Here is a 137,894-nt window from a genome sequence, read left to right on the forward strand (position 1 = left end):
TCTGCCTTTGGAAAAAAGTGTTTTCTTTTCGCTAATTATACTTAGCACTTCTCAGGCGAAAATCGGCCCCAAAGGTGCAAGCTGGGATCGGCTGCCAGCTCTCCCGCCGCCTCCGCAGGGCAGGCGCTGTGCCGACGGGGTGGGACCGCGGGGCCGGGCCGGGGGGGTCCCTCCTGCCCCTGCGCCCCGAGCCGGCGCCCAGACCCCAGACCTGCCCTGGAGACCTGAGCGCAGGAGCTTATCTACCGTGGCAGGACACAGTTTATCACGACAGCAGTTTTGCACTCGGGCTGTCCTGGTAGTGACTCGCCTTGCTGCGTATTTACGTTGCATTTCGATATCTTCCAAAAGTCTTTTCCGTAGCTCTTTTGGCAGCCCAAGTCCCTGCCAGCGCTGCCGCTAGACTGACGTCCCCCCGTGGCCTGTGTGTGATTTCAGGCCCGTGAACTGATTATTTTTACAACCCTTTTGGTATTCTTTGCTTTGCAAACGGCATTTTTTTTCCCGGTACCATTTGCAGTGGCTCCTCCAAGGTGTGGGAGCGCTGGGAAGGTGTGGGGAGAGCTTCCACCCCGGGGGAGCTGGGATGCAGACCCCTGGAGTGCTTTTGCTGGAGAATTGGGTTCCTTTTCCAGGCTTTTCAACTTCAGTCACCTGAAAATAGAGGTTTCCAGAGTGACTTACAACTCGGAAAGGCAGGCACCGTGTTTTCAGTGCCGTTAGGGATTTTGGAGGCGGGCCACCTCTCGGATCCGAAACGGAGACTGCTGCGCGGACGCGGGCTGCGGCGCAGGGAGCGCGCCAACGCCGCCGCGCCGAGGCCAACGCCGGCGTGACGGGGACCGCGCTCCGCTTCCTGCTCCCGCGGCCCGGACGGGGCCACCCCGCTCTCGGGCCGGGCGTCCGCTCCGGGTGACGACCGTGTCGGCAGCAGCCCGAAGCCGCCGGCTGGTTGCAAATGAGTGAACCTGAGACGATCTCTGGGCTGAGTGGTTTTACTCTAATAACAGATTTTCTAGGGCCAAGTTCCTAAAGTCCTGCAAAAACAGGGCTTTGTCATGGAAATGCTGAGACGACATTAATGGCAGTGTCCCGAACGCAACTCTAATTAAAGAGAGGAAGGAGAACTGAAGCAGGATGTCCTGTTTGGCTGCCCAGGATGGAAAGCTTGTCACAAATAAAGTGCATTCTCGTACTTTGTCTCCGTCCCTCCGCACAAGGCTTTCCCAGATTCTGCAGACATTCATTTTCTTATCTCTCCTAAATTCTTGTTGCTTTTCTTTTCTTTTGAAAATAGCTCCTCGCAGGAATGTTGTTTCTCTGCTGTATTCCCCACCGAGCTCTCCAATGCACCCATCAAACAAATGTCATCTCCTCGAGCACAAAGTGAATGTGCTTTTTATTCCTCGAACAAAATCGCTTGGACACAATAGTTGGTTGGCTCCGTGCAAAGAAACTTTCCTATTAACGTCTCAGAATAAGCTCTGGCAAGCGAGCAGGGACAGGCAAATCAAAGCGGGGAGCAAGATGGTAAATGTTTCCTTTTGAAAGCAGGCTTTCCACTGAATTAGCCCAGAATATGTTACTACCAATCTCAGAACTGCTTGCTGTGATAGCAGAAAAATAAATCAAAATCAAAAGACAGCAAAAAAAAAAAAAAAAAAAAAAAGGAGGGGAAAATTGAGAAGAAGTAATAGACAGGTAATTTAGCTCACTCTGTGGCACAGGAGTCCTCATCCAACTGATTTTTGTGTTCAAATATAATCTTCTAAATTTTGGTGGCTTTGTACCTGGGACTAGTAGCGGTAAAGCCTGGATTTCGGGGTGACGTCTGCGCTCAAAGCACTGTCCCAGTGCAGCGGTCTCCTGCAAGTCCTGGACCCAAATCTGACGTGTTTGGGGGAAACAAGGTGCAGCACGCAGCCCGAAGCGTGCAGCCGCGGAGCAGGAGGTGCTGGGCGCGTGGTGACGCCCCGCTCCAGGGACCCGATTTCTCCGCCACCAGCGGCCTGATGCAGATGTTACCGGCCTCACTGCGACGTGAGCCGTGGTGCCTTTGCGGAGCGGCTCGCTGGCTTGGGGCACGGACGCTGCCTGGGCTCGTGGCGGCCGCTCCGCGTCCAGCGCTTCTGCTAGACGCGTGGTCCTCTCGCCGGGGGCCGCTTCAACGACACTTGCACCCCAGGTTGGGTTAGAAAATCTGGTATCTCCTGGCTAGGGATGAGCTTCCACTGGTGTCTGCTGGCCCAGGCAAGGACTGGAAAGGGCTTCAGCTGGTCTTCAGCGCCGTGGACGACCACGCAGCCCATGGGCAACGTGTGCGGTGACTCTCCTAAGCCCACCCTTCCTCTGAGGGGAATGAAATACCTCCCGGTATCCAGCCTGATGCATTCAACTCATCCAACACCAACTCCCTACTCTTCAAATAACCCACTGCTGCCTTTTACGCTACCAACCGATGGTTTCTCTGTTTTATCAGCTTGACCATTGCACGACAGCTTGACCATTGCACAACACTTGCTCCTGGCTGAGGGGATGAGCCCCGCTGGAGAAAGTCACTTGGGCACGCGCGGGAGCTGGGCAGGGTGTTCGCCTTTGCCTGGACATGCCGTGGCCGTGCTGTCTCGCCGCTGCCGGACTTTGGGGCTCCCTCTCGCCCCTCCGCAGCTCTCCCTCTCCACCAGCCCCTGCTCCGCGGGTGCATTCCTGCAGCTATTTGCACATTCCCCGCGTTGCTGGCAGCGCTCCCGCGGGCAGACACCGGCCTTGCTGCGAGCTGCCGTCGCAGCGACTAGGGGAGAGTTTAGGTTTCTTCGTTCTTGCAGGTTAATGAATTACCTTTATGCACCAAGGTGCTGGCTGGGAGCTCAAGGGGAACAGAAACAGGAATAGGATAGGAAGAGGCAAATCCCTACCAAGGGCCTGCACGGCAATTTTTGTCTGCTCCATACACCCACTTCACACACCGTTCTTCTACCAACGTCCCAGGCTTAACGTGGTGACGGACTCAATGTGGTTCCCTTGCTGTCAACAAGACTTCTAAACCTGAGTCTCACTCAGGCTTCAGCTGGGTGGGCTTGGTTTGAAAATTTGGGCAGTAAAAGGCCAAAATGCCTCTTGGAGCTGTTGGCTAGTTAATGGTTGGGGCGAGGGAGCAGACGGGCTGGAGCGTGCTGGAGGGTGACACCGCTTCCCGCAGGCACTGTGTCACCTCTGCCCAGCGCCAGCCTTGCAGCCGTATGACCTTCACGGAGATGATGCTCGACCTGCTCAGAGGGGACAGGGTTTTTCGCTCTGGCTCTTTATCAGTCCCGGTTTTGTCCCTCCGAGCGCTGGCCGGAGCATCCCTGCAGCTGCATGCACCGAATCCGGACGACTTGGGAGAAGAAAAGTGGAAGCCTGCCAAGATATATTTGGAGAATGGCAGCTTTAGTATCAAGAGGTGATTTCATCCAAGCTCAGCTGTTAGGTGTCCGTGACGCGCTGTCAGAGGGGCTCCGCTCCTGGGCTCCCCTGCGCAGCGATAAGCCGCAGGGGCCAGGGGAGCTAGGCCGGCTCCGCTGAAACCAGTGAGGCCGCCCACCTGGATAAACCAGGATGGAGCAACAAGAGAGCACAAAATAATCTGCTTAACCATTTGGCCAAATTCATCCTTCCTGCCCTGATCGCAGAGGAGCTCCCCCCGGGAGAAATTTGGCCCATTTTGTCTAATTAGTTTCTCTCCTCCTGACACTTGCTGACATTTGCTGCTGACATTGCCCAGCCGCGGCTTCACCTTCTGAACAAATATTTTCCTTGGTGGGAGAAAACCTGCTCCAAGGAGCTTGCGGGAGCGTGTGGGAACGCTGACCGGGGCCGCGTCCCCGGTGCTCTCCCGGGGCCCCTGCTTGTTCCCGCGACCAGCTCTGGGGCTGAAGTGCTTAGTGCCCACAGGGGTAAGATGCTTAAAAACCTTTCGAAGTCTCAGCTCCTGTATTCTCCATCTCTGGAGCTGCCTTGGGGATCTGGCTTGCATGAGGGGAGAAATAAATACAAAGAAATGGTTTGGGCTTGGTAGGACTGTCTTCCTGCTCTGAGGATATTCAGGCCCCCTGAAATGGCGACTCGGGCCACGGCTGGGACTCACGGGGAGATCACACAGATCATCTTTTGGCACTTAGTCAAGCCCCTGAGGCCTCGCGTCAGATCCTCTTCCCAGGAAAACCTGGAGAGGGTTTTGTCGTTGACTGAAAAGGGACAAAAAGTGGTAGTGAGAGTGTGAGTCCTTGGCCACATAACAGCTCGAGCTGATGCCCTCCCTATAAATAGGAGGAAGGCAAGGGGAGCTACGAAATCTCATCTGACCTGCTGGACTGGCAAAGTGTTGGGGAGGGACAGAGAGAAGTAATGGTAAATATGGTAAATGGTAAATATTTTGCAAAAAAAAAAAAAAAAAAAAAAAAGCCCAGGGACTGTCCCTCCTGAGCAGGAACTGTTGACAGATTTTGGTGACGCCCTTCACCTAGGATAACTAAAGGGACCTGAGCAATGTAGCGTTTGCAGTAAGGCCCCACCATTTGAATGACGGTGCTGGCGGCCGCTGCAATCTTTTGTCAGGAAAAGGCCTTTATGACTATATTTGTGCAGGCAGCTCTAAATGCTTAGACCTTTATTCTTCCAAGCTTTTAAACTAAAGGTCATTTTCTCTTCCCTTCCAGAAAAAAAAAAAAAAAGAAAGAAAAAAAAAGGTGAATTCCTCTTGACGCAGATCCCCTTCCCCTCTGGATGGGAGTTTAATTGTTCTTGCAAGCAAACTCGAAATCTGCCCCTTGCATTCACTTCCTGTTTCCTGCCAGAAAGGAAACAGAGATTTCTGACTCTGTGAACTAGTCCTTTATTTAAGGATACAAGAAAATAGCTAAATGCTAATTCAGTGTAGTGCTATGCACTTTACCATGCTGCACTGCAAAACAAAAGAAAGAGAAACACATACCCACCCTTCCCAGCTGAATTGTAAACTGCACAGTGATTTGAGTATAATGGGTATTTATGAAAGTTATACTAAAACATTCACTGAAGTCCAATGCAAACCCAAACCATTCAGTCAGGAAGTTTCTAGCTACCAAAAATAATCACCAGGCCCTGGCTAATATTTTTAATGATCATGCATTCTCGGGAATTTCCTCTTCCCTCCGTGGAGATAAGTGATTAAACAAAATAATGGCAGTGGCCATTTTGATACACTGCAACGTGTCAGAGAGGACTCATATCAACAGTTCTTTTTTTGTATCTTTTTCCTAAGTCTTGACTTCTGCATTCACTGTTTGACTTAGGCTGAATTCCACTTCTCTATTATGTTTCTGAAATCCAGTGAAGTCAGCAGAAAAGCCATGAAAAGTTTCCTTGGTAGGACTTTTCAGCCAAGGTATAAGATCCACTAATGGGGAGACATTTATCTATTACACGCTTTATTAATTTTATAAAAAAGACATCAAGCTCTATTCAGCTGTGTGTTATTTGGTTTAATATCCATAAGCACTAGCTAATTTCTTTAGGACGCCATTAGTTTAACGTCCCTTCCATTCTTCTGGACTTCTCCATGGAGACCTCTTCTGGATTGCGTCCCACGCAAATGAGACCAGAACCGGCCCTTTGAGTGTATTTTTCAATACACCGAGTATTTTTCACAATGAAAACTTTTAATCATTTGCAAGTGCTCTGCATCTGGGCAGGTTTTAAATTTCAATTATTCTTGTCTGTTTACTGAGCAGTAAAACTTGTTGGGAAAGGGAGTGTCAGCTGAAAGCACGGAGGAGGAGGGCTCTGTAGCTCTCAGGACTTTGGTGATGGATGGAGCAGCCCAGAAGCTGCCTCCCCAGGACTTAACACCATTTTGTGCCATGCAAACAGCTTTGTTTTGGTGAGAGGGAAACATTTTCCCTTTCAGTGGCTTCACCCAGAAGCCAATGTTGTGTTGTGCTGCCCAAGTCTCCTGCTTTTGCCACATGGAGAAGCATGCTTATGTAGCACCGAATTGCCAGCACTCAGCCGCCTGCCCCGAGAGCTTTAGGCCCTTGTGGTGCGCAGCTCTTTTGTCAGCCTCTGCAAAGGGATGGCTTTTATTCTTTATCCTCTTTTTTTTGATGATATGCCTTTTTCTCCCAGACAGTCCTCATGATGTTGCATGAGGCTTTCATAGAAATTGTCACTGAAGATCTTCCAAAACCTGTGTAATTGGGTCCTTTGTAGGGAACAGCAGAGCACAATCAAAGCGAAGAGCTGAACTCCCAGATGATGATAAGTCACCCTGGAGAAATCCAGCTCATGCTTTTCAAATACACATATATGTGAGAGGCATTAAAGTAAGCAGCTTGTTGCAATAAGATACGGTTCTCACTGACTCATTAAAACAATTGTTAAGTTTGATTAGTTCTGAAAAAGTTCATGTATCACCAATGCAACTCATTAAGCTTTGAAACAGGGAAGGGACATTTTCTTGCTACATCCTCAAAAGGAAGGCAGATCTAGGGTGTTCTGTACTCTTTTTATCATTTGGTGTTACTTTATGGTGAGTATTCAAAATGCGTATTTTGTGTCCACTGAAAGAAAAGTTCTGCATTTAGGATTTGGACTTTTCTGACAAAGGATAGTAACAAAAGGATTGTGAATGACAGTCAAGACTGCTTCTAGAAGACAGCAGTTATCAAACTCCGATCTGCTGTCACATCCTTGCACATCTGCTCTGATTAGAGAACGATAGAGCCACCCCTGGAGGTCTATTCCCTTAAGAGAGACTAATCAGAGAAGACTAGTCTCTCCTAACTATCTGTGTAGATGCTCCTGGTGGTGGATAGGGACAGCTGGAATTCACGGAGTGTGACCAAGGGCTTTGTTTCGGTGTGCTTCGGCAGTGGTTTTCCCGTCTGACTGGACTTGGCGAGCGCTTGCTGCCAAGCAGGCACCGGTGCAGGGCAGGGATCGCACCTCCGCTCGCCGAAGAAATCAGTGAAAATGCCCCGGTTCCCCGGGCTGTACGGAGCCCAGCGCTCGGGCCCTGATTCGGTCTGGGGTAACCACCCTGCACGGGGGCTTCGAATGAGAAAGGCCCTCGCAGCCCAGGCCCGCAAGCTGCGGAAGCCGGCTTGGTCCTCGCATGGGCAAGGAGGCACGCCGAACCCCATGGTGTGGATGTGATCCACCCTGTGTGTCTTTCCATCGCGCCCGGGTTTCAGAGATACGGTCCTGCTCAAATATTTTCTGAGTGCGTGAAAGCTTGCTCCAGTAAGGGGAGGTATCTGCGAGAGATATAAAGCTGCCCTGGCAGGACAACACTGAAACCTTATCTCGCACCAGAGGGAAGATAAAGGAGCCCTTTACCATGCTGGCTTAGCAAAAGAGAGGCTCTGGGGTTTTTCCCGTCTCTATCACAGCAATAGCAGCAGGGCACGGCCTCTGCAGAAGACAGCAGCTTGCACAGTACTTAGTCTCTGCTCTCTCTCACTTTCTCTCTCTTTCCTATCAGTTTTCCCTTGAACTCAAGAGCAGAGATGCCAGAGCGAGCAGCGAGAGTGGCAGCACACGGGCAGGTGAGGTGCACCCAGGGCTGATGCACCACTGCTTTTACAGCAACATATTTTCCATGGGAGATGTTACATGCAAAGCAAACCTCTTCGAAGGCTGACCTCGACGACACAAGCTGTCCGGCACTTTGGTTTCCCTGTGCCTTCCACGCAGTGCGTGAGCATGGGCTTAGCCGTAAGCACGTGCCCACGTGCTGCTCACAGTAGAGGTATTTCCCCGACCGAGGCTGTGTCCCAGGTCCCAGCTTGCTACTCACATGAGCAGCCTTTACATCGGCGTATGTCCATGTTCAAGTCAAGTCTTGGAAGAACCTGCCTGTCTTCTTCCGTAAGAAGCGCTACTTTGCAGCGTTTTGTCATCACAGCCCTAATTCTTTGTGCAACATCATGTTGAATATCTGATTAACAAATCAGTCACAATTAGCCTTTGGTGTTAATGAGCAGCTATTTGCACTGATGGGCCCAGTCTGAGGGCAAGGATGCCTTATGGGTGGCAGGACAGCCAGAACTATGTCTTTATTCCCAAAATGGACACTTCCATGAGGAATGAGAGTGCATTGTGCCAGGTGTGGCTCAAAAAGGAGAACTGGGTTTTGCCCAAAGTTTTTTGGGTTTTTTGGCTCTTTCTGATCATTCTTTTAAATGAAAGACTAATAATCAAATTGCTAAAGGACCAAATATTCCCCAACCAGCTCTGTCAAAAGAACCTTCCCCCACCACAGGGCTGGACAGCTCGTGATGGCAGAGACCCCCAAACCGCTCAGAAAGCATCGGCCTGTCTGCCTGCTCCGTCTCATCCACCTGGGAACGCTGGAGCACGCTGCTCGGCCCCATCTCGCACCAGTGATGGTGTGCTCCTGCTCATAGCCTCCCCTGTTCTAACAGCACTGGTTTTTTTTCACCAATATGGAAATTTCTGTGGGAAAAGCACAATGTCAGTTAATCTTTCAAACTTCTGGGCCTCAAGCTTCAAAACTCAATTTTTTAACTGAAAGTTTTTGAAAGTTTTGGGGGAACTTTTTTTGAATTCAGACTTCTCAGAGATGGTACTTTCTAAAACAAAAAATGTGGATAAAAGTTCTTCTCATATATGATTTTCACCAGGAGGAAACAGATCTGTTTTCCAGCGAGGCTGCAGTTGTCTGCCAGACTCCTGAGGTTCTCCCCGCGCAGCGAGGAGCAGTAACGAAGAATACGACCTCTGAATTTGATTAATTACGTCTGCAGTGCGCGGGTATTCCCACGGCACCCTCAAAACTCCTCCAGTCCTGCCCCAGCGCAGGAGGCGCGCCGTAAAATCCGGGATGGACTCTCTCAGCAGCGCTGTCTTGTTTAGTTTTTACCGGTGTCCTCACCCCAGGGACCATCTTGGGACAGCTGAGCAGGGCTTGGATGTGCCGCTCTCCCCTGGGAACTCGTGAAGTCTCGGCGTGCAAAACCTGCAGGCGGTTTTTGTCCCAGCCCATTTGGTGCCTCGAAGGAAATGTCCTCTACTGCAGCCAAGGAAAGAGTTGGCTGATCCAAGGGATGACGGAGCAAGCAGGGTGCATAAGAAAGGCCCTTAGTGAAGAAATCTGGCTGCGTAGGGCTCTGGGGCCTTACCGGGCACGGTGGCTATGAGTGCCCAAGCAATGGTGTGGGCATGCTGGGGAGCAGCATCAGGACCTCATGCTGGGTCCTCCAAAGAGGTTCAGGTTTGAAATACCATTTCATCTTACGCTTTCTGGCTCGAGTGAGCATCTGCTCTTCTGTTGAGGCGAGAACTAAACCCCGTGAAAGTTCACCACACCTGAAATCAGGAGTTAAGTTTATGTAGCAGGTTTCATGCAGGAATTTGAAAGCTGTTCACAGGTATTAGTTGGGTAAGGAGCACAACACCTCTCTGATGGGACCGGCGCTTTTATTATCCCCAGTGAGGAAACAGGCAAAAGGTGGTCAAAACAGTTTTTCTGCGGCAGATAGAGGAAGTTGGTGGAAACAGGACCCAGGCATCCTGAATCCCATGCCCTGGTCTGACGACCATTCCCAGATGCACTGTGCTCCCCAAGAAGCGGTTGTCACTCTCAGTGATTTGCGGTGGCCCAAGCCTGGAAAAATTTGACATTATGTTCCTAAATCTATCCCAGATCATGAGCCAGCTTGCTGGTAGTTGTAGCAGAGCTTTCTCTGACCCCATCCCTGTGCAAGCAGCCTGGGCTCCTCCGTCAGGCAAGGCTAGGCTGTCCTGGACTTACTGCATGGGAAAAGGCATGTCGGCTGAAGCTGTAGCTTTTGCCATCTGATTTTGCTTTATTATTGAAAGTGTCACACCTTACTCTGGGACAGCATTCTCCCTGAGATTTGTTCATATGCTGATTAAATACCAAGTGGCTGCAACATTGCAGCAGAGAGCAGCATGCCGGCAGCCAGCTGACAGCAGCCCCAAAGGGCCAATAAACTCACCCAGGTGGATTTTACCTTCTTAGGAATGGCTGAGACTTGGTGGGAGAAGACACACTTAGGAGAAAAGTTTCCTGCAGTGAAACACTGGAGGAAAACTGATCTTAACACAAACATGGTCTCAGAGGGATTAGCGCGGGCAGGGGCTATGCAACTGCAGCTCCATCGACTGCCGGGAGAGTAACAACCTGCACTAATTGACTAGTGCTAATGAGGACCCTAAAATCCCCTCCATCCCCCTGCTCGGTTCATGCCTGAGAGACCCTGAATGGCACCGAGCCAGGGCACAGCCGCAGCGTGGGCTCTGCAGCCTTGGAAAAGCACCGCTGGCTTTTGTCTGTCCGTGTATCTGCATGCTTGGTGGGTCCAGCTGCTACCTCGCCGCTGTGGGCTACCAAAAAAGTCATGTTTTCCAGGGAATTTAGAGACTGCAAGAGCGGCCGCTGCTCTGCGTGCACCGGAGGGGACGCCGGCAGGCGGGTTTGGGGCTGGCGGAGGCGTGCGTGCGGAGGCAGGGCTGTGCACAGCGGGCGAGCAGCGCGAATGCCCCCCTCCCTTTCACGCGCGCCGTCGCTGAGCCTTGGCGAACGCCCAGGCTTTCCCCAACGCCGACTTCCACAGGAGGACAGTGGCGTGCTGGAAGACAAAGTGTCACGATTTTCAAATTTAAAAATACCCATTTTTGTGGCCTCTGGTGACCGTTTCCCGCCCCGCCAGCTACTACTAAAGAAGAGCCGTTGGGTAAACAGGAAGCGTTTTCCACGCATCCCGTTTCGCTCCTGCCGACTCCACCACCGAGACCGGAGCAGACCCGCTCCCCGTTTGGCTCGGCACGGGCGGCTGGTGCATCGCAGTGATGCGCCGTGACCTGTGTCTGTGCTGGGGCAGAGGACGTGGGAAAGGTGGCACGAGGCCAAACGTCAGTTGCTGGAATGGATAAATTTGGGGCTAGAGTTTCCCCCAAAGCTCAGGCGGGCTTCGGTTTGGAGGAGATGGAGAGGAGCCTGAGGGTCCTGGGAGCTTTTGCGGAGACTCTGTACCGTGAGGAATTGAGCAACACACACACAGTGTAACATGCGCAACTGCACGCGCACCCACGCGTGTGCCCAGAAGCGACTCCTTTGCATGCACGTATTTCCCATAGCCCCTCAGCTGGTAACACTAATGGCAAACGACATGTAGCATAAACCCACTTATTCTTGAAAAGCGCGACGGGCAGCAGAAAGCAGCCTTTAAACACCCTTCTGCCAAGGAAAACAAGCAGGGTCCTTCTTTAGCCGTGCATTTACATAAACAAACAGGGGAATATTTTGCAGGTCCCAGCGGGCTCGCCCGGGCTGATATTTTGCTGAATAAGGGTGGGAGCGATCCTCCGCTCGCAGCAAGCGTGCGCACAGGCGCCCTGCGCCGCCGAGGCGCCCGGCGGCCGGCCTGGGACGGCTCTCCGGCGGCTCTCCCTCCTTCAGCCGCCCCGCGCCGAGGTCGCATTATAGGCACGTGTTTAACGCGCGGTCGCCACCAGCGTGGAGCTGCAATGCCCTCGGGATTTAGGGAACTGGGGCGATGTTTCTTCCTGCACCCTTCCCTGCTGACCGCCTCTGGAGCGGCCACGTTGCTGGGAGCTTTCCAGCAAAAAGCGGAGCCCCCTCGGACAGGCCCGTCCCCCCCCACAGCGCTGTGGGTCAAGCGGGCGGCCGGTGCTCAGGGGTCACCTGCTGCCTCCCCCTGCCGAGCCCCGAGGCCGCGGGGTGGTAAAATACCCAGGATGGGGCCGCGGCCGCTGTGTGAGGAAATGGCCGCCGGCGCCTCGCCGCGGGGGGCGGTGAGGGAGGCCCCGCCAGGCCGGCGCCTCTCCACGGGGTGTGTGTGTGTGTGTGTGTGGGGGGGGGGGTGCTCCAAAACGCACCCCCGCCGCAGCTGTGACCCAACCCTGGGGTGTGGGGGGGTGCCGAAACCTGCCCCCGGGGCCTGCGAGCGGGGCCGAGGCGGGAGGGTGGGGGAGAGCGGCCATCTTAGGCCCGGCGCGAGGCGCGGGGCAGGGCGGTCAGCGCCTCGCCCCCGCCATGGGGGCGTGCGGCTCCCTCCTCGCCGGTGGGGGCCCCCTGGGGAGGGGGGTGGGGGGGGGGGGCCGTGCCGGGGGGTTTGGGGCGGGAGGTGTTGGGGGGGAGGCGGTGGCCGCCCCGTGGCGGCCCCTCTCCCCCTCGGCGGGGCGAGCGGGCCGCGGTGTTTGTTCTGCCCGCGGCGGCCGTTATCAGTGCGCCGCACACACAGGAAGTCCTGTCTGGGATTGTCCATCCCCGTCCTGATTTATACAGGAAGAAAAGCATAAAAAGCCGCCCTTCCACCTCGGCGGGGACCGACCTCCTGCCTGCGCGCGGCCCGCCGGCCGGCCGTTCGATGGCAGCGGTGGCGATGGCGGCGGCAGCGGCGGCGAGGGGCCGTGCGGGCGGAGAGGTGGCGGTGGCGGCGGCGGGCTGCCCCCGGCCCTGCGAGCGGCAGCCGGGGCGCTGCAGGTACGGCGGGAGCCGCGGCTGGTGCCGGGGCGGGCACGGGGTGGGCAGCGGTGCCTGGCCGGGGGGGGAGGCCGCGGTCCGTCCTCCGGGGCTGAAACCCGGCGGCGCCCGGGGAGCTTGGCGCGGCTGAGCACAAAGCCAGGAGCATTCAGAGCTGGTCCGATAAACAACCTCAATAACCGGTTATCTGTCATGGGGTCTTAGGGCATCTCTCGGCGGCGCGTGCCGTGTCCGCGTGAGGCCGGCTCTGCTCTCGGCTGCGCCGGTGCCGCTCTGCAGCGACGTCTCCGGCGCTGAGCGGAGGTCACCCCGTGCTACTCCTGCCCTAGCATTCCTCGCCGGCGCCAGGGCTGTTTTCCCTGGACGGCAGAGTCCCGGCAGGCGGACAGAAGGTGTCTCTTATCTCCCGTGCATGCGGCAGGCAGCCGCGGCACGCGTGCGCACGCACAAATTCCTATGAGATAGCTGGAACATCCCTAACAAATCTCCTGCGTTTCCATAATTCGCTCTCTTCTTTCACCTGTTTCTCTCTCTCCAACACCCCTAACATCGTGGCAGGTTGTCCGTCACTCTTCTGCTTGCTCTTCTCTGTGCTGTGGCCCGGAGCGGTGATGCCCTGCTGCTTATTTCAGATAACGTCCTGGCAGAGCTCGACCCCCCGCTGAAAACGGGCAAGATGCAGAGCGAAGCAACACTCGGGGCAGGGCCCGATCCTCCTGCTAGGCAGACTCGAGGCTCGCCCTGGCTAGCTGCCGACGTTTGCATGCCAGGAGCTCAGCAAAGCCTCTCAGATTTATGAGCGTGGAGCTGGGTAATTGGCAAACTTTTCGTTTTCAGCGGGGGGTCCTGCTGTCCTAACCTGCTGCATTACACGGTGCAGGCAGGAAGCTTGCGGTGACTTCTCCTGGGGCATTTGGCTGTGGGTAGGAGCAGCAGGGATACGCAGGCATCGGCTGTCCACGCTGGAGGGAATACGGAGCGGGACCATGCCAGTGAATAGCTCTTGACAGAAATGACCAGGCATGATTTTTTCCTAAGGTCTAACAGTCATGGAATCAATTCACTGTGCAAAGAATCAAATATAAGAAGAAATAACAAGGCTTTGTAAGTGATAAAATTAATTTAAAAGTGGACTGGCAAGCTTTTGCTGCTGTCTGGGAAGTTGTGGGAGACAGAAGCCCAGATACACTAGCTGGAGCCAGAGAGTCCTCAATAACTCCATCCCTCCTCTGGATAAAAGTGGGGTTAGGGGTGGGCACAGAAAACACCGAATCTGCCCTGACATGGGCTTCTTCAGCTCCTAAATGTTATTCCCTGTGATCCAGTGATTAATGCTGGGGATTGAATTAGTTCCCGTCTTTAGTGCTAAGCTATCACCTCCGCACAAGTCTCCCTACAGATAGGAAGAAAAATGGAATTTGGGGAGTGTGCTCGTTTGAGCCGTTTCCCGTTGTCTGCTGCTGCAGCTGGGGCTGGCTCTGGGGAGACAGATTTACCAACTGCAACAAATTAGAGTAAACGAACCTGACTCACAGTCATGGCAGCTGAAGGGCATGGCGAGGGAAGATTTAACTTGAGCTTTCAAGGCAGGCAGAGAAGGACAAGGAAAAGGAGATTGAAAAGTGGGTCTCTGCAAGCAGAAGAGGATGGTCAAAAATGTTATTTAATTCGCCATCCCCTTCTCTCAAAGCAAATGCTTGGATTCCTGGCTGCTCCCTGGGAGGCGGCTGCAGAGAGGAACTCAGACTTCTGGAGCTGGAGACTTTCTCCTGGTACAGAAATATAATCAGAGCAAAATGATCTTGTTAAATGGTCTCTTCTGAAAGTGGCTGCTCGCTGGTATGGGCACGATTAGGGGAATGTCAGAGCTACGCATGCAGCTTGCATTTATTCCCACTGCACTTTCCGTGCACTCCTTGGGGAGTGATTCACTGTAAAAATGCAGAGGGAAAAGCAGGGTGGGGGATCATTCTCCACTGACTAATGCCACTTTTTGCCAGGGAAATTTCACAGAAAACAGTGAAATTCAGTATATTCTTGGATGAGATGAGTCATTTCCCAGTTTTTACATGGCAGTAATTACTGCATCCTCTAAATGTAAATAAGAACTCATCTGTGAGTAGCAGTAATAAGGGAGAATAAACCTGCCTAACAGCACAGGATGTTGCCCTGTTCATACATTTGTTTTTGCACGACTAAAGCTAGGCTGCTGTACGTCTTTATGATAGCCTGGGGTTATAACATACCAGTCCGGAGAGCCTTAATGCTTGTGAAGTCCTTACTCAGGCAAAAAATTTGCTTTGTGGGAATCAGATCTGGGTCATAATATGCATAGCACTGGGCAATTGGTGACGACAGACTAAGTGCTATGGGCCAAGTACTTCTCCTGGTTTGACCTGCTTTGATCCCCCTGACATCAATGGACTCCTCTAGATTTTCACTGAGATAGCTGGCCTGCAGCTGACGCAACGGAGAACAATATGGGACATAATAGAATAGTGGGAGGTCTTTTCCCTTACAGAGCTCTGCAGAACAGGGGCTGCTCTGAAGTCTAAACTTCAGGGTAGAGTTTACAAACAGCCTTATGAAAAGTCTGAGCAGAAGAGTTTGTCTTAAAGCAGGAAAAGCCGATGCTCCCTATTTTCAAAAGCACCAAAAATCCCCGTTGCTTTAGCGAGTACTTCCAGTTCTATGCAAGACCCCTGCGGAGGCCAGCGAGAGACCATTGTGCACAGCAGGTACGGGGTCAGGCATGTTTTGTAGCAGTTGGAAAGTTTTGCATCTGTGTGTGTGTCACTCTACTGTCTCTGTCTCCCCGTCCATCCATCTCCATCTGTCGCTACAGCACGTCTGGCCCCAACTGGGGGAAGCACTCGCGTACTCGGGCACATCCTGCAAACGGGGTGCAAGCCCTCCTCTCTAAGAGAGGTTTCCTGGTGTGGGACCTTAGTGCTGCCCTCCTATCAAGTCTCCTCTGTTAATCATTTCTTTTTCGTGATTACAGAGCCAGAGCTCTCTTCTGGGTAAGGGTTACCCCCCACTGGCCCCAAACACGCGCCAAGCCCACCTACCGCATCGGGAATCGGCTGGGGGCTGAAGGCCAGCGGGCCCCTTCGGTCCTCAGTCCACTGCGGATGCCTCAGGGCAAAGCAGGATCTGGTGCCGTGCGCTTAGGAGGGCTGCGGGAGGCGTCTAGGAGAGGGTGGGGGGGCGAAAGCGGCACCCTCGCAGCCTGGCTGGCTGGCGTTCAGTCTCGGACCTGGTCAGGGCCGGCACGCGGTGTATCTCATAATTCACACTGGCGGTAAAACAGCCTCTCCTTCACGAGGAGATTTAAACATCGTTAAATCTAAGAGGGAGGTTGGGCAGCAGCATTTCTTTCTTGGCCTCGAGACAAGCATTAATATTAGATGTCGTGGGAGTAAACTTCTAATGTGCAAGGGAGAAAGCTTTGGAGGAAACATGTAAAACATCAGTCCAGGGAGGACTTCAAGTCCAGATAGGCTTGAAATCAGGAGCCAAAATCCCTTTGCACCATTGTCAGAAAGTTATCACACCTGTATTAACAGAGCCAACAAAACTGATCCCCCCGCTCTGAGCTGGCCTAACTCCACTGATTTCAAGGGAACTTTGCCAGGCTATGTCCTGGGGGAATTCCTCCTAACAAAATTAATATTAGCATATAAAACACTGAATCCTCTCTGCAAACTGAGGATTAAATGCTCTTTTAATGGGCTATATGCAGTTCTCAAGTAGATAACATGGGCATTTGCTTGAGCAAAGATTTGACCCAGTAAATGGAGCTGAAAAGCAAACATTTTGCAATTAAAATAATTGCAGAATTTTAAAATGCTGCAATGCACTTATGGAATAATTATGGAATGGCTGAGAAGGCCTAACGGAGACCTTGAACAACGGTGTGTTTAGTCCTGCACGGTGCGTTGTTATCTAGCAAGAAGCTGAAAGCTGAGTGCCGTGAGGAAAACTGGGTGTGAATGAATCCATCCCCTTTCTCACCGTCGCATTTACGATGGGGATCCTGGGGATTCAGGCAAGAATTCATGCCTGGGGAGCTGGTGATCTTTATCCTTGAATGAGTGTGTGCAACTAGTGAAGATAGTAGTATAGATTTGCTGGGGTGCAGCGGATGGTACAGCACTGCAAGCTTGTGCGAGTGAGGGGAGAATCAGGACCCACGGGATGCTCCTAAAACACCCGCTCTGCAGATCCACACTGCACGGGAGAGAAGAAATGGGCCCGTGCCCTGCTGCTAGCATCGCTGTGCCCATGCCTCTGCGGGGCGAGCTCGGCGCTGGTACCGGGCCCAGGCACCCTGCTTGGCCCAGGTCCTGCATTCGCCCTCCATCCCTCTCCGCAGGGAGCTGTGGGGAGCATCCAGGGAATCCCACATCAGGTCCATCATGGGCAAAGGCTGGATCGCTAACATCTGCCTGGAGGAAGAAGGGAGTGTAACAGCAGGGTTTTTTTTTCTTCTGACAGTAAGAAACCAAAATGCTCCTTAAGGAAAGGATCCCTGCTCAGGACAAATGACAGAGCACCACGGAGAAGGTGAGTGTGTCTCGGCCGTGAAATTAGATCCTATGCTTTCAGTATGGTCAGATGGGGAAGCTTTCCACCGGCAAGTACCTTTGCAACTATTAGCTAAGTTGAGTATCAGGCTCTGTACATCTCCCCCATGCACCAGAAAAAACACTCTCTACATAATAAAATAATTACCGTCCCTTCAAGACTCTTGGGAAAAGTTGCCTGTGCTTTGTGCTTATGAGATTAAGGGAGCTGAAATCATTCCCCAGAGGCTGGCTGGATCCAGACAGAATGAGCAAACCATTCTGTTTCCTGCTGGTGTGATGTAAGATGCTCTGTAACGGGGAGCTGCGCTTCCACCAGCATCAACAAGCCTTTCTGTTGCTGCTGCGCGGGCTCCTTTCTCCCGCCCGCTCCGTCTTCCCCTGGTGAGGAAGCTCCATCTTCACCAGCACGTCCTGGAGCTGATTCCCCTCTGCTCTGCTCCCTTTCCCAGGGAGGATTTGACCAAAGGAGTTTATGCTCCTTTTACACGGGTCCACCTGAAGGCACCCACACCAGCAGACCTAGCATGCATCCGCTTGCCTGGAGGGCCAGCACGTCCCGAGACAGCTCCAGTGCCACCAGCAGCCTCAGCATATCCGTGAGGAAATACAGGGGACAGGCCAGTGATCTCAGTTGCCTTTTTGGAGCCATTTTTGTTCAGCTGGTAAATATTTCCCTTAAATGACTACATGCTTTCAAAAAATTGCAAAGCTTAATGGGAACAAAGGTTCCCGTGGGGGTGTATCCTGCCATTCATTTATGCATCAGGCCCCTGCTATCTTTAAGGCTGGTTCTGCGCATGGGCAGGCGCCTAAGTCATTTGAAAAACAATAGGCCTCTGTGCTCTAATTTCCCAGGAAAAATGTAGACAAAACAAGTGGCAGTTTGGCACAAATCGAACTGCACAATTCTCTTTGATAAATAACTGGGCGTTTAATGTGAGAAGTCTGCAGGCGGTGGGGGGATCATCCTGCCTGATCTGTCCCGGGGCAGGTGTTGGCGAGTCGGCGGAGCTGGGCTCCGAGTGGATTTGCACGTTGCATTTGGGTCTCTCTCCCATTTGGTCCTCCACCCCAGTCCTCGAGGCGCTGTGGGGAACGTCCAAGGAATCTTCTAAGCATCCTTTAGCGCTCGCTCAAAATCAGCCTCCCTGTCCTGGCGGTTCATTACCTGGTTCTGGAGCACTTTGCTGTCGTAATGAGTTCAGGAGGATTAAAGGGGCACAGTGGGAGCCTACGGCCCAGCGTCGGTGTATTGGGTGTCCGGGGAAGGGCAATGTCTCCTCTCGTGATTATTGACTCTCTTAGAGAGTGCACAACCAGCCATGGTATTTTTTAGCAGAGAGAAATAAATTTGCCCTGGTCCTGCACTGGCGATGGGTGATTTCGTGGCAGCGCCAGGGCCTGTGTGTCTGTGAACCCCTTGGGCGAGGGGCTGGGGGCTACGCTAGGAGCTTCCTCTCCTGCCCACCCAGCTGGGACGCTCTGGGGGGGTTGGGGACCGCGTGTCCTCCTGGGGTGGCACATGCAGAGACAGGGGCTGGCGGTGCTGGGGGTCTCAGCCCGCCGCACGGAGAGCCTGCAGGTAAGCCTCGAAATAAAGACGAAGGCAATCGTGCCGGGGAACCCTGGGGTCAGGGTCTCCCCTGGCCTCAGCAGGGGGGTGGTGACAACACATGGGGCACGACAGCAGTATGTCACACCTTCCCCCCTCCCCTTCCAGCAGGGCCGGGCTGTGCAGAGGGGCATCTGCCCTGTCTCCGCATGTCCCCCTCCAAGTGCCAGGCTCCTCTAGGGGCACCTGCCCTATCTCTGCATGTCCCCCTCGCCCAGGGCCAGGTTCCTCTGGGGGGACATTCCCTGTCCCCCGTGTCCCCCCCGGGCTGGGCTGAGCCCTGTCCCCTGTGTCCCCTCAGCCAGGCTGAGCCGTGTCCCCCCGGGCCGGGCTCTGCCCTGTCCCTGCGTCCCCCCAGGCCAGGCTCTGCCCTGTCCCCGCGTCCCCCTGGCCAGGCTCTGCCCTGTCCCCACGTCCCCCCGTGCCGAGCTCTGTCCTGTCCCCACGTCCCCCCGGGCCGAGCTCTGCCCTGTCCCCGCGTCCCCCCCGGGCCGGGCTCTGCCCTGTCCCCGCGTCCCCCCCGGGCCGGGCTCTGCCCTGTCCCCGCGTCCCCCCCGGCCAGGCTCTGCCCTGTCCCCGCGTCCCCCCCGTGCCGAGCTCTGCCCTGTCCCCGCGTCCCCCCCGGGCCGGGCTCTGCCCTGTCCCCGCGTCGCCCCGGAGGCGGCCGGGGGCGCGGGCAGGGCGGGGGAGGCGGCGGCGCCCCCGGCCCCCGGCGCTTCCCCCCGGCCGGGAGGCTCCGCTCCGCCGCCGCCGCCGCCGGGAGCTCATTGGGCCGGGGCGGAGGGACCGGCCCGGGCCGCGGGAGGAAACGCGCGGGGGGCCGCGGCTCGGCGGCGACTCGGCGGCTCCGCCACGGGCTCCGGTGAGTAGCGGCGAGTCGGCGCCGCCGCCGCCGGGCGAGGGGGGGCGGGACGGGACGGGACGGGACGGGACGGGACGGTCCCGGCGGGCAGGGGCAGGCGGCGCCCCCGGGACCCCCCCCCCCCCCCCCGCGGCGGCCCCGGCCGCGCCGCTGCCAGGGCTCCTCGTGCCGCAGGTGGGCGCAGAGCCCCGGGCAGCCGCGCTCCGGCCTGCTGCGCGCCGGGACCGGCATCCCCGCGCCCCGCTCCGCCGTGCCCGTGTCCTTGCACCCTGATCTGCGGTGCCCTGCGTCCCGCTCCGCCGTGCCCGTGTCCCTGCACCCTGATCTGCGGTGCCCTGTGCCCTGCTCCGCCGTGCCCATGTCCCTGCACCCTGATCTGCAGTGCCCTGCACCCTGCTCCGCCGTCCCCATGTCCCTGCACCCTGCTCCGCCGTGCCCATGTCCCTGCACCCTGATCTGCAGTGCCCTGCGCCCTGCTCCGCCGTCCCCATGTCCCTGCACCCTGCTCCGCCGTCCCCATGTCCCTGCACCCTGATCTGCGGTGCCCTGCGCCCTGCTCCGCCGTCCCCATGTCCCTGCACCCTGATCTGCGGTGCCCTGCGCCCTGCTCCGCCGTCCCCATGTCCCTGCACCCTGATCTGCACTGCCCTGCGCCCTGCTCCGCCGTCCCCATGTCCCTGCACCCTGATCTGCACTGCCCTGCGCCCTGCTCCGCCGTGCCCATGTCCCTGCACCCTGCTCCGCCGTCCCCATGTCCCTGCACCCTGATCTGCAGTGCCCTGCGCTCTGCTCCGCCGTGCCCATGTCCCTGCACCCTGATCTGCAGTGCCCTGCGCCCTGCTCCGCCGTCCCCATGTCCCTGCACCCTGATCTGCGGTGCCCTGCGCCCTGCTCCGCCGTCCCCATGTCCCTGCACCCTGATCTGCGGTGCCCTGCGCCCTGCTCCGCCGTCCCCATGTCCCTGCACCCTGATCTGCGGTGCCCTGCGCCCTGCTCCGCCGTCCCCATGTCCCTGCACCCTGATCTGCAGTGCCCTGCGCCCTGCTCCGCCGTCCCCATGTCCCTGCACCCTGATCTGCACTGCCCTGCGCCCTGCTCCGCCGTGCCCGTGTCCCTGCACCTCAGTCTGCAGTGCCCTGCGCCCTGCACACTGATCTGCGGTGCCCTGCACCCCGCTCTGCTGTCTGCGTGTCCCTGCGCCCTGCTTCGCAGTGCCCTGCACCCTGGTCTGCAGTGCCTTTGCCCTGCTTCACAGTGCCTGCGGCTCTGCACCCCGCTCCGAGCTCCCCGCGTCCCTGTGCCCTCCTCCATGGCGCCACAGCCGCGTGCCCTGCTCCGCGGTGCCACGGCCCTGCCCCGCAGTGCCGGCTTCTCTGCCCACGGAGCATGGTGCTGCTTGGTGCCCGCATCCCTGCGCCTGTGCTCCACAGTGCAGCCCAGCCTGTGCGGAGAACAGGCAGAGGAAAATCCCTCTGCCTCCTGCCGGTGCTGGAGGGACCCTCTCCCGGAGGGTCTGGCACTACGGGCACAGGAACAGGTCCAGTACGAGGTTCAGAGCAGTGGTTTCACGTGCAGAACCAGGCCATGCTGCTCGGAGAAGCGCTGTCGTGTTAGCGTGAGGGTAATTGCATCCTCTGGAAGGACTGGACTCTGCTGCACTTTGGAAATAGACCCCAGTTCCCACCACTGGCATCACGTGGAGTTTTAGCTTCAGTTTTGTGGGCAGAGCTGGGAAAAGCACTGCTCACCCACAGTGCTGCCTGTATTTTCCCGTTGCTTCCTGCTGCAGGTTAGGCAAGGGCAGTCTTAGAAGCCCTGCAGGAACGTTTTGGGCTGGCAGGGAGAGGGACCTGCTGGAAATCGCAGGAGCACGTGGCCGGCAAGGGGACTTTGCTGCCCCCTAAAACAGCAGAAGCTTAGATGCACCTACAGAGCTTCACATCACCAGACCACCGGGCTTCACCTCGTTGTTTGAGAAACTAGAGACAGTGCAAAACCTGCTATTCTTTTTTTTTAAGCATGAAAAGATTTTTCTTAAATTAGATGCTTTAGAAAAGAGTATTCAAGAGGCAGTGGCAACAGGTTGGAGGATCTTCTGCAGCTTTAAAGATGATGATTTTCATAAACTCATTAAAAACACAAGTATAGTCTATCATTTTTTTTTCACTTTTGAAACTTTTTCTGGTATTAACCATAATTTTGAGACCCAGAGGGACACTCTGACCACTTGAGGTAGTCAATACTGCTCAGTTTCAAAGAGAAGAAAACAAAATATCTATTTTTTAGGCTTATGCCCTGCATTTCTTACCTTCCCTGCAGGGAGAGCTCCCGTGGCAGTTGCAGGAGCTTTGTGGGAGGACGGTGGCAGAGTTTGACTTACTACAGGCTTCTGAAGAAGTACCACTAGTATGGAGATCTGGGATCGTAAGGAAAATACGTGTCCTATTATAGCCCTGGGGAAAGCGGACGGAGCAGTAGGGAGTTGGTCCATCCCGGACTGTATGCTAGCATCCCTGGGGTGTCTCCAGAAGAACTGGGGAGAGAGAAGACTTTTTCATTATTTTTTTTAAAAACCTTCCTACAGATCAACCAAGATTTGATTTCCTGATGGTGGAAATATCACCTATTAATCATTAGAAGATGAAATGTATTGCTGTGTTTGGAGAAAAGGGGGGAGAATGGGCGCCTAGAGGTTTTATATCACTGGAGCCCTCTTTACATCCTCAAACTGGGCTGGTACAGAAGTGAAGAGGGGCCGCGGCCCGTGCGGCTCCCTGCTGGAGCGTGGATCCAGCGGAACAGCGAGCAGAGCTGTGGGAACAGGGCGGCTGCATTGCCATCCCTTGCTGTGCTTCCCGAGCCGGATCATCGGCTTCTGCAGCACCACTGAATTCAGGGGCAGCGTGAGGCCCTGATTACGCTTAACAGAGACGCAGCCTTCTCGCTGTGCAGCCAGGCAGAGCCGTGTGTGCTGCTTACTGACTGCGATGAGTCCCCGGGCAGCCCGCTCCGCGAGCAGGGCACCAGGCCGCTAGCCAGCCCTTGGTCTCGGTAGCCCTTTTCCCTGCAGTATCATTGCACGCAAACATGCACGGGGAAATAGGCACAACGTTTGCTCTCAGGGGTCAGGAAGGCGTTAGCCTTCGCGTGGCACGGGAGCACTCGCGTGGGTCCGCGGCTGCCGTCGCTGCAGCCGCAGGCTCGGGGCTTGTGCCGCAGGGCTGCCAGCTTGCGTGCCGTGCCGTGCCGTGAGTTAGCATCGGCTGGCGCCAGCGAATCTCGAAACCTGCCTAGAGGTTGAGCGCCTTGCTGGGCGGATGCGGTGCTAACCAGGTGCTTCGTCTGCCGCGGGGCCGGCAGATCCCGCGGAGCCCAGGCACGGCTGCGAGAGGCCCTTGGGGGCCTGCGTCCCTCTGTGCCGCCGCTTCCTCCTCCGCACAGAGACGGTTACGCCAGTTAACCCAACACCTTGGCTGAGTTAGGAATTGTCCCGAAGGAGCGTTGGGTCCATTCCCACCCCATGTCCCCTGTTTTGTTTTTTTTTTTATCATTTAGATAGCTCACTGTATTTCCAGTTTCAGAGGGATGCTTCTTATTGCCTGCATCCCAGCGAAGCAATGCTTTTCTCAAGGCCTAATCAGAAAGACTGATTCTTTTTTTGATTGTCATATATTTAAGGTGGGTTTCTTTATTTCTTCCTCCTTTAACTGCTGCCATCCGGAGGCCAACTGTTTTGTTTAAATTAGATGTTGTTTAAATTAGATATTGTTATTGACCTTCTTCAGCCTTGTTTCATATTTGTCCTCTGCTAGAAAATCAAAGCCTCTTTAGTTCCAACTCAGTTAGTTAGTTAGTACTTACTCTGCAGTCTGTGCATATGGCCTTTAAAGCAATTTTTTTCTGGCAAGAACCCTTGTATTTTAAAGAAAAGAAGATCAGATTTCAGTATGTTGTGTGGTGGGAAAACGCAGCTTTACAATGCTGTATGGATTAAGAAATCCCAGGCCATTGTTCGGGCCTTGCTGCCTGGAGCTGGCTGCACATTCCCTAATGAGGCAGGTTCCTTCCGCGCAGCCGGAGACGCCGCTGCGCAGCCCCGGGACGGCGGGAGCGCCCCGCGCGTGGCACCAGGCCTTCCTCCAGGGTCGGTCCCCGCCGCACCGCTCGCCGAGGGGAGCAGAGCCGGCGTGTGCCGGGAGGAGGGCCTGCCTCGCGAGGGCTTCGCGTCGGGGCCTCGGCGATGGCCGCCTCCCTCGCGCTCCCCTCGTCCCCCGGGCTTTGGCTTTTGCTGATGCCTCGCGTGGAAATGTCTGTTCCCTTAGAGCAAACCCGGCCGTTCATTGACTCAGGCGTCAGCGGTGGGAGACGGACGCTGCACGCTCACACCGTCGTTCTTTCGGTTCCAGGGTCCCCCGCTGACGAGCGAGACATGCAGTAGGAGCCGGCGCTTCCCATCGGAGAGCGACGCTCGTGGGTGCCGCGCAGCCCAGCGCCCAGCACGGAGAACCGCTCGGGAGAGGCCGGGAGATGCACCGAACCGGCTGCCTCCTCGCAGGGCTTGTCTTCATCCTCGGCGTGACCGGCACCCACGGTTTTGCCCAGGCGGGGTAAGGCGCCTTTCCGGCTGCGTCTCCGAGGTCTTGCCACGGGCCCGCGCTGAGCCCGTCCGCAAGTCGCGGCAAGGCTTGCTCCTTCCCGGCCCCACGGCGAGCCGAGCTCAGGCGGCCGGCTGCGCGCCAGCCCGCTGGCGGTGAGGTGGGAAAGGCGCCGCAGGGCCGTTGCTGGCGTCGCTGAAACGAGAAAACCTTTCGGAGCAGCTCAGCTCCGTGCAGGGGACGCACGGACGCTCTGAGCTTCGTGTCCGGGCGAGTCAGAAGCTAAACAGGCCTCGAGGTGTTCGTTCGCGAGTTATTATTGTCCCTTTCAAGCACATCCCTGCACAAAACCGTGCGACTTGCAAACGGTCCCTCGGAGGAGGGGGGGGTCTCCTGGCTCCGGGGGATGCGGGCATCGCTGGGTTGTCCCTGCCGTGCCCTGTGCTCCCGGGGCTGCCGTGGGGACACAAGCCTGGGGGTGGCAGCCCCAGCAATTCCCCGGCCCTTTGCTGCAAATGGGTCTGACCCAGCGCCCTGGTCCCAGTCGGAATTAGCCCCATCTCAGCTCTCTGCTGGGTCACAGGAGGCCCCGAGCTCAGTGCCCCAGTTCCTCCCCAGCCCAAAGCAGCTCTAGCTCACCCCCTGCCCCTCCGATTCGGCTCCTATTTTCTACCCAGTCTGTTTGTACAGCAAAACACTCTCCTTTAGCATTAAACCTACTGCATTCTGGTCGTGGCTAAGCCGACGGGCTGAGCTGCTCTCTCATATACATACTCTGCAGCTCTAACTTTGTTATAGAATTCGCAAAGCAAACAATTGCCATTTATAAATTGCATCTTCCATACCATTAATCAATGAGGCTGAGGGGAGTTTTCTAGAGTTAATGGAAGCCATCTGATGTCCATGTTAATTCCCAGCCTTTTTATTCTGGTTTCTTAATTGGGCTGGGAAGCTGAGATGAAAAGGCAAGTTCCTAAGTGGGGGCTGAACGGCTTGGGCTGGAAAACGTTGAAAAAAGATTCTTTAACCAAGACCACTTTGGCTGTTAACCCTGGGAAAGTTTTTGACTGGATCTCAGTTATGTTAGGGAAAATAGAGGGCAACTTTGCTCCGGGCTCTGCCTTGTTGCTGTGGGCCTGACCCTTCCTGCGAACTCACGACTTTTTTGGTGGCCGCAGGGACATCCGTTTCAGGGATGCAAAAGGCTCAGAAGGGAAAAATCTACCTAAAAGGTGAACGATTTTAGGGGAAGGAGAGGGGGGTGAATGGAAGGAGATCTGCTTTGAATAAGTCTCCCTAAAACTGGGCCCTGGCTGTTCTTCTGAGCCGGAGGAGCTGCGCAGGGGTGAGCGTACGAGGAGGAGTTGTCCGTGCCGCTGAGCAGAGGTCGGGAAGGGAAAGGCCGTGCAGCTACCGGGGCCGGCAGCGCGTGTCGCTGCTCGAAGTAACCTCCTGGGTCACTCGGGCAATTAGCCACTGCAGTTTAAATCGCCCTGCGTAGCCAGGGATTGTCAGGGCTCCTCCTCGGCAGGGGTAGATCCGCGTAACCCCTTGGGAATCGCGGGAGAAGCGGCCGGTTGTTCTGTCGGCTCTGACCCGCTTCCCTCCTCCCAGGCGTCGGGTCTGCGCCGCGGAGCCGCGGAGCCGGCCGGCCGCCGTCCCGGAGTCGCACGTGCAGCCCGTCTACCAGCCCTACCTCACCACGTGCCAGGGGCAGCGGCTCTGCAGCACCTACAGGTGAGCGGCGCTGCCCGGCCGCCCCGAGCCTGGCTCCGGAGGGGCTGCGAGCCAGGCGGCGCCCAGGAGGGAGGCGAGGCAGGCGCCGGGCGCTCAGGCGCCGGGCTCAGCCCCAGCTTTGCCTTGCAGGACCATCTACAAGGTCGCCTACCGGCAGGCGTACAGGCAGGTGCCCCGGCCCGCGGCCCCGTGCTGTCCCGGCTGGAGCCGAGCGAGCAGCCGCGCGCGCAGCTGCGACAAAGGTAACGCGGGCGGCGTGCAGCGGCGGCGCTCGGCCCTTCCCCTGCCCCGGCCCCCCCCAGCGCTGCAGCTGGGTTTCCCTGAGAAATGCGCACCCTATTCGTTCGGGTTTTTTTAAGCATCGGTCCCCAGGGGGCCTGTAAGACCCCAGCTGGTGCCCGCTGCCGTGTGGCTTTAGCAGGGGACCCAGCACCACCCTGGATGGTGCCCTGGCAGCCAGCACTCTTATTTATCCGCGCTCTGCCTGGCAGTCTGGTTCCCCCGGTAGGAAAGCATTTACATTTTCAACGCTCAATAGCGCAGCCAAATGTAGTTCAATTTCTGATTAATTTCTAGCCTTTCTCCGCAGCCTCGCATGCCTTTTCCCTTTGGGATAGCTTATTAACTTTATAGTTACCAGAGGATAAATGAGATGAGTAAGTTCTTTCCGTATAAATCAGCAGTAATGGAAGAAAGATGCTTTTAGAAGAAAATTGTGATGCACAACACAAAATAAATGCAGAACACATCAGCAGCTAATCCCTCCCCGGCTGAGCATGGAGTGCGGCATCGACTGCTTCCCAGAGCCCGCTGTGACCGGGAACCGGCCAGGCCGCAGCCTGGGGCGCAGGCCGGGGTGCTTCTCTGCCGCCCCGGGCCGACTGCGGATGCCTCGGCCTCTTCCCGTGCTGCAAATCCCCAGCTCGCTTGTCCCACACCTGTGTGCCTGCGCACCGCGGGGCTGTCGGAGCCGCGCAGCCACCCGACACCCGCCTCCGCTCCCTGAGCTCGGTCACGCCGGCTCCCGGGGTGGTGCGGAGCATCCCGAGCCGCGGGCTGGTGCAAGCACGTGTTTTTGTCTGTGTGCGTATGCGCCCATCCGTGGTGGGGGGGTGGGGGGAGCTCAGGACCGCGGCGCCCGCCTCGGTGACGCTGTGCTCGTGTCTCTGCTCTCGCAGCTCTCTGCTGGGTGCCGTGCCGGAACGGTGGGAGCTGCGCCTTCCCCGGCAGATGCGCCTGCCCGCCGGGGTGGACGGGAGCCGCTTGTGAGACAGGTACCGGCTGCGCTTCTCTCCGCCCGGCCCACACCCGCACCCCCCATATATTGCTCCAGGGCGGTGATGCCCAAGGGTCCAGCCGGACAGTCTCGGAGCAGCGGAAGGGGTGGGATGCTCAGGTGTTAGTGGATCCCGGAGCTCCCTCTGGCTGCTCCCAACCCTCGAGCGCAGCCCCGCCGGTCACGTTTGCTCTCCGACGCTGCTGGGGATGCCGAGGCGCGTGAGCCGACGGTGCGACCTGCCGTGGCTGTGCAGCCGGCCAAAGGCCTGGCACGGAGCGGCGTTAAGCTCGCAGGGCCGGCCCAGGAGCCGGGTGTTTGCAATGATGTCCCGCATGCCAGGCTCTGTGGACTCTTGCTGCAAACTAAGATGCCCGTTAACTGCAGAGACTAGATCTGTGAACCAAAAATATTTGGGGGCGGAGGGGAAGCTTGGAGGCCTCCAGGCGCCAGGTTCATCACCGGCGTGAGAGCAGGCCGGATGCTCGTCGCCAGAGCGGAGGGAAGTCGGGCAGCGCGGAGGGCAGCAGTGCTCCGCAGAGCTCCGCGCGCAGGCACGCTGCAAACCCCTTCCACCCGTAACGCGGAGGCTGGCGTGTGGCGTTGACCCACGCCGGGCAAGGCAGGGCCGAGCCCATCGCTGACAGCTCTGGCTCCAGCACGGGGAGGGGAAAGGATTTTCCCACTGCCTAGAACAGCTTCTCCCGGGCGTGGGAAGCGGTTCTGCTCATTTTGCTTTGTGGGAACAGCTTTAATAACTCCCCCGTGTGAGGAGAGGTTACTGGGTTTTATACACACTTGAAAGGCTTGATAGCTCCTCGCCACGGCTGGGCTGGACCCAAAACCCCGGCTGTAAATCCAGGATGAGAGCCAAGCGCTCTGAGCCGCGGCGCGGGGCTGCCTGGGAACACCCGCTCCGGGGACGCTGGCTGCCCCAGCCGGAATTTGGACGTTTCTGACCACAAACTTTGCTTCTGACTCTTCTGATTTGGGGGGGGGAGAGGATGGAGGGAAGGAGGCCCGAGATCCACCCTGGTTACCCCGGGTTTCCTCCCGCGGGACGCGCAGAGCCGAGGGGCACGTGGATCCCGCGCCGGCCGGCTCAGCGGTGCGGCGGGTGCTAGAGCCAAGCCCGTCCCGAGGGCTGGTGGGTGTCGTGCGCGCACCCTGCCCACGGGGCAGCATCGCCGAGCTCCCAGAGCTGCACTAATGCTACTTAGGGCTGAGGCTCGTGGCCTGGGCTCTCTCCGTGCTCCCCAGCATGACCACGCCGCAGTCGGGGTACGGCCCTGGCAGGGGACAGAGGCTTTCTGGTTGCATGGCTGACCCCTCTGCACCCCTCGCCCTGTGTAAGCACCGCGGCGCCCTCCCTGCCCGCCCTGAACTGCTGCCTGTGCTTGCAGACGTGGATGAGTGCGCCCGCCGGAGCCACGGCTGCAGCCAGCTCTGCGTCAACACGGCCGGGAGCTACCGCTGCGCCTGCCGCCCCGGCTTCAGCCTCGCCGCCGACGCCAAAGCGTGCCAGCCCGCGGCGCTGGCCCCCCAAGCAGAGCCGGACGCCGCCAGCCCGGAAGGTAACCTGTCCACTGCTGCCAGGCCACCTGGGGCCTTCGGTGAGGGCTGGGGTGACTGCTCGGCACCACAGGGTGTTGGAGCAGCACCAGCAAGAGACAGGCGAGGGGACGGCAGCCGGAGCCGCTCGGCTTTGTTCCCAGTGACCCAGGAGTCTCTCCACCCCCTCCGTGCAGCCTCCCCTGCGCACAAATCCAGCCACCGCTCCCTCCGCGAGGGTGGCAGGGCCTGGCCCCGTGGTGACGGGGGCCCCGGCAGTCCTTGCCATCATCGTCATCGTTCCTGCGGGACACATCCGGAGCCACGAGGAGCAGCGGGCACCGCTGGTGACGGCCCATTATTACTTTTGGTACGCGCTGTGACACTTCAAACTCGTACCGTGAGTAATAATGCGCTGTGGCCAGCACCGGCATCACGCGGGAAGCGCCTGGGAGGACAGGGCACCCGCCGGCACGTGCCCCACGAAGCGCCTGCCTCTGTCCTCTGTGCTCCCCGTGGCACAGAGCTGGGGCTAACGAATTGCCTGACAACGTGGGTGCAAAAAGCTGGGCTTTGCCAGAAGCGTGTGCTGCCAGCAGCATCCCTCGTTGCCCTTCACCGCCTGCAAAACTCCCGCGCTTTGTTCCAGGTACTCCAGCAAGGCGGAGATGCTTGTGTGCACGAGCTGCGGCTCTGGCTGCCAGCGTTTGCGGCAGGCGGCGGCTCCAATTCATGCTCCAGGGGCTGGCACCAGTGGGCCGGGAGCGGGAACGCGTCCTTGCTGCCCTGCTCAGGCCTGCAGGGAGCACGGTTAGGGGAGCTGGGTCACTCCCCAGCACCTTCCGCTTCGTTTTGGGCAATGGGTTTTTACTAACTGGCCTGCTCTTGCTCATTTTTTCAGGTCCCTCCAGTGAAATGAAGGAAGAAATGAAAGACTTGAAGAACAGGGTGGAAGCGCTGGAGCAGGTGAGCCGTCAGCAAACATCACTGCCTTTCTTCCCACTGCTGCTCTCCAGGCCCGCGGCAGCGTGCACGGTGGCTACGACCAGGGCCATGCACAGCCGCAGGTTTCCCTCCGCCCCTGCTCTATTTTTAACGGCACGTTGGCCTCGTGCTAGCAGCGATCCCAGCCGTGCGTGGTGCTGCTGGCAGAGCCTGCGGAGCAGCTTGCCCAGCCCAGCGGCCCTGTGAACGCACTCAAACACCTGCGAGCAGCCTGGCCTGCAAGTGCGCTGCCCCGGACGGGCTGCGCCCCGGCGGGCGACGCGCTGAGGCCTGCTGGGTGGGCTGCTGGGCTGCGGAGGAGGTGCTCACAGCTCCTCTTGCCCCCTGCAGAAGCTCCAGTTGGTGCTAGCCCCCTTCCATAACCTCATGCCATCTGCGCCGGACGACGTGGACGCAGACCCCATCAGCCGGCTGTCCCACTCCCTCCAGCAACTGGACAGAATCGACTCCCTGAGCGAGCAGATCTCCTTCCTCGAGGAGCGGCTGGAGACGTGTAAGTGCCTGGGAAAGGGAGGGTTTTAGCACTATGCTCCATGCATCCCCCCTTCTCCCCACGCAGCCTGGCAGAGCCAAGCACCGCGAACCCACCCGCAGACCTCAGTGGCGTTGCTTTGCTCCTCTGGCCCCTCGTGGGCTATTTGTCTAATGCAGAATTTGCCTAACCCTTGGCCTCGCGGCGTAGAGCTGGGAAGGTTGGCCATGGTGAGCAGATGCAGGCCAGCTAGATCAGTAACACATGTGCCACTATTAATCTATATCTCCCTTCAAACTGAGCAGCCTGTAATTAATAAAAGATGAACACAAACAGCCCATTAGCTTCATTCCAAAGCTGTTTCTATGGCTGCACCATCTGATTGCCCTTGTAGCTGCCAAAAGATAGGCGCATGGCAGCGTGGCTCCGGGGCAGAGGCAGAGGGAGCCCGGTGTGCGCCTCCGCGGCAGGGCACGGCACCCCCCCCCCCCCCCGGCAGCACGCACCCTCACCGCCTGGGTCCCCTTGCTGGAGCATTGTAACTTAATCCAGGATGAAATGCAAAAAAACCTGCTGTAACTCATAGGAAATTAACAGTCCAAGAAAGTCAATCAGGAAAGTTTAGGGAGCGTGCCGAAGCTGGCAGATTTATGAGCCTGGGAAGTTTTTAGGCACATTTGTTTTTGAAGTCTACAGACTAGTCCTTTGCCATGCAGCCCGATGGAGAGGGGTTTTTCGAGTAGCAGACGCTCTGAGCAGCTTTGAACAGGAGACCTTGGTGAGAGCTGTCGCGTGTGAAATGGTTGAACATGGTGGTGGTCTGCCTGGCGGGTTCCCCGCAGCACAGCGGAGCGGGAGAGGCTGCTGCAGTGCTGGAAACGCAGCCTAGCGCTTAGCAGGTCTAAATTCACCCAGGTCCATGAGGAGGGTTGTGCAAAGCTCTTGCTGAAGCACTGCAGTTTGACTCATGGTAGGGCATAAACCAGATGAGCGCTTTGATATGCAGCTTTGCTGCCAAAAATCTAGTTTTCCCATTAACTGATTCCAGTCAAACATGCCCGGAAACTAGCCAGTGTTTGGCTGGCTCAGGAGCTGGTGTGCAGCAACAGCCTGGCGCTGATTGCAGCCGGCTCACATCGCTTGCGAAGGCTAAGGGGGGGACTATGATTCAGGGCTCGTGCTGCTTGTGGCAATGGCTTTTGTGTAAGGGGAACCATCAGGATCTCTTGTGAAGACTAAGTGGCTGCAAATTGGCACTTAAGAAAAAGTTTCAGAAAAGGGTAATTATCAAAACCACCAAGTGTCCCAGCAGAGCAAGTTTCCTAGCATTGCTCTATATCTATTATTAGTGACAGCATTGGGGAATGTGAGCAGCATCACACGGTAACATGGATTTATTCCAAGGGATGACTCCCAAGTCCTGAAATTAGCTTCTGCCAAGCCTGCTCCAGCAAGCAAAACTTGGTTTTGTCCCTCTCACGTTCTTGAACGTCCCTGGAGGACACGAGACTGGCTTTTCATACTCCAGCTCGCATTAGGCTTTGCAGGGCATCCCATGGAGATGTGGAGGGAGGAGCAGCCGAGCTCCCCTGCTCTGCTCACACATCCCCCAGGCCTCTTCGCTTCCGGGCAAAGCAGGGGCCTGGCACGGCCCCTTGGGCTTTCTCTCCCATCGAGGTTCCCAGCAGAAAAGCCAGTTGCTCTGATGGGTTTGTGATCACAGCCACAAAACAAAACCGCAAGGAGGCCACTGTCAAGCCAAGCACTGAAGGGAGACCCAATGCCTTGCAAAGCATTTCCCAACTGAATGCTAAGGTACAACCTCCACCCTGCAATTATCTGCTCAGAGGAGATGTGTGTAAGGACTGGAAAAACATTTCATCTTCCTTAACCTGCCAGCAAAAGCGCAAGGTCTAATCTCTTTAAACCATAACAATTTTAGCCCTTCTAAGTCTGAATTACCCCCATTCAGCACAGACTGTGTCGCTGCTGGGCTGTAACGCTTGCATCCAGTTAGCAGAAGGACAGACTCACGCCTGCATTTGGCAGCTCAGCAGACGCAGGCTCAGCGCGGTGCCGTACAGAGCCCATAAACCTCCCCCGGGCGCCTGTTCGCTCCAGACGAGGCTCTGCTGGGTTTGGAGACGAGCAGGGCCTGCTTCCAATTACCGACCCGTAGCGCTGCCCGGCCGCGTCCTGCGGTTGCGACAGGCTGGTCCCAGCCTCCTGTCGCGGGGCAGCCAGTGGTATTGCTACTGGCTCAGCACCCCCGTGAGACACTTTGCGCAGGCCCCCGGGGCTGGCGAGCACCGCGGCCCACCGGAGCGCCAGCAGCGATGCGCCCCAGCGCGGCAGGGCAGAGCCAGCCTGCGGCTGTGGGATGGGGAACCAGCAAATGTGGGTGACGGTTACAGAGGGCAAGGCCAACGTCGTCTGTCCTGGGGAAAGAGGCAACGACATTATTTAGCACCTACTGGAAGAGGGGGAGGTGGTTACGGCCAGCAGGCTGAACCCTGCTCTTCTGTGCGTGTTGCTGGCGTGGTTGGAGGTGTCTGGGTACGGGGTTTGCCTGCCCGTACGCTGAAAGGTACAGGTTGCGGATGCAGCCTGTTACAGGCTGTAGCTGGGCAATACAAGCCTGTAGCAGCGGGTTGGTCTCGATACAGGTGGACAGGTCACAGCAAAAAGCTGTTTGGAAACAGCCTAATCACGACAGAAGCTGTGCTGGCCCTTGCCAACCCTCCCAAGCGGTGGGACAAGAGCCTTGCATTAGTTACAAAGCCAGCTGCTGTTACCACCCCGAACCCAGGCTAACAACTTTGCTGTGTTTTTTTTTTTTTTTTTAACCATTTCAGGTTCCTGCAAGAACGAACTCTAGCCAAATGTCCGAGGAACTGGAGCAAGCAGAGTGCATCTGTACCTCTTATCTCACCAGCCAGCCCCAAGCTGGGAGAGAAGTCACATCATCTATGGGAAGACACAGGGTAGCAGGAGAAGGCTGGGTTCCCATCAGCATCTCCATCTTTTCCTCCTCAAACCCACCTTATCGAAGGTCATGCAGCTACTTCCAAACTGGACTTCTAACCCTCAGCATCTCACCCCACTTCTGCTGGAGCAGCAGAGAATAAATGCCTTACCTCATGCCGTTAGCTGTGCCTGTCCGGCTGTGCCAGAGAGAGCGGCTCTAAGTGAAGCCACGCAGTGCTTAGTTCTGCCTGGCTTCTAGTGCTACCCCGGGACATCATCTCCTGCAGGGTAGGGCTGCACGGTAAAAGGGGTGGTTGCGCTGCCTGCGAAGCGCTGCTCATGCCAGCGTTGCACAGACATGGCCTGGCCAGGAGAGTGGCTTCGCCACATTCCTCCTACCTTTGCCCAAACCAGGTGTGGGCACGTCAGGTACTTTATCAAACATGCAGAGAGCTACGGCCAAAAAGGACCCATGCCAGAGCGGGCAGCCCCGAGCCAGGCACTGCTGCAGGGAGGGATGGGTGCAGCTGGTCCCTGCACAGGTATTGCACTGGTTGGGCACAGGGAACCGGGTGCCCAGCTCTGCAGCCTCTGGTCTGCTCTCTACAACAAGCCTCCCTGCACAGGAGCCGCTCGCAGCGACGGCTGGAGGTGGGCTGGCACCTTGCGGCTTCTTAGCAGGGCAGTTGCAGCCACTTGCTCAGCAACTGATCTCCCACTCGCGCTCCTCTGTGCCAGCCCTCAGGGCTGCAGAGCAGTAACCAGCCCGATGCTTTTACGCCTTAGAGGGCCGGAAGGGGCAGAGGGTCTGATTTTATTTGCTTTAACAGAAAAACCTTTCCCTGCAATACTCCAGTCCTCAGCACAGAGCAGGCATGGGCAAACCTGCACCCCTGCGCAATGCCAACAGGGCAAGGCCAAGGAGTGGGGTACGGACAGTCCTCCGCTGCACGGGGCCAGCTCTCCCCCCCACCTGGATAGGGACCATGGCCTGGCAGGCTCACTTGTTTACAGCAGCACCAGCGCCGGCTGTCAGGGTAGATGAGCTGGTTGCTCCTGGCCTGACACTCACTGCGTTGGCAGCCCCCAGAGCACGTGCCTGCCTCTCCACCAGCACTGTTTGCCCAAGCCCAAGGACATGGGTGCACCAGAGCGGACGTGACCGGCCTGGTACAAGGCTTTCCAGAAGTGCAGGAGGAACAGCGTGCCACATGGGCAACATACTGTAGGACAGTGCGAGGATGGGGTGCAAAAGCACAACTCTTCCACCTGCAGGACAGAAGGTGGGGACAAGGACATGCCCTTCCCTCTGGATTACCAAGCCCACCCCTGCAGGATGTGAAGGGTCAGCACCATTTTTATTCCCACAACAGCTCTTCTCCCCCAGCTCCCACCCCCCACAACAAGACCAGGAGCCTCCTTTATTTAAATAACCAAAGGTGTACTTTTAAAAAGCAAATACATTATTATCAACCCCAATAACAGTGAACAGCAGACAACTGCATACAGGGACACTGCTCCCTCCTTCTGGGGACAGATGCTACAGGAGTTGCACAGGGGACACTTATCTTTGGCCACGATGCCCAGCTTCCCGCAGTCAGTCTCTCCCCCCCACAGCCAGGAGGCAAGGAGCACTCTTTGGACCTTCGTGGGTTTTAGCCTCCATCATAGAGTCATTTGTCTGCTATTTTTTGAAGTGCTGGTTTGGTTTCAGTCCCCCCCCCCCCCCGTCCTGTGCCAGGTTGGAACGCTGAGATGATATAGCTCTGAGCTGTGGCCCTGCTCAGCCTGAGGGCCCCCTCCCTTGGGGCTTTCTGGTTTTGCAAGAGCTGCTGGGGCACCAAATGCCTTTTCCAGTCAGGACTCATATTCCCCCCCCAAATGACAACCAGAAACAGGCTGCAAAAGACAACGGCCTTGGTTACCCGAGTAGCCTGAAGGGGCTTGTCTGAAGGCAGCACTCCCTACAAGAGTGCTAAAGCCCCCCTGGACTGGGGGGAGGCACTCCAGTTAGAGGAGGAGATTACAGCCTGGAAGCTTGATCCACCCCTGCTCCTTTGCTGTGGGCATCAGCACTTTTGCAGCTCCCAGGGAGGCACCCAGACCCCTGCTAGCCTGCCACCCCAAAGCACAGGGGATGGAGTCAAGGGGAACTCTTATCCAAGCTCCTTCACAGAGGAAGGAGCCTATTTCCCACAAGTGGAAAACCATGCAGCCCATCGACCCTGTGGCTCCTCAGGAATTTTAAGATTTGCAGACCAGGAGCTCCACTGACATCAGCACAAAGACACATGGGAGAGGCACCATCTTTCGGCCAATACTGACCATAACAAGCAGTAAGATGAGTGTGACAGAGCCCTTTGCAGCATGAGCAGCAGGTACCTCAGGCACCACGGCACCTGCTCTGATGAGGTTGAACAAACACCCCAGCAGCAAGTATGCAGCACAGTTTACTGACACCAAGGAAGCACTGAGCCAGACGCAGGTGCTACCCCACAGTGCCCAGAGCTACGCTGTGAACCAGTCGTGGGATGAGGACAGGTTCACTCAGGACCCCGACACAGACCAGCTCACTTGCAGATCTGTGTTGGTCTTATCAAGCAGGTGGCTCTGAAGGCCAGAAATGCAAGTGTGGTGTTTCATTCAGATGATAGTTTCTGGTAAGACTGGACAGCATTTGGCTAAATTCTTCCAAAACTACACGTGCTGGCTTGGTCAGGCTGCTGCCTCCCTCTCTGTTACTGCACCCCTCAATTAGCAAGGGCACTTGTACAGACAAGGAAATCAAGCCCTGAGAGACACTTTAAGGCTAACTGGCCCCACACATTCCCCTTCCCAGCCCAGCTGAACCTAAGGAAGTTATCAGCTCTAGGTTCTTTCTTCCAAAGGCAAAGACTTTTCTCAAGAGTGTCTGCACAGTGCATAACTGCAGCACAAGACCCTGCTGTAACCCAAGGGAGTTTCTCAAGGAGGGAAAGTCACTGGGCCCTTCCCCAGAAATGGCCCTTGAGCTCTGCCACGCCCTGGGTCCACCCAGCGGAGGACACCACACTCCCAGCATACAGAGGTGTTGAACTGGCAGAACCACAGCTCAGGCCTGGCCTCCAAGTGCCACCACCTTGCTGGCAGGCCAGTTGAGAGCAGCACTGTCAGATCCAGAGTTTGGATTTTTCAGCCAATTCCCAGCCCTGTGCAAGCAGTGTTGTCAGGACTGTGCAGACCAGAACTGCTACCCTGCAGTTTTCCATCTATTAGAGAACCAGATCACCACCTAACTGAGCCTGCAGGAACATGGGCCTGGGGACATGCTCACATGAGGCAAAGCCCAGCTGTCAGCTAGGTTTTGTCACTGGCCCATCCCAGCTATTTGAGCTGGGGGAACTCACCTCCGGTCATTGAGCTCTTTGGTAGCACAAGTTTGATGCCTGAGAAACTCAGAAAAAAGGAGACATTTCATTGCAAGATAATGAACCCACAAGAGAAATCCACTCAGTGGGAAACCTCAGCACTGGCTTGACACCCCATGCGTACCAGACAGTGGCATCCCCAGAGTTAGAAGTCACTGCAGAAGAAGAGAAGTCCCTTTGGTATTTGGCAACAGACAGGCCCCTTCAGCCACCACCACATGGTGACGCCACTGGAGAAGCATCTAGGAAGAGTCCTTCACTTCGCCTGGGCGGCCTGATAGCTTGAAAAGGGTCTCCCTCATAATATGAAAGCATCTGTCCGTGAGGTCTGAGACGTCATCTGATGTCAGACCTTTGGTCTCTATTGGTGGCAGAACCTCAACCTTGATTTTGCCTGGGAAAAAGAGAAAGCCTGTGAGAAATCCACACACCACAGGAGCTGTTCTCTGCCCTCCCGCAGCCAGGACACCTGCTCCTCCTGCCCCAGACAGCACCAGCGCAGCCTTCAGGGCACTGGGCTTCAGAAATCCATCCCCGGAGACCAGATGGAGGCTGCACTGGTCTCAGATGGGAAAGATGGCTTACTTCCACCTCAAAAGTAGGCCTATGTATGCCAGCATGTGGCAGGCACCTAGCCTTCCCAGGGTTCTTTGTTTCCCATCAGAGGGTTCCCTGAAGCCAAACCTGGTGGCTGGGTAATTCTTGTCCCCTGTGTGCCTGCCCTGCCAAGCTGAGACTCCCCACATCCCACAGTCTAGGCAGGGTGACAGCAGCGGGGCTCTTTGAAGGGATTTGCTCTAAAGCAACACGTGCTGGGAAAGCCCTTTGGCCTTGTATCATGTCTAATCCTTTGAAGGGAGATGTCTCTCTCCAGAACAGGGAGGAAAGCCACCTGGTTGAGTGCTAGTCTCTCCTAGCAGAGAGACTGACATTGAGAGCAGATGCTCTCAGGGCAGCTAGGACAGCTCTGCAGGGACACACCAACTGCAGCCTGACACCAGGCAGAGCATTTCCCCTGTGCACCAGCCTGCAGGGCAGGACAGGAGAAGAGGCTGCCCTTGTTCTGCTGCAGGTTTGGAGACTATTTCACTTTGGGCCAGGTGAGGCCTCCCTACTCGAGAGGGGCTCAGCCCTACGAGCACACCAATGTCCCACCCAGCACCACCAGTGCATAAGGTCACGTATCAGGGCTCACCCCAGCTGCTGCAGGAATCGCTGCTCTCATGGGTGGCCCTGCTCTGTAGCGCTGGGCTTTTACACACACCTCAATATCTCGGCTAAACAGATCCAAGCGCTGCACCAAGTGGTACCCACTACTGCTCACCTTTGGTCAGGCCTCCCTGCACCAGCCCGGTCTCATCACACCCACACCAGCCCTGCTGGCTTCTCAAGCACTCAAACCAGCAAGAGACCTCTTGCTAAGGGAGCTGCTCCATATCGAGGGTTAATTGACACTTCCAGGACTTCAAAGAAACTCTTCTCTGAGGAAGACCCTTGAAATCCAGTACTCCTGCCAGAGCAGCTCCAGAGCCCCGCCTCACCCTGCAGCACTCTCGTCCAGACAACCCAGCCAAAGCGTGCCCCTTTCCAAGGCTGGGATCACTACTCTGCCCTCAACTGCCAGCCAAGAGAGCAGGTGGGAGCACAGGGCTGCAAGCCCTCAGCCCCACTCAGCTCCAGGGTCCTGCTGGGCACAGCCTGCACCAGGCATCCTCCCCCCAGCCCTCCTACCCTTGGCTGTCTCCAGCAAGCCAGGCAGGGAGCAGGCAGAGGGAGAAATCGCTCCCCTAAAATAGAGCTCCTCTGAATGAGGGAAGCACCTAGAAGCCAAACCCACTAGTGCCAGGGGCCTGCCAAGGGAAGAGGAGTTACCACCCCAAGCTGGCAGAAAGCCAGTCTTCTGCCCCGCATTTATGCTAACAGACTTCCGAGCTTTAGAGATAGACACTACAAACTCCCTTGGTTTGCTTGCAGAGGGGTCCCTGCTTTGGAAGGTCAGGAGCTACAGCACACTTGCTCCTTCCACCATGCTTGATCCCTGCCATCACGAGGCGGGACTGGGCTGATCCAGATGCACTCCCAGAGCTGAGGGAACAACCCTGCTCCCAGAGAAGTGTTACCCTCACCACATGACGGGCTGTGATGGTTATGTGCAGGAGAGGTGGTGCCCCATTTTAAACAAAAGCATCCCTTGGCATACTCAATTACACTTTCCTGAGTTAGCCCAGCCCATGATCTGGTGCCAAGTGCTTTGACACAGATGCTCCACATATCTCCCAGAGATGCCTCCTGTTTACCCCAACACTGCCTTCTTCCTGGCTCCCCGCACAGATATGGCATCAACCCTGCCTCCAAGTGGCCATAAAGCCCTCAGAGTCTTTGGTACCTGATGTGAAGAGATTCTTCTTTGGGTTATAGAAGGTGGTGAAGGAGGAATACACCACAGGGATCACTGGGACCTCAGGAAGGAAGAGGAGAAAAAAGGGTTACTTGTACCGCAGCACCTCTGCAGCATCTCAGCCCTGCAGAGGGAAACCCTGGGCAGGCCAGAGACGAGCAGCAGGCTCCAGGCAGCAGAGCTGACCTGACTCGGCTGCATGCACAGCCCCACAAACAAGACTCGGTGTGGCCCACTCCCTAAGGCTGCAGCAGTCCAGAGTCAAGGGGAAGCTAAACCACTCCCCAGCAACTCAAGGGACAACAGGGACATTCAAGGCACTAAGGCCAAGTCATGCTTTGACCTCAGGGCTCTTCCTCCCAGGCCAGCCTTCAAAGCCCCAGTAGTTTCCAGGCTGCACCCATCGGAGGATTCTTGTTTTAACAAGCCTTACTGTGTTTTACAAGCACACACAGAGGCCGGGCCTGCTGGTATTGCTTCAGCTTCTAGAAAAGGAAGTCACCAAATGCTGGCAATTGTTCCCAGAGAAGCCTCAGACAGGCAGAGACATGGCCAGGAGGGCAGGCACACAGCTGTGTTATTTTAACGCTGATAAAGTCACTACAGTCAGTGACTCACTGGCAGTGTAAGCAGAGGTGGGTACTGTTTCCACTGTTGTTCTTTCCTTCTAGCAGCCTTGGTTGTGTCACCTCTAGGAGGAATAGGGAAGATACAGCACAGGCTACATCCTGGGCTTGGCCAGCCAAACCCAGCAAGAGATCTGGCCTGTATTCCCTTTTCCACAATCCCTTCTAACAGGGCCTCTTTTAGGGAGACCAGTTTCCTCTCAGGCCTGCAGAGAATGGAGGCAGAGCACGTCCTGGAAGGCAAGGCACATGTGTCCCCAGCAGGCCCTTCCAGCCTGTCCTGCCAGGGCTCTCCTCCCGCAGAGCGGCTAGCTCAGGCAGCCACAGCTCCCCGATGGGCAGCTGGCTTTGCCGGGTGGGACAGCAGCATGCCCCATGACAGATGCTCCAGAGCAGTCCCCTCCTCTGACCTGCCACTGGGAGAACCCGGGCAGATTTGCTCAGCCCCTCTCCCAAGGTCTAGAGTCAGCTCTGGGAACTTTCCACCTAGCTGCTTGCTGTCACAGCCTGGGAGATGGCAAAGCACAGCACAGAGCTGCTTGCTGCCAGGCCCACTCACGCCCCCAGGCTGGCACCTCGTCCCAGCTAGGCAGCAGTCCCCATCCCCAGAGGCACGGGCAGGCATTCAGGATCCCACGGCAGCACGAGCCCAGAGCTCTGCCCTGACAAGCACCGCTGCTCCTTTAGGAGCGCTGACAGCTCCAGCACTGCCTGTAGGAAGGCCAAGGAGCTGTTTGCCCGCTCTTCCATTAACTGCTCACCGATCTTGTCACTTTGGAGAGAGAAGGCATTTAAGACAATACACAGCAGCGCCATATGGCTGTCTGGGAAGGAGTGGCTAATTCCATGAAGCACAAGCCCAGACGTTGCACTAGCGCACTAGCACCAACAATCCCAAATCAACACTTTGCTATTGTAACCTGGGGGACTGAGATATGACACAACAGCTTCTGGGGACCCCTGGGGCAAGCTCATGAAGTGCAGCGCTTGCCAGGCTGCCTGCTAGAAGCAAGCTCTGTGCTGCAGCCGCACTCCCAGGAACGCGGTACCAGACACAGCACCGCCGCGTTAACAGGCCAAACAGCTGCCTGCAAAGCCAACGCAGAGGACCTGGCTCTAGAGCTGCAGGGGGCTGGAGGAGGCTCTGCTCCTGCTGGGCAGCGCTTTTGACACCTGAGCCGAGGAGTGGAGGTCACATGCTGGGAATACAGCACACTTCAAAGCAAACAGACTGTGCCTCTGCACGACCAGCCTGCAACATCATGGCAAAAACTTTTCAGGATCTACAGCCCTGTGCAGGTGCAAAGCCCCATTACCTGTGCCTGTACAGCAAGGTGAAATGCTCCCTTCTTGAATGGCAGCAAGTCCCCGGTGCAGTTCCTTGTGCCCTCTGGGTACACCCACACCTTCACCTGCATGTGGGGAAATAAAGCTTTGCTCCAGCAAGCCACTCGCAGGGCTCCCTTCCTGCTGGCTGAATCACTGGTTGGCCTTGCCAAGAGCCACAGGTGGCAACAACCCCAGGCAAGCCAGCACCAGCAGTGCCACATGTCCCTGCAGCACCCCTGGGAGACCCCACCCAGACATGGGCCACCCTGCCAAGGACCATGACTCTACTCACATTTTCAGCCGCCATGGTCTTGGCCACCTCAGCCATCACCATCTTGGCACTGTCGGTGCTCTTCCTGTTGATGAAGATGACACCGCCTAGGTAGATGATGAGCCCCACAGGGCCGGCGTACACCAGCTCCTTCTTGGCCACCTGGACACAGTCATCGGGCAGGACCTCCATCAGCCCTAGCATGAGGGCAGAGGGTGAGACCCAGCAGCCACCCCACCAGCTGTGAGTGCCTGCACTCAGAGGGGCAACACACACATTCCCAGGTGGAGAGAGGAGTACCAGGGAGAGGCCAGTGCCTCATTTCTCTGCTGGCTTCTGCTATTGTCAGCATGGAGCAGAAGGAAATTTGGCACATATCAGCAGTAACGGGCCTTTGTCACAGTCAGCAAGGCGACTGGCTGGTCTTGAGGAGAACTATGGGGAAGGATGGTTGAGGGTCACAGCAGGACCCCTCAGGAAGCAATGCAGCACCACATTTAACACCCATTAACCACACCAGGGTCTGGGCTCTGGAAAGGCTGAACATGGCTGTGAGGACAGGCTGTGCAGTGCACTGGAAGCCAGCTCACTCCTCAGCCCTGGGGTGCCCTGCTAGGCCACCTCTCAGGCCTGGCTGCCCAGCACGCTGACATGGGGCTAGGCCACTCAAGCTGCCAGGAAGTCAAGGCTGTGAAGGGGTGCCTAGAAGCACCAGAAGCCAAGCAGCACCTGGAGCTCTCACCCACATGTTGCACCCCAGGTAGAAGGAAACCCCTCCTGTTAACTAGTGTCAATAGAGAGAGCTGGACAGGCTGGATCTGCAGTACAGACTGGTCAGGGAAGTGGGGCAGCTTGGCCAGGAGTCCCACCAGGGAAATCCTGCACACATCAAACAGGAGAACTTCTCCTCTCCCTCCAAGTAGCTCCTCACCCATCATATCGAGGACGCTCTGGTGGTTGGACACAATGATAGCAGGGCCCTCCACCTCAAAGTTCTCCAGTCCTTTCACCTCAAACCTCAGGCCAAAGAAATACTTGAAGGTCTTGACCACAGCTTTGATGATTCTGCAGAAGAAAAGAGCAATTAGACAGCAGCAGAGCAGGAACAGGATGGGGTTGGACACAGTGTACAGCACCAGGTGCATGGAAATAGGCAAAAAAAAGTAAAAAGAAAAAATAGCTCTACCACAAAGGAGCCCTCAATCTTATCTGTCCTGTGGTTCACCCAGGTGTCCACATCCAATCATGGCTGGTCCCATGTGCTCAAGGTGCTTTAGTTGTGTGCTAAGCCCTATCCTGTCCCAGTATGGGACTTTTACTGGAATCCTAGGGAAGGTCAATTGTAACTCTGAGGCCAGTACAGCCAGATTTGATGGTCCATGGTTCCTACAAGCTGACAGCATCACCCCACGACCTGGCTGCAGCAACAACATTGCCCAGCTCACTCCGAGACAAGCCTATCTGGACCACAGTGCCAAGCAGGTCAGCTACTGTTGCTGTTCCTATGAAAGTGGTGTTCTCCACCATGGGCTCTTCCAAAGACGCAAGTCTGGCTTAGTCCAGCTGCAAAAGCCCTGTGAACATAGGGCAAACTGAAAGCCCTCCAAAGCCCAGGAGGGAGACACTGCTGGATCAGGGATCATTCCTCCTGCTACCAGTCCTATCCATTTGATTTGGCGCCGTTCGTTTCCCTTTGTGCTGTGGCTGTAGTCTAGTCCAGTGCTAACAAAGTTTCTCTGCTGCAATCAGAAGAGCCTCACATGCTGTTCAAACAGCTCTTCCATCAGCTGCTGCTCTCCAGCATGTGCTTATTAGGCTACACACCGTTCATCCAAGGAGAGCTATGTTAATTTTGCTCCTTGCACTACCAGAAGATGCCACTTAACAATGCTAAGAAACATGAAGCATTGTTACCCCAGGGGAGTCCAAGAAAAGAGAATGAAAGTAGCAGGAGCGAGAACCACTTCCTTATATGAAGGAGGGATGCATGCAGCAATGGGGGGATGCTCCCAGGACAGCTTGGCAGAGGGGGTGAGGTACCCTGGGCAAATGCATCTTCAAGCCAAGAGCTTAGGCCTGTCAGTGGAACTGCAGTTCTGTCCACAACACTGCCAGGTTCTTCCCCCATGCACCTGAGAGTTGGAGGGGGGTCAGCTGGCAGGAGACACCAGCAGCTCCACACAGATCAGCCATGGCATCTAGCTGGCTCCAATGCCCTTGCTGTGCACTCCCAGCTCAGACTTGCCAGCAGAGACCCCAACAGCCTGAGAAGCAGGGTCCATCTATGCCACCCCCAGACTGAGGGGACCTGGGGATCCTCCAGCTGGGCCAAAGGACAAGCCAGAAGCTGGCAGCATGCAAAGGCTATTTTGGGCAGGGGAGGACCGCTTGCCAGGACAGGAGGCAGAGTAACTTGCACATGAACAAAGCCTTCCAGGAGCAGACACAAGCTCTGTCCTCCCCTAAAGCAGGGGGACAGCTCCTGGGAGGTAACCTGCCCTCCAGCAAGCACCTGATGCACTGCCTCAGGGGCCCATCTTCTCCCTGCCAGAGAGGGGACACAGCTTTGCTCCCCACAGAAGGGCACTGAGGGACAATTTCAGCTTCTCCCCCACCAGTGTCCTGCTGGAAGGCTACACAGCACCATCAGCCCAGAAAGCATCTGTGACTTGGAGTAGGAGGCAAGAGCTGAAAGAAAGAAAAAAAAAAAGTGTCTGCTTGGCTGTGCTTCTCATCCTGGCTGGGCAGAGGAGCAGCAGCTCCCAGGACCTGTTCTCCCTCAGGGCCAGGAAACATGCGTGGGGCAATCTGCCCTGCAGCACCCCTGGGGGCAGCTTTCCTCCCAGGTGTAAGGGCAGAAAGGTAAGGCAAGAGACTCGGCAGTGTGAGAGCAGGCTTTTGACCCCCATGCTTACTGCTTCCAAGGGAACTGGGAGAAGGGGGTTGTGTCCCAGGGGTCTGCCCCTGCCAGAGCCAGGGACTCAGCGACTCACCTGGGAGGTCTCTGGGGAACGCTCTTTGATGGCCTGCTTGGTAGACAACCCTTTCTGGCAAGCTGTGCCGAGTATCCCCATCCCTGCCATCAGCTCCTCCACCACTTCTGCCAAGGTGACTTGCCCCCAGCTCACTCCCCACCACCCAGACCGCCCGGGCGCTGGCTTTGACACTAGAGTTCAGGCCAGGCCAGTGCCCGCAGGTAACACGGCTGAGCGACACTGCTGCTATCAGTCCCTCGGCATTCAGAGCTGCTGCAAAGGTTACAGCCACACCCAGGGAAAGGACACGGCGAAGGGCGCAGGCTGCCACATTCCTGAGCGCTGCAGGCCAGAGCAGGGGTTACGGGAGTCCAAACTGCATAGAGAAGTGCGGAGACCGGTTAAAAAAGCCATGGTGACATGAACTGGTGAGGTCATGGTGGATGCCACGCCAGACTGACCTAAATCCCACTTCTCCTCCCTTCTGACTGCCAACCAAAGAAGAGGTCACTGCTCTGGAAGTCGCACTGCTCTGAAGCTGCTGGGAGAGGTTGGTTACACATTACTCAAGAGCAAAACATCCAGCTTCCCCCTGCCAGTAAGGAGTGAGCGTTTCCTTGCACAAGATGTGGTCTGAGCAGCTGACAGAAACAAAGGGGCAGAGCTCACAAACGAGTAAGAACTGGGCAACCGGCAGACCTGCTGAACTGGCCACCTTATCTGTCCACAGGGTTAAGCAGATGGACCCTACTCTCCTCCAGCTGCCAAGCACGTTCACTGCTAATAGGAAAGATCCTGACTCAGCGCAGTCACAGCCATAGAGAGTTTTAAATCTGATGACCTTATCACCAGACACGAGGAGCGAGTGGAGAACAGAGAGAAAGTGCCTTTTCAGTGCATCTGTAATAACTTTAATCTGAAATCCAGCAGTGCATTTCATATGCTGTGCTCCAGGCTGTGACAAACCTTCAGGTTACTCTATCCTGAAGGGTTAATGTGGGCTGCTTACCAGATTGGCAACTCTCACAAGAGGTTTTGCCACTCAATAAACAAACCTATCTCTGTCAGACACTGAGGGCAACCTCTTCCAAGTCACTCCGGCTTGGCAGTCAGAAGCACAGCAAGGACAGGGTGTTCTGGACTGGTCAGAGAAGCTGTTACCCGTCTATCCAGTGGCATGTGCTCTGCTCCAACCCCTTCCCTGAGCCTGGACAAACAGTCTGGGATGTGGTAGGAATAAGGAGCTTATTAGAGCACCTCAATCACAGACCTCCCAGGAGCTGGGATACATGACAGCGATCATCAGCCACTGCCAGCACATGGAAACAATGCGTTTAAGTCACAGGAAAATTATGGTTCTTGCCAAAATCCAGCTCTGAGTTTCAACATGCAAATTATTCACTGCAAGGAGCCCTTGTTCCCAAAGCATTTATTTCTAAATTTACAGAAGACTTGGAAAGTTTTGGGAAAAAGAGTGCCTGCATAACTGACACTGCAGACTCTCTTAGTTGCAGAGCTGGTTGTTGACTTCTGGGAGGAGCCCTTGTGTTGGAAAGCTGCTCCTGAGCAGCTCAAGGGGATCAAGACAGAGCTAGATGAGAGATCCCAGAGCAAACTGCTACTTCTAGCCCCTGCGGACACACTATCAGAGCAACCTCAGACCACTGACTCCTGAGGGCAGGGCAGAAACCCACACGGATGTACAGTCTGTACTCTGCACCACACTTCCTCTCCAGCACAGCGCTTGCTCCACCCAGAAACCCCTACGCTAACAGCTGCATGCAACAAGCATGCATGCATGTGACAAGCAAAGTCCTGCGCCACTGGTTGAGCCTCAGCCCAACCTTTGAATCAAAAGGATGTACTAAGGCTCCCCCTTTTCCCCAGGAGATTCCCCCTACCATTATTATTTAGTCTGGACACAAACTCTTGCAGTAAGTAAAAAGTTGCCTACAGAAGAATGAAGCAAGGCTGGCAGTGGGGCCTGCAGCCACCAGGAGCTCAAGTCCTCCTGTGCCACCTGCAGCAGAAGTGCTAATCCTGCTCTAAAAATGCTCCTTGCCTTCACATAACACAGGAGCTGCTCTTCTCCAGGAGCTCCTCAGCCACCAGCCTCGATGCCTCACAGCTTTTCAAGGGAGCCATGCAGCAAGCCCACACAGCCATCAGCAGGCCTCCGGCAGCTCCTCGGCTGCCACGCGTTGCTTACAACACCCTCAATCAAGATTGCCCTCAATCTCCAGGTAGATGCAGCCACTCCACACCCAGCACGTGTACTAAATACCGCCTGTCACCAGGCAGCTCTCCTGGCACAAACTCTGCTTCTAGAGGTAAAAAACCCAACTGTATAGCTTTCCCCAAATCTGCGCTGCACTTGCAGCCCAGCATTGCCCAGGCACCTTTCGTGTCCCTGTTGCTCCCAAGTGGTTTCATCTTTACGTGGGGCTCTAAACCCAGAGGACGCAGCACTGGCCGGAGACGCTCCCCACCGCACCTCCTGTCCTGCGGCATCCTCCGCAAGCCGAGGGGCAACGCCGCAGCCACGGGGACGGCCACCCAAGGCACTGCTATTTCCAACCCAGGGAGAAGGAGGCTCTTGGCCACTTCTCCAGGCAGGAGGCCTCCTAGCATCCAATACACCCTTGACGGCCACGCAGAGGTCGGGCCTGAAACTGATCTACTGAGTTTGTGTTTCACTCGCCCCGGACATTAAATCTTTCATTACTTCCCCCCTCGTATCCGTTTCGGGTTCAGAAGCTTCCCAGGGTCACAGACCAAGAAAGCCGCTGCCCAGCTCTGCCCGCGAGTGCTGCCAGCGCCGCTCCAACGACCGGAGGGGAGCACCAGGGGTCAGGCCAAGTGCAAGGAGATTTTTCCTTCCTTCCTTCCTTGAAGGAGCTCCTATCAGGGAAATTAGGAGTTTCTGGAGAAGCCACGTGCCCCCGAGGCGCCCTGGCCCGCTGCGGCGGGCACAGCTCCTCCTCGCTCCAGGCCTCCTGCGGGACCCGGGTCCGGCACACGGCGACCCGCCACCTCCGGACAGCGATGCCCCGCTTTTAAGGCGGATGGGGAAGGGGGAGGTGGGGGAAACACGCCGCTTTCCAGAGGGCAGGAGCCACCCCGGCTCCCTCCCGGCCTCCGAGCCGCTCTCCCAACCCAGGCGAGGAGCCTCCCTTCCCGGCCCCCCTGGACCCCCGCGCCAGCGGCTCCTTCCAGGAGAAGCTCCCTGCGGCTGGGTGACTCGGGGCGGGAAGGAGAGATAAGGAAACTCCGCCGGGGAGGGCTCGGGCACTCGCCTCATGTTCTTCACGGTGCGGCCGCCGTTGACGAGGACGCAGACGGGCGCCGTGAGCGCCGAGCCCAGCACGCAGAGCAGGTAGTAGAAGCCGAGGCGCACGGCGAAGTTGGCGGCGGCGCTGAGCTCCGTGAGGACGTGGAGCCCCAGCAGCAGCGCCGCGCCCCACAGCAGCCAGCCCAGCTCCATGATGATGATGCCGCCGCCGCCCGCGCAGCCCGGGCCCTGCCGGAGCCGCAGCTCGAGCGGGAACCGGAGTCTCCGCCGCCGCCGCCGCCACACGGGAGCGGCCTGCGCTGCCTCCGCCTTATGTGGGCGGCGCGGCGCGGCGGGGCCCGGCGCGGCCTCCTCCCCTCCCCTCCCCTCCCCTTCCCGCCTCCTCCTCCCGCCTCCTCCTCCCGCCGCCTCGGCGCGGGGGGGGGGACCCGGGGTCTCCTCGGTCTTTGGGTGCCCTCAGGGCCCGGGGGCCCTTGGGTGCCCTCATGGTGTGGGGTCGCCTGCGGTGTCCCCTCGTGGCGCGGTGTGGGAGCCCTTGGGTCACTTGGGGGGGGGGGGCCTCTGGGGTCCCCTCGTAGCGCCATTTGTGTCCCCTCATGGCGCGGTGTGGGGGCCCTTGGGTCACCTGGGGGGCCTCTGGGGTCCCCTCGTGGTGGGGTACGGGGGATCTCTGGGGTCCCCTCGTAGCACCATATGGGGGGCTTTGGTGTCCCCTCACGGCGCGGTGAGGAGGGGATTGGGGTCTCCACGTGGCGCAGTGCCTTTGGGTCCCCTCCCAATGCCGTACGGGCCCCGGCCCGGCTGCCTGGCGCCTCCTCGCAGCCCACTTCGGTGAGGTCTTGCGTGAGCCACTATGCCTGGAGGGGGACGTGGGCGCACCTCGGGCCTCGGGCCCTGGCAGAGAGCCGCTCTTCACGTCTCCCTCCCCTTCTCCTCGTCATGCCCACGTCCTCCTCCGGTGGCACCCGGAGGCTGGGGAGGGAGGCGGCAGAGAGGGCCCCGGGACGTGCGGCGCTGGCATGGTGCGCAGCCCAGGCACCTTGGCGTGGGGAGAAGGCGGGACGGGTCGTGGTCCTCATCCAAGACCGTCTCAAGCGTTGGAGCCGTGGAGAGGACACCCGGCATCTCCAGACTGGTTGTGGGGGGAAGAGTCCTGCCTCACACTGTTAGGGTCTCCTATCTGCAGGAACAGCAGCCAAAACCCTTGCTACAACTAATTCACCTGGGACTCCAACCCACAGGCACTAATAAGCTGGCAAAGTGCTGATTCCTGTGAGTAAACTTGCTCCGCTTGGCTCCGCTTTGCTTGGTGCCAGTTTTCACGGGCACAAATGTGCTGAGTGGGAGGGAGTTTCCCCCTCTGGCACTGGGGTTAGGTCAGGATCAGGCCCAACAGCTTTGTGTGTGCTAACCTGGCAAGAGAGATGAAAGCGAGTCTGCTGAAACTGATACAAATCGTTTCACTGGCTTCAGCAGGTTTTGCAGTGACTCTTTATATTAAAATCCCAGTCCCACTGATGATAGGGACTTCATCAGGGTAAGCTGCGGCCCTGGAAATGTGGATTTATAGCCTTGGTATTGTAGACCTGAGTGTCCTATCTCCTGTTGGCATTGGGGCATCACACTGTACACCTCCTGGAAAACTAGAGGAAAAGCGATTATCCTTTTCCAGATAACTCTTGTTCCCTCAACTCTTCCTAGACTCAACAACAGAGGTAACAGGCTGTTCCCTGATGAGCTCTCACCAAAACAAGGGGCTGGTTCGCTGTATTTTCACTGTCCCTCAGCAGCTTTAATGCTGAAACCAAGAGACGAGTTATTTCTCTTTATTCAAGAGATCAAGGCCAGCACTCCCTACAACTGCCAGGCAATGACATCTCAGAGCTGGTCTCGTGATTCCTCCTAATGCCACAAAGAACCATTATTGTATTAGCATCTAGACACAGTATTAGATTAATCCCTCAGGCCTGCGTCGCAGAGGCTGCTCAGTTAGTCTTGCTCCAGCACTGTGCCATCCAGCATATGTGAGTCCTCTTCAGTTGAACATACGCTGGCCTAGAGCATTTTTGCATTATCCTCGTGACTTTCGCTTTTGTTGACTTGGGAAGAAAGTCACTAGCAACCTATCACTTGGGGCTCGTACAAGGCAATCAGCCTAATTCACATATGCTGGCTGACGTTAGAAAACTTAAATGCAGATTTCAGCATGGATGTGGTGCCGACAGCAAATGCTATTAGCAAATACAGTGTGGAGGGGATGTTAGTTACTCATTTGTTTCATGTATATGCTGCTAGAGGAGTTTGACTGTAATGCCCCTTGCCCAAGCTCTCTAATACATTACCTGGAATATACAAATAAAACATTTAATATTAGTCTGTAGCTCAAGGAAGGGGAGTAGTTTCTGATGCCGGATTAGAAGTCAGACGTGGGCCTGCATGTTAGGAAACAGAGCTGCCATGCTGAGTGATTTCTTAAGGAAAATGGCTTTGCAGTTGTTGCCAGATGACGACAGCTTGTGTATTAATATTATCACAACAAAGTGCCTCATAGAAGACAACCCACGAATTTCAGAGCACGCTACATAATGCAGCAGCGATCGTGTCATCTTCCCTGAAAGGCGGCCATTTCTAGGGAGGGACGCAATTCAGAGGCGAAAGCAATACCCTGCCCTGCCCTGCCCTCCCCTTTCGAGCAAGATTCAGCAGCCAGAACTAAGCAGTTCCAATTTCTTAAAAAACAAACAAAACTTACTAGATTGCACTGCATGTTTTGCATATTTAAACCTCTGACTTAATTATTTAGATGCACTGCAAGTGTACCCTGCAGGTAGTCTAGATGAGCAGGGTCCAGAAACATTGGCAGAAACCCATATCCAGCCAGCACTGAACAGACAGTAAATAGTCAGTGGCAGGCACTGCCTTTTTGTGTTATGTGCACGGTGCCCAGTGCCTTAGAGCAGGCGTGACAGAGGCCTCTAAAAGCTGCCTCAAATAGAAAGAGTAACAACAGCAAAGCACCGTCCTGGCAGGCAGGTTCCAGTCCTGTGAGCAGAAGGGTCCGTGCAACATTACTGACGTTGGGATTTCTGTGGCTGGGCGTGTGAAAAGCCATAAAACCAAGACCATTCCCATTGCTTTTGGCCCTGGTTGTCTGATCTCTTGTAGTAAGCTGGCTGTGTTCTTCATCTTTTATTTGCCTTAATTTTTTTGCTTCCTATGGAAATGACATATAAGAAAATACAAGATGCGGCCACACTTTTAATGACTAGCTCCTGCCTGGAAAAAGAGAGAGATCCAACAAGAGAGAACATCTCCCACATAGGCAGGGAGAAGATGAACAGAGAAGGGAAGAGAGGGAAAGCACTTAGTGGGTAGAAAGAAAGGAGAAACATGTCTATCACGTGGCCTAACCCTGTAGCGCTGAGCTGGCCGGAGGGCAGCTGGAGGCTCCTGCCAGCGAGGGCCGGTGATTCAGCCAGGATCCTGGTGAGGCTCCAGCTCATGGAAGGAGGGCTGGTGCTATTTCCAGACCAGCGTCACGCTCCACACTGGTTCACCAAGCATCTGCCCTTGACTTCCCACAGTGTCTTTGGCAACTCTAGCTCCGCGGCCTGTTTTTCTTTACCTCCTGCCAAGGGAATTGTGTTGAAAGCAGCAGCTGCTTTCAGTGATATTAAAAGCAGAAGGAGCAGGAAGTGACCAGCCAAGCTCCTCTCTCAGCTGTGTCAGGGCACCCGTGCGCGTTGGTGACCTTGGCCGGTGAGCACTCACAGGAAGGACTGAGTGCGGGCAGCACGGTGCCCCAGGCTGCTCAAGCCTGGCTAGCAATCCCCTAAACTTGAGCCTAGGCTCCAGCCTAGACAGCAATCCCCTACTGCTGAGTGATGCGGTGCAGCCTCAGCTGTCGAGACGTGGGAAGGGTAAGATGATCCGTGCCTCTGATCTAACTTCTTCCAGACCCCTGTCAGCCTACTGATCCAGCTACTTCTTTTACTTCCTCTCTCAGCACCTGGCTGTGGGAGAAGTCTCAGAGCCCCGTGTTTCTTTGGTCTTATCTCTGCAAAGATCAGATGGGGTACATTAAACAGCACAGCATCGTGATGCGGATGTAGTTGTACTGCTATAGCTTACTCCCGTGTACGCCTGGGTTTTGACTGGTAACCTGGGCCATCTTTATATCAGTAAACAAGGCTGCCCTAAGGGCTGGTACCAGTAGGATGGCATCACCGAAATCTGCTCCTACAAGAGTTGCCCTGGCAGAGAAACTGAGCAGGGCAGTCCTGGGCTGCGCTGCATCTAATGCCGCACACGGCAGAGCCCGCTGCTCTGCAAGGCAAAGAAGAACACTTTGTGCTTTCTGTTAAACGAAGGATGTGGGTTAATCCCGTTTCCTCCTCACTTGTCTCAGCCTGAAGGGCAGCACTACATCAGTGGCGCAGCCCTCCTGCCCCTCCTCACGTGGGTGCTGTGAAGTAGCCCTTCCCCGCCTGGCCCTCCGTTGATCCCGCGCTGCCACTGCCACCGTGCCTGGCTTTCCCAGCCACCAGGGCAGAACTTCAAACTGACCCGCAGCTCCTGCACTGGCTCCCCGTGCCCAGAAGTCACATTATTTGTTGTGCATTTAAATAATAACATGTCAGTGCTCTCGTGACAACAGAGTAAACACTGGAGGAGCAGTTGGGACATTGACTCAGTGTGGTTCAACTGTGAGCGCTGCAGTTACCCGCAGAACTACGTAGCAACTAGGTTGCACAAAAAAAATAGAAGCTCAGGATTGCTACACTGCTCTGGCGTTGGGGTTCTAGATGTGCAGCCTTCAGTACCCACTAGAAAGGGAAAGAGCCTGAGGGAGTTTGGCTCTGGGAACAAGAAATTAAGACAGAAAAATATTGCAAAAGTATATAGCCTAACTCAGAGCCTTCCTTTCGTGTAACCTTAACCCATCTACAGATAACTGTTAGGAAAGTAAATCTTTTATCTGCTAGGATGCTAACTACAGCCAGCTGTATTTTTATAGTCCCTTTCATTAGGGAAGGCAAGCACTTTGCACTGTTCATGCAACTTGCTCCACTGCAGCCTCCGGCAGCCTCACAGAAAACGGCCCTGCAGCGTTACCTTCTGCCTGTACCTGCCTGTTCCGCCCACAGCGCCTGTGCCTTGCAAACAATGGTCATTTGTTTACCGATCTGCTTAGTTCCCACCCTGCTGCCTTATCATCGACTGCCCCAGCAGAGTTATCAGCATTTTCCTGCTGATCACAATGTCCCTCCACCAGCCCATCTGGTCCTAAGACACCTAAAAACATTTTTCAGTTGTTCTTTCTAAAACTCTTGGTTCTGCATGCTGGTTTCTCTGAGCTCGTCTTACCTCTGCCTTGAAAAACTCAGCCAATTTATTTAAATCTACATAAGGTGCAAGGCTGATTCGGCAAGATGCTTGTGCATGTGATTAATGCCACACAAGCGGTCCCATTAAGCTCCATGACTCTGCTCACATGACGATCAGTAAGTCTGGAGATCAGTGTTTGCAGGATCGGTGCACCATTAGTCAGATTACTGCTGGGGCTTACACTCCACCCTTTCCCCCAACACTTTTTCAGTTTTTTCTCCTGGTAAACTATGCGAGGAACAGGAGCCAGCAAAAATGTGAGGCTACAAGATCTTTCTGTTGCATTTGCATACCAAGACTGGAAATCTCCCTGGGCTTGATGTTCTGCAAGACATCGCACCATCCACACCAGATGAGGCTCTGCATAAAATGAGAACACACCAAGCACAAGACACAGTCTTGGAAACAGAATCTCATCTGGCTGCAGCGCTCAAGCTTATCCTGGCCCACGGCTGTAAAACTGGATTTTTTTTTTTCCCCCAGTTGCAATAGGATTTGGCTTTTTCCCAAATGTCATGTGTAAATACAGGAAATCAAATCCACCATTTCTAATGGATTTTGTGCAGGTGGGACGGGGTGGTTGACCTGGAGACTGATGGACTAATCAAGGAAAGCAAAGCCATTAGTCAAAGGCTTTTCCTGATGGCAACCGGGACTGAGGGATTTGCTCTATCTCTCATGTCAGACCCCCACAGGAGCCACCAGACAGCAACAGTATGACTTGCCACCCATCAGGGTCAGATTCAGATGATGGAGCTGAACAAGCCTCCAGGCAGTTCTCCCAAAATGATGGGAATGGAAAAGGGAAACAAACAAGGGAAAGGAACTGCCTAGTTCCTATACAAACCTGGCAGCAGCCCTGGCCTTTCTGCCCAACCGTGGCTGGGAATACCCTGTCCAGAGGGGAATGAACCTGTGTTTGGGACCGTGTCATGTGCTTACAATTAGCGTGCAACTCTGTGTGCGTTTACAGCTGCATGTTCTGCTTCTGAGGTTGCAGCCATGTCATTCCCTCTTCTCCTGCTCTCTTTGATCCCTTTGCTGTGGACAGGTAACCGTAATTACAGCAAAGATGATGGACTGGTTTCCCAAGACAGCTGCAATAATTACTACTGTGCAATGGGCTGCGAGAGCTGGAGCGGCAGGTGACGGGGGCTATGGGAGCTGAAGTGAGATGTGTACCAGAGAGAGAAGAAGCTGATCTCCGTCGGGATCTCCATACCCTCCTCCAAAAGGGCTTTTCCCTCATTCTGAGGCACGACTTTGTACCTGCTTAGTGCAGGCCCAGTTAGCAGCAGCGTGGCAATCTCCACCGCTGGTCTTTAGGCAGCGAGTGACATGCCGTGCGTGGCAATCCTGGGCTGGCGCGGTGCCCCAGGGTGTGCCGGCTCCGAGGGGAGGCCGAGCCCTCCCCAGCAATGTGAAATGGGATCACGGTCCCTTCTCCACCTTTTGCCTGGTGAGTCACTTGCTCCTGGTTTAGACTGATCCTGCAAAGATACTAAAGGGCCTTTGCTCCGAGTCCACAAGTCAGTTACACATCTGCTCAGCTGCTGAGTCAAGGCAGTTATTCCTCAAGCTGAACTTAACTCGTGTGAGAGCCTGTGGCACCACCCACAGCCTGAGCTTGCCCTCGGGACTGTGGTTGCTCTGCTGTAACATCATGCACCTCCTGCAGCCCTCCAGCATCTCTGGGGGCTGCACCCGTCCTCCCCATTTCATCCAGCTCTTGCCAGGCCTCACAGCCACCCCCTCAGAGCTGCTTCCTGGACAACCCAGTGAGAGTTGGGCATCAGACACCTCGCAGGTGCCCCTGGCCAGGAGAGCACAAGCAGCCAGTTCCAAGGCTGCTCTGTGCAGTCACCTTTGAAGGCCATCCTGTCCTCCTCCTGCTCCTGGGTAGCTCCAGCTGCATTTCTCTAGCCACCTTATCTAGCTCTCCAAGGGAAAATGGGCACCAGCACCTGCGCAGACACTTGCTGGGCTGGACACAGGAGCTGCTTAAGAAGAAGAATGGTTGTTACGACCACAGAGCAATGGAAATGTACAGATACCATGCGGCAGGGGAGGGACAGAGGTGAGGGAGGAACCGGCACAGTCAGAGGTACTTTGAACACAAAGACCATTTCTCTTACAGATAACTCCTGTCTTGCCACAGGAATGATCCTAGAGCAGGAGCACCTTGGGCTGAGCCACGGTGTGGGGTATGAGCTCAACCACAGGGGTGGCTCTCTGGGCCAGCTGCCAGGCTGCATTGCACACAGCCAGGGAGTGACTGGAGTTAGCAGAAGCATGATATGAAATTAGTACCCAGCACTTTGGACAGGAGGTCTCAGAAGAGCTCAGCTCCTGGTAATCAGCCAGAGACATGGTGAGCATTCTCAGTCCACAGCTAGAAAACTGAGCCCTTTCTAAAAATATGGCCAGAGAAGTTGTAACAAAGCCAACTGCTGCTGAGGGACCTTGGAAATGCCAACTCTTTTTTAGGTACCTGTTGGGGAAAAGAGGGTCTGGGAGACCTGTGGTGCTTGGCAGAAGGCTGGGCTACCTAGGATCAGGCTCCTCAACCCCCCCCACGCTGGACCCTTCTCATTGCACCACCTGGTCAGAGCTGCCAGGGTGGTGCAATGGGCTTAGGGCCTTCTCCAAGTGCCAGAGTCCAGGACAAGGTGAATTCTTTTCCTGGCAGGCCTCCGTGGCTGTTGGAAATGAAACACGTGCACCTCAGTGGGCTAAAACCCACATGGGGAATATGTCTCCATGAAACAGTTTCTTTCTCTCCATTTCCCCTGTTATTGATTAATTCCTTTTAATGATTCCAGCTAAGAAAGATCTTGTAGTTGCTGCCTGTCAGGAAAGATCAATGGAGCTGCATTAGCAAGAGATACAGAGGCAAACTGTCCCGGCTGAGTCCTCTGCAAAAGCCATCTCTGGGAGCAGCACCACCATCTGCTCAATCAATAGTCCATCATGACCTCTCACTCTTGCTTGCTTTTTCTCCCCTTGAGCTAGCTGGGCAGCAAAGTCTGCTCCAAGCTTTCGCAAGGACTAGATTATAACCGCCCTGATTGATCTGATATGTAAAGAATAAAGGGACCTCTTAAGCCAGCTGACTGCATTGGAAAAACTCCAGCGACTGCACAGGCAGGGTCAGCCCCTCATTAACTCCTGGATGCTTGGGACCCGGCTCACACGACGCATGAAACCTGTAGCACAGCTCCAGAGAGATTCAATTACTTACAACAAATCCAAACTGACTTGTCCCCAGAGGTTTCCCAGTCGGCTGCCTGCGCTGCCGAGGCCTTTTCACTGCTGTCACGAGTCCGTTACCCTCTGTAACACTGGGAATCAAATCCAGCTGCAGGTCTGAAGGAGGGGTGTTCGCAGCTGAAACTCTGCTTCAGTTGACGGGAGCTCGGCTCTGAGCCACCCGAGGAGCTGGGACACGAGGGACCTGCTGGAATGGGGCTAAAGCTGGGTTCCAGGAGGCTGGTGAGCAAATCGCTGTGGTGCAGACAGCGATGGGGATGGGCATCCCCAGTCCAGGCTCAAGGTGGTCTGAGAACCTGCTCGGGTCCGCAGGCCTGGGGGCGTTCGGAAAGCCAGGAGATACCGACTGGCCATGTCCCCGAGGAGTTTGCCCCAGCCACCGGCCGTGAGCCTCCCATGCTGCAGACACTGCAGCTCAGCCAACGCATCAGGGCTGCTCAAGACTCGCCAGCCATGGCCTGTGCAGCGCGACCCCTTCAAGCACCGTTTTTGTGATACCTCCTTGTTTCTCCTATTTCTCTTTCTCTAGAGATTGTGGTGCTTGGACCCTATGTGCGGGGAGGAGGGAGGAAGCCCACTGCTGCTTCTCCAGTGCCTGTGAGCGACTGCAAAGGCGGAGGGTGGAGGGTGGCCAGGAGAGGCAGATGTCCAGAGCCTGATGCTGGGATAGTGGTGAGATGTTCGTGCTCTCCTCCAAGATTGTCGGGCTGGCCATGGGCAGAGGAGGTGAAGGAGGTCTCCTTTGCTCTGGCAGCCACTGCCTGCTTGAAAATCCTTGCCCTTTTGCACACCAGGCCTCCAAACTGGAGCCTCTCTCCTGCAGATACGTTAAGTTAATAAAGAGCACTTGGAAGATGAAGGCTGACTTTTATAAACCTGAGAGCTGTGTGCTTTTTCTCCTGGCATAGCACCACTTAGAGGTGTTGCGATATTTCACGGCTTAGGCAGGCTCAGAGCTGGGACTCGGTATAAAGTTCCTTGCCTGCTCCTGTCGGTGCAGCTTCGTTGTAGCGATGCCATGTGTTAGTGTCACCAGCCAGGAGAGCTCAACTCCTGTTAACTTGCCACCACTCTGAGCACCTCCCTGACCCCAGGAGGCTGCAGGGTGTCCACGAATGACACGTCCAACGCGAGGCACCGCCAACCTTTGCCTTGTCTGTGGCACGTTGCATTGCCGCAGGCTCCGGTTTGCCCCGCAGAGGTGGGTGCACCTCCCGCCTGCGGCAGGCACGGAGCAGACATGGGCAGCTGGGACAAGCCAGCGTGGGTGCAGGGACAGCCGAGCATCCCCACGGGTTAGTCTGCAGGGTCGTGTCTGTGCCCGTCAGCGCTCCCCGTGTCTTCTGCTCTGTGTGTGTCACCGTGGGTGACTTTCTTAGCCGAGCACCTTGGGAGCAAGTCCTGTCCCAGCTCTTGCAGGAACAAGAGCACTCTGCCTCGGGGGCTCCGTCTTCGGAGGACACCGGGAGCCTGCGCGTTGGGATGGAGGCTGGCAGGGGCTGTCTGCAGGCACCGGGAAGGGAGGAATCCCCTAGGCTGTTTCTCCTAGTGCAAGCCACGACCATGAATAGCTCCCTAACTAGCTAAGCCTACGCGGGGATCTGCTTGCTCAGCCCCCTGCTCCATGCTCCTTTGCGAGCTCGTTTTTCTCCTTGGCTGGGAAGAGCCTGTGCTTGGCACATGACAGAAATCCTAATGAGAGCAGCTCCCCTTCGGAGCGCCCGGCTGGCAGAGCCGCCCGCAGCGCCCGCCGCAGCCACCACCCGTTGCCTTCAACGCTGCTGTCGCCTGCAGCGAAGCCCTTGGGATGCTGCTCTTCCTTCTCCCGTGTTTCAGGTGCTGGGGCTCTCCGAGGGAAGGCGAAGGGCAGAAATGCTGGATGGAAACCGGAGAGGGAAACTGCACTGACCTCAGCCGCTCGGAGGCTTCACCCCGGGACGGGGGATCGGCAGGGCCACGGGAGTGGATGAGGTCCTGCACACCGGTCGGAGGCTCTGTGTCGCAGGCCTGGCATTCCCGGAGGATAACCTGCTCCGTCTGGGGCCTCGGGGTGGGGGACAGCTTTATTTGACTGCTCTAAACACAGCCCCAGCACCCGACCTTTTGAAACCCCCTAATTCTGCAGCGCTCAGCGGCACTTTGCAGGGATTTGGAGAGGAAGCGGAGGGGGCGAGCGCAGGACAGACTGGAGGGAGGATTGTGCTGGGGGCGGCGGGGCTGTCAAGCCAGCAACACAGGCGCTGATTAGCATTTCTAATTATAACCGCTGCGCTCAGCCGCATCAGGGCCCGGCAGGCAGGCAGCGGCGGCTGATGGCATTGTGCAGAGCCAGCTGCGAATGCGATGCCGGAAGCGCGGATCATCGGCCTCAAATCCTTACAGGCTGCACGGAAAAGAGCGTTAGAACCCGGATCTGTCATCTCCCGGTCTGTGCCAGGGCCCTGGGAAGGCTGAGCCCCCCGGGAGGTGGGGGGGGGACACGCAGCGCAGCCCCCAGGGGCAGAGATCGGTCTGGTTTGGGAGCGGGGCCTGGGTGTCCCCTCCGCGGCTCGGGGGCTCCCTGCCCCGCCGGGTTGCTCACGCTCTCCGGGGATGCTCACACCTCGCTCGGCTCCCTCGGCCTCCCCGCACGGCTCCTCCCGCTCCGAGCCTGTCCCGTGGCTGTGCTGGCGGCGAGCTGCAAACCCGGAGCTGTTTATACGGGATCAGCACAAAGCATTTGTCCGTCAGGGCTGGCAGCCGGTCTAGCAAGGCGCAGCGGGAGCTGGGGGGATCCCTGCCAGGCGGCTCTGCCCGCTGCGCGCTCCGCGGAGGGTGGCTTCACCCCTTCCGCTCGCAGGCGGCGACGGGACGGATCCGCCACCCCTCGGCAGGGTCCCCGTCGGGACCGGCCGGGCTTCACCGAGAGTCCTGTGCGCTGATTTGGTCCCCTGCGTAGGCCTGTGTAAAGCAACTCTAGGCTCATATTGCCTCATGCTGTAATCACACGTCCAGCACCTGCAAAAACCAAGATACACACGCTCCTGATAACCAAAACGTGCCAAAGCACATCGGCTGGTCCGAGCCGCTCACCCCAGGCAGCCACGCTCTAGCTGCTGCAAGCTTGCCTGGTATCTGTGGTTTTGTGAGTAATTGCACACCCAGATATTAACCCTTGCTCAGTATTACTGGATACGTGGATTTACTGTTGTTTTGACTGGAATCTGGATAATATTTGCTTGCCTTTATTATTATTCTGTAACTTCACAGTAAACTAGTTAGCCTTAAACTGCTGCTCTCAGGGTCTGTTATCACATCCCCAACCAATATTGCAGCCAAACCTTCCACACAAGCAGGCCTGGGTCGCTCCCAGCCCTCGGCCGGTCACAGCTCCGTGACCCCCGTTGCACCACCCCTGGTCCAGGATCTGAACGGTCTCGCCCACCTCCCTCCGAAGCCGCAGCTCGGGGACACGGTCTGCGACAGACGGCGTCTCACCGGGAGCCGCTGGCCGGGCTGTCAGGCGCTGCTCATGTCCCCACCTAGAGGAAGGCACAGGGCAGAGACCGTCCGCCATGGAACGGGATGGAGGGATGGATGGAGGTCCTTGTCCTTGAGACAGGGCTACTCTGTACTTGGTTGTTAGCACAGCCTTGCAAGATAATTTATTCAATAGCGGATAACGTTATAACATACTAGAGTAAATATTATGGGCAAGCTAGAGACCGTTATCTCAGTAGAGCTGCAGAAGACCTTTGGATTTCAGGAGCTCCCCAAGCCCTCCGTGCCACCCGGCACATATCCGTGGGCACCCATTTCCTTGGCGGACGCCTGGGTGCGAGCGTCTGCCGATGCCCTGCGAGCGCCTGCGTCCCGCTGGCGTGAAACCATCTCCAGGGACGTGTGCGAGGAGCCTGCGCACGGCTGGAGAGTGAGAGGAGATAAAGAGCTATTGGCAGCGAGGATGCTGCCGGTCCATGGGTGATGGCCCTCCCTCGCCCCCCGTGCCACATGGAGCCTCTCCGGATGCCGCGCCCGGGGGATTTTTGGGAAGGGGAAAAGCGGCAAAGCACACGTCTCCGGCTGCCCTCAGCGCCAGGTCCGCCCCGTGCACGGGAGATGGACGGGGGAGAGGCACTGCAGAGAGGGAGCCCGCTGCCCCGGCTCATCGAATATAAGATATAATCACACCTGCAGAATTGTTATTACTCTTTTGATTGGTTTAATTAATCATTCAGTGGTAACTGCTCGTTAGGCATTCCAACAATCAATACTAATCACTTAATTACTTGGCGTATTGCAGCACGGGAAGGTCTGCTCATTCCTAATTAGATTCTCCGGCCAATCCACCCCTGAATATTACAGACCGTGGCATTTCAAGCCTCTCCGAGCTCTCGCCTGCACGTGCCGTTTCTCACCCCTTCCCTAAAGCCACCCGGTCCCTAGGGAGGGTGCAGCCTGCCTGGCCGGACCGAGTGGCCTCACCGAGCCCGGCCGCACGCTGCCGATGGGACCGGCAGCAGGAATAACGAAGCGCAACTCACCGCTTAGCCGCGTTCGGAGGGCTCGGGAGGTGGAGGTCGAGGCAGGCAGGGGGAGGAAAGCGGCAGCCGCCGCCGAGCCTCCGGGGATGGCACCGAGGGGGGCGGCAGGCAGAGCCCAGCCGAGGAGAGGGCTGCGATGGTGCAAAGGAAACGTGGAGGAAAGAAGATAAAAGCGCTATTTTCCCCCAACCGCGGTGGAAAGCAGCACGCCGCAGCAGCGCGACCCCCGGGACCCGCTCTCCCGCCTCCGCTCGGCATTTCCACCCAGGCACCCCGCAGTGCATCTGCTTGTTCCCGCCATCTTCCAAAACCAACCAAAATCCCCATTAAAAAAAAAAAATCACAGGGGCTCTCTCTTTCACTGGTCTGATTAAAACTAAAAACAAGATGGGTAAACTCCGGAGGATCACCAGCAGAACATAAAACCCTGCACAAGTGGGAGCTGCAGACAGCTTAGCCGACTGCTAACCCGTGTCCCGCGACCGAGGCGACGCTGTTAGCAACGGCTCCTTGCTTAGCCCCAGACGCCGAGGTCACGGCGCTGTGCTGGGTTTGCCGCAGCGGGATAGCAGGAGAAATCCTTTTGCCGTTACAAGAAGGCAGCAAACGAGCTGCAGGATTTGGGGGGCTCTGGCTAGGTTTTGGTGTGATGATAATTATGTATCACCCCCCCAAGACTGTAGCTCAGCAAAGGTTTTTTGCTAATTAGTCCCTGGGCATGACAGTGACTAGGAACCCCTCGGTACAAAAGGCAAAGCAACCAGCTTGTTTTCAAGGTCATTTTGTGCCAAATCCAAGTGGGAGTGAGCAATTTAAACCATGAACAAGGAGTAAATAGATCATTTGAAGTGCTAATAATAGCAAGCAAGGAATTATCTTAAAAACAGCCTTACGAGCGACTTTCCCAGGCCATTTCCCACCATGATGTTTGTGCCATCTCTCTTTTTCCCCTTGCTCTGTCTCGTCTATGCCTCCCGTAAACTCCCTGGCCCGGAGACCGTCGCCGCGGGCCCGTTTGCTCGGTGCCGAGCACAAAGCGGTCCCTGTCTCTCCTCGAGGTTTCCTTGCCCAAACGCAATGCAAACAGTGAGGGCAGAAACTGCTGCTGCTGCTGCTCGGCTTTAAGGTCCAGAAGGGAGCGAGAAAAAAAGAAAGCGAAACGACAGACGTCGGCTCGAGGACACTGACCCCGCGGCCACACGCACCGGCTGGCTGGTGCACATGGTGGGGGCTCTGTCGGGTTACAGCCTGAAATAGCTCTGAGCAAACCCACAGCTATCACAGCTCCTCGAGAGCCCGCAGCATCAGCGCTTCCGTGACCCCCCCGCCTTCCTCCAGGCTCACCAGGGTCCCAGCCATGGCGATGGCAATTCTCCTGCCCCTCGTCCCTCTGCCGTGGGACCAGCCCTCGGGTGACGTGTCAGGGCACAACGGTGGCGCTGGGGACCAGCTCCCCCATGCCCGTGGCTGGGGCGCCCACGTGGGGTGGGACCCCCGCGTGCGATCCCCGGGGAGCGGGGTGAACCTGCAGGCGGGGTGGGATCCCGTTTGGCATCCCTGGGTGATGCAGGATCCCGGGTGGGTCCCGCCGGCGGTGGTGTGAACCTGCGAGTGCGGTGGGATCCCGGGTGGGACCCCTGGGCAGTGGGGTGAACCTGCAGGTGGGGTGAGATCCTAGCTGGGATCCAGAGGCGAGGCGAGATCCTGGCTGGGATCCCAGAGCAGTGGGACCCCCCCTGGGCAGTGAGGTGAGCTGTGGAGGGGGTTAGGTGGGATCCCAGGTGGGATACCCGGGCAGCGGGCTGAGCTGTGGGTGGGATGCGATCCCGGGAGAGGTGGGACCCCGGGCAGCGGGGTGAGCGGCGGGCGGGGCCGGGGCGCAGGGGCGGGAGCGGGGAGGCGGCGGCGGGCGGGGAGGGGAGGGGAAGCGGCCGGGCCCCCCCGCTGCCCTCCGCGCCGCTCCCGCCTCCCCCCGACTGCGGCTGTGCTGCGTGCGCCGAGCAGCACCGAGCCGCGCCGAGCCGAGCAGCACCGAGCTGAGCAGCACCGAGCAGCACCGAGCAGCACCGGGCTGAGCCGAGCAGCACCGAGCAGCTCCGGGCCCGCGGTGCGAGCGGCGCCGCCGGGGGCGAGGGGGGGGGCCGCGGCCATGCGCCCCGGCGCCTGAGGCCGGCGGCGGCCGCGGGGCGCTCGCAGCATGCGGAGGATCCGGCGCCTGGTGCATCTGGTGCTGTTCTGCCCCCTCTCCACGGGCCTGCAGGTAGGTACGCGGCGGCCGGGGGGAGCGGGGGGGGGGGGGGCTGCGGGCCCGGCTCGCCGCGGCGCCCGGCATCCTCGCGGCGGGCCCGCACCGCACCGCACCGCACCGGGCACCGGCCCCGCGGAGCGGCTGCATAAGGCGCAGCCGGACGGCGATGCCGGTGCCGGTGCCGGTGCCGGAGAGAAGCCGCGCTGCCCCTGGAGCGCACGGGGAGTCCATCGCTGAGCCGTGCCCGAATGGATGCACAAGGCGATGCAGCAGTGCAGCAGCAAGAACCATCCCCTCGCCTCCCCGGCTTGGCTTTCCTTTTCCCCCTCCTCCCTTCCGTGGCGCTGGCGGCGGCGCTGCGCGGGGCTGGGGGCTGCCGCGGGGCGGGCGACCCTTCCCCGGTGCGAGAGGCGCCGCGTCCCCACCGCGCCGCAGGAAAACTCCCGGGCGGCTGCGAGCGCCGGGCCGGGCGGTTGCTGGCCTGGGTGTTTCCTCTGCAGCAAAGGGATGAGAAATCCCGACTCTCGCCAAGTTCCCGGGCTCCGGGGGTTCCCAGGGAAAGCCCCGCTGCGCCAGGCTCCGGCGCGATCACACGGACAACCGGCTAACGCGGGGAGGGGGCTTCTGGGCAGGCGGGGAGACCCGGAGCGCAGCGGGAGGATGGAGGCACGGCGCGGAGGCAGGAGCCGGGGGAAGCTCCGGGCAGAGCTCGCAGCCGGCTGATGCTTCGCTGCCTGCAGCCAGAGCGCTGCAGCGACGGCTCAGCTCTGCCGGACCCCGGATGGCCGCACTGCCGGACGGACCGGTGTCCCCGCCGGGCTGAGCTGGGAGCCTGCCGGGTGCTGCCGCTCCGGGCAGATGGGCCTTTGGCAGCTGAGCCACCGCAGCAGGCTGTCTGCTCTCCAGAAAACCTTGGAAAAAAGGCCTGAAGAGCCGCTGCCTGGTGTGCACTGATGCGTGGTGTAAATCGCCGTGGAGCGGTGCCAGCGGCGGGGGCCCACGGGACGGCGGGGAGCAGAGCCCGGCCCAGAGGGGACGGGGAAGCCGGTTCACGTTGGCGCGAGTGCGGACTGGGAGCTGGATCCCCGTCGTGCTGGGATCACCCGTGCGGATACGCGGTGGCAGCGGCAGCGAGATGACGGTCACGCTAAACCGCCCCGTGGAGCGTGCCAGCCCTGGCGCCGTCCCAGGCCGCCGGGACCTGCAACGAAACAACGTCCCCGGGCAGAGCCTCGCCGCCGCCGCTGCCCCGTGCCAGCCCGGCGAGGAGACGGGAGCGCAGGCGCCGGCGGAGCAGCCCTGGCAGGGCGCGGGGGGCTGCTGGGGAGCAGCAGGGATGGAGTGGACCTTTGCGTTGCTCCGTTCGTTTTGCCTTTGAAGCCCGGGGAGAGGAGGAGGAGATGCTTGCAGGGATGAGACCGTCTGCAGGGGAGCTGCCCGGCTCTTGCTCCCCGGGGCGTCCCCTGCCCGTCACCCCGCTGAGACCTAGAGGGGTGACAACTCGTGACGCTGCATGCACTGGGGCCCCAATGCCGCCTGCAGCAGCTGCTGGGGGAGAGGGAACAGTAGCTTGAAGAAAAGCTGCATTTAAGCGCTGTAAAGTTGCTTTTGCTTCCCATGGATTAGTCCTAAAACTAAATACATCAAGTCAAACAAGCAAAGAGCAATTCCAGTGCACCCTCCGGGTCTCCGAGAGGGAGGTGGCAGAGCCGCCCTGGCCTTGGGCTCCAGGAGCTCGGATGTGCTCCTTCCCCCAGGGCAAACCTTAGCGACCGCTGCAGACCCAAACCGGTGCTACCAACCCCCGGCGCTGCGATGGTTCCCCACCTCCGGGTTCGGTTTCCACCATTTTATGCGAGAAGGAAGCAGCGCTGCCTGTGCCGTGCTCAGCTCGTGTTCCCGACCCCCCTTCCGGCCTGGGAATGGGATGGATGCTTGGCTTGAATAAGCCCCAAAAGGGACATTTTGGTCCCTCCAGGATTTTACCACCCCCAGGACGTGTCTCTGCCTCCTAACGGGCCCCTTACCTGGCAGCGGGGTGACGTGCGCCCGGCTTCGCTGCCTCCGGCTGCTTTTTGTTTTTTAGCTCTTAAGTGCAACACAGCCGCATAGGAATAGCCACACGTCTTTTACATTTGACAAGTCCTCATTGCAATTAGCTTCCCTTTTAAGAGGAATCAATTAGCGGCGCATCTGCTTGACAGGGAAACATGGCAGGCCGGCGGCGGTCATCGCGGGCCGGTTCACACTTTGGTATTTCCAATTAACGCGCGCGGTGTCGCGATCTCGACTCAAACCTAGACGCTTGCGCGCTTGTCTGCCGATTAGCCGGGAAACCCATTTATTCTGGCTGAACTCGGACGATCGGGCTGGGGAAGGCGCTCGGGGCCGCGGCCGCTGCAAAGCGCTCGGGGCTGCAGGGCTGAGCTGGTTCGCGTGCGCTACGAGCGCCCCCAAACCGAGCCGGGGGTGGGGGGAGCTTGGGGGGGGGGATGGGGAGGACGGTGCTTTTCCTCCCCGGACCGAACACCAGCAAAGCCAGGAGGGCCCTGCGGCCGCGGGAGAAACACCTCCCGGGAGAGAGCGGAGCCTTCCGCGAGCGGCTGCGCTGCAGAGGGCAGGCGGTCACCGGCGCGCGGCTCATCCTCCGGGCAGGCGGCTGCGCGGCCGTCGGCCCCGCGGGGCTGAGCGCTTCAGCCGGCTCCTCCGAACCCAGCGCTGTAATCTCCCTGCTTTTAGGGAATTTTAAATGACCTACTTGCAGCGGGAGTTGCATAAGAGACTGGTGAATATATATATATATACACACACACACACACACACACATATAAGGGCTGAAATTTCCACCAGTGCTCGAATTGGTTTGTAGAGGGGAAAAAAAAATAATAATAATAAAATCATCGCGGGGACTTGCGCTTCCCCAGCACAGGTCTGAGTCACTCAGATCGGTGGGGACCGGGGACAAACCCACCCGGCAGCGCGGTGGGAGCTGCTGCGGCGGCTGGAGGTGCCTCGCGCAGAGCCCCGGCCCTCACCTGCCTTTCCCTCCTCTTCCAGGGCCGCCTGCCCGGCATCAAAGTGAAATACCTGCTGGTGGTGTGGCTGGGCATCTTCGTGGGCAGCTGGGTGGCGTACATGCACTACGCGTCCTACTCGGAGCTCTGCCGGGGCCACGTCTGCCGCGTGATCATCGTGAGTGCCGGCGAGCCGCCCGCGCCGCGGGGCCGCGGAGGGAGCGGGCGGGAACGGCCGAGGGCTCGCGCGCCGCGGAGCTCGGACCGCATCCCGTCGGGGTGGCGGCAAAGCCGGGGCACGAGGTGCCGGAGGGCAGCGCGCCGGGCCGAGCGGACACGGGCAAATCGGCGCCCAGGCCGGTCCGTGGAGACGAGCTGCAATGTCAAGGCAACGACGGCGGGATGCGCGCGCGGGAGAGCAGAAGTAGAGGCTGCTTGCTCAAGGCTTGCTCAGGAAGGTCTCTTTTCCCCCAAATCCGCTAGCAGGAAAGGAGAGCTCCCCAGAGCAGAGGGAAGTGGTGCAGCCCCACCGCTTTAAAGGCTCTGGGCCATCCCCGAGATGGCCGGTCCCGCAGCTGGTCCCACCGGCCACAGCTGCTGCCGCTTCCACCGCGGCTCAGGTGCACCGAGACACTCGTCTCTCCGTGCCCCCCCTTAAAAAAACCCTTGCTCCGTGGCCAGCGGTGAGCTGCATCTTTGATCCTGGGGCAGAGGAGTCCTGGGGCTGGGGTTTCCTTTGCACAAACACCCCAGGGAGTTTGGGGAAGTCGCCCACCGGCAGCCAGCCAGCCCCGGAGCCGCCGGGTGGTCCCAAAAGGCAGCCAGACCTGCAGCAAACACCAAGGTGACGTTGCAGTGGTGCCACGCACAACCGCTCTGTCCCAGAGAACCTCAAAATCCCCAGAGCAAAGTAACTTTTTGGCAGCTGCAGATATTGCTCCTGCCTCCAAACAGCCTGCGTGGCTTTGCAATCAGACTGCCTGTTTTAAAAGGTGTTTCTCTCTTGTGTGAAAGACTCGCACGAAACCAAAGAAAACAGGCTCACCAGGGATGCAGTGACACTGATGAGAAACAAAATGCTGTCAAATATATAAAGTAAATCGAGAAACAACAAGGGAAATGTGTGTTTGTGTAATCGCCCATTGATTGCCACCTTAACTGTTAATTTCTGACACTGGTAACAAATAATTCAGGCAAATGTACTTCCAGAAGTCATCAGCCTCCCTTGAGTAGACTGCAAGATGGTTTTTAAGTGCACCTAAAACTAGTTGGTGTTTACTTACTCATTAGCTGTCCCAAGGCCTGCACCACTTCCCAGGGTCTGAGCAGCTCGTGTGCTAATAAATGCTGCTGCATTTACTAATTTAGCACAGCTCTGCGGCACAACAGAACTTCTTAAAACAGCAAATAGATGTCCACCAAGGGAAAACTAGCAAAAGAAGCAGGGAGTTTGCACTGTTTTAAGCTCCATCTCTGAATGAGTCCAGCCCCAGCAGAACCAGAGCGGGGCTGTTGTTGCACGTGGGTTGCTGGAGCTGCAGTCTGGATTCTCTGCAAAACCAGCTGGACTCAGCTCTGTGCAGACACAGTCACGAGGAGACTGTGACCTTAGAGGCCAAACCCCTTTTTGACAAACATAAACTGCATTGCCACTGCTACGGGAGCAGCGAGCAACGTCAGTGCAAGGTGCAGGGTCGAGCTGCAGCGAAGCGGGTGGTGAGGGAATCTCAGGTGCCGTGGGAAAGCATCAAGGCCGTGGTGCTGGTTGCACTGCTGGCTTTCTAATTCCGCTCATTCGTTGGGAGACCTGTCACCACGGCTCCGACTGGCGCCTGGGAAGGAGAGCGCCTTTATCCAGGGCGCTGGACTCGCAGCAGCCAGAGGCTGACTTAGAGGCCGGGCAGCTGCGGCTCATAACGCACAGGGAAACCTCTCGGCTGTGCTGTGCACGTGTCGAACGTGCGAGCGTGCAGCTACCAAGCGCTGACTCCAGCCTGGCTGCGGGAAAAGGTGGGCGAGGAGCTCGGAGCACAGCGGGTTACGGGGAGCAGGACCTGGCAGGCAGGATGGGGAGGCGCAGAAGGGGCTTGCATGCACCCAGGCTCTGGGGTGTGTTTGGGGCATCCCAGCTCCAAAGCTGTGGGACTGAGGCTGTATATCTTGGATCGCCCCCTTTCATCTTGCACCACCGTGAATTCCTCTCTCTGCCTTCCTCTCCCCAGTGCGACCAGTACAAGAAAGGAATCATTTCTGGCTCGACATGCAAAGACCTGTGTGAGGAGCACACCCTCCGCTTCCAGCGCTGCCTCTCCTCCTCTCCCACGCAGCAGGTGGGTCACCACGTGGGCAAAACTGTCTCTCCCCCTCTAGGGAGATCAACTAGCTACAGGAGAAGGGTGCAATCACCCCCCAAAGCGGTATCTGCCAAGCTCTGCCCACTCCCACTTCTGTTCCTCATCCTGTATCACCCAGGTCTTTTGCCTGGAAGAGCTGGAGCAGGCTCTTCTCAAAGCCCTGCTGGGCTGCTGCTCGCCCGGAGCTGCAGCGCTGGCCGGCTTGTTCAGCTGGGTTCCCGGCACTGGCACAGCAGATAAGAGGGAAACCCCTCGAGGCATCGCTCGGTCCCTCTGCAGACCTGCTGTTGGGCTGGATGACGCCCTAGCTCCCACGTGGCCTCCTGGAGCATGGCGTGCACGTTCCCCAACCCTTTGGCTATCAGCTGGCCAGGCAGAAAGGCCGTAACTAGGTTCTGAAGCTACGGCACCTCTTGCTTTCCCCTGCTTCTGCATACCAGATGGGAGAGACGCTCGCAGAGCGAGGGAAGCGTACGGCCCTTCCCTTCGCTGAAGCTGCCCTGCAGGCAGAAGTCTCCAAGGCTGGAGGTGCCGTGTCCTGGGGCCAGAAACCTCCCGCGTTCTGCTCACTCCTGTCAACCCACAAGCCTATTCTCTGTGTTTGCTGTTATTTTTCCCCTGTCTTTACCGTTTCCCTCTCCTTTGCTGTAGGTTTACAGTGGGCTCTGGAAGGAGAAAGAGGTGATTATCAAATGCGGTATTGAAGAGGCCTTAAAGGCAGAGAGCAACCCGGATTCTGTGCCCAGGAGGGATGTGGTTCTCTTTGACAAACCGACACGAGGGACATCGATGGATGAGTTCAAAGAAATGCTCCTGAATTTCCTGAAGGTCAGTGTGGCAAATCCCTCCAGGAGCCTTTAAGGCCTGGAATGCTACTTACCAGTAGTAAAGAGCCTAAGCTAAACCCATCTTCCCTTCCATTTAAATAAGAGCTCTTAGGGTCAGAGGTCTCTCATCAGAGCTGAGTTGGTGCAGGATCTGGCTCCTTATGACACATATTGCAGAGCAAGTACCTGGTTAACTGTGAAGAAACTTGGTTCTTACATAGGACGGCTGATTTGCAAGGTTTCTGTCACCAGTAGCCCTGGAGGCTGCTGTCCTGTGGCTGAGTGACGTCCGTGCACAGCAAAGTTTATTCGCAAAACCATGGGAGGCCCTTGCAGTGACAGTCCTGTTCAAGAGCAATTACAAGTTACTCCTTGTACAAAATGTATTCAGAGCTTCAAAGGCCACAGTGACACGTTATAACGCAGGTGACACCAGGAACAAGAGGGTGGCAAAAATAAGGTTTCTTCCCCTTGACAGGACCGAGAGCAGGATAAGCCCTCCATTATATGAAAAGTGAGTGATCTTTCAAGAGGCCAGACCACAAGCGGTAGCCCAGGAGCACAGGCTCTCGCGGCCGTGCTGTGCCGCTCCTGCGCGGCCGACGGCATGGCCTGCTGGGGCTGCGTCACTGGCAAGCAGTGGTCTCGCACGTCAAAGTTTCTGAATTGCAGCTGAGTCCTTTCCTAAGCAGTATTATGTACTGTCTGCCCTTAGCACAGGGTTTCTATTACAGTGATAATGTCATGTAAATCAGAGGCTCCAAGCAGAGCCAAACTCAGGCCCATCTCATGCCAGCTGTGACTCATGCCCTGTCCAGCATGTGCTCTAAAAGGTTTTTTCCCATCCGAGTTTAGAGCAGCCCCTAGGCTGCTACAATTATGCTGGAGCAAAACCCGCCCAGCTGTAACATAACACAAGACTTGCTTTACCACTGCGGCTATTCTGTCTTCCTCCAAGCCAAGCGCTCGGTTCTTTGCTTCCCCAATTCATTTTCACAATACTGAGCCTGAACACAGAAAGCTTTAACAGGTCTGATGCCATTTCTCATTCTGTTTGCAGTCCAACCTAGGAGATCAGACTTCTCTTGCAGCCTTGGTGAGCCAGATCATCACCATGGCAGATGTGAACAGAGATGGGAAAGTGTCTTTAGCAGAGGCTAAATCCATCTGGGCACTACTTCAGCTCAATGAATTTCTTCTCATGCTCTCCTTGCACGAGAAAGAACACACTTCCAAACTCCTCGGGCACTGCGGGGACCTCTACATCACAGAGAAGATTCCCCACAACTCCCTCTATGGAACAGATGTCCCCCACTTCCTCCAGTCACTGCTGCCTTCAGTCATCCACCGACTCATCCACCAGTGGTTTGCACCAGCATGGCCCAGGCGGGCCAAAATCGCCATCGGCCTTCTGGAGTTCGTGGAAGAGATATTCCATGGGACATATGGGAACTTCTACATCTGCGAAACCAGCTTTAAGAATGTGGGCTACAATGACAAATACGACTTCAAAATGGTCAATCTGAGGAAGGTGGCAACAGAGATGACAATCAGAGGTTTCCTCAAGGGACGTCACTGTGAGCAGAACGTGGACTGCACCTATGGGAAGGACTGTATGGCGACTTGCGACAAACTCATGAAGCAGTGCAAAAGCGATATGGTGCAGCCCAACCTGGCTAAAGTCTGTGGGCTGCTGCAGGACTACTTGCTGTATGGAGCACCACCCGATTTGAAAGAAGAGCTGCAGAAGCAGCTCCGAACTTGTATGACCCTCAGTGGCCTGGCTAGCCAGATGGAAGTGCATCACTCCCTCGTGTTGAACAACCTCAAGACCTTGCTTTGGAAGAAGATTTCAAACACCAAATATTCCTAATGGGAGAAGCACAATCCCAGAGTTTAGAATCTAAAGTCCTCGGGTAAAGTCAAGCCAAGGGTCAAAGGCCTATTTCTCCTTCCTCTCCCCCACAGGAAAACACCCTATACAGGGAGTTCAGCATAGTTGCAGCCCCTTCTCCTTCATGAAAAGCAAAACATCATGACTTATACCACCCAGCAGAATCATTGAAACGGCGCTTTTGGCCTCCAAGAGCGTGCTGCAGAGCAGGAGTTTCAAGAGCCTGGCTGAATAGGCTTGGGGGAAGAAGATGACACAGGAAGAGATAAGGAACCGGAGCCCAGATGGAGGCATCTAACTGTTTCTTGATTAACAGGAAAGCAGAGCAGAAAGATGAGAATGAATCATTCATGCTGTACTTGTCACATCTTATTTTGATGAACATCTCTGATGTAAATAAATAGCTTTTTCGTGAATCACACCAGTACATCAATAGCAAAACAGCAGCCGTTTAAATACCGGCCTTCTTGTGATCTAAAAGAGAAGAAGGTAGATTACCCTACCCAAAAGTATCTACTTAAAAGCATCTGAGTCATTCACCATAAGATCCAGCTGTAACTTAGGAAGCAAATAAGCTGACTTTTCCACCCAAGAGAATCCTGACAATTGTTTCATTCCTTGTTAAGTGCCTGGCCCCATGGCAGGGATGCGATGGTTTAAAGGAAGCTCCCCACCCAGCTGCTTCTGCTTGTAGCATGAAATTGTCTGCAAGACAGTATGAGCCATTCCATTTCATGTGCCAGTTTTGAAAGCATATAGGGCAAGAATAGCTACAGGAAAGCTAAGGGCTACTACAGAAACAATTCTGACAGGTTACCATATATGTTCCATGTTACTTTGCATGATACTAAATCAGCCATTCAGGGATAAGTCAACCTCAATTTAATTCTCTTAAAATTAAGCTAGGCTTCCACTGCAGAGGTTAAAGATTAATACCAGAACAATCCATTGCTTCTCCCATTATTAAAATAAATTTCCAGGCAACCTTTCAACAGATACCAAGACATTTCCTCCTTTGGCTGCATAAATACTAGCAGGTCTCCAACTACAGTCCTGTTTCCTTTAAATGTTCAATTCTTCGACCTTTTAAAACAATGGGCAGAAAGGAAGAGTTTATGTAAGCTACCATGAGCTTGCTGTCTGTTCCCAGCACAATCGTATTCCTGCTGCTGGACCATATGCCAGTGTTCTTGCCAATTGCTTAGTGAAGTGGAGCGTATATCTGACATACAACCACCGAGGAAAAAAAGATTATGTCTAGCAGGATATATAGCCTCTGAAGGCAATCTTTAATGTCACGGCTGCAAACTTACGAGCCCTTTGGAAGAAAGATATCAGTATTCCCTCCTATTAGTTCTATAGGATCATCATTACCTCTCACGGTTATTTATGGAGGAAATGTTTGTGTGTCAACAGTGCTCTAAATCTAGCACAGAACCATTGCAGCTTGCTTCCCTCAGAGACGTCAGCTTTCCAACATAATTCCTCTACAGAAAGGTTGAGCATCTTTAGGGTTTGTTCTGAAGGATGGCAAGACCATCCGAGTCCACCTTTAATTCCTTATTAACACTGCGGAGGAAGAGTCAGTGAAGACTCCACCTCCGGGTGCTGGACTGATACATGCAGCTATCAGTTCATCTGCCAGTTTGCAAAGGGACTGTTGGGTGAAGGGGGAGGAGGGGGCAAACGCTGGAATTTTTAATGATACATGTAGCTACCATAGCTTTTATTCTATTGTCCTCTATTCCCATGGCAACTAGCTCTACTGGCAGATTAATCTTCTTCTGCTATTAGAAAAAGGAACTTAAGCACTCCAAACCTTCCATTCAGGTTTTCCAGAAAGTTATTTTTGGTTCTCTAGTCTCTAGGCTTGAAATCTTACTGTGGACTTTTTCCACAGATAAACAGCATCCCTCTACATTTAATTTCCTCCAGTATTCCCCCACCCCCAAAGCAATACGATTAGATAAAGCAGCAGGTAAGCAGCCAGAAAGATGGAGGAAAGACATATGTTCCTTGCTTATCCACATAATCCTAAACACCAGAATCTCTTTAAGCATCGATGAGGAAAACATGAAGTTCAGGGAGAGAGACAATGTACTAAACAGAACTAGTTAAGACAGCTTTATTCAAATAAAGACACTTTTGACAAAAACCTATCACATTTGGACTGACACTCTCAAGCATCAGACTTTTGACTCACACATCCTGGCTTTGCATTTGGAAAACAAAACTGAGTTTTGTCCCTCACTAATAAAAAGCACAAGTGTTTCTGAACACATATTTATGGTTTACAAGCTACCCTACAATATGGGAGAAAAATGACTAAAGCCTGATCTTCAGAGCAGCTGTTGCTCTAATAGCTTAACAGATTTCGAGAGCATTAGAAAGGGAGCGAGGTAAGAAGCAGAACTTCACCTTTCATTGTTCAAGGCAAAGACACAAACAGTTCTCATACACACTAAGAAAAGTTATAAATCCTAGAAAGGTTAAAAATGAATATTACTTGGGGTACTATAAAAATACAAGCACAATCATTTCAAACTACTGCAGTTGGCATCTTTATTTCATTTTTGTTTTTAAAACCCCTTCTTAGCCATGTGGAGAAAACACAAGATGACACAAAAGTACTGTAGAATCTGGCTGTGAAAATAGTGTATGAGCTGGGATTACTGGGAGAAGGGAAGATTACAACTTTTAAGATGTATTCAGCAGGAGCACAGCAAAAATAGAAAGGACGCTTGGAGCAGAACAACTATAATTTTTTTTAAACTGACATTTGACTACACAGGTTGCAGCAAATACTCTGAATCACAAGCAACATCACATGTACTTTCACTGACTGTAGTGTTGGAGTTTATTTGAACCCATGTACGAGAAAAGATGAAGCTTTACGAATCTTCAAACGCAGACACTGCTAACCTTTTCTTTTGCTGTAGGCAGGTTTGCTAGAAATTCTAAAACTCGTGGCATGATCTGCAAATAAATAAAAGCCCCAGGATGTTAGAAAATAACTTCAATAGCCAGCAATCTTCTCCAGTTCCAAAGCATTTAAATTTCCTGAGCTGTGCTATAGATGAATCTTTGCAACACTTATTTCTAGGGTGCATTCCAATTCTTTCATTGTACTCCTGTTTTCACGTACAGGACACTTTCTTGAAATCCACAGACTAAAATAAGCAGTGATATAACAGCTTCCAAAGAACTCTAGTAAGAAAGAGGTAAAGGCTTTTATGGCCTTATCCCTAAAAAAATCCTCAACGCACAACCTGAAATGGATACTAAATTAATATTACAGATATGTGCAGATATACAAATTTGCAGATTATATAAAATCAGAGCCTCAATCTGCACCTTCCTGCAGCATCTTCTTATTCCAGCCCTGTAAATTCCATACCAAAAAAGGTCTCATCAAGTAATGGGGAGGTAACTTTTGTGCAAGCCATAGGAACGACAGCATTTTGTAGACTGCCAGGCTCTCGGAGAGCTCATTGTATTCTGCTCAGCTTGAACTTATTTTCATTATGCTTAGGCCCTAGTACATTAAGTCTCAACAACAGAGGGATTTGTAGCTTCAATGTGTAGCTTCCCACCTTTGAACTTCTCCTTACCTGTTAGTCTAAAACACAAACAAACAAAAAAACCACACAGGTCGGCCACTATTTTAATGTCAGTGTTATCCAAAACAACCATTTAAGTTCTCCTTTGCATCTTGAGACTGAATGTAGATATTTATTCTTTGCATTTCTGTAACTGTTTTGTTTGACTTACTGGGTATCAAACTACTTTAGAGTTCGCAGCAAAATACTGCTCCACACAATGCTTTCACTTACAGAAAAAAACTTCTCAAAGTAAAATCTCACCACAGGAGTTTTGAACTAGTACTTTTCAAGGTATTTACATTTTTGTGTTGGTAAATCAAGTACAAAGGAAGAAAAACTCTGTTTATTTCAGTGTTCAAAGCTATAACAAAGCAGTTCTAAACTGTAAAGGGTTGACTTAATGCGCACCAAGATTTTTTTTTTCCTCCTTTCTCTCAAGACCACTTCTACTTCAAAACATTCATCTTTTTTACAGCTGAAAGACAGGTAATTCTTTCAGTAAAGTAATATTTATAGCCTGCGATTGTTGCTCGGTCTTGGGAAGATGGTTAGCAGCATATGCTAACTGGAAGATTTTAATAAATATGCTATATCTAACATACCAAAGTTTTAAAGAGCCTCATTAGGCACTCACGACCCCTACAAGACCCTTGATTTGAGTAAAGGCTGATGAAAAAATCAAATATATATTTCAGGGATAAAAGAAGCCAGGAAATTTAAATGGAACAGTTGCATCCTAACGCATGCCTCTTTGCATAACCGTATCCCCAACCTTATTAGCATTCTTTTCCAAAGCCACTCCTTTTAGGCAGTTAGGCAGTGGCTTTTCCCAATTAAATGGCTCATTTTGCAGCCAGCAGCTACCCGCTTGGTTAATGGCACCTTTAGCCCTCATAATGCCCATTTAATGAGGACGTTTTCCACCATTTAGCAGTGCCAGATTTTGTCAGGCTAGTACTCAGTGCAGAGCCTTCCAGAGCTTCAGAATGCTCGCGAAGCCATAGCTTTTCTCTCTCACCACTTGTTTCAGTAACACCAGCCCAGCAGAGGCCCACATGTACCACATCACCCAAAAAAGGACAGTGACGCACAGAATTACTACAATGCATCAACACCTTTGCTCCCTAATGGCTCACTGCCTTGGAGGTCAAGTTTTCTTGCCAGCACGCTAGCACATCAACACAGCAGAAATCAATTAAAGAAGCAACACTGTGCCGAATTATATTTTTGCTATTTTGTCTGCTGTGTTATCTGCTAGAATTTGATGCACAGAGAAGATAGATCTCTTCCTGAGAAACAGGGCAAAGCATTCCACTTTTGCATTTACTGAAGGTTAACTTTACTGTTTTAAAAAGACTTCAGGTTTTGGCATATCTTTTTTTGCTTATATTACCAATATCAATCTTTTTACTTGTTTCTTTCTTCAGTATGCCTAAGACACCATCTCTCATTATATTCTGAATTTGTGACACGACAAACACTTTCAGTAGCATTCTGTGTTACAATGTGGTAAGAAGAGACCTCTTCTGATAAATAGCTCAGGCACTTTAAAACATGTAAAAGTGTAGGCTCTCAGCAAAGGTGTCTACTTGATTAAAACAGGACTTCACTGTGGAGACAACTGAGAGAAATGCTTTACTTCAGTAGCTTAGCATCAGGCCTGTTGTATCGTTTGTTAACATCAATTTAATTTTAAATGGACTAGTTCTTCCATGTACCAATGTCTTAAGAAGTGATTTTCTTTTAATTAACTTTTGGTTTGTAACCGGTAACATCTAAAAAAAATTCCTAAATAAAAATACTTTTTTCCCCTCCAACTAGCTCTCATACACTTCTGCTATTTTGTTTAGCTGCTATAAATGCATTTACATCCATTCTTTAAGAACATCAACTACAAAGCAGCCTACACATCCTTTCTGCATCACCCTGACACAAATACAACACTGCAGTCACATTTATGTCTCAACAGGGCAACAATTATTAACAGTTAAGTCTCATCACTGCCTGGCTTGGGCAACAGAGCTAAAACAGCAGCTGAACTTAACTGAGCGATCAAGTGTCTGGCCCAAAAGTTGCAGGAAGCACTGACATGCAGCTTGCTCACTGGCTTGCCAAACAGCTGTTCTCATTCTCAGAATGTGGAACTGATGATGTTCCAAGTTCATTTGCATGAGCTTTTACCCTTTACATAAAACTACACATTTACAAAACAAAATCCTGTCTTCGCTACTTATCTGTCAGAATACAAGAGTTCTGACTCACTGACAGGTGCCCTTGAAAGGATGTGCTTTGGGAGCTGAGGAATAAAATGCACTTCACAAATGAGGCATGAAGAAATTCATCAGAAATGTGTTTAAGACTGCTTACAAATATTTTAAAGATTATAGTGGTTTTTTGAAAATAAACTAAAAATTGCTGCTGTACCTGAACAGATGAACCTGAAAACATTCCTCCTAAAGTAGATGTTTGTGAGCAAAAAAGATGAAAGAATATTGAATTTTAAGTTCTTTTCACAGTTACACATTCAAGATGTCACCAGCAGCAAGTATTTAATTTGTCCAAGTCTCTTAAGAAGTCAGAGGGCCATGGTGTGTCAGCCCAAGGACTTGTCCCCTAACATTGACTATTTTGGTAACACATTAGGGTTTGAGTAGGTTTACAAGAACTGACATAATGCCTACCTTCAATACTTGAAGCAAGTTCCAGAACTCATTCCTATTCATTCCTATTCTCACATGTACCTGTAAGAAGGAAAAAGATCTTTTTTTTTTTGTTTTTTTTCCTCCCAGAAGCAAGCATGATTTTAAAGACATACTTCAGAAGATTCACTCTGATTTGAAGGCATGTATTCATACATAAAGTGACTAAATTGTTGATTGCACCTTCTGGTCAACCTTACTTAGCACTTTTGAGAGTCAAGATGTTGTTGATAGAGTAGTTACGTTTTAAGTACAGTAAATTTTAGAAGCAGGGTACTATTTCCTTCATATACTAAATCCACACCCAACTGCTTCTACCTCACTCCAGTACTTTCAAAACAACAAACTTAGGTATCTGTTTCCCTTGCCTCCTCCACACACAGGTGTAATTCTTGGTATCTACATAATGTTAATCCCTGCAAAATTCAAGAGGCATGGTATCCCCATTCCACAGACAGAACAGGCAGCAAACACGGATGTCTTGCAGGCCACAAGGACAGCAAAAATAGGATTAAAGAGTTCAAGAATAGAACTATTACTTCTATTTGTCCTTGCAAAAAAGGAAAGGACCTTCTCCTGATGCAGTTAAAATTGGCATCCATTTAACTGCCTTTCAAAGGAAATTTGCTCCATCTTCCGCTGATTCTCTGGAGAAAGAGGTGTGCATGGAAATCATGTTAAGCTACTAATGTTGAGCTACTTGCAAGTTTCAGGCACAGGAAGCCCCTTCATCTCTGCCCCCTTAATGACATTAACAGATCACAACAGCAAAACTTCTGAGGACTCAGGACTATTACAATAAAGAATACTGAAGTCTGCCATTCCTCCATAACGGTATCAGATGCAATATGCAAGAAGCCTGAATTAGCTTTCAATCTCTCTGTTGTGGTGAGATCTTAACTGCAAGATCATCCCCCTACACCTGGAGTCAAAACATGTTGCTGACTCAGAGGCTTTTTCATCTATGGTATCTAACAAGTGAATTTGAGACAAGTTCTTATGGCTTCCCACCTCTTCCTCTGCAGTTTGCAACAAGGGGAAAAAAAGAAAATTCTGAAATTTATACCTACAAAATTGTTTCAGGCTACATCTATGTTACACCTAGACCGGTATTTGAACGCAAGAGTTAGGAGGTAAGCATAGGGCAAGACTGAGTTCAACACAAGTTTAACAAACAGCTTTATGAAGAAAGTCCTGTTCTGTCTGTATGTTAAACTGTTAAGATATTAGCAAAGTGCAAAAATTTCAACATCAACTCCAGCCAAAGTCATAACTCACATGCCTTATATCATATAGGTTCAAAAAACCCCTCACCTTTTTTCTGTGAAAATGTCTTCTTGGACATCTGCCTTCAGAGTTTTCTATCTAAAAAACACATATCAAAAGGAATTAAGAGCAAGAAAAATGGATGAGAGCCACAATTCAGAAGGATTTTTCAGAGTTTTAAGGAAGTAGTAGCTGACTTCAAACTCAGACTCAGCTGCATATTCTTTTCTTTTCTGAGAGGATGGGGTGGGGAAGAGCACGGACTGCAAAACCACAAGGTAAAAACACTGTGCAGTCCTATATTCCCACGGAAGAATCCTGAGTAGAGGAAGGCATCAGGAAAGCTACACTGACAGTTTTCAAGTGTGCTGCTCAGCATACTGAGCGCACAGGACTGATGATGTTTGATGGCAGAAAACTCGATTGTATCTCTTGTCCTTCATTAAAGGAATGAATGTCCTTCACGCTGAAGGACAAGGGCTAGTTTCTGTACCCTACCCCTCCACAGCTGTGAATCCTTCATCTTTCATCTTTTAATATTAAGGAAAAAAGAAAAAAGGTAAAGTGAGAAGCAATTGTCAGGCTGTGGATCATCCCTGAGCGCTCACAGGTTTCGGAGCGCTAGCAAAGACGTAGCCTTTTCCTCTCTGCCACCTAATGACACAAACGTGGCACAACAGCCACATTTGCAACACGAGCTGGGGCATGGAGCTAATCAACACTGACTTGCATGAACTACTGCTCACCTCAGGTCTTTGAGAAAACCTCCTGGGTCTGCCATGTTTACCTGCCTTTCTCTGAAAAAGAAAAATGATAAATATATAGAGCATTTATAGTATCTGTTTAGACACTCTTCAAGGCCTGGTAACATGGCTATTGTTTCACTGCCGACAGAAGTCTGAGAAGCCCAGTCCAAGAGGCAAGCTAAAGAAATAGAAGCACACAGAGAAGGCACGTTTTTTACCTTCAGAAGAGGAAGAGGGCCAGGGCTGCAGGCATGCAACTCCCAGAATCTGCTCCCAGTGATGTCACCAACTTGCCACGTGGCTTTAGATCACTTCAACTCACATTCTTCCATCTGTAATACAAATACAAATCTACATACCAACTATGCCTACAGCTTTCAAGATTAAATATTAAGAAAGCCCTGCAGCCTTTTTGCTACACATCTGCTACAGTATGTATAGGACAGCATCCATTTCTACTGCATACAGATCTCATGCTTAAATCAGAATGGTCAAAAAAAGGGGAAAGAAAAAAAAAAAGGAGAGGTTTAGTTTCTCAAGAGCCTCCTAATAAAACCAGCCTATTTATAAACAATGTCAGGCTATCAATCACTCTGAATGCTCACAGGTTTCAGAACAAACGAGCGTAGAACATAGCCTGTTTCTCTCTGCCACCTAATGACACAAAGATGTCACAGCAGCCACCTTTGCAACGCCTGTAGGGGCAGGAACCAATTCAATAAAATCTGATAGATAAGTGGAAGTTACATGAAAAATTACGCTGAGGATTACAATGCATCAACAAACAAAAAGCACTTCATTACATTTACACCAGTTTGAAACAAAAAAGAGTGAGCTTATAATAATCTTTTGCACTATGTGCAACTAAGATATTTCTATTGCTGATTCTCAGAGAACACTTCCAAAACTGGTTACAGAGTGTAAGATTAAGACCAGATGGGTCATTAGCTCCCATTAGCCATTAATGAATCTGATATACCAAGTAGCCCAGTTTGAACTATTTCAACTCAGCAAGCTCAACACCACACTCACATGTACTTATAAAACCTGATTCTTAAGTTAATCACTCTTCTTATGCTTACTGAAACAAGTACTTTAAGTCATTCTGCTGTGTAGAAAAAACACTAAGACTGAAAAACATGATGTTTGCAGGTATCTATAAGATCAAGACTGTGTCACCTATTCAGTAAAGTAGTATCACAAAGGTATTTGGTCTATTTGTAGATAGAAAGTGTAATGCACCACTTAGAGAGTTGAGGAGATCCCTGTACTCATTTGCCTGAATCACTAGTGTTTTTTTTTTTTTAAAGCATCAGACCTTTTACATAGAACTTAAGGCCAAAGTTCAGAAAGATTACGATGGAGCTCAGCCACCCTTAAAGTCTACACTAAGAACAACTCTTCTACAACACCCTGCAGTTGTCTCAGCACCCTCTTTGCCTTATCACTCTTCACTGACCCTACACACTTCAGCACTATTCTTTCTGCTTCACACTGAACATCTCAGTGTCTGGAGCAAAGGGAGCACTGGAGTCCAGGGCATCCACTGTTCTCCATCTTGCTGTCACCAGCCACGTGGCTGAGCAGGACACGCTGCTTCCAGGCCAAGTCCAGACATCTCCATTAGCGGGGAAAGGAGGGGACTGAGAGCCTGACTTTGCTAGGAGTCACCCTGAGCAACCCTGCAAGACCACCCCTCCGCACGCAGCCAACCCACCTGTGCAGGCACAGGGAACATCTGTGGCTCCGTGCAGGCCTTCCTCCTCTTCCTCTCCACGCACAGGAGCTGCGCTTGGCTGCAGCCACATCCTCACGGCCCCGAGGAGCAGCAGGGGCTGCCAACAGCCAGGAGCTGCGGCCAGAGCCCGTCTTGCAGCAGGAACCTCGCAGCGACATGACGCAGGAAGGGGCACCTGAGCAAAGAGCACCAGGCAGTCAGTGAGGCACGACCCTGCCGGCGGGCACAGGAGACCCCCTCCGCGGCTGATACACGCCTCCCCCCACCCCCGAGGGGCCGAGACCCCCTTCCCATCCCCCCCCGGCATCTCCCTCTGAGGGGACGAGACTCTCTTCCCCCCCCCCCCCCGCGGCCTCCCCGCCCGAGGGCGCAGAACACCCTCCCTTCACCCCGTCGAAACGAAGCGGGAACGAGGAACAAACCTGCCCGCCGGGGGCAGCAGCCCGGGCCGCCCCTCACCCCCACAACACTAGCCCGCCCGCTCGCTCCGCTCCCACTCGCGCCGCGCGTCCCGCCGAAAGGGCGAGGCGGCTCCCGCCTTCCGCTTATATAGCGCGCCTGGACGGAAAGGCGGAGGGGTCAATCCGCGCTGCGCCTTCGCTTCCCGCGAGCGCCCTCTGCTGAGCGGGAGGGCGGAGAGCAGGGTGCAGCCTGGACAGTGGGGCCAGGACACGGCCAGGGAAAGGGGGCAGGGAAGGGGACACGGCCAGGGAAAGGGGCCAGGGAAGGGGGCACGGCCACGGGGAGAGACCAGGGAAGGGGATATGGTCATGGGAAGGAGCCAGAAACAGAGACATGGCCACAGGAAGCGGACAGGGATGGGGATGCAGCCACAGGAGGCAGCCAGAAATGGGGATCCAGCCACAGGAAGGGGACAGGGTGAGGGACATGGAAAGGGAACTAGGCCAGGGGGGCAGGGACCCATGGCCAAGAGCTCTTCCCCATGCTGGGTCCGACCCCCAACATGGCAGGACTGGCCTAAGCCCCCCTGTAGAGATACAAGGCATGTTAGGGGCTGAATTTCCTTTTTCCTATCTCCACCTTGAAGTTCCCAAGCTCCCACCCTGGCAGACCCTCAACTCGCCCCCAGACACAACAGGGTCCCCAGGCTGCGATGCCACAGACTTTGCAGCCCCCAGGCCTGGGCCTGCCATGCCCTGAGGGGTCCCTGGCTGCAAACACCCTTCTCCCCTTTGCCTCGACCCATCTAACATCATGTTTGCAAGATTTCTCATCCTTCCCCAAGGGCAGAAAGAAAAAGGATAAAAGACCGCTTTATTTGTCATGTCAGGAAGAAATGTGGTTTCATACAAGATCAGAAGCTCAGAAACAGGAAGGCCACAGGACAGAAGTGTCTCCTTGCACCAGGGACAAATACAAGAAAAGGAATTGCGACTGCCCTGCTCCATCTTCCCTTAGATTGCTCTGACCAGCTTTTTTGGGGGATGAAGAGCGGAGCAGGGAAGTCCCTTCACAGGTAGATTCTCTGCAGGGGTCTCTGCTGCAGGATTTCTGCACAGCGACAGAGCTGGGGGGTCCCTTCTGGCAACCAGCCCAGCTCTGCCAAAAGCCAGGGGCGACGCTCTGGGCGCAGGATCAGACCCCCAGCGCCTGCAGGAGAGGAGCGGGACGTCCCATCTCCTCATGCCCCTTGTCAGCAGGGAGGATGTGTCAAGCTGCTGGGCACGGTCGCTTCTGTCCCTAGGCCAAAGTGAGAGCGAAGGGGCTCTAAGCGCCCTCTGCTTTGCTCTGCAGATCGTAGAAGACCTCCTTCTGCTTCCTCTTGTCCTTGGCGCGGATGATGGTCATCTTGAAGAGCTTGCAGTAGAGCTCCACAGCGGAGGGGCTGTCGTCGTTCCCGGGGATGGGGTAGGTGATCAGGCAGGGGTTGCAGTTCGTGTCCACCACCCCCACCGTGGGGATGTTCATTTTGGCAGCATCCCGGATGGCCACGTGGGGCTCAAAGACGTTGTTGAGGCTGCTGAGGAAGATGAGGAGGTCGGGCAGGCGGACGCCGGGCCCGAACTGGACGTTGGCGTTGGTGAGCAGGCCGCCCTGCCAGTAGCGGGTGTGGGCGTACTCCCCGCACTCCTGGGCCGTGCTCTCTACCAGGTGGCCGAACTGGCGGTTGCGGCTGACGAAGAGGATGATGCCTTTGCGGTAGGCGATGTGCGCCGTGAAGTTGAGAGCCAGCTGGAGGTGCTGCATGGTCTGATCCAAGTCGATGATGTCCTGGCCGAGGCGGCAGCCGAAGATGTAGGGCTCCATGAACCTGCCGGGGCAGAGGGAGGGCGACACAAGGGGACGCGGGGACAGGGGGGCTACAGGCTTTGAGCAGCATTTCTGAATGCGGCATGCCCCCCCCCCCCCACCTTCCCACATCTCCAACCAGCGCGGGGAAACGCTCCTGACGGATGCCGGAGCTCTTAGTACACAGCATCTGCCCCGACTGTCCCAGCTGGGCTCAGAGGGGCTGCAGGTCTCTCAACGCCTGCATCGCACCAGGGAACCAGCGCTCCTGCAGGGCAGTAACTGGGCCCAGGCAAGAACGTGGGTCTATGTGGGCAGTGCCAGCCCTGGCCCGATCTACAGGGGCCTCCAAAGAGGTCTAGGGAAACACTTCTGATTTCAACAAGTGCTGGATCACGAAACGGGGTCACTCACCTATGCCGGCACCCCTTTTTGTGCCCCAGGTGCACCCGGGCATCGAAGAGATCTTTCAGGGAGAAGAGCTCCTGCACGTTGAAGAAGTCGGGGTGGCCGAGCGGCTCGGTTATCAGCCTGTCATCCGCATCTGAAGGGAGAAGGGAAAAAACTGACTGCTCCCTCCCCGTGTCTGCAGGGCATGAGCCGGGACTGCAAAGTTTTGCTGCCCGTGTCACCGTCCACGGCACCCCGCGAGCACGTGCACCCCAGTCCCCGATGCACCCGTGGCCAGGCGCGTGCAACGAGGGCCAGCTCGCTCGGGCCAGGCAATGCCAGCAACGACACTGCTCGTCTCGTGGCCCCAGGTGTGGGCAGTGCCTGGCAATGCCACGCAGTGCAGCCGGGCGACACCGCAGGGCGCGGGGCTGCAGCTGAGCGACGCCAAGGGCTGCAGGCGGGCGACGCTGCAGGGTGCAGGGTGGCAGGAGGACAGTGCTGTGGGGTGCACCTGGGCGATGCCAAGGGCAATGCCATGGGGTGCAGGGCAGCAGCCGGGCAATGCCATGCAGCGTAGGGTGGCAGCTGAGCAACGCCGTGGGGTGCATGCAGGTGATGCCATGGGCTGCAGAGCGGCAGCTGGGCAACGCCAAGGGGTGCAGGGTGGCAGCTGGGCAATGTCATGGGGTGCAGTCAGGCGATGCCACGGGGTGCAAGATGCAAGGTGCCCCTCCGGTCAAGCAATGCCATGAGGTGCAGCCAGGCGATGCCAAGGGGCGCAAGGTGGCAGCTGGGCAACGCCGTGGGGTGCTGCCAGGCGATGCCACGGGGTGCAGCCGTGCAATGCTGCAAGGTGGCAGCCGGGCGATGCCGTGGGTCCGGCTCGGGGATCCCCCTCCCGGTGCAGCCCCCCCCCCCCCCCCCCCGGCCCCGGCACTTACCCCTGGGCTGGCGGGCCGGCGCCGGGGCCACCACGGTGCTGTAGAGCCGCGGGGCTGCTGCGGGGGGGAGAAGCACAGCGGGTCACACGGGCCGGCTCGGTTCGGCTCGGTTCGGCTCGGCACCGCCCGGCCCGGCCCGGCCCGCTCACCTGCCCGCAGGAGCCTCGGCACCGCCATGCTCCGTGCCCGGCGGCGCAGGGCGAGCAGGAGCAGGAGCAGGAGCAGGAGCAGGAGCAGGAGGAGGAGGAGGAGGAGGAGGAAGGTCAGGCGGCGCCTTCCGCTTCCTGTGCGGCTCCACCGCCTCCTGCCGGCGCCGGGCGCCCTCGCAGCGCTGCACGGCCGGTGCGGGGCGGGCTCCTGCCCCCCCCCCGCGGTGCCGCCCCCCCCCCCCCCCCCCGCGGTGCCAGGCGCTGCCCCAGCACCGAGCAGCGGTGCTGCAGCCCGGGCTGCCCCGGGGTCCCCCTGCCCCCCCCCCGCAGAAGGCGGGCGCGGGTGCCCGCGGCGCGGCTGCGCGGCTCTGGCAGCGCGGCGCCTTTAAGAGCGCAGCTATAGGGCTGCGGAGCCGCCGCCCGTCGCCGCGCAACGGGACGCGCCGCTGCCCGGACCCAGCTCGGATCCGGACCCCATCACCGATCCGGACCCCACACCCAAACCCCAATCCAAACCCCGACCCCAGACTTGAACCACAGTCCCAACCCGGACCCCGACTCCGCACCAGACCCAGTCCCGACCCAGACTCGAACCGGACCCGAACCCCAGTCCAGACCCAGACCCGGACCCCAGACTCGAACTCCAGTCCGGACCCAGATCTGGACCCGACCTGGACCTGCACCCCACACCCAGACCCAGACCCGAACCCCAGACTTGAACCCCAGTCCAGACCCAGGCCCAGACCCTGCACCAAACCCCAGTACCGACCCAGACCCCACACCCGAACCCAGACCCAGACCCCAGACTCGAACCCCAGTCCAGACCCAGACCCAGACCCCGCACCCAAAACCCAGTCCCAACCTGGACTCCGACTCCACACCCGAACTCCAATCCAGACCCAGACCCAGACCCCCGACTCAAACCCCAGTCCAGACCCAGACCCAGACCCCAGACTGTACCTGGCCCCCATCCCAGGACCCCCCCACTGGGACCCCGACCTGCAGCCCGGACCCCGGCCTTGACCCCCGCCGCATGTCCCGTCCGCTGCCCACGGGCAGCCCCGACGGGGCGGCCCCAGGGCCCCCCCAGCCCCCTCGGGACCCCTGCACCAGTGACTTCTACCGCGTCAGCGACAACCTGCCGGCCAGGTTCAACCACCCGGCGCGCTTCCAGGGCTACCGGTGGGGACGGGCCCAGCTCCCCGGCTCCTGCGCATCCCCCCCGTCCGCCCGCACGCAGCAGGACGTGCTTTTGCTGGAAAGGTTTCCGTGATGCGGCTTTATGCTCTCTCCCCTAGGAAAAAGGAGCCTCACCCCCTGTACAGGACCAGCAACCAGACCTACGGGAGCAAAGCGCCCACGGTGCATGAGATGCCGGTACGTACGCACCCGGGATTGATAAAAGCATCTTTCAGTCTTTTCTTTGACATTTACTTTAGTTACTGCTGCAGTTTGCATGTTCTTAAAATCTTCAGCGATGATCGCTCCTCTTTTCTTAAATCTTTATAAGCTAAACACCACCGTCCTGGTAACACCAAATCTCCACTTGCTGTAGCAATGACCCATTTTATGTATACATGCAGGGTATGCAGTTACCCTCCCGTGCAAAGTTATTTCTTGCTTTTGGCACAAGCATGCTGGAGAAAAAAAGTACGGGCTTAGCAGATGCTCTAGTGTCTCTAAGCAGGTTTTACATGAGAGGATAAGACAGACAAGAAAAACTCAGTTATCAGTACAGTTTCCATCACCTAGGTCTTATCCTGGAATGTGATGCAGTAAAGGGATTATGTTTAACAGGACAAAAATCTCTTTTCTTCTGCATAAAAACCCAGAGAACTGTTCCTTGTGTGACTTTTGCTGCTGAATGCTGTTACTGAAAGTACAAAGTATTTACAGATAAATTCCTCCACATTTATTCTACAGAGGAAAAGCAATTGGGAGAATGGTTTTGGACTCCAAAGACTGGCAGGTTTGAGGGTTTTGCTTTCATTCTAAGGCAGTGGTCAATGCAGAAGGTTCGTGAACAGACAAAACTCCTCTTCCCTTTTCAGAGCACAGCTCAGCCCTGATACAGCAGTTCTGAACCATCCCGAACCCCTGTCTCTGGCCTCTGCAATGCCCTGTGACAATGAATTCCTGCAAGTGCCTTAACTTAAAAGTACCCTTACTATTTTATCCTAACTTCCGTAAATTAAAGGTGCTATTTATATGGGCATTTAAAACATCTCCTTTCTCCCTTTTCCTCCTTCCCACAGACCTCCTACTGTGCCATCTCGCACGCTTTCTCAGATACCCTGGGACTGTGCGGCATGTACAGAGATAACGGGCTCAACACCTACCTCGAGAAAAGCCACGTGACCGGCCCCGGCAACTTCATCACCTCCTCCGACCGCCTCAACTTCCATCCCAGTTACAACCCGAGTGGGCCATCGCACTGTTAGGAGATTCGCAGCAGTGGCAAGTGCAGGACGAAGCCCCTTCAGTTTACCATTGGTTACCTAGTGAAAACAAAACAAGCGAAAAGCAAGCAAACAACCCCAAAACCAAGCAAACAACCCACAGCACTAACCTTATCCTAAACCTGTTGCTAAGCCTCAGGTGAAGGCGTGACTGGAAGCACCATTGCACTGGACCTGCTCAACAAGGCTAGGGGTTATTTCACCAAGAGCGGGGCAGGTTTCTGTTCCAGCAACGCCGCGGGCCATCGGGCTGCAACACGGCTCTCACTAGAGCGTGTGGCCTCAGGTTGCCTCTTCTGAAAGCAGCCGTGGGACGTCACGAACGGCTGTGAGCAGAGAATTAAGTGGGTAAGCAAGCTGGTACGAAAACCGTATTGGTGGGAGGCCTAAACTTGAAATACTGTTTCAGAGCTCTTGTCTTAATAAAGAAACACACCCAGGAAAAGAATGGATTTTTTCAAAATGCCTTTGAATATACAGGAATATTGTGACTGCTAAAGCAAAAATGGGCAGCTCGCAGGCAGCGTGCTTGCCCATGCCATGCTGCTCCATGAATGCTCTAGGAACAACATGCAGCTATTATTTTTGGATGAGCCAGTGTGGTTTTATTGCTCACTCTATATTGATTCTCTATTAAGATAAGCTGGGAGAGGCCAATTAGTACTGGCTGCAGCAATGGCTTCTGTGGCATTAGCATCGTATCTGCTGCAAGAAATCTATAGTACTTAAGCAATACTGAAAATTTTGGTTGCTATCACTGAGCAGAGTAAAACTGTACAGACAGACTGTCAGGAAAATAATTCATATAGCACAGTAATCAGCAACAGATTAACAAACATAGTTCACAACATTAACAGTGTAAATCAGGATTTAATAGGAATTTTTATCCTGAGTGCAGGAAAAAAAAATCATCCAGCTTGGTAATGTGACAGTTCCTATAACAATGTGATGAAATAGCTACAAAATTAACCGATTAAAGGTAACAGTATATTCATAAAAAATGACAACAAAAAAACCAACCCCCCCCAACTTTTTTTTAAAAAACAGGACTCCTAACTAGTTAAGGTCATGAAGTTAACCTGGGAGGGGGTAGCATTTTAAATACACCTCCCAAAACCACAATGCCTTAAAAATTATCCGAATAAAGGCAACTAATCCAAAGGAAATTTTTTTTTTCTCAAGTTTTATTGCAACAACTGTAGTTACAGAACCAATGAAACTGCATCATTTATACAATAACTTCACTTAAAGGAACACCGTATCACATTTTTCCTAAAAACTAGATTAGCTTAATGTTCCCAAACCTACCAGTAAGATTTAAATTATGCCCATCAGAGAATTCCCGTTTTGCACTGCAGTGCGTTTGGTTATCGCAAACACAAGAATACCTGGCTAAATTCACCTTTGCTGAAAACACATTCACGTTTGAACAAGTAAATATACTAAGCACAGACATCGGCCTGAAATTTAACTTTTTTAATATTTAACTCATGAAAATAAACAAGCAACTGTCTATCATTCACTGCTTTTCTTCCATTAGACTCCAGGTAATACCTTGAGTTTCTCATAACTTCCCTTTCTTCTCCTGAAATGAAAGGCAACATAAAGCGCAGAATAAATACAAAACAGTTGCGACAATTTTACACATCTTTTGTTTTATCCACAGATTTTTTTGCTGGTGGGATTAATTTAGGGATGAGACTGCTTCTTAAAAATATAAATTCAGTGGCCTTTATTATGTATTTTCCACTTCTTTGCATGCTTCATCTAAAAACACCCACGTCCCTTCTTCTTTACTGTTAATTTCTGCTTTTTTTTTTGGAACTGAAACCAGTTTCTCTGAACAGTTTTGCATGACCATGCAGTGCACCTTCCACCACTCTAATACAGACTGTGTCCTGACATATTCTGGAGGATGGTTCCCCAGTTTGTTTTCACTGAGGTCTGCACAGAAGGGAGCAATACACAAGCTTCAGTTGCAGAGTCGGCCACAAGAGAGATTTCCCTTCGCATGTTAATCTGCTTGAGGCTACAAAAATTTGCAGTTCCTTTTCATCTTTTCTGCATACTCCGATCCTCCTGAACTGTCTTGTGTCCTCATTTGAGTTTACTTGCCTTACTTAGGTCAAAGGCATTTCTTCCTTGTGTTAACTTCAGAGAAAAAAGTCTTCATTATCCTGATATTCTCTAAATTACATGGTGTATAAACACAATAGGATAGAGAGGACTATGATATAAAAATGGCATATATATCACAGTCACCACAACCTTCTAAGTCTACAAAGTATATCACAAGAAATGCCCCTTGTTGAGAACTTGGCTGATACTAGTAACTTCATGCAATCTTCTGCTATGCAAGCGAAGCACCTATGCAAGTTTCCAAAATCCTTAGCAAGCACGGCTTAATTAGAGAACTCTGACACTGCAGACAGGATGCTGTAACTTACCAGGAGCCATAATAAAATATACCAAGTAGTTTAATAACTTAACACCCAAATTAGCAAGATTTGTGCCCAGACTGAAAAAAAAAAATCATGCTGTTTTTTAAATATAGACCAGCAGCCATTTAAAAAATAAAATTACTTCTTTACTTACTTGAGTGGATCCGAGTTCATGCTTCCATATTTCTATTGCAATAGATACAGGATCAAATTAATGCCTAGGGAGGTCTGAAATCACGGAAAGAGGAAGTTTGTTCTGGGCACTCAGCCAGCGCCTCTTCTGCTATCACTGGAGTTGCCAAAAATAGGGTCAAGAGGGGTATCTAGTCTACTGCTGGCTGGCTCTTATGATCAGTATCAGTAGGAAGAAAATGAAAGCTGACCCATTTTGGTACGGCAGCTATCAAGATTCAAGCGATTTGTACCGCAGTCCCCAACTTGGTACTGCATGCGACTCTTGCTCATAAATTTGTATGCACTCACTCAGTATAATTTTCCTACAACTCAGCTGCTCGACCCTTAACCTGTAATGTATAATAGTGACTTCTTATTGTTCAAACACACCAGATGTCTCTTTTTTGAATGACTGATGAGAACTGTGCCCAGAATGATGATACTGCCAATGGTGCCGCACCACTCCCCATACGGCCGAGATGTCAGTGCTGCAGATGGTTGCTGTACGCCATTTAGAGTTATATCCCCTGCGGATGCTTTGCTCCTGCCTCACAAGTCAGCAATTCCAGTGGGACAAAGTGTGGAAAAATCACTTCCCGAGACTGAAGAAGGGTGGGAGGACCTGGGGGGACGGGGTGAATACCCACAGCATATTGGTACAGAAGCACCGAGGCTGACAGGCTGGTTTGCATACCAGAATAACACTCTTCCTCCTTCTCCCCTGCAAGACTAGCCCAGAGTCTCCTTGCTTTCGAGGAGAACTCAGCGCTAGGTGTTGCAATCTCCCCGGCGTGAGCAAGAAAGCACGTTCATCCAATCCCCCCACCCCCATGGGCTCCTGGACTCGATACCTCCAGTTTTCAGTTGTGCGGCAGAAAGGATCATGTGCCAGCTCTGGAGGCTGCAGGAGCGGAGCTGCAAAGGCTGCCATGAGGAGCCAGACCAAGTGCTTTCCAACTGAACCTGAATTCTCACCTGCCAAACTCTGCTCCAACAGGAGGAAACCCCCAACGTGCTTGGGAAGTGCTCCTCTGATGCTGCTAAAGGAGAGGGGCAAGCACAAGGAAAGATTGCATTTCTTGCCCACAAACTCAGGGAAAACTGCTGTTATGGTTTTGCTAGAGTTACAAACACCATACTCACCTCTCTGAGTACCCACACAGCTTGTTTACTTATGTGCTTTGTAGATTCTCCTCCTCCACTTTTTGTTATTAAGAACATTTGTTTAAAGATGGATCTTTTAAGATCTGGATTCTGCTTCTTCGTCCCATGAAGTCACATTCTACTATCAAAAGAGGATTAGGGCCTCAGGTAGCTGGTGGCCGCAGAGAAGAAGCGACAAGAAGCAAGAGCAGCAGATGAACTGTGATCCTGTTCCCAGTTAGGCTAATGGAAGTTTTGGGATCATCTTAGAGTGTGACATCCTTCACTCACAAATGTTACTGGCATGAGCTAATTACATCCCTGGACTATATTCATGAGGGAAAAAAAATAGGTAACAAAAAGGACTATTTACTAAAGAGGATGACACAAACCATAGGAGCACTCTCTGGTTTCATGGTTCATAGTCAGAACCCAATTTATTAAACATTATAAACTTATCAATGTACACCATTTCCTATATACAAATCAAGTTTATCAATTAAAAAAAGTGCTGTCTGAAATTAGATTTTATTTAAAGCACAAGGTAATCAGCATTGCATCTTAACTGAAAGTGAATCAGTTCAAGAGTAGTATTGAGAACACAGACACATTGACAGGGCACCAGACACCTTTTAACTCTTAATGTTGATTTACTGAAAATTTTGAGGACAAAAACATTCAGCTTATTTTATACAAACAGTACATACTGCTTCCATTATCTCTATTAAAATTAATTATAGTTTAATCCTTTTAAAGCAAGGTACTCTGAAAACTTCTATTTTAAAATACCAGTCTATTTACCAATGCCAAAAAGGCCCAAATCCTGCAACTGAATCAAGGCAGACAAAAATATATGCCCATGTAGACTGACTGCAGGCCTGTGGGCCAAGTAAAAAACACTTTTCCCAGGTATTCTACCACTAAAACAAAAGGATCTAACATACTGATCTCTTAAACAAACAAACCAACCCAAGGACTATAAAAACGTGGCCAGACAGTAAGATATATCAAGTGACCACTATTAAAATGTTTAAAATGTAACTGCACAACAGTATAAACACACAAAGGATGTTATTGATTTCTCTACATGCCACAGTTACTTGCTCTACTCTACACTGTAGTTTGCCAATATTCTGCAAATGCATCATATCGGGGATACTATGCAATACTGGATCCATTTTTGACTGCTTTTGCTCCGTTTTGCAAAATTAAGGCCAGCTTCTAGGAAGACTGCTGAAGTGATTAAGAAACAAAGTGATACTAAATGGTAGTTTGGCTGAGATAAGTTCTGTAAAAAGGACCAGATACAGCGAATACTAAATCAATTCACAGGGACAAGAGGTAAGAACAAACCAATCCAAGGACTTCACTACACACAAATGAAAATGAAATAACTAGTCAACACCATAAATTCACACCTTTTAGATTTTCCAGTGAAATCTGTGTGGGGACACTTACTCTGATATGAACGCACTACTTCAATGTCATTTAAAATTAACACAGATTAAAAAGTAGTAGTGAAAAATTGTTTTATTCTAGCTACTGGAAACAGAGGCAGAGAAAGCTCTATAAGTAAAAATGACGAGAGCTGAGAATATCCTTGGCGTTTACTTTAGGGACCTCCTATAGCAAACCTAGCTTTGCTCTATTGCACAAAAATAGTAAATGAAGATAAAAGTTCACAGAAATGTAAAATTTTAGAAACCACTTTTGAAAAAGGAAAGAGAGGGCACTCAATGCAAGGAAGTTCATTCAGAAAAACAAAAGCCATCGTTGGGCAACTGCAGGGCATCAGTATTAGATTTGAGAATAACTAAGAAATTGTTTCAGCCTTGCAGGCCCAAAAGCATGTAAATCCAGTGAAATCCACACAAATAATGTTGTTTGAATGGACACGCTCCTTCTACACGCTCCTTCTCTTGACTTGAACTGCAATTGTGCTTTGAATCATCTGCAAACAGGTTTTCAGTATTCAAAAGGTACTTTCAGCAGCCGCTGAGATCACTTTACACAGGGCGTGAGTCTCTGACAGACTGACCCACTTTATTCGTTGGAATTTGCATGTGGCTCTACAAGGATGGATCTCCACACCTTCGCGGGAGTTCTGCTTGCTGAACTCATTCAACACTTCTCAGAGTCGGAGAACTGAGACCCAAGAATAAAACGACTACATAGAATTGTCCTAAGGCAGCTCCAATGCCAACAACTGTCAGATGCTTTGCCTCAAAAGCACAGCGTTGCTATCAAATGCTGCGTTTCTCTAGGATCTCTTAACAGATTGCCAAATATATTAGGCACAAAAACAGGTTTCCTTCTAATATATGATTAGAGGCCTCATAATTTAAAGCACGATTAGCCGTGGTATCTTCGTATCTACAATAACTACAGCATCCTGTAGTAATGCAAGACCTAAAAATCATTATAAAAAATATTTCCTTAGAGAGCACTTTAAATAATTTACAAAATTCTACAAAAACTATGTATGCTGTTAAATAGAAGCATTTTTCACATTAGTGTGTATACATTTATCAGTATCGCCCGCTTTCTCTCCTTTTGTCTTGTTTATCAAGATAATTACAGTGATAGTTATTTTCTAAAAAGACTGTTACTGTAAAAAAAAAAAGTGTACTTACATATTTGATACCTTTCTGTTCAAGAGGGAATCTGCAGGTATGTCAGTAAATTTTGCACAATTTTTGTCTAAAACTTCCTGCCCTTGGTCCACTCCACAATCGGTTTCCCTATCTTGGAGGACAGGTATTTTTCCTTCCGAACTGGAGCTGGATACCTGAATTTCTTCCTGCCTGTCACTGTCCTGGTGGGCAGCTATATCTTCTTTCTCAATGCACACGTGTATACTCCTATCCATACATGTTCCTCCCCTAGTTTTATCCAGCGTTACTGCTGTCACATTTAGTCCCTGCAGTGGACAACCTAAACTTGGATCTGGCCTGTTGTACTGCTGGTTATGCTCTCCCTCACTGCACACGTGCATACTCTGCTGAGATGCTTCTCCACTAACTTCATCTGCTTTTACTGCTGCCGTACTGGGTTCTGGCAGTCGGGGACCTAAATTTGAATCTGCCCACCTGTCTCCATGGGCATCTCCTTCCTCAATGCACTTCTGAATGTTCTCAGATTCAGATGTTCCTCTGCTAATCTTATCTACTTTTACTGCTGCCACACTCTGTTCCTGCAAGGGGAGACTCGCACTTGAATCTGCCTGGTCTCCCAAAGAATTATCCTTTTTGTAAACCTCTGCTTCCTCTTTGATGTACAAAGGAGCAGCCTCCAGTCTTTCACAGGTTTCTGTTACATGGGGACTTGACACTTCCACAGGGAGCTTTTGAGAAAAACTGGATTCTTTTATTGCTGTCTTATTCTCTCCGCTAAATTCGCCTTTTGGCAAGAGGGGTTCTTTTCCCTGTTTAAGTGTGTCTGTATCCTGGGAAGCTACCTCTGCTCCTAATGCACTGCCCTGGGTAAGCGACCCTTCTGCTTTCTGCCTTTTGTTCAAAAGCATGGATTTCTTCCTGTCCCGAGCGTATTTTAGACCTGCTATAAATTTACTTGAAATTTTTAGGTGAAAGGTATTCTTTCTTTTAGATCTAGGCTTTGCTTTAAAAAGTTTTTGTACTTTACGACCATCGTTTTTGCTGGTTTTAGGTGGAAGTATTTTCTGCACAGGCTCTATACTAGAGATATCCTTTTTACCTGTTGCATTTCCTTTTGCAGGTATCTCACCAGCAGCAATACCTTTAACCCCTACCATTCCTTGTTTAGCTTTTGACTGACCAGTAGTATGAAGATATACATTCTCTGCACAGGAAGCATTTTTCTCACTGCCATGTAACATTGCACTTTTCCCTTCCGTTCTCTGAGAGTTCTTCAACTCATCAGTTTGCTGAGATACCTTAGTCTTTTTACTCTGAGCCAGTAAGAGGTCAATCTCATTTTCAACTGGCTGTTGTTTTGCTTTTCCTTTATTAGCACTTTGTTTGGTCACGCTCAGTAAGTCCAGAGTTGCATCATCTTTTTGCATCTCTGAATTGCTTGAAGAGTCTTTGGCCTTTTCTGCCAAAAATTTCCGAATTTCTTGTTCAATGCTGTCATCACTGTCCACTGAACTGCTATCATCAGTGGCTGATGCAGCTGTGAAAGTACATTTTTTATTTTTAGCTGTCTGCAGGTTATTCTGGTTTGAAACTGGTTTACGTTTACATCCTTTTTTAAACTGTAAATTAAACTCTAAGTTCTTCATGGTTTCTGGTCTTTCATTTGGAAGTTTGATATTTATGTTGTCTGAAGGATTTCTGATTGCATTATCTTTCATAGCTTTTCTAGATTTTGAGAGGCAGCTTTTCAGTAGCACAGGACTTTTACATTTCCACTCATTTTGCTGGAGGTTACTAAATTCATCTAGTAGCTGGGTTTCTGTCTCGCTGAATCTGACTCTCTTCTTGCACTGAGTTTTCTGGTCTTTAGACTTCTTCTTTAATTTTCTTTTAGATCGTAAAAGGTCCTTGATAGCACTATCAAGATCCTCATCACTATCCAGAGAACTGCTCTCGTCATCCGAACAATCCCTCTCTTGAGTTGGGACTGTATTTTTAATAAGCTTTCTTGTGCTACTTTGAACCTGCATAAAAGGGTTTACAGAGTCCAAGGCCACACATTTGCCAACAGATCTGGCCAATTCGGAAGACATCGGCTGCTGCTGCCTAGCCGCTTTGCTACTTAGCCCTTGAGCATCACAGAGTTCTTTAGGGCTGCTCAGAGCACGCCCCTCTTGGAGCACAGGAAATTTTGAACAGTAATCTGACTGGAAAAATCCTGTCTCAAACTGTTCAGGTGTTTTTGATGCACCTTGTTTCGCTGTTCTACCTTCTCTTTTGAGTCTCCTTTTACGGCTCAGTGATAGCTTCAGTGTTTTGGGAAGAGAAGGCTCAAGGGTACCAGTGAGGTTGTTTTGATCAGAAGGCAAAGGAATCTGGATTGAGTGCGACAGACTGGGAGGCTTTGTTACAGGGCTTTCCGACTGTGCTTTGAGAGCCAGAAAAGCCCTGATTTCTTGCTCTATACTATCGTCGCTGTCCACAAGGCTGCTGTCACTTTCACAATGAGATGATGAGAGAAGCTGGGGAGAAAAGAAAGAGTCTGCAGTAAGTGATTTGCTCTCACTTCCCATTTGGGATGGCATGATTGTTTTGGAAATATCAAGGATAGCTTCTGCACACATGAGTTCTGCAGATGTGTCTGCTCTGCAAGAGGCCTGCAATGTCAGCTCACAAGCAGAAATCTTGTTTTCTGCAGGTGCAAAATGTCCGGCTTTTTTCAGTGGCTTAAACAGCTTGTTAAATTCATTGCTTGTGCTTTCTACTTCTGCTGACTTTGAACTAATTTCTTTTCTCTTGTCGCTTGTAGGGCTTTTATGGACTTCTGGTGAGGCACTTGCTGAGCTAATTGTCAGGCTTGCAGAAATGTCTGCTATGCCTTTTGCATCAAATTGTTCTCTTTGCAAAGGGGCATAGTCTGTTGAAGGACCTGCCTCTTGCCTGACCTTCTCCAGCTGATAAAGTTGAATGGCTTCTTCAATACCATCATCACTACTTGAGTCAGATGCGTGCATGCTCTCGTTGATAAGTTCTCCTCTTGTCTCCCAGAAATTAGCTCCACTTTCTTCATTTTGCTCCACTAACCAGGGTTGGCTAGCAGTGGCCACTTCCAGATATGCTTGGCTCACTTGGCTGAAATCGCTAGGTTCTTCTCGGACTTTAGACTTCAAACATTTGGACTGTGTGCTGCTTTTCCTTAGCTTGGGATGGTGTCTTAAGAGAAGCGCTTCACACCCTTGCTTTATAGCACCACAATTTGTTTTGTTAGTTGTTTCTTTGTTACATTTTAGGACAGATCTCACATGTGAATCTTTTTTATCCTCCCCAATTACACACTTACTAATTTCTTGCTGCTTCTTCTCATGCAAAAATTGCACTATTTCAGCTTGTATGCTCTGTTCAAAAGAGTCATCGCTACTGATGCTTTGAGGAGAAGCAGGCTGTAGCCTTTTACCAATTCCCAAGTGGTCAGAAAGATAGTCTTCAGAGAGCATCTCAGCTTTAAATTTCACAGGGAGAAGATTATTAGCCATTTTGTTCTCGGAGAATTCTCTTTTAAACCTTTTGTCTCTGCCTGTACTTTCAGAACACTCTGCGTTCCTTTGCAGTGACTGGCCACTCTTGCTTTTTGCTTTCAAGTACTCTTGAATGGCTTCCTCTATATCTCGGTCAACAGAATCGTCACTGTCAGAATCCAGCAGGAGAGGCCCAAACTCCACATTCTCTTCCACTTCAGTGCCGTCGGAATCAGCAGGGAAACTTAACCTGTTATATTTAGGGTGTTTCCGTAGCAGCGCGGTGCTGGTTGCAACTCTGTTACTAGTGCCCTTTTCTCCCTTTTGTTTCTTCTGAGTAATACAGTCATACTCATTGTTCATACCCAGGGGAGACTCTTGACTTTGCAGGTTGTTTATGATCATCTGAACTTTTGCACTGACAGAAGTTCTAGCGACGTCCCCTTCAGATTCAGGGAAGCAACCCGGGTATCTACAACTCCTTGATGGTCCAAAGGACTCCCATTTTGTTTGTAGAGCTACCAAAGGAGAAGCATTCATAAGGAACATTCTAGCAGACAACAGCAAAGTCGACACAAGAACAGTTTTTCAGACTGGTCTCTTTTCCATCCTACAATAAAAGAGAGAACAATACTTTTCATAATGTATCTGAGTTTTGAAAGTTCCATGCAATACTACTCGGTGAGACAAATTGTAAATTATTACCACTCAGACTTAACTGTGCCAGATAATCACAAAAGTTACTCCTCAACATCTTTTTAACCAGTAAATCAGTGACTACTGCCATTAGGGACAAGATAGAACACTCATCATTTGTGGTTTTCAGTATTTTCTGGTACAGCTATAATCTGATTCAGATAATTGCCTTCACTTCTTAAATTCTTCCTGCACTTTTCACTGAGGATAGCACTCTCTTTTGACTATGTTCCTAAATAACCACATACTATCAAGACGCACAAAGATTCACTTTGACTACATTTCAGCATACAGGTGGGCAAGACCCCTTTCTGCACTAACATGATTTTAATGCTTCTGCAATGAGCTTTGTGGCAAAAGAGAAAGAGCAATTTTAAGGGAAGCTTTCATAATGAAGTGGAACTGGTGGGAGAGCAGAATCCTGCAAAATATTCTCCTCCCTATGTTTCCTTTGGCATAATCGCCCTTTTAAAATAAATCCCGCCATGCATAGCTCAGCTGTTTAGTCTGACAACAAAAACAATGTTGGCTATGTCCACATGGCATATAATGGGCGGATGTGAATCAAGGCTGCCCATGATCCGGGATGGTGGAACACAAATCAACTCTTATTCAACGGGCAGAGTGATTACATTAGCATGATGCCAAGCCTGAAATCACACATTATCCCAAGACAGATTCTACTAGTTCTAGCTTGGCATTAAACACACACAAATGAAGGGATTTGGGGGAAGCTCAAAAAAGAGGAAAGGGAGCTTATTTCTTCCTGAAACATACCATACAGCAATAACCCTGAGACAGCAATCGCTTTGACCTAACTGCAGGATCAAAGCTTTTGGTAAACACAAACCTTCAAGAGTTTGCAAAAGCAGTAAGAAGATTATGAACTATTCTTCATGTGACAGTAGAAGCCCCACACAGAACGAAGCCCTGTTGCATGGGGTAATGAAAAAAGCCACCCAGAGAAGACTGACGATGCACCAAAGAGTTCACAGCTTCCACAAGAGTTCCACAAGGGCGGAAGGTTTCGCCTGCAGCATCATTTGGCAGGATCAAAACATCATCTGGCTGACTCAAGGCACACACCATCCAAAGACTACCGCAGCAGAGCCATTTCTACACTTCCGAGATGTTGTCTCTCACACAAACTCAGCAAGTCTCAGTCACTGCATGGCACTGTGCTCTACAGACCTGCAAAGACACCCTTTCACCTTTAAGTTCTTTCCAACCTTGCTCTTGTCAATTATTCTCTAGTTTTGGCATCAAATTAATCAGTGGCAACAAATACTTTAAAGAGTTTAAATAATTAAATAATCTTTAGTAGTAGTTTAAAGAATTATTATCCTAAAAAATTTGTTAAAGAATTACTATGATTCTAAATTTTTAAAAAACGTAAAAGTGTATTTATTTGCTACTGAAAAAGAGATGATAGAAAACCAGGGATAACAATGCTTTATCACTTTTAGAAAGAGCATGGTGCTCCAACAAAGAATGTCGTGTAACATGATAAACATTTTTGACAAAAGTATTCTGGAACCTACGCTCAAGGATCAGTTTTATTGCCATCTTATTAGAAGATTAGACTATTCTTGAGTCACCCTGGACATGTCTTACATGATTTCCACAGAGCTCCTAGCTCTGAAAAAGCAATTGAAAATCTTTTTGCCATTTCATTCTCTGGTTCTCTATTGCAGAACATCTTAGCATAACACATTTTAAACTAAGCCTTTGGCTCCGGAAATCTATTTCTGATTTTCTCTTCCCCAGTGGAAATTTATTTTAAAATATCATTCTTGTAGAATTAAGATTTTAAGTGTATCGATCAAGAACATTCTTCCTCGTTGGTTGATACTTGGAGCAGTCTGACACATGCTGTTATAATTTCCACCTTTTAGTCAACTGAAGACAGTTCAGATTTATTTCTCCTCTATACATGCCAATAAAATACAAGCACTCTAGACCTTTCATGTTTTAAGCCACAAACTAATTTGGGAACTGTCTCACAGAAACAGCTTAGAAGCCTACTATGCTACAGGTCAGAACCTACACTGTTACCAAAAATGTGAATGAATACACAATTTCTAAAATAGCCTCCAACACATTCACTGGGGCGATGGTAAATTAAAAATGGTCTTACTTGTAATAAGCAGCTAAGAATCAGAAAGACAGAAATTAGAATACCTAATTATCCTGAAGAAATGCAATTAACACACTTAAGCTCCTAGCTTCATTAAAAAAAAAAAAAAAAACTTGTTTCCTATTAACCTATTTCCATAGTTCCCAGAAAAGGGGCAGATGTCTTCATTATCCAACACCGTGATTGTCGTCACACTAAAAAATTACAAGGGATTGGGATTAACTTTCATGTCATGCTACTCCTTCATAACTCCAGCGGGCCACGCTTAACACCCTAATGAGAGTTGCTGAAACTTAACTGTGCGCTAGTAAATCAAAGCGATAGGCGACAGGTAATAATAGCACTTGCATTTCTTTGGCATCTTTACTGCTGAAGGATCCCGGAATATTTTATAGCTGATGCACACAACTAGTACTTCACTCACTGCTGAAATACAACCACATTTGGGGAAAAAAGACACAGCAGCTACTAAGGCACCAGGCAGCGCATCTTGATGCTTGAAGCAAGGACTGCAGCACCCCACCAGGCGAGGGCTGAGGGGAGACAACCTGGCAGCTCCCGACGGTGGAGAAAACCTGCTTTTAGGTCAGCCGGGCTGGGGCAACTCCCCCGTGTCCTTCCCCCTCCAAGCACCCCACTCTGTGCCTCAGTGTCCCCTTTGTGCAGCAGGGGCTGGGCCAGGTGTCCCCTTCCCGGCTTGCAAAGCGATGAAGGGGCGAGATGTTTTCTAGCAGAGATCATTTGGGGTGGGAGATGCCTGCACCCCACTGCCCGACGTGGAGGGGGAGGGATGGGACCCCCCGAGGGGGACAAGAAGGGGGGATGCACATGTGAAGGGACAGCACCCGCACCGCAGTCCTGATGGGGGTCACACATATGGAGGGGACCCAAAAAAATGTGAGGGGACACCCACAGGGATGGTTGAGGGGACACCAACCCCCAGGGACACCCACAGGGGCAGTCGAGGGGACACCAACCCTCAGGGCTGGCTGTAAGGGGACACCCAGCACCAGGGACACCCACAGGAGCAGCTGAGGGGACATCAACCCTCGGAGCCGGCTGTGAGGGGACATCCAGCCCTGGGGACACCCACTGGGCCACCATGAGGGGACACCGAGCTCCACGGAGACCCTCAGGGACGGCTGAGGGGACACCAACCCCCAGGGCCGCCATGAGGGGACACCCAGCTCCAGGAAGACCCTCAGGGGCGGCTGAGGCGACCCCCCCCCCCCTCCCCGGGGCACCGCCAGGGCCGCCCGGCCGCCCCGTCCCCCCGCGCCCCGGCAGGCCCGGCCGCTGCCGCGCCGCCATGGCTCCCGCTTCCCGCCTTCCGCCGCGCCGGGCCTCGGCCTGGCCGCCGCGGGGCACCGCCGGGCCGCGCCGCGCTCCGCCCGCCCCCCGCTCCCCAGCGGCGCCCCGGGATGGGGGGGGGGGGCGCAGCGCTCACCTGCCGCCGCCGCGGGGGAGGCCGAGACGGCGTGAGGAGGAGGAGGAGGAGGGTGGTGGTGGTGGTGGCGGCGGCGCCCGGCCCCGCGGGCTCGCCCGGCCGCTCCGCTGCGGCCGCTGCCCGCCCGCCGCGCTGGTGCAGGGGCGGGCGGCGCCTCCTCCGCCGCCGCCGGGCGCGGGAGACATGCGCCGCAGGGCGCCGCGAGGAGGCGGGGGGGAGCCGGGCGGCGCCGCGCCGGGCCGGGCCGGGCCGCCCCCCCCCAAGGGAGCCCCTTCCTCGGGGACCCCGTCACACGCCTCGCCCGCGGGCGGGAGGAGAAATCCGCTTTACAACCCCTCTTTTTAATAATTTATGACAGGAATTTTGCCGGAGCGGGGTGTGTGTGTGGGGGGGGGAAGCATCTGCACAGCCCAAACTTCGCGGGGCCCGGACCCCAAGGGCGGCAGCCCGCTCCGGGGAGCCGAGCGCGGCGCGTTTCCTCAGAGAAGGCCACAAAACACACCGGGCGAGGCGGGAAGAGTTGGCGCTTCCTCCGGAGCGCGAGGCGGGAGGAACTTCAGGCGCCAGCAAAGCGCATCGCTCGCCTCAAACGCCAAGGTCGGGGTTTTGCCCGACCCGGGCCCGTTTTCCGGCAGCCGGCGCCATTTCGTGCCGCGCCGAGAGGCGGACGGAGCGGGAGAGGCTGGTTCAGGGTGGTGGCAGGTGCCGCCGTGACCTTCCCTGTTTGTGCTTCAAGCCGCGGGCGGCACTGAAAAAGCTGCTGTGATAGAGCCCTCCCGGGAGCCGTGCTGGTCCCTGGAGCGGCCTCAGAGCTTCCCCCGGGGGGAAACTGCAAAATTCTAGTTTCTGATCACTGGTCCAGACCCAGGCTGGAACGGGGAAATGGAGGGTTAAATGCTTTTTAGCAAGCTTCGGCTTTGCTGCTGGCCACGTACCTCCCGGGCGGAGCATTTTCCTGAAGAGCGCAGGAATCGAGGCCGTCCTGACCCGTTCGTGTGCTGCAAAGCCACGTACGCGTGTCCGGGGTCGCAGATGGCAAAGCCCCAGCACCCTTCCTCGTGGGACGCCCACTCAACCCGCTCCTTGGTTAGGAAGGACACACAATGGTCATGACTCTGTAAATCTTCTCAAGCATTTCCACTCTTTTGGCAGATGAAAAACTAGTGCCTTAACCCAAGAGCTGCCTGCGTTTGCTTTGCCAGTGCGTTTCTTAAGGATGCTTGATCATCTGTGATGCTACAGAGGCAGCTGATGAAACTGGCACCCGCTGGCTGGGTGCTACCAAAATCCCAGGGAAGGTGTTCAGATGAGGGAAGAGCAGATATGAAGGGTCCCAGGCTGAAAATGGAGTGACACCTAATGGCAGTGCAGCCCACAGCACTGCCCTCGTACCCCGCCGGGCCCTGCTCACCTCTCATCTTGGAGCAGCTCCCCTGCCGTAAGGAGAATTATTCCCGCTGTACAAGAACGTAACAGAGGTCAGAACCAGGCCCCATGACGCTTAATCGGAGTATCACATACGATTAGTCATTTTCTGTGTTGCTCCTAATTCAGGGCTCTAGATGTTTTGTGTGGAGATCACGTCGCTGTGATTGATGTGCTGCCGTTCCCACCGCAGCTTCGACAGCACATCGCAACGCCGCAACAGAGCTCGGAGAAGGAAGTTTAACTTGGAATTGGAGCGAGGTTTCTCGAGGCAGTACTATAAACCAGCGAGTATTTAGGCTCAGAAACAGACCCGTTCTGCCCTCGCAGAAGGAGAAGGTGCTGCTGGACTGGGAACGCTGACTGACTCTGCTTTGGCCCTACTATCCGTGCAGGGTGGTTGCAGGATCCTACCACTCCGAGCTGCACATCTTTTCCGACTTTTTCCCCTTGCCCTGCAGCAATGCGTGGGTTTTCACAAGGTGCGAGGCTCATGAGCTGAGTGCTGGGGAATAGATTTCTAGCTCCGATTTCACCCCAGGGATACTTGTTTTGGGAGCAGGCATATTTCAGCACTGGTGCAGAGGGAATCATGCCATTTCCAGGACTCCAACCTCACTTTCTTATTTTTTTCCAGGAGTCCCCTACCTACCAAACCAGGTCTGACCCTGCTTATTTGGGGATGTGGGACCAGACTGTGTTTCTAACTGTCACGTATGGCTATAGTTGCTCGTTTTAATTTATCTCCTGCTCTTACAATAAATAAAACAGCTGATAAGACATATTCCTCTGTATGTTCTTTTCCCTGAGATACATAATGTCCTTTAATACTCTGAAATGGCTTGCTTGAACAAGATTGCTGAAAACAGCACAGCCGGCCTCTGTGTGCAGAAGGAAACAATAAACTTGCTTTTCCCTAACTGCCAAATAGCAGCACAGAGGTGAGGAAACTTTGCTCGTTTCATGATGTTCCTCCTCGTGCTACTCCAGAGGAAAGAAAGGGCCCTTGTATTCAGGTTTCCTCTCAGGCCAACTCAATTTGCATGTGAATGCACTTTAAAAATAAAATTAAAGTCAAAGCTGTGGCCAGAAGCCTGATAAATGTTCCTGTGCACATGCTATTGCGTGGAAGGGAGGGGGGTGACTCTCGGCTGAACGCCCTGCTCTTACACCCTCCCCAGCCTCGGGATCTGCTCGTCCCCTTTGCGGCTTGTTGCGGGGGGTGGGAGCAGGCTCTCGTTACGGGGGGGTCTAGACAAATTAGAAGCAAAAGCTGCTGTTGGTTGCATGTGGAGCTCAGATTTTTTTTTTCCCCTCCCTTCGGCAAGGAAAAGGACAGGACTAGAAACAATAAGAACTAAAGGACTTACCTTGCAGATTCTCCTGGTGTCAGGTAACCTGCATCTCCATGGCCAGTTGCAGTTCTTGCACCGAGCTGTGTTAAAACACCAGGCGTTTCTGCTTCGCTGCTGTTTCACTGAGAACGGGGGGCCTATCCAACACTACAGGGGCCCAGCCAAGTCTAGGATGCTGGGGAAACCGATATTTTCAGGGTTTGCCAACATTTTCTTCTGCTAGTGGCAGTTTTGCATTCCTCAAACACATCTTCGCGTTCTGGGGTGAAACCAAACCGCACATGTCAAATCCAGCTGCGGCCATTGAGTTTTTGGTGGAAGCAGGGCAGAGGAAAAGACCCAGACGGAGAGTGGGGTGCAGCAAGCACAAAACACATCCCAGCTGGCAGCAGATCTCTGCGGCTCCTGCAGAGCTGCCAGGAGCGATGGTTTGGTGGGTCACACTGGGGCCCCGGCTCCCACGTCCTCCCGCACCGTCTGCGCTGTTCGATTCCTTCAGTCTCATTGCAGGCAGCACGCTAGATGGAGGACAACTGGATCATGTAGCAACACGGTAAACTGAAGAGTTTACTTGTTATTTAATAAATGCCAGGGAGACTCATGAGGCCTTGAAGTTATAATAGAAAGATCTAATTTAGAAAAAAAAGGATAGACACATGTGAAAGCTGCCGGCAAACAGCTCCGGATATTGAACATTTCTATTTACCCTCCGAGAGGAGCGGAGATGGTGTGAGCTTCCTTATCAGCAGGGCTGTATGCCAGCAGGGGGAAGACAAACAAAAAACCAACAAAAATATCACCTCTAGGGGTGGAAAAGGGCTGCCGGGACTCTTGGCTGGTGGAGCCAGCGTGGCTCCCCGGGGGCACGTTCGCTCCCAGGAAGCTCCGCCGCATCTGGCATCAGAGGGATCCATTGTTGTACATTGTCCTCGGATGCCAGGCTTAAAAAAACCCCCAACCCACTGGCTATATTAAACACACGCAAGGCAAAGCGTAGCCCAGAAACATGATCACAGAGCACATTTAACATTTTTGAGTCCAGCTGGCGAACTTCCCATTACTGTTCATTACACAGAATATAGCTGAAGATCTACGTGGGGCACAACCTTCTGGTTTTGAAGCAGTCCCTTTTCAGTAGGATCTCCCTGCATACCTGGCACAAGAGTACAACCGGAGAAACACAGTTTAATGCCAAGAGATTTGATTGCAGCCCTTTTTTTCTTGCTATCATACTGCATAGACCTGTAAAATTTCAAAGGAAATGATGATTCCTCTCTATTATATTCTGTAACTAGAACCTTTTAGTAGCTTTTGTAGGACTCATTCCTATTGTTATCTAGGTTAAATTATCATCTTTTCCTGCTATTCATTTTAGAGGATGTTTAGAAATACAGAAGTATGCTGTGTGTGCTCTTAAAGAGGTTTTTTTTGTTTGTTGAACAGAACTCTTCCATTTCTGTCCAACTCTGCAGGCTTTACTCTGGGGCAACGCTGTCTGTATTTCTTCTTTGTAAGGACATTTCTGGCCTGCTCCAGTTCTTGTCACAGTTCTCCTTGCGCCCATTAGGTGTCAGACTGTTATCGGCACAGGCTGCATCCGGTTTCTGGGACATCGCGGAGATGGGCAGCGGATACGACAAGCCCCCTGCGCGGGGGGCCGTGGGCAGCGCTGCAGCCTTTATGTTGGATCCTTAATAATTTCAGTCCTCGGGCCGGATCTTCGTGCTTGCAATAGCACCTTCCTCCTGCTCCTGAGCCTGCCGTGCCATGCGGGGTCTCGCCTTGCCCGATGGGCCTCTTCCCGCCTCTTCCGCCATCCCGCTGGGGAGGAGCGCTTGAAGTCAAGAGCGGTGGCACGGCTCAGCTCTTCCCTGGGGCACCGAGCACTGAAGACAGCAGGGGGATTCACTCAGGGACCGAAAGTCAATCCCTTCCCTCCCCCCTTTCTTCTCTTAATGAGCCGTTTGTCCCAGCTCCTTGCAGAGTTTCCCGCAGCAGCACTTTGATTCCAGCCCCAAGCCAGGATATAAACACAGGCATTAGGTGCCGCTGAGCCAGAGCGGAAGGTGATGAAAAGGGGGCCGGGTGCTCCAAAACGGCCTGTTTAAAGGGCAAGATCAAAGACGCGCAGCGGCATAGATACTGCCACCCCTACAGAAAGAAAAGCCCTAATGAAACCGAGATGCTGCGGTTGCCACGTATTTCAAAAGGAAGCGGCTCTGCTTTGGCTTTGCACTGCGATTGCCGAGAGCTTTTCAAGGGAGCGGGGGGAGGAAAAGGCGACATAGCGAGGGCTCCCTCTGACGCTTCCCAAAACTTACAGCCCCACACGTGTGAGCTATGAGGTTTTGAGGCTCTGGGATGGGGCCGTCAGGAGGCAGCGGGGCGTCCGTGTGCCGCTTGAGGAGGTGGCATTGCCCAGGACCGATGCCGAGCGGCATGGGAACGCCTTTCCAAGAAAGCCTTTGGGAACACGTTTCATCTGCTCCCCAGCTGCGCCCACATCCGAGTCCTGCATGTCTCCCTCCTCTGCGCGTTGAGGCACAGCCAGCGGCTTCCCGAGGAACAAGGAGCAATTTTCCTCCCTTCCCTCCCCGCTCAGGGTGCAGTCGGCTCCTGTGGGGAAAGGGCAGAGCTGGCCGCTAAAAATAAAAACAGGCAGAGCCTGTAGCTCTCAGTCACATTGAATCCAGCGGGCAGCGATTGCTTAAATCCCTCAGTGGGTCCAGGCTTTGGCTCTGCGGAGCAGAGCCCATTTTTATTGCAAGCGTGCGGCTAAAACATCATGCACAGATGCCCTGGAGCCCGTGGGGCTGCAGCTGCTGGGAGCCGCCGAGACTGGCCCCCTTTAAAGCCTTCATATGTCTTTGCTGCCGCTGAATTCAGGGCTTGCTTGGCCTCTGTCATTAGGAGTGCCCAACACTGGCTTTAGGAGCAGGAGCTGAATGAGGCTCCCATCAATCACGCACTAATGCGACTCTGCTGGTTTCCGTGGAGTAACTCCAATTCCCAGCAGAGCCAGCTGGAGCTGAGTCTGATCCCCCATTAGCTCTCTAAGCTAGTAATTTTAAAAGGAGCCTTTACACATAGGGAAGCTTTTCAGATCACCTTCAAGGAATACTCTATTTTTAGCATTTGTGGACTCTCTTGACTGCAAACAAGTGAAACCTGTCTGCGGTGAATTCACACCAGGGGAACTGGCAGGTTTTCAGTGTTTCCGATTGAAGCACAGCACAAAGAGCGAGTTCTCCCGAGGTCTCCGTGTAGTGGAGGCAAGTCTGCAGCCAAGCGCCCGCTGCGGATCCTGCCTTCCAGGTTGCGGCAGGGCACTCATCGGGAAGGCGGAGGCCGGTGCTTCGATGCCCGGCAGGTCTCATTTGCAGATGGCTTTGCAAGTGCAAAGTGCACTTGTTGTGAGCAGCCTTTGATTCAGGATTTGCAAACAACTGCTGTTCGGCTCATTGGTCAAAGCACTTATTTAAATGAGTTTTGGATCAAGCCAAAAAAAAAAAAAGTCACCACTACTCTGAATTTTCAAACAAACAAGTGCTGGGTCAGAGAGAGCAAGACGATGAAGGGCTTTGAGTTGGCTTCTCCTCCAAACTAGCACAAAGCAAGTCACCCTCAGCAGAGCGGCCAGACCGAATGCGTCTCTGCCGCTCTGCAGGGTGAAGGGATCCCACAGGAGCATGTTCAGGCTGGCTGGAGCAGCGTTTGGCAAACACGCTCATATTATTTACCCACTTATTTTTCCCCAGGCCTCATTCTGCTCTCACCGGCATGGGCCAAAGTCTCTTTCCAATCTTCAGTGCTGGCATGGTCAGAGCCGTTAGCATCCTGCTGCATGCAGGCTGGCCCAAGCGCACCAAGGGCTTCGTCCTGTGCCATCTGTGGTTCTCAGGGAGCCACTTTCCCCTGGATGGCGTTTGTGTTCACAGCATTAATGTCCAGCCTTTTTAAAATGTTCATGTTCTGGTGTTGAATCCTTTGCCCATGGTCTGAACCCTCTGAAAAATGACCCAGACCTTCTCCAATCCATTCGACGCTCCTCTAGGGCAGGCAGCTTTGCAGCGCCAGGAAGCTGGGGGAACCGCTGAACGCAGCTCCCGCCGGGGGTCCAGGGCTGCGCTGGTGCCCAGCACCGCCCCAGCTGGGTATCTGCCAGGCCTGGCAGAACCAAAGATAAAGATGTCCCCTGCCTTTACCCGAGGTGCTTTGCATTTTGCTGGCTCGCTCCTCTCTGCATCCTGCACCGTGCTGGGCAAGGGGACATTTGGCCGAGATCCTTGGCCCGGCTTGCTTGTGCTCGGCCCCTTACCCAGGCTGACCGCAGCTCGGCGTCCCGCGGAGCGGAGCCAGCAGCCGGTCCCCGAGGGGCTCCGCAGGTCAGCGCTGTGCCCAGACGAGCGTGGGACAGGAGAGCCTGAACAGCTTGCAGACATACGCGCCGTGGACCGGGAGGAAGGAGCCGGCTGCGAGGAGCTCGGGGGAGTGGGAGGAAAAAAACTGGGTGTCAGCAAGCGAGGCAGATTGAGAGCTGAGCCGTGTTAGCGGCTGTCTCTGGGATATGACCAATATTTCCTTGTGACTTACACAATCCGCAGGGGCCTGATCCATGCGCAGTCAGCGGGAATGGAGCTCCTACGTCCCCTTATGGTGCAGAAAGGAAGAAGTCCTTCTGCACCCGTTTTTCCATGCAAGCTTGCCTGCGGGCTCATCTGCTTGGCAGCAGCCTTGTCCCCTGCAGAAAGAGGAGCCGGGAGCAAGGAGAGGAGCAATGCTGCCGCCAGAGCAGGAGGAGGGGGCCTTTTAATTACTCACCCACATCTCCACCATGGTAATGCATATGAGCACCCCTGGCACATCTGTTCAGAGGCAGCAGTAATACAAGCCCAGCTGAACGATAAAATTGCTTTCAGGGCTGTCGATTCCAGGCTCAGGGGTGTGTGGTCAGCTTGACTGCAGACTGGAGGGGTTTTTAATTATTTTTCCATGCAGCAGCATTTCAGCTGCCTTCCCTTGCCCCATTCCTTGCAGTTAGCAGAGATTACATTCAGCCACGTGGGGCAGTCGGTGCAGCCACCCTTGAGTCCCATTCCCCATGGGCTTGCACCACAGAAACATGCCATCTGGGCCCATCTACGAGGCCCTGAACATGTTCACACCTGCTGAAGGTCTTGCACCTTGCTCATAACCAGGCCGCTCTGCTGTTCCACCCCATCTGCCCAGCCTGGATTTGTGCACTGGTTGCGGAGGAGAGGCCATTTCTCCTGCAGGTGGTGCAACTGCCACAAAACACCAGCTACTCACCAAAAGGCAGCCAGGATCCTAATCCCAGCATCATAAGCTGCAAGAGCAGGAGCTGCAAGTACAGACACTCTGCTGTACCAGGGCTAGCATCCAAAAAAGCCCCTTAGCAGGGGATTTATAGCTGGGGGGGTGCATCAGACAGAGTGAACACAGCTGGGTTTTTCAGCCCCTGGCAGGAGGAGCAGGTGAGGAAAGTCATCTGTGAGCCGATCAGATTGGATTTGGGACCTTGGAGAAGGATCCGAGGCAAATTCCTCACTGCAATACTCCCCACTCCCCAGGCTAAAAACAAATAAATACAAGCTTAATGATTTGGGTGGAAGAATAGGAGAGATTCCAACATAAAGGGAGGTTTCCTCCGGTTGAGCTTTGCTGGCAAGCTTTAGCGCCTGTATTTTAAATAAATGTTATGGGTACATTTTTAAACACGCCATATGCTCCCATGCAGATCTTTCTGGTAAATGCTATAGCGTGACTCCAGGCTGGGTTTCCTGCTCCCCCCGCCTGCAGCTGCCCGGTGTGCTTTGCCGTGCCGCCCGCCGTGCCGAATGCAGAGCCCAGCCCCAGGCCCTGCCTTCTCCCCGTTCGGATGAAGCCACATGCGAGACTATCCCTGCCCCGCGGCCTGGACGCTGCCTCGTTTCCCACCGGTGCTGAAGTCTCCGATGAGAGTTTGGGTTAGTGCAGGTTGCAAAGTGATCTCTTATTAAAGGCCAGGACATTTTTGGGGGGGCAGCTGATTAACACATGCCTCCTTAGCGGTGGCGTTAGGGACCTGCCGCACATCCTTGCAGTAATTCCTGGGGCTTGCAAAATGGCTTATTTTTGCAACCTACTTACCTTTTCCAAGAAAGAAAAAAACCCCAAACCAACCAGATCTTATCCTCCATCAACGAGGCTGGTGAACCTGCTTCCAGCGTGCGCCGGCACGAGCGGAAAGGACAGGAAGGCACCTCGCTGCAGGAGGAAAGTGCGGAGCAGCACCAGGCTCTCTTAATTCTTCCCCACCGCTGTAGATGGCACTCGAGCCTCGCCGTCGGCGTCCTGCGCAGAGCCCGCCGAGAGCCCGCGAAGAGGAGCTGGCTAATGAACTTTAATGCGTGCTGGCAAGGAGTCAAGGGATGAGCTCTGACTAAGTTTACAGCAGATTTTCCCTTCTGACAGATTACTGCTTCATTTGTAAGAGGAGAACTTCTCATTAAGTACGTTTTTGACATTTTGTTGAGAGGGGGAAAAAAAAAAATAATGGTGTTGCCAAGTGCACTGGAATCCGAGGCTGAATCTTCGCAGGTTTGGGTGTTGTTGTTTTTTTTTTTTTTCTACTTTGGCACCAAAGTGCCTTCGCAGAATTATTCAGTTCTGAACACAGTTGCTGCTGGGTGGGAGGAATATTTAAAACAGAAGCCACCAGAAAAGCCAGGCAAGATTTCGCGGTGGAGAAGCAGCGGCTTTCTGTTCCCGCAATGCTCAGGTTTCAGTGCTAATCCAATAAGGTTTGATTAAAGTGTATTTTCAAGGCAGAATCAAGCCTAACAGTCATCATCATTGCGCTTAGCTTGGAGCCGCCGGCTCGCCTGGGTCCCGGGCACCCGCCTGGGGGAGGACGGTCGTAACCCGCCACCTCCCTCGTCCTCGCGACGGGACAGCCCCGAATCCGGCTCGCCGGCGCCCGGAGCCTCCGGCACCGCCGGGCACAGATGTTCCCGTCGCTCCCCTTCTCGCAACTTGTCATGCGGTGGAAGGAGTCCTCGCACCTTCCAATTTTAAGCTTCTAACTTAGGGAGATGGATATACATATATGCATTCATGTGTATTTGGTAGAGCCTTAATGGCAGGCTAAGCAACGAAGCCCAAACCAGGGTTTTTCTCTCTGTTTCCGCTTCCCATCGGTTAGGCGGGGCGTTCGGCAGAGGGTGCGAGGGTTGCTCCTCGCCCTTCAGGTGGTGCCTGCCCTATACTTAAAGAAGGGATTTGGGCTTTCGGGTCTGGGCGAGGAACTTTGCTTGCATGGCCCCAACTGCCGAAGGGAGGAGAGCGACGAGGACTCGCACGTGGCACCGGTGGCACGAGGGGACTCGCTTCCAACCCGAGCAGATGCCCGGCGGCAGGGCGGAGAACCGAACCAGCCGGACATTGCCACCCATCGGGTCCATCCCGGCCACGGATGTGCCCAGCTCTCGCTAGAGCCACCGCCGTGACACGTCCTCCGCAGTCGAGCTGCCCCGTTCCTCTAGCCCTGCTCGTCCCTCTCGTCTCGGAAGGCAAAGCTGGTGAAGGTTTTCCTGGAGCCGTTTTTTTCAGGGGTGGAAAATAGCCCCTTTGGAAAATAATTCTTCTCGCAAAAGCATGTGTCTTTCTTTCCCTTGGGCTTCTTTCAAGTGAAAAAGTGCTGAGCAAGATTGTTATCATAAGCTTCTAGGACATTTTCATTGATCCAAATCGTACTTTTAGAGAGAGAAAGTATCAGATAGCATTGGATGATGTTATAGACGTACTTTAACTATGAAAAATGTTGCAAAGACTTTAAAGAAAGCGAGTCCTTCACAATAAAAAGCATTTCACTTATTTTCCCTCAGAAAACACCTTTTCTCATTATCCAGACTGCTGAAATTGTGAGTTCCTCAGGGACAAGGACCATGTTTGCCTTTCCCAGCTCGCAGCGAATGCAACAACAACATCAACAACAAAATTGTGTTAAACTGCCCTGAGATTTTTCTCTCCTGCATTAATTGCCTTTCCAGCTTGGATTCTTCCCACCTCCAGTGAAAATACAACTATAAATCACCTTGTCGTTGTCACTTTTTACAGACCAAATGAAATGAGGCCGCCCCAGCAATTTCCCATGCTCCCGGAACAAGCCGTGGTCTTGTTTGGGTGCTTTCTGTGAGGAACGCTTCTTAGTCAGCTTTTGAGGAGCATTTGGAAACCAGGTTGTCGGCCTTGTATCAGCAGTTACAGCTGCGGATGCTCTGCTTGCTGCTCTCTCTGCAAGCTGTCTTCCAAAGCTGGAATAAAATCCAAGCAGCTGCAAGTTCAACCCCTTCCTCTTCCCTTCTCTTCTCTTTCTGGGGGGACAAAAGTGGCAGCAGGATCAGGCCGGTGCTAAAGCATTTTGCAGCCGACAGCTGAGCTCGGCGCCTGCAACGTGCATGGTTTGCCCATAACTTCTCTTAAATTCTTCATGGTGAAGCTATCTTGGGCTAAATGAGGAAGAAATTAATTGTGCCGCCACTAAAAGGGCTCAAATGAGTGATACAGGATCGAAGAGCCGAGGGCTGGGGGGGAGCCTCGAGCCGTATTTTGCATTATGGACCGAGCGCTCTTCAAGATCTGCCTTGCGTGCCTTGGAAAATGATCCTTGCTATGGGCTGGAGGGGTCCGGGGAGCGCTGCCGTGCTGGTCGGCACCACCCGGCTTGGCTCAGTCCGGCCTGGCAGGTCCAGCTGCAGCGTCCCCGCTTGTCCCCGCGTTTGGGACATCACGTCCGCCGGGGAGGTGGCCTGGGGATACGCAAGGCATCTCTACGGTGCAGACCGGCTCCTCGATGCCGGTGCTGCCGCCAGCCTGGGTGAGCCCTGGCCAGTGGTCGGGAACCGAATGCCACGCATGAGGCAGCTGCCAGTTTTTTAATTCCCCTTTTCCACAGGTTTCTCAGTCTGTGCTCCGGAGCAGAGCACCCGGCTCAGCAAAGCTGATCAAATCTTTCCCCCCTAGCGAATGACACGTTCCTGCCTGAGAAAATCAAATTACTGCGTTTTTTTATCCATGACGGCTTGAAGTGCCGCTGCCTGCTTGTTTGAGGGAAGGAGGCTTGCAGACGGAGGAGATCCTACTGACGTTTTGCCCTGGAAGACGATGTTAGGGCTGAGCGCTAAAGACGCACGTGACACTTTGCTTGAAGCCGAGGGTTTTGCAGCGCGCGCGCACCCAGACCTGGTCACCTCCGCCGTCGCTGCAGGCAGGGGGGACTCTGCTGCCGGGGGACACGAGGGAGCTGCCTGCACCCCCGGGGAGCAATGCGAAGCCTAGTGAAGCACGGGGCTGCCCCACGCCAAGGCAGACTGAGTGGGCCCAAGAAGGGGTTTCGGGGTTTTTCTAGCAAGGGCGGGATGCAGCTCTGCACATGGAGGAAAGGCTTCCAGCAGATGGGACGCAGGTTTCATTGCGCTTGACGGGATAGTGGGAGAAGTTATTATGAAAGACGGCTGTGACATTCACAGCACAGATCTGCCAAATGGTGTCTAGAGTAGACGGAAGGAGCACACTGCGATGCTGCATAAATTGGTGCAGAGAGAGATCTGATGCTGCGTTTCCTAGCAAGGAGAAAAGAAGGCTTCAGCTGATGGAGAACATGGTGTATCCTGCTAGCGTCCTGCTTAAAACCCGGACCGAGTCGGCAGAGGCGCTGAGCACTTGCATCCTTATTGATGGCTTTTGCATTCAGGATGTTCGTCGCTTCTCAAAATTGGTCCTTTCTGGACAGTGCCCAGCCTCCTCGAACACAGCTGAGGTGTCTTCCCAATCTCTCCTCCTCTCTGGACTCTCACTGCACTGAACACGCCAGGTGCCCGGTGATGCTCCAGGAAGAGCCCCACGGTTGGGAAGGTCCGTGGAGCTGCATGGATCCTCTGGACCGTGGGTCTGTCCATGCTGCCAGGTAAGTGAGAACTTCCCAGGTCTCCAGCCCAGCTTCTCCACCATCTGCACTACAAGCCTGGGTCAGAAGAGGGCTGTGCTGTTGTTTTCCTGTACTGTGTGGAGACAGTTTCTCCATTTGCACTGCCAACAAGAACATGATCCGGGTCAGATTTGTGCCAGGTTTATTTCCCTAGGCTGGTCATTGCTTTGCTTTCGTGCTCAAGTCCTCTTTACAATTTGCCCACTCTGGAAACAGGACAATGGAGCAGAAGCACCACAACAAACCTCTTTTGTCTTCGTTACTTGTTAATTATTTCACTACCTTCAGCTGAATCTTGATGAGTTTTTTTTTTCCATGGCAACTGCGTCCGTGTGAACTCTCCATCGACAGCCACGTGCTGTGCAGGGGTGAGGATGAGGCAGGAGCGGCTGAGGGCCACGCTGAGCTCCAGCCTGCCTCTGCTTCGCGAGTGCACATGGAGGATCTCCTCCGTGCCGACGTGCCTGCCCTTCGCATATGGACGTCGCAGCTGGTGCATTAGACAGACCTGCCCTCGTGAGGACTTTTCCCACCAGCACGACAGAAGCATGAGGTTCCCCGCAGATCCCGCTCGGAAATCTTGCTAGCTTGCCTAAAATGGGAATAACCGAGCTGAGACAACCCACGCCGCCAGGGTCAGCAGCAAGGGCTTCCCAGTCCTGCGGGAGGGAGCTGCTGCTGCCGCGACGGAGAGGGGCTCTCCCGGCAGGGACCGGAGAAGGTCGGGCTGGTGCCCACCAAGGGGTCTCCTCCAGGCTGGCAGCGAGGAGGCGAGGACGCACAGTCTCCGGGAGGAGCCGTTTCTAGCTCGCCTGCCTTCGCTGCCGCGTCTCGGCAGCCGGGAGGCGTCAACCTCCGAATCGGGGGCGAGGAAGCTCGTCCCGAGCGCAGAAGCAGCCAACTCAAACGAACGCCCACCAGGACGACATCCATACCTACAAATTATCTGTTCCCCGAAGCTGCAATTAAACACGCCTCCGCGGGAACGGCGGCGTGACGTGAACCTGCGCCTCTCCCGCCTGCCCCGGCCAGCCCAGGGATGTGCCAGCACCTTCCCCCGGATGCGGTGCCGGCTGTGCCTGGAGCTCTCCCGCGCCAGGAGGTCAAGGGCAGGCTGGCGAGCGGACGGCTCGGGCGCTGCTTTGCCGCGCGTGGGGCTGCGGCGTGCGGCGGCTCCCGGGCCGGCATCCCGCCTCCGAGGGCTGCGCTCCGGCCGCCGCTTCCCCGCCGGAGGGGGGTGACGGTCCTCGGGGCTGGGGATGCCCCCCCGCCCTCGCTCACACCACCCGGCTCCCCAAGGACCAGGGGCATTTCGGAGCAAACGCTGGCATTTGCTCGGCGCAGGGTTTTGCAAGGAAATAATTAGCGCTCTTTTTTTCCCCGGGAGCTTCTCCCCCCCCCCCCCCATGCCCTCTTGTGCCGGGATTATGTGTCATCCCTAGAAACTGCAGGATCATTTCCATGACATGAAAAAAAATGCCTCCTATTCATCACGGCGCTCTGCGCTAATAGCCGTGCTCTTTAAAGAGGGAGCGTGGCCGGGGCCGTTTCTGCTTCCATCTTGCGGAATAAAGGATCTCTTTGCGCTTCTGTAGCAGCCCCTTTCATCCGATGCCCTCGAAGCGCTTTGGGACGTAAATTAATTAAGCCTCACAACACCCCATCGAGTTCAAGCTCACGCAAGGGTTTTTTTCATCGTGCGCTCAAACAATTCACCGCATCTTTGTGTTTCCAATTTTCGGCAGCCGGAGGGTCACGTCCAGCTGGGGCGTGAGCGGGGGCCCGTTCAATTACTGGTCCTGCCGGGCTCGCTCCGGCCCTCGGCCCCCCCCGGCATCACGGTCCTTCCCGAGAGCCTCGCCAAAGGGCATCTCAAAGCCTCGTGGCTCCCGAGAGGCGACCTGGATGCCGAAAAAAGAGAACCCCCCCCCCTTTTTACGGATCCAGTAAGGTCTCGCCCCGTGAGGGGCACTAGAGGGTTTATTCCCCCGCGTTAGATGGGGCCCTAAATCGTCCCTCTTGGACATTTATTAAAACTCGGGTGTGGGAGCGTCACCCATGTACTTACGGCTCCTCGTCATGCCCGGATCCGTATCGGAGATGATGAAACTCAGGGCGGAGCGAGGAGCCGGGGTCCCCGCCGCCCTCGCCGCGTCTCGTGGCCGCAGGGCTGGGGCGCTGCCCGTCCTCGGGGCTCGGCGAGCGCGGGAGCGCGGTGCTGGGGACGCGAAGCGGCTCGTCGGTGGTTTCAGATTCCTAATTACGTCTCTTTAATGAGCACCCACACCGTTATCAGGGGTTCCTCTGGGGCTCAGCAGAGATCCGGGCTCTTTTAATTACTTCTGACTCTTAATTTTCATGTCTGCGCTAATCCTTCACCGTTCCCTCTTCACTCGCGGCGAGGGCTTCATTACCGGGAACTGCATAAACGCACCCAGCCCTCCTCTCCTCTCCTAGCACGGCCTTTTTTCCCCCCAAATCATACAGGAATTGCACGCAAGCTGCCCACCCCCGGGGCTGGAGCAGCCGGGGGGGGGACGTGGCGGTGACCAGCGATCGTCTTTCGGGGGAGAAGCAGCCGCCGGCAGCCGGTGCAGTCGCTTCCCGCCAGGCACTGGCTGCGTCCGCCCCGTTGGTGGAGAACAGCCCCGTTAGGGGACCCGGCGCCAGCTGCTCCCAGCGTGCAAGCCCGCCTCGCCCGGGATGTTCCCGCGCGTCTCCCCGCCAGGAACTGCTGAAGTTTGGGATCTGGCAGCGCTCGGCTCAGTGCTCGGCACCGGGCGCCTGGGGATGGCTTCGAGGGGAAAAAAGCAGGCTGGGTGTTCCTGCTGCGCGCGCCGGGGTGGCAGAGCCGAGCTGGCAGCTGCGACCGGCTCCGGCACCGGGCAGGGGCCCTTTTCCTGCCCTTTCCTGCTCTCCTCCATTCCTGCCTCGACTGCAGCGAAAGGGTTTTTCAGAAGTGGGCCGTGGGCCTTGAAGTGACAAATAACTGAAGGTGGTAATTAATGGCACAGTCAAGTGCTAAGTAAAAAAGAAGGGGAAAAAATAAGGGAAAAGTGCCGGCTGCAATTTTGCAATTTAATTAGGTTCGTTTTCTTTCATAACGGGGAGGGTGGAGGCAAAGCCCGAAGGCCAGGGGCTTTCTGGCGCTGCTAAAAGTCCGGCGGAGGCGGTGGCGCGCTCTGCAGTCGGCTTTCCCGAGGACACCCGCCCGAGCCTGCCGCGCGTTGAGAGGCAGCGACTAGCAAAAGCCCTTTCAAGTTTTCTCCCCGAGAACGGAAGAGCTTCTTGAAGCAGAAACTTTCAATAATTAAAAAAAGGAAGAAGGCGGGGAAAAAAAAAAGTTGTTATGGAAAGTAGATGAAAAAGATCATCCCGGCGGGGGACGCGCAGGGATGGAGGGTCCTCGCCAGCCTCAGACCCTGAGCCCCAGGCACGAACGTGGTTCGCACGGGGCAGAGCCGGGCCGCGAGACGCCCTGGGGCCTTCGGCAGAGCGGCGTCGGCGGCTGCGCTTCGGAGCCTGAATGTTCTCCCTTGCATAAATCATCTGAATCGTGCCCGCGGATGAGGGAGTGCGCACATCAGTATGTAGATTCAGGCTCCAGCCCTCATGACTTATTCACTAGCAGACTCATATTGTTTCTAACTTCGGAGCGGTGCCTGGAAACTGTACGTTCTTCAAATTAAAAAAAGATATACGGCCGCCTCTAGAGCGGCCCGAACGCTCTCCCGAAAACGCCCGGGTTGCTGAGGAAGGGCCGAGCGAAAGCAAACGCCGCGCGCCGGCGGCGGCTCTCCGGGAACAAGCCGCGGCGGGTTGCTCGCGCGCCGGGGCCGGGCTGGACCGGGCACCCCCGGGTTTAGCAAGAGCATCCCGGGGCGGGGGCGGATTTTTCTCCGCGGTCGTTGGTGTCTAACAAGAGCCGGCAGCTGCTTTATTTCCCGCTCCCCGGGGCCGTTGCGGAGGTGCCGGCTCCCCGCGCCCTGCCGGGGCTTCGGGCGGGTTGCTCCCATCCGGCGCCGTGCCCTTGCGGAAGGAGACGAGCGCTTTCCCGCGGCTTCCGCCCGGCCTTCTGCTGCAACAGGCACGGCACCGGCCTGAAATATTAACGAGTTTTACCTTAATTACCTTCTGGGCTCTCTTCATTTCCCCGCTCGCTCCCTTTTTAATATCAGTGATAAGCAGAGGCAGCTGCTTTGCTGAGCTGGGATTTACCCCTTCCTCGGCACATCCCGCTTCCCGGCCGCTGCGCAGCCGGCACCGGCACAGCGAGCGCCCATCATGTCCTGGCCGCTGGAAGAGGACGAGGTTATTTTTGTGTTTCGAGAAAGCATTTTCCCTAGAGCCTTTTGCTCAACGGAACAGAGCGTCTTATGGGTTGTTTTTTTTTTAATTTCAGGTAAATGAGCCTCTCGCCAAACGCAAAACGTGGGATGTGCAGACCCGCAGCAGCCACAAACGACCTCTCCATCCTCCCCGGCCCGGGAAACCCTTCCCGTTTTGCAGACCCCCCGGCTTGTCTCCCGGGCCCCTTGCAGCTCGGCCCCCCCCGCGTCGCCGGGGGGGTCTCGGAATAGCTGCCGAGCGCATTTGTCAGGCGCGCAGATCCCGCCGGCGCGTCCCTTCGGCCCGGCACGCCGACGTCCCCACGGGGCTGGCTCGGCCAAAAAGGGAAAAAAAGACCAAATAGGAGCGATTTTTCAAGAAATACATCTATGACAAGGGAAGCAAAACTTCAGCTATTGGAGGAGGGATCGCTCCCGAGCAGGGGGACGTGGAGGAAGCCCGCGGCCCCGCTTCTCCCGCCCCGTCCCGCTCTCCCCGCGGCCGGGCACAGCTCGCGGCGCCGTATCGCAGCGCCCCGGCCTCCCTCGCAGGCTGCTATTTCTGCCGGAGCCGCTCTCCCCTTCATCCTCCTCCTCCTCCTCCTCACCGGCAGCCCACAGCGCTGCAGACGCGGCGAGCAGCTGCCTATTTGGATGCAAAAAAAATTAAAAAAAATACAGATCAATACGTTCAGCAATAGATTTCCCTTCGCTCTGTTCCTCGCGCGGCTTCGCTGGTCGGGAACGAGCAGCACCGCGAGCTGCTGCGCGAAGGCGCAGAAGAGGAGCAAAACCCGAACCCCCCCCGCCCCCGCAAAAATCCCAGAAAGGACAGAAACATCGCCGCGACGCAAAGCAACGCGATCGGGCAACCGGGACACGCGCGTGGATTGAACGTCGCCCTGCGGCTCCTGGGGGATAATTCCCTGAAGCCCCAGATCCGGGGAGCGCAGGAGGGACCGTCGCAACCGTTCCCTCCTGCCTCGGTCGCAGCGGATGCTGCTGGGTTGATCCTTTAACCCGACCCAGCGCGTGCTGGGTCTGCGCAGCGCCTTGCACAGCGAACCCGGAGCCCCAAAACGGGCCGTTTGGGGTCACGGCGAAGCACGGCGAGGGCAGAGCAGCGGGGCGCGAGGGCGGACGCCTGCCTTCGCCGGGGCCGCCGGACCGAGCCCTGCTCCCCTCTGCTCCGACCCCCTGCCCCTGGGCAAGGAGGAATTACTGAAAAAACAGGTCCCTGGTGGGACACGACTCCTGTTCCCACCCTCCCAGAGCTCCGGAGCTGCAGGGACGCATCCAGCAGGAAATTAGGGCTGCAATAACCCTGCTCGGATGGGGGCTGGCAGCTTTAATTTAGCCATTTGCAGGCTGCCGAGGAGCGCGGCGGAGCCGCAGCATCGCCGGCTCGGGGTGCGAGACGGGAGCTGCGGAGCCACTGCTGCACCTTTCCTTCCGCAGGCGGCTTGGAGCGGGTTTTTTTTTCCATCGCGAACAAATGGGCAGTGTCTGAAAGCACGCCGCCCACGCGCTTCATTAATTACTCAAGTTATAGGCCTATTAGAGCCGAGAAATTGCATTATTAAAAAGAAATCTCTGCAGACGCTTCAAATGCGTCAACCTATTCAATAGCTGACACCGGGTCATAATTAAAAGTAAAAAGTATAGGCCAGAAGGGGACAAAAAATGGCAGATTTCCTGAATATGGCTAATGGAAACATTATTAACATTAGGAAATTGCATACGAGAAGCCACTGGCTCCTGGCCCAGTTTAAATATGCATAAGGCGCCCGACGTGTGCCTATGGTGATTAATAGCATTAGCAAAAAAAAAAAAAAAAAAAAAAGAAATTAAATTCCTGGAGCCGCCTCGAACGGCGGCGTCTGCGGGCGGCTCTTCGGCTCCCCGTGCGGCGCGGGAGCGCGAGCGCCCTGGCAGGGTCGCCGCTGCCACCGGTGGCTCTGGCATGGGAATCTGTGCCCAGCGGCTGGATTTTAGCCCGTTCCTCAGCCCGAGCCGATGCAAACCCCAAACGCCCTTCTTTCTTGCCTCGAAGCCGCTGGTCGAGTCGCAGCTTCGCTTTGCTTCCAGGGCTGCTGCATTTTAACGTTCGTTCTCTGCGAACGCCGCTGTGAATCAATCTGGCGTCAGGCCTATTCTCTGCCTAATATTTCTAAATAATTTATTATCAGCGGTTTAATCCCCGTGGGAGCTCTCTCCACATTAAAGCCGATTGCTCAGTCAGGTCATGTCCCGCATTGGAAGCACTTGCAGCCCTTTGATTTGTTTGTGTTTTATGTTTTTGTTGGGAGAGCAGTAAAAAGATATGAATTTTTTCCCCCCTCTTGAAATTGATTTATCTCCGTTGTTTCCTTTTTTTCTGTCCAATTGAACTGTAACTTTCTGGTTGCCGCCGTCTCCGCGGGTGGCTGCCCTGCTCCATATGGATGCTGTGGGATGCAGCGGCACGTAAAGACGGAGCAGGAATCAAGCCGCCGGCCCCGGCACGGCGCGGGCAGCGACTGCTCCCCGTTGGCACGCCGGAACGGGCAGTCCTGCAGCCAGACCTGGGAGCAGGTCTCCCCAGGGACGAGCGGAGCCCTGGAAAAGGTCAGCTCCGAGGATTTCCCCCCCTCCCGAGCCCATCAGGGCTGCTCTCACGAATTGTCGCTGCCGCTCCCCGGGGATTTGTATTTTACTTTGGGACGGGACTTCGGTGCTATTTTTCAGCAGGAAAAAGCAGCCTGTCGCACCAGACTTCGTTAAAGTACCCGGCTCGCTCCTCCTTCTCCTCCTCCTCCTCCTCCTCCTCCACCTCCTCCAAGGAGGGGTTTCAGCGAAGGTCCTCCGGCTCGTCGCTGGTGGCTCCATCCTTTGCAGCACTGCCAAAGCGATGCTGCGCGGCCCGGTTAAAACCATTCCCAGAGAATAATATAAATCAACACTGTTACCCTCTCACTGCGGGAAATTAGGTTGTACATGCTTCGCTGGCGTGTTCGTCCTAGCAATTCCCAATCCCATGCGCAAGTCGGCTTGTTGGGTGCCAGCCGCAGTGGCGAGGAAGAGGAGGCAGCTCTTTAGCCCCTATGGGATCCCATCACCTCTTGGCGCTGCTTGGGACCATCCCATGGCCCTGTTCTCCGGGAAGCTGCCACAAAACAGTTGGGAAAACCCAGGAGCATTAAAGCAGAAGGGACCTTTGCCAAGGGGCCCCGTCCGAGGCCAGACCGCGGTGCCCCGGGAGCCCCCGCGACTGCAGCGCCGGCTTGGCACGGCTTCCTGCGGTGGCAGAAGCGCAGTTGCTCCTCTCCCCTGGAGCTCCCCGGGGTAATTAAGTGCAAAGCTGCTGCTGAAAGGGTCAAGGCGAGCACCGATTAACGCTAACGATGGGCATGACTTCAGGACACGGCCGTCTGTCCGCAGAGATTGAGCTGGCAAATTAATTGCACGACGGACGCGTCCACTCCTAGCTGCTCAGCCGCTGCCTCCGCAGACGTGCCCCGAACCCATGATCGGCATCGTCTCCTGGTGCCCTCCCTCATTCCAGCCCATCGCTCTGACCCCTTGCTCCGTGCTTCCCTTTTTCAAGCCCATGCAAGATGCTTCTTCAAATTTCCCAGCAACGCAATAATTTAAGGATCATCCGGTCGGGCGTAAATGCAGGCAGAAGGCGTAACGGTGCAGCGCTGAAGCCGAGCCCGACACGTTCGGCAAGAGAGGTGGGTCGTGTGCATTGCTGCCGAGCGCCTCGTCCTTGGGGAGGTGACTGCGACTTGGCTCCTGGCGGGTTAATGCAGCGGTTAAAGCCTTTACGTGGCAGAGCTGGTGAGAAGAGCGGGCAAGGGAGCTAGTTTGAGGCCGACAGCGAGCGCCGGCTCCCGTGGGTGGCCTGACCCACTTGCACGGGTCGAATGAGGACTTTGCTAGAGGATCTGCTGGGCCGGGTGCCGGATCCCCGGCCGAGGCCACTAGCCGTGTCCCCGTGTCCTCCGGAGGCCGGGTACGAGCCGACGGGCTCAGCCAGAACACGCTTGCTCCTGCGTCCACCCACCCTATAAAGGGCCATTTCTTCCTCTCCCGGAAAACAAGAGCTTTTCCCGCGCCAAAGGACGGGCTGAAGCACAGGGGCACTTGCCGCAAAGTCGAACCCCATTAAGACCGACCACGACCTCGAATCAGTGCGGTTTGCCGCCGTCCTCGCGCAGAGCAGGGGCTCGCGGCTGAATTGCAGACACAGAAGGGAGACGGCGGCCCCGACGAGGGACACTGTGCCACCCCGCGCTCGTCACACGCCTGCCAGCCTGGTGAGAGAGGCCAAAAGCATCCAGAAACTTGGAAAAACTTCCTCTCCCTGGCAGGGCCAGGCAGCAGCGTGGGAGCTGCTGCAGGGACCCAATGCACCTACTACACCTTGGCAATCCAGGGCGCAGTGCACTAACCTAGCAGCTAAAACCAGAAGCAGGGGCAGAGCGCGAGATTGCCATATAAAATATTGAGATCCGAGACTGTCAGAGCGGAAGGCAGAGCTGATGTGGCTTCTGAATAAATCATTGCAGCTAACACATGTATTTGCTCGCAGTGACGTCTTTGAGGGAAGAGAGTCCTTGTGTGGGGGGGGACTACCAAAGAGCAAGAATAAAATGCAATAAAACAAAATACAGGACACCGGTTCTCCTAAGAGCATTTGTTAGTGAAATAATTAGCTCATCTCAGCCTCCTATAACATGTCAGCCTAGATCTGCTCCCTCGTTTGTCTCATCAGTTCCCATCCATCCCGCCCTCCTCTTCGCTGCTTAAAAGGAACGTGCCTTGGCAAACCACGGCGCTTCGTTAACATTTCATGGACTCTGCGTAACTGACGGCCTGTTAGGGAAAATGTCGAAGTTCTGGGTCTCCTTTGCTTCCCCAGACCTGGGTTACTGCTCGGGGGGCTCACGGGGCGAGCGGTCATAACCGACACGCAGAGCATGGCACGCATCCAGACTTGGTCCAAGCGATGCTCTGGCATTGAGCTGGCTACCAAACCACCATTAAAACCCACTCCCCTTAAGCGTTAGATCGCTTTTCAGTGCGCCCAAGAGGCAGGCACTCGTAGCAGAGGTGAATATTTAATTGCAAAATGCAATAGGCTGCTCGGCTTGCTAGCGTGCTGGCAGCGCTTTGCCCAAGAGCGATAACCGGAAAAAAAACCCCTGACCTTGGAGTGATGCGGGGTTTTCTTCTGCTACAGCATCCAGTGGCATTTTTGCAGGACGGGGAAGGTCCCCTGCACTCAGCCCATCACAGTGCTGGCCCCATACGCCATCCTTGGGTCTTGGTCCCCAACGGCACCTTCACCTGCTTTGCGAAGCTGCCGCGTGCTCTCGAGAGGCCACTCGGGCGCGAGCAGCTGGGTTTGGTGGCACTGTAGCTCCCGGCATCCCACCCTGAGCCTTGCCCAAGTGGTCTGGAGCTGGGAAGAGAGCTGATTGCCACCTTGGCTGCTGCTAGGACCCCAAATGGCAGAGGAATTTAACGTACAAGTCTGATAAGGAGCAAAGGCAGAACAGAGCTATCACGGTGGGGGGAGCGTTTTGCTGGAAGAAAACAGTTTTGGTGATTCTAGTAAAGACAACTCTAGCTGAAAAGCAAACCTGCCTCCTGGAAGAGGGAGAAGGGAGCCCGGAGGGGCCAGAGGAGACTCAAAGCAGCCTGGCAGACCCATCCAGCACAGGGCAGAGGGGGGCCTAAACCCCTAGGCTCCTGCCTAAGCCCGAGCATCGTCTGCCATATTTTACCAGCAGGTTTTAAAATATTATCATTTTCTTGTTCTGCACAGGAAAGGCAATACCCACTGAGAAGATCTTACAGTCTCCCAGGCACCGTTCTTTGGTCTTCTCCTGGTCTCCTCCCAGCCCGCTGCCCAGGCTCAGCCTGTAGCTGTAGGCACAGCAATAAACTTGCACAGCTTATACAGGATCAACTACATCCTTAAGCTAAGATTTTCTTCACCAGATTTCCCCCTAAAAGCCTCAACTCCTCTATATAAAGGAAATAGGAAGCTTGCAAGCACAAATAACCTCCTCAGCCCTGTTAACACCAAAGTGCTAGGAGAAGCAGGGAGGGGGGAAAGCAAGTATATGTACCCGAGGATGAGGCTGTTATTCAGCTCGAGAAGTCCAGCTGATGGTAATCCTGGCGAAACAGAGATGGTGCCCTTGTTAGGAATCAAACGTTTCCCCAGGTGTTAATTCTTGTCTAATTAACAGCTTCTGCGGTCCACAGAGGGCTGGTGTCAGCTGGTTCTCGGCCGTCCCTGGAAACAGAGACATTTTTGAAAAATTCTAGCATCTTCCGCAGAAAACCTCTCTGGAGTTAAATCCTCAAGACAAAGACTTCAGTTTTTAAAAAACGTGTTGCAAACGCACCGTCTCCTGCACTGCCACGCTATCAGGAAAGTAGGACAGGTGCAATGTGTGTCATGCATTTTCCCACCCGCCTTTCTTTCCGTGGATGCACCGAGTTATTGGTACTGTACTAACAAAGTCCATATGGGCCATCGGAGCACTTTAATGCATTTAATGCATTTAATGCATCCCCTTGATAAAGGAATATGTCTGGCAGGGTATCGGTTTGCTGGCTAAAAGCTAGCAAACATCCAACGCTAACAGCTCGATGCTCTCAGCTCCCATCAACTTCAGGGCCTGCTCCTAACTTTAACAGCTGGCGTCAAATCCTGCAGGATCAGGTTCCCAGGGATGCGATTTTGGGGAGTGCCAAGTGCCAGCATCACCCACGCCGTGCCGGAGGGTGCTGCCTCCAGGGAGGACGGAGCGGCACGGCCCGAGGCCGAGCACCGGCCCGGGGCGTCTGCCCGGGAGCCGTAGCTGCAGCAGGTTTCCAAAACCACCCCGAATTCCCACGACCGATGCAATGGGCTGGCAAACAAACATCACAATCCTGGCAAAGGGAAAACAGGATTTGCTCCACATCTGTGGGTTCTCATAGCCTTAAATTAGCAGAAATCACCATGTGCTGTTACTACGAGCCTCTCTCCTGTTTTGATCCGACTCATTTTTCTTTTTGCTGTGCTACTCTCTATAATTAAACTTTTGCTGCGCTGTCTGCATCGGCCTTTCTGTTGCCATAGAAAAACACTGTGGATAGAGTTACTTGGAGCTTCAGAGGTTTTGTCTGCTAACACGCCCTGTTATACCATTAGGTTTGATTGCTATAATTAAGGTGACGTTGGATGGTACCTATTGTGATAGGAAGCAATTATATGCAAATAAGAGCCTAAGCATGAGTAAATTTGGGGGATTTTTTTTTTTTTTTTTGCCTTTGAACCTCTGTGATGTACAAGCCGTCAAAGGGATCAGCCGGTGCACTGATGTCAGCAGTTTTTGCCCGTATTGGACTACTATATCCCACCGATGCTCAAGAAATTGAGGCCCTGCAGGTGCCTGCCAGAACGAGCAGGGTCTGTGCAAGGTGGCTGCAGGGTCCCGGGGGCTGCGAGCTCTGGGAAAGGACAGGAAAGAGTCTGCTTGCTCCTGCACGGATCCTCGTGTCCTGTCCTAAGCCGGTGGTCAAACATTTGTCTCTCCAGTAGCCGGAGACGTGTGTTAGTAAAACAGCAATTTAGACCGAGGAAATCACAGGGAAAACAAATACGGAGCCCCCATCCAGCCATTTGTAACACGTCGCACTCCTGACAGGGCTGCCAAGCAGCCAGAAAAAAAGCTTCAGCCTTGAAATTTTTCTTGAGCGAAGATAAATGAAGGAGATTCGTGTCTCTGTTGGGGCTACATTGTTTTGCTCAGCTGGCTGCAGAGAAAATAAGATACAGCGGCGCATTGATTTGTGGGCTGAGCGCTGTCTTTGCAAGTAGACGGGCTCGGAAAAAACTTCATTTGGGACTTTAAAATGGAAAGCGCCCGTCGCTGCAGGCTGCTGCCCCTCCACAGAAGTTTAACCGTGTTTTGCACCCGGAGAGGGAGCAGATGGATCTGTCAACTGCGCTTACGCCTAACCTTGCCGAACGCAGCGGAGCAGGCGGCCGCGCGCCCCGCCGAGCAGCCGGAGCGGCGCCGGGCGGCCGTCACGTGGGGTGAACAGCGCTCGTTAGCATCAATAAACGCGTAAAAATACCAAAAATGCAAAAAATACCAAAGAGGAAAAAGAATTGCTGGGCTGGCACTTTCCCCCCGCCGTGTGCTCATGCTGACGCGCAGAAGAGCCGCCCGCCGGAGAGCGGGGGGATTTAATGCGCCGCGAAAGGAGGCTCCTGCAACACCTGCCTCTGCAAGGTGACAACCTGCCGGCGGGACCCGGGGGAAAGCGGGGAGCGAAGGCAGAGCTCTTCCCGCCTTGCGGCGATGCCGAGCCCCGCAGCGGCGTCCCGGCGCCCGGGAAGAGCGGGAGGATGAGGAGGATGAAGGACGCTCTGCCAGGCACCCTGCACGCAGTGCTCTCCCTCCCGCCGCCAGCCCAGTGACGGATCTGATGCGACCTTCACTCAAGAAAAATCCCCCACCGCGCTAGCGAGACAGGAGGCAATTTTAAAGATCCAGCGTTTTGGAATGAAAGTAGTATTGGCTGCGCTCTAATGGAAAGACAGCCAGTTTTCTCGCAGAATGCAAATGAAAAGGTATAAATAAACAATCGCTCACAAATAAGTGCTCGCCTTTAATGAATATTTCATACACAAAAGAAGTCATTGACATTTTGCTGGATTGCTTCAATTAGCTCTTAAGCCTCGTGTTCATGCAAATAATAAGCTTGCTTATCATAATGCTTTGTTAATCTGTTTCATAGTGTGAATTTATACAGTAATGCATCACACGGACCTCCTGCTGCAGCCTTTATTGGATATAAATGACTGAGTAATTGCTATTGATCATTAAAGAAGTGCAATGTTATTTTGAAATTAGAATGTGGGGGACCTTTGAAAGACTGATGAAACCGGGCGGTTTGCTACAGACAAACCTGGTTTATATGCACAGGGGCAACTAACGGGGCCTTAGGAGGAAAAGCCAAAGCGCGCCAAGATTGAGCCTAGGGAAAAGTGCCGCGAGAGTCATTGCTGGATTCACATCGGGAAATGCTTGCGGCTGGATATTCGGCGTATATATCAATATATTCCGTTTCATGCATCGACCCCCGTTGCTAGTCAGCCTTTGCTCAGATTAGCCAGGAAAATATTAAGGCTCGGGGGGAGGAAAATCAGCAGCAGGCCGGATCCTGGACTGTGTGGCAGAGAAATTGGGCGAGGAGCCCCGCGGGCTGCGTGCCGGCGGTAGCAGGGTGCCCTCCCGCGCCGGCGGCCCCAGCAAGCCGGTGGCCCCTGCATCCGGGCTTGCTGCTCAGCCGCAGCCTCGGAGCAATTGCAGCAGATGTTTTACTCCCACCAGGCTGACAGTATTTGGGGTATCGATCAAAGCTCCAGATCCTGAAGTCAAGGGAGCGTGAAGGTCTCCGCGTTCCCAGCAGGAATATTTAGGCGGAACCAGCTTTCCATCACTTGCTGGTTGTCTTCCAGCTTTAGACATTAAAAGCTCATCATTCCAAAATTAAAAAAAAAAAAGCTGTGGTTTCACTTTAAATTTATATTTTTCATTTTAAAAGTACCCTTTTTTTTGGCTGAAGCTTTGCTTTTCTTCCAACATGTTCTCACTTTGATCCTATTTCCTTTCGCTGGAGAATCGCTGTCAGCCAGCACTAGCGCTACGTCTCCGCGAGCAGCTCGCCCGGCTCCCAGCCCGGGGTCCCGCGAGATCTGCTTTGCAGCGCTCGCTCTTGTCTTGCTCCGAGCACAGCGGAGCTGAGAAAGCACTGCTTCTTCCAAGTCTCACGAGGGCACCCCAAAATGCTCCCCCTCCACGTGACGGGGTAGTTCAACAGGCTTTGGCTCGCACATCCATCTGGAAAATAGTTAGTGGCATTAACTCTTCTCTGCCTCGAAGGGGTGCTCTGGGACTTAGTTAATTAACATCTTGAAAGGGCTGTGAGATTCTTCCATGACACTGTTTTTATTAATAGCCTATATGCACATTTTTTCCCCTTCCAATTTACAGCATTTTCCCCCTGGAATGTGCTTTGATTTTTAAGCAATTTATAAGTCCTCAGGCTTTGCCTGGAAGGTAATTTATACTAGTTTGCGTTTTTATGTGAGTGTACATGTGCTACCATGCATTGGGAAGGAACAGAAAAAGCAATCGGCTGTGCTGAGGCTCATACTGATGGAAGAGCGGCGCAGGAATTATTTCCAGGAGCTGAGAGCCTGCTCCGACCTGCCCAGGCAGATGCTGCGACGCTGAACTGCAAATCAAGTCGTCCTCCCTGGCAGCCTGGCTGAGCCAGGAGGAACCCAATGACCGTCGCTGCCGTCGGCGCTGAGGAACGGATCTCTCTGCTGGTGCAGTTTCCACTTTTCCATAACACTGCTAGATGTCCTCCTGGGTTGACTGGTGCCCAACCATGACCCGGCTTGGAGAGGGGCTGGTGCTCCTCAGGGAGCTGATGTTTGCAGTCCAAGGTGCACCAAAGCCAACGAAAGTCATCTTCTTGGCCACAGCCCTGGAAGGACCAAGGCAAATGTCTGGCCATGTGCACGGTGCGCCGTCCCGTAGCTCGCAGGTTGCTTTGGAGCAAGTGCCCTAGAAAGGCCCATTTGGTGTCCAGAGAGCGAGGAAAGCCGGTGGCTTTTAGAAGACTTTGTTCTCAGGAACCAGCACAATACAATTCGCACGTCCCTGCTCCTGTCTTGTCACTAGGAAAACCACAGTACGAAGCTGCTGGCGCTGCGCAATGCTGAAACGCTCCCGGAGTCACCCCAGCGCCCTGCGGGCACTAATCGCTTCAAGGAGTTTTATTTATGCAAATCTCCGGCAAGGCTTCGTGCCATTCACATCTTGCGAGGCCGATTTTTAATGAAGGCTGGGATGCAGGAGGACAGCCAGAAGAGGAGCAGGTCAAAGCCCCGGGAGGTTAAAGCTGCCGGGAATGTAACGGCACCACGTCGATTTGTTCGGCTGGGGGTGCGACCCTGCAGCTCGCTGCAACTGGAGCTGTCTGCATTTCCGAGACTGCTTTTCAGATGTGTAACCTTTCCCCTTTTTTTTTTTTAAATGAGTATTTTGGATCAAACAGCTCAGGACCATGCCAGATCCTGGGCTGTTGCAGCTTCAGTCCCCTGGGTTTAACACTCATTTCCTTGTCACGCGTTCGGTTTTCTCTCTCGCATATTGCTGTGAAGCAAATCTCCGGGTGCATTTACAGCGCTTTGAGCAGCAGGAGAAGATAAGGGGAGCTTGGGGAGTTTGGTTTCTGTGCTAAGGGGCCCTGCCAGCACCTTCTCCAAGGACCCCGCGAAACCCTCGCTTCCCAAATAAGCAAAACCTCTGATGCTCTCAAACAAACAAGCAAGCAAACAGCAGTCGCCGGAAAAGCCCAGCGAGGAGGAGACCTCCCTGTCCGCCTGCTCCTCGCCCTCCCTGGCTGGCGGGGATGGTTCTGGGCTTCCAGGGGAAGCGTCCGATCGCCCCGGGAGCGGTGGGAGGCGCATGGCTCTTGCCCCAGCTCCCAGCTCCGTTGCACGCAGAGCCAGGCTAAGCCTGCAGCGGGGAACAGCAGCACAGGAGATGAGCAAAGGGGAGAGGAGCTCACCGGGCAAGCGCGATAGTGCAAGAGCGCAGAGGAGCTCAGAAATCGCTGGCCAGAGCCGGCTCCTCTCTAGCTGCAGCCGATTCCTTGCTGCAAACCAGAATGGGCTGAAACCTCGGCTTTTCCCACAGTCCAGCCTTTGCAGCCCCGAGCACCTTCGGACAACGCGCCCTTGGTGGGGCAAGAGGGTTTCCCAATGCTGTGCTAGGAGAAGGCGACCTTTCCAAGGCCACCAGCCGCAGCAGAGCCACAGGCCGTTGCAAGCTCCGCTGCCAGGCTGCAGGCTGCTCCATGTGAAGGAGTGGCCCAAGACACATGGAAAGCTGCTGTCCACGTGAGGATCCTGGAGGGTGTGAAAGGCAGTCACGAAGGCACCCAAAATCTCATCAGGCAAAGCACAGAGAACATCTCAAACAACTAATGGTGTGCTTTTTTCCTCATTGCATATTGAGAAATGCTCACGTTTGGTCAGGTTCTCAAGGAAGGAGCAGAAGTGAAGATCTGATCTCACCCAAAGCTGCTTTAGCTAGGCCAGCACGGAGGGATGAATCCCCTTTCAAATAGCAGATCACCTCCAATTGCCACTGCTGTCGGCAGGAGCCGGGCCAGGGCTGCAGGCTCTGGGTGTCGCTATTAACCTCAAGGAGAGCATTATCGCCTCTTAAACATGACGGATTTTCCTCTTTGGCTTCCCCTTCTGTTGCTCTTCTAATTTATTTACAATTTTTATAGACATCCACAGCTCCTTTTTTTCCTCCAAAAGCCATAAAAAAAAAAAAAAAAAGTAAAGGATTTTTCAGCCTGGTGCTCTCAGGGAAACACACCTGGCACTTTGAAGAAACGGGACTTTATTCTGCACTCAGTGGACTTCCCTCGGTGGAAAGTCAGTGCCTTCCAAGGGCTTGCTCCACTCGCCGCTGCAAAACCACCCTCAAGTCTCCCGTCCCCTCTTGGCTTGCTGAGGGCAGCGATTATTTCTTCTACCTGCTTTTGGGAAGACCCCTGGGTTCACGTTAAAAGTTTTGCTCTCAAGCTCCCTGCCTGCAAGCTGGTCTCCAACGACACCGCTCTTGGCATAACCAGCTCCACCACCTTTGGCTCTCCTGCTGGATGGTGCACGCTGGTGCTTTGTACCAGTGCCCGCGCTGGCCCCCTTTTCCCCAGCCTTTCCTTTGGGAGAGGATCCTCTCCCATCTGAAGCTAATAAAGAGGTTTGGGGGAGGAAAAAAAGGGAGCTGATGAGTAATTTCCAATTCTGTTATGTCCTTGCTGGCCCTGTCACCTGCAAGGAGAAAAGGACAGAAGAAAAAAAAAAACAAAAATCAGAAAACCCTCCAAATAAAAGAACGAATAGGAAAAAAGAGAATTGCCACCTCACAACAACCCTGGAAGAGAGTGAAGGAGGAGTAGGCAGGGCCGATCTGCATTTGAAAGAGGGGGAACCGAGCAGAAGGGAAGAGCAGAGCTGTGCAGGGAGACGGCAGGATGGGGAAGGGGGAGATGAAAGGCAGAGACGCCGGCATTTGCATGTTGCTTCTCCTTATGGCAAAAGTCATTTGAAAGCTGATGTACTGCCAATAGGAACAAAAAGAGACCCATTGGCAGTGCCCCAGGCTCCTCATTTACTCTTTTACAGCAAGGAATACTTATAAAAACTGAATAATACATCTAATAAGGCTGTTTAGGATTCCTTGAAAGACGTCTCCATCAAAGCACCCAGGGTCAACCTTGTTGGAGCAGGCGCTGGAGAGCAAAGGGCTCCGACCCCTTCACTGATGCTCCTTAGCCCCCGGCACTGTCCCGTCCCCGGGGACAAGTGGGGACACATGGGGGATTCACCATGGCTGTTTTCTCCTTTTGCCAAGAAGGGGGGGGGGAAACATCCGAAATATTCTCCCTTTCAATTTTTCATGGCAACAGCTGCTGCTGGAGCTGGCACACACCAGGGGCACCGCGGCGAGCGAGTCCAGCGATGCCGGGTGCCGCTTTGCTCCCCGCCTGGGCAGCACGTGCCCGAGCCCGGGATCAGCTCTCCCTTCGGGCGTGGGGAGCCGGCACGTCGCCGGCAGTAAATCAGCTGTCACTAAGGAAAAGCGCTACCGTTTTTGCGAGCAAACTAGAAAACTCAACACAACGGACAGAAGCAATACATAGCAAATCCTGATTTGCACTAAAAGCCTCTTCCTGGGGAAAAGAAGGATGTTACCCACCAGGCAAGGGAAGAAGATGCTGGGGTAGAAGCGATGCTTGATGCTTGCTGGAATGGGTGTTTCCCCCAGAGAGAGCATTGCGAGGAGGCGAGACAGGCAAAAGCAAGATAATTACACTTCAAAAAACACAACTCACGAACTCCGCAGTGCTTAACACCCCATTAGGCACTTGGTAAAACATGCACACCGTTAGATGAGGCTTTCAAACCCCGATTATTTTTTCTTCAGTTGCAAAACTCTTTTACCGTAGGTCTGGTTCTGGCTGCAAAGGCTCCTGTCAGCCCCAGCAGCTGCTGCTGCGCCGGGAAGGCAGCAGCCGGGGCCTTTCCAGCCTCGGAGCCAAGCGCTGCCGCGGGGGTTTGGGGCAGGATGCAGGCGGCAGCTCCCGAACCCGCCGCATTGCACCGGTGCAGTCCCAGCTGAGGTCATTAGCAGGCTCGGAGAAAAACCTCTCCCTGGTAGCTTTTGCTCTGTTAAATTAGCCAGGGGGTGTTAATTAATGAGGTTAAATTAACCAGGGTGTGACAGCAGGAGGCAACAACAACCGGGGCCCCTCCTGCTTGCTCCCATCCCCATCCCTGTCCCCATCCCCATCCCCGGCCGTCCCCTGCCCCAGGGTACTGGTGCGTCTCAGCCGCAGTGGGGCATGAAGCATCCCTTAAAATCAGACACTTTTCCCTCGACGTGCTGGTTGAGGCATCTGAGTTGAACTCTGGTGCTGCTGCAGCCGTGAACGAGAGCCCCGGACGGAATAACCCCGCTATAAACACCCGGGTTATTAATTACTTCATTGCTTGTGCAAATATCCCTGCCCAGCTGGGCCGGGAGACCCTGAGCCCGACACTGCCAGGTTGGCAAAAACACAGAATAATCCCCGCAGCCTCACCAGTGAAAACCAGCGCGGGGAGGAGGAGGAGGAGGAGGAGGAGGAGGAATGCATTAACACCGCTGTTTTCACTTCTTTCACTCCTGCCCCCCGACGACAGCCGGAGCGGCTCTTCGCCCCGGTATCTGCAGCCTTTTGCTCTTCAGACCCGCAGAGCAGTTAAGTCAGGCTTTTTTTCAGACTTTCGGGGAAAGATTTTGCAATTAACTTTCTAGAACAGATCTGCGTTGGAATTTAGTTAAATTTAGTTAAATTGGCGCAATGCCCCGGCCGTGCTCAGGCGCCGAGCACTCGGCTCCCCGCGCGGCTCTGCCTCGCGGGTCCCTGCCGGCCCCTTGCGCCGTCCGCGCTGCGGAGGAATTTGCCCTTATGTCTTTCCATATGTTCCCTAAAGCATCAAAGCAGCCAGCTTCCCGCGCCTCGCTCTTAAAATGGGCAACGAGGGGGAGAAATCAGTGCTGTTAATAGGTGTAAATATTTTACAGTTTTTAATTAAATATGAGACCCATGCTGGGAGGGGGAGCAGGGCCGTGCTGGAATACAAATTATCAAGAATCCTCCTTCCCAGATGTTCAGTCTTTCCACCCCAGCCTCCAGGCGTTTCAGGCAAATAGAATGGAAAATTAATCTGTGCTTTAAAAAAACAACAGCAATAAAAAAAGTCCTCCCAGCCCCCAATCTGCTGAACAGCCTTTCCAACCCCCCTGCTCCTCTGGGAGGACAAACTTCTTCCCCCGATATAAAATGGGAAAAATAATCTTGAAGAGCTTGAATGATCTCTGAAGATCGCTTGATCGGTGGGAGACGCTTGGCCGAAGGTAGGACGTTTCCTGCAAGTTCTGCAAATCAATTAAGTGGTGCCTCCCGGGAGAAGATTAAGTGGATACAACCAGCCGGGATTGACCTCAGTGGAGCTCTCTTGATTTACTCCGGCTGGGGAGCTGATCCGCGGCGTGCGCCGGGCGCAGGTTGTGCAACGAGTTGTCCTCGGACACCGGGGCACGGTTTTGACGGCCAGCTTTCCCGTGCAAAGCGGGACGGCAAACGGTCCCTGCGGAGCCCTCGCTAGGTGCGCGGTGCAAACGCAGAGCACGGCAAGGTAAAAACTCAGCCAAGAAATCATTTATACCACCTAGCCCCCAGCCGGAGGGGAAGCGCGTGCATCACGCTCATCTCCGCAGCCGGCTCAGCTGCAAAACCCCCCCAAACCCGATGACCTTTCCTGAGGGCAGGAGGGAGACACTTCGAGGGCTCCTTTGCACCGAGGTCAAGCACAGCAGCAGCGAGGGGCCCTCGGTGCTCAAGGAAACCCACCTCCCGCGGATTAACTGAGTTATAAATGATAGGCGATGCCCTGCAACAGCCTGCGCCACCCGTAAGGGAAAAAGGGGCCCAAACCGGGTGAGACCTGCAGATGCTCTGTGCGGCTCCCCGGCGCCGAACACGCGGTGCAGCAATGCCCTGATCACCTGTGTCAAAAGCAGCTGCAAATCTGCCCCGACGAAGCGCCCCGGGCAGGCTGCTGCGGCGCTGCGCTGAAGTCGGGAGAGTCGAGTTGGTGCAAAAAAGGTCAGAATTGGACCTGTAGCTATTGCAGGAACATCTACGCCAAGAAGATGCATCACCTCCTGTACGACACTGCTGCATGCAGCAAAGCAAGGCAGCAGCAGGGAGCATATGAGCCTACGCCATCGTCTGATATTTATAATTAGGCTATTTGGCAGCCTCACTTATATTAGTCTTTTTTGCTAACAGATTTCGCTAATAAGAACGCCCTTAAGTGACCTTGGCGAACATTCATCTACTTCTAACCAGCTTTACGAGCGCGACGGATCTGGAAGGTGCCGTAGCTTCGCTCCGTTTGCTCCGCGTCTCCGCTCAGCTTCGGGCGACGTCGCTCCACCGACCCCGGCGTCGGGGCTAATACTTCCTTTGGGCGACTCGCAGCGAGCGGGCACCGACGAACAACGGGCTTCTCGCGGGCCCCCTCGCGCCCAACGCTGAGAATAACTCGGGCCCCTTTGGACCTGCCACCGAACACGGCATCGCTGAGCATCGCTTCGAATGCTTTCTCGCCTCTACCTTTTGCCTGCCTTTAAAGACAAGCTAAGACGGGTTAAGCACAGCGCGCGGAGGAGGCGGCTGGCTCCCCGGGGGGCCGCGGCAGCCCCCCCAGCCGAGCATCCCGATTAAGCGCAGCCCTTTAGGGACCTTTTCTTCCTTTCGAGCTCACAGATCGCCCTTTGCCACTGGAGATCTCTCTCCCTCTCTTGCGTTTCATGACGAAAGACCCAACGCGAGGAGGCGTTTTTGGTTAGCCGCTGACCCCGGCTGCTGCCGTACCCAGACCCGCCCCGGTCCCTCGCGCTGGAACTGTGCGTTGAAAAGGGCTCGTATGTTTGCTCCGATTTTTAATTGGATGCCGAAAGCAGCTCTGGGGAATATTTTCGGTTTTGGGGCTGTTTGGTCAATACCCTTCTCACCCGAGAAAGTCGATGCAAGGCGGCAGCCTGCCTTCCTCTCAGCAGCGATTCCCGCTAGCCTCCAGCCCCAGCGCCGGGTGGGAATCGGTCACGGCCGGCGCTTTCCGATGAATTTGCATCCCGCAGCAAAACCTAAGCTCTTCACGACAGATCAGTTTTCTTAAGTTCCCCCACTCAGTACTTCCTTGCTGAAGGAAGGGTGGAAGGAGACAGAGGAGGAAGAGGAGGGAGGGCAACGGCACCGGGAAAACAATTTGCCATTCTCAAAACTCTCATTTTGATCCATTTTTGTTAATCAAAAGTTTTTTTGGGGTGAAGCAACTCGGTTTCAGAATCCGGGTAACTGCAGTTGCCCCAAGGCCTGTGGAAAAGGGTTATCCCGAAAGACGCGGCGACCTCCCGAGCCCGCAGCGGAGGATACCGGAGCCGCACTCAGTCTCGCACCGGAGCCGCGCAGCCGTGCCCGGAGCGCGCCAGCCTGGCTGAGCGCTACCGCCGGCTCGTTGCCCGCACAGCACACTCCTGTTTAAAAATGGATTTCTTCCGCATAAAAATCCGAGTAAGCTGCTGCAAAATAATAACAGATGAAACATATACACTGAGCACGTGGGTTATTAGCCCGAATGGTTTGGCTTTCTGTCTTACTTTCCTTTTTTGTTTTTTTTCATTCCTGCTGCTGGCAAGCAAAAGCAACCCGCTCCATTATGTATAATTCATTCCGGATTAGATCAAAGGAACAGCTTATGGCGTAGGCTTGGGCATTATTATTATTTCTTTAGCTCTTTCTACTTTTTATAAATATATATTTATTCTTTCCCCCCCACCGCACACTCCCTATCGCCTTTCCTCTTAGGAGCAAACTATAAATTATTCACCAGGCAATACGAGACAAGCGCTCCTCCGCACGGGAAATGGGGCCGGCGGCGGCGGCGGCGCAGGGGGAGGCTGGCATCCACCCGGGTCCCCCCACGCCGCAGGGCGGGCGTAGGGGAGCAGGGGGCCGGGGAAAGGCAGAGATGCAGCCGGAAAGCGTCGGCCCTTGCAGCTGCTGCAGGCCGTTTATGGCGCTGCGGAGTCGTTCCAAAGCGCAGCAGGCTGGCGCGCTCCGGGAACGGGGCTCGGGAGCAGCCGGCGGCCTGCCGGGGCCGCGGAACGCTGATGCTGATTTGGCAGGAAGCTGGGCTGGGGGGGCATCCGCTTGCCCGGGCTACCGGCCCCCCGGATCTGCCGCCCAGGAGGAGCCTGCAAAGGGCGCTGACCTGGCTTTTAATCACACTACACTTTGCACGCAGGGACGGCGATAATTGGGATGCTCGCGAGGAAGTGACGTTAATTCGGAGCGGAGCAAAGCGCCTCTTGGCCTTTAAGTGCAACATATCCCAGCGCAGCAGCAACAGAAGGGGCAATCTCCGGCATTCACATTTAAGTGAGAACAAGTCCTTGAAAGACCAATTTAATTGCTTTGTCTCCGGGAAGCGATGTTAGTCGTCCCCCCCCCCCCCCCCCCCCGCCTTCAGATTCTGGCCAGACAATTTTTTTGGATAACAATCTCTTTTCCATGCACATTGGATCCTCATTCCCTGCACAGAGCAGCAGGAGCGACACCAGAAATACCCCCGTGTTGCCCCAAAAGCATCACTTGCTTTTGTACTTTCCTGACGTTTTCGCAGGTAGGATCCAGACATCAGCTTCCTTGCAGCTGCCTTTCTAGCAGCTTTAAGCCCGTGTGCTTTGGTGTGCAAATTAGAGCAACAAATCAAAGAGGGATATTGTGACCCAGACTGAGCTGCCGAATTGAGGGCAGGAGGAGATGGCAGCTCCGCGGACAAGGGACTCCGCTGGGAATGAGTCCAGCAGCCGGCAGAGGGGAGAGATGCAAAACAGCTCCTGCCCTTCCCTCCGCAGGTGCAGAGATGCTTTAGCAGGCAACACGCTGGGAGCGGATCCCAGTCCGCCGCGATGAACGGAGGAGCGCAGGCCTTGCATTTGCAATTCAGGAGTACGTTTTCCCGGGAAAATTCTTTGCCCTTTGCTCAAAATTCACTTTCTGCAAATGCCCCTTCCCGGAAGCTCCCAGGCTTGGGCAGCAGTGGGAGGCGAGGCACAAAACCGCAGCACCCAGGCAAAGCGGGCGCCTTCCCGCTGCCTCGTCCCCTCCTGGGCGCGCGAGGA

At 54.0% G+C, this 137,894-nt stretch overlaps 6 protein-coding genes, 1 long non-coding RNA gene and 2 other non-coding genes across 12 annotated transcripts; 3 read left to right on the plus strand and 6 right to left on the minus strand.

Moving 5' to 3' along the window:
• Positions 1 to 12,497: 12,497 nt before the first annotated feature.
• EGFL7 (EGF like domain multiple 7) lies at positions 12,498 to 33,357 on the plus strand. Of its 4 annotated transcripts, none has more exons than XM_067309152.1 (10): positions 12,498 to 12,511; positions 17,012 to 17,080; positions 23,984 to 24,184; positions 25,787 to 25,909; positions 26,039 to 26,151; positions 27,088 to 27,183; positions 28,589 to 28,759; positions 29,638 to 29,702; positions 30,072 to 30,234; positions 33,069 to 33,357. In XM_067309152.1, the coding sequence occupies exons 3-10, from the start codon at positions 24,105 to 24,107 to the stop codon at positions 33,089 to 33,091; spliced, it is 834 nt and encodes a 277-aa protein (XP_067165253.1). In that variant the 5' UTR covers positions 12,498 to 12,511; positions 17,012 to 17,080; positions 23,984 to 24,104; the 3' UTR covers positions 33,092 to 33,357. The 4 variants fall into 4 exon arrangements, with proteins under 4 accessions (XP_067165253.1, XP_067165254.1, XP_067165255.1 ...); XM_067309153.1 differs by lacking the exon at positions 12,498 to 12,511 and adding an exon at positions 17,553 to 17,765 and having other exon boundaries at positions 17,009 to 17,080; XM_067309154.1 differs by lacking the exons at positions 12,498 to 12,511; positions 17,012 to 17,080 and adding an exon at positions 19,492 to 19,577.
• Positions 33,358 to 34,600: 1,243 nt separating this feature from the next.
• On the minus strand, positions 34,601 to 47,752 carry AGPAT2 (1-acylglycerol-3-phosphate O-acyltransferase 2). The gene is made up of 6 exons (XM_067309013.1): positions 47,483 to 47,752; positions 42,143 to 42,276; positions 41,233 to 41,408; positions 40,928 to 41,023; positions 38,974 to 39,046; positions 34,601 to 36,981 (listed from the first exon to the last, which is right to left on the minus strand). Exons 1-6 carry the CDS (start codon positions 47,668 to 47,670, stop codon positions 36,830 to 36,832), a joined length of 819 nt encoding a protein of 272 aa, XP_067165114.1. The 5' UTR covers positions 47,671 to 47,752; the 3' UTR covers positions 34,601 to 36,829.
• A 15,104-nt stretch (positions 47,753 to 62,856) lies between these two features.
• Positions 62,857 to 71,370, plus strand: DIPK1B (divergent protein kinase domain 1B). The gene is made up of 5 exons (XM_067309352.1): positions 62,857 to 62,919; positions 65,965 to 66,099; positions 68,144 to 68,251; positions 68,927 to 69,103; positions 70,163 to 71,370. Exons 1-5 carry the CDS (start codon positions 62,857 to 62,859, stop codon positions 70,973 to 70,975), a joined length of 1,296 nt encoding a protein of 431 aa, XP_067165453.1. The 3' UTR covers positions 70,976 to 71,370.
• A 2,163-nt stretch (positions 71,371 to 73,533) lies between these two features.
• On the minus strand, positions 73,534 to 81,553 carry LOC106483774 (uncharacterized). Its single transcript, XR_010886147.1, has 7 exons — positions 81,470 to 81,553; positions 81,027 to 81,222; positions 79,528 to 79,641; positions 79,310 to 79,360; positions 78,612 to 78,662; positions 77,280 to 77,339; positions 73,534 to 73,972 (listed from the first exon to the last, which is right to left on the minus strand). It is a non-coding gene; the product is annotated as an uncharacterized lncRNA (long non-coding RNA).
• LOC136993899 (small nucleolar RNA SNORA17) lies at positions 79,138 to 79,271 on the minus strand. The gene has a single exon (XR_010886164.1). It is a non-coding gene; the product is annotated as a small nucleolar RNA SNORA17 (small nucleolar RNA).
• On the minus strand, positions 79,882 to 80,017 carry LOC136993898 (small nucleolar RNA SNORA17). The gene has a single exon (XR_010886163.1). It is a non-coding gene; the product is annotated as a small nucleolar RNA SNORA17 (small nucleolar RNA).
• A 752-nt stretch (positions 81,554 to 82,305) lies between the features above and the next one.
• On the minus strand, positions 82,306 to 84,867 carry MRPS2 (mitochondrial ribosomal protein S2). Its single transcript, XM_067308894.1, has 4 exons — positions 84,781 to 84,867; positions 84,632 to 84,688; positions 83,712 to 83,841; positions 82,306 to 83,319 (listed from the first exon to the last, which is right to left on the minus strand). The coding sequence occupies exons 1-4, from the start codon at positions 84,806 to 84,808 to the stop codon at positions 82,776 to 82,778; spliced, it is 759 nt and encodes a 252-aa protein (XP_067164995.1). The 5' UTR covers positions 84,809 to 84,867; the 3' UTR covers positions 82,306 to 82,775.
• Positions 84,868 to 85,587: 720 nt separating this feature from the next.
• PIERCE1 (piercer of microtubule wall 1) lies at positions 85,588 to 87,673 on the plus strand. The gene is made up of 3 exons (XM_067308895.1): positions 85,588 to 85,962; positions 86,079 to 86,157; positions 87,036 to 87,673. The coding sequence occupies exons 1-3, from the start codon at positions 85,814 to 85,816 to the stop codon at positions 87,219 to 87,221; spliced, it is 414 nt and encodes a 137-aa protein (XP_067164996.1). The 5' UTR covers positions 85,588 to 85,813; the 3' UTR covers positions 87,222 to 87,673.
• An 800-nt stretch (positions 87,674 to 88,473) lies between these two features.
• Positions 88,474 to 97,676, minus strand: PPP1R26 (protein phosphatase 1 regulatory subunit 26). The gene is made up of 2 exons (XM_013941790.2): positions 93,631 to 97,676; positions 88,474 to 88,824 (listed from the first exon to the last, which is right to left on the minus strand). The coding sequence occupies exons 1-2, from the start codon at positions 97,674 to 97,676 to the stop codon at positions 88,776 to 88,778; spliced, it is 4,095 nt and encodes a 1,364-aa protein (XP_013797244.1). The 3' UTR covers positions 88,474 to 88,775.
• Between the last annotated feature and the right edge of the window lie 40,218 nt (positions 97,677 to 137,894).

This window comes from Apteryx mantelli, chromosome 21, assembly GCF_036417845.1.
Source record: "Apteryx mantelli isolate bAptMan1 chromosome 21, bAptMan1.hap1, whole genome shotgun sequence".
In the NCBI taxonomy this organism is placed as follows: Eukaryota; Metazoa; Chordata; class Aves; order Apterygiformes; family Apterygidae; genus Apteryx; species Apteryx mantelli.

Bases quoted from the DNA above. Each gene is read 5' to 3' on its own strand.
- EGFL7 (XM_067309152.1), top strand. From the start codon at position 24,105: ATGCACCGAACCGGCTGCCTCCTCGCAGGGCTTGTCTTCATCCTCGGC. The intron at 27,184-28,588 runs GTACCGGCTGCG...CTGTGCTTGCAG, and splicing joins GGGAGCCGCTTGTGAGACAG to ACGTGGATGAGTGCGCCCGC. The intron at 29,703-30,071 runs GTGAGCCGTCAG...TGCCCCCTGCAG, and splicing joins GGGTGGAAGCGCTGGAGCAG to AAGCTCCAGTTGGTGCTAGC.
- DIPK1B (XM_067309352.1), top strand. From the start codon at position 62,857: ATGCGGAGGATCCGGCGCCTGGTGCATCTGGTGCTGTTCTGCCCCCTC. The intron at 62,920-65,964 runs GTAGGTACGCGG...CTCCTCTTCCAG, and splicing joins CCCTCTCCACGGGCCTGCAG to GGCCGCCTGCCCGGCATCAA. The intron at 68,252-68,926 runs GTGGGTCACCAC...CCTTTGCTGTAG, and splicing joins CCTCCTCTCCCACGCAGCAG to GTTTACAGTGGGCTCTGGAA.
- PIERCE1 (XM_067308895.1), top strand. From the start codon at position 85,814: ATGTCCCGTCCGCTGCCCACGGGCAGCCCCGACGGGGCGGCCCCAGGG. The intron at 85,963-86,078 runs GTGGGGACGGGC...TCTCTCCCCTAG, and splicing joins GCGCGCTTCCAGGGCTACCG to GAAAAAGGAGCCTCACCCCC. The intron at 86,158-87,035 runs GTACGTACGCAC...TCCTTCCCACAG, and splicing joins CCACGGTGCATGAGATGCCG to ACCTCCTACTGTGCCATCTC.
- MRPS2 (XM_067308894.1), bottom strand. From the start codon at position 84,808: ATGGCGGTGCCGAGGCTCCTGCGGGCAG. The intron at 83,842-84,631 runs GTAAGTGCCGGG...TTCTCCCTTCAG, and splicing joins GCCGGCCCGCCAGCCCAGGG to ATGCGGATGACAGGCTGATA. The intron at 83,320-83,711 runs GTGAGTGACCCC...CTGCCCCGGCAG, and splicing joins AAAAAGGGGTGCCGGCATAG to GTTCATGGAGCCCTACATCT.
- AGPAT2 (XM_067309013.1), bottom strand. From the start codon at position 47,670: ATGGAGCTGGGCTGGCTGCTGTGGGGCGCGGCGCTGCTGCTGGGGCTC. The intron at 42,277-47,482 runs GCGAGTGCCCGA...TTTCTTCTGCAG, and splicing joins CGCACCGTGAAGAACATGAG to AATCATCAAAGCTGTGGTCA. The intron at 39,047-40,927 runs GTAATGGGGCTT...TTCCTTCCTGAG, and splicing joins ACCTTGCTGTACAGGCACAG to GTCCCAGTGATCCCTGTGGT.
- PPP1R26 (XM_013941790.2), bottom strand. From the start codon at position 97,676: ATGTTCCTTATGAATGCTTCTCCTTTGGTAGCTCTACAAACAAAATGG. The intron at 88,825-93,630 runs GTAAGTACACTT...CTTTCATTTCAG, and splicing joins AACAGAAAGGTATCAAATAT to GAGAAGAAAGGGAAGTTATG.